At 50.6% G+C, this 124,219-nt stretch overlaps 3 protein-coding genes across 6 annotated transcripts; 1 reads left to right on the forward strand and 2 right to left on the reverse strand.

Moving 5' to 3' along the window:
* Nucleotides 1–1,133: 1,133 nt before the first annotated feature.
* Kif21b (kinesin family member 21B) lies at nt 1,134–44,757 on the forward strand. Its single transcript, XM_076872818.1, has 35 exons — nt 1,134–1,207; nt 14,109–14,331; nt 14,538–14,720; nt 16,905–17,054; nt 17,155–17,289; nt 17,576–17,743; nt 18,085–18,200; nt 18,729–18,924; nt 20,164–20,353; nt 21,116–21,179; nt 21,284–21,502; nt 21,921–22,002; nt 22,385–22,502; nt 23,299–23,490; nt 24,939–25,138; nt 28,270–28,377; nt 28,908–28,976; nt 29,375–29,607; nt 29,774–29,921; nt 30,151–30,345; nt 30,442–30,543; nt 32,021–32,186; nt 32,356–32,407; nt 32,582–32,639; nt 33,435–33,640; nt 33,718–33,792; nt 35,564–35,677; nt 37,316–37,354; nt 39,245–39,381; nt 40,243–40,423; nt 41,571–41,735; nt 42,024–42,141; nt 42,696–42,866; nt 43,399–43,598; nt 44,687–44,757. The coding sequence occupies exons 1-35, from the start codon at nt 1,167–1,169 to the stop codon at nt 44,745–44,747; spliced, it is 4,875 nt and encodes a 1,624-aa protein (XP_076728933.1). The 5' UTR covers nt 1,134–1,166; the 3' UTR covers nt 44,748–44,757.
* A 7,126-nt stretch (nt 44,758–51,883) lies between these two features.
* LOC143412113 (maestro heat-like repeat-containing protein family member 7) lies at nt 51,884–93,013 on the reverse strand. Its single transcript, XM_076872928.1, has 22 exons — nt 92,815–93,013; nt 91,172–91,236; nt 90,613–90,735; nt 90,415–90,494; nt 89,915–90,044; nt 89,243–89,329; nt 84,832–84,939; nt 84,198–84,333; nt 83,366–83,454; nt 81,518–81,667; nt 78,094–78,248; nt 70,390–70,534; nt 69,819–69,994; nt 69,244–69,381; nt 69,040–69,154; nt 59,049–59,189; nt 58,300–58,476; nt 57,904–58,062; nt 56,384–56,485; nt 53,290–53,392; nt 52,777–52,848; nt 51,884–52,068 (listed from the first exon to the last, which is right to left on the reverse strand). The coding sequence occupies exons 1-22, from the start codon at nt 93,011–93,013 to the stop codon at nt 51,884–51,886; spliced, it is 2,835 nt and encodes a 944-aa protein (XP_076729043.1).
* A 3,763-nt stretch (nt 93,014–96,776) lies between these two features.
* On the reverse strand, nt 96,777–116,505 carry Inava (innate immunity activator). 4 transcript variants are annotated; one of them, XM_076832019.1, is made up of 11 exons: nt 116,327–116,505; nt 114,131–114,133; nt 110,095–110,243; nt 109,153–109,277; nt 108,503–108,619; nt 107,608–107,827; nt 102,745–102,798; nt 101,685–101,895; nt 101,280–101,453; nt 98,189–98,867; nt 96,777–96,869 (listed from the first exon to the last, which is right to left on the reverse strand). In XM_076832019.1, exons 1-11 carry the CDS (start codon nt 116,488–116,490, stop codon nt 96,777–96,779), a joined length of 1,989 nt encoding a protein of 662 aa, XP_076688134.1. In that variant the 5' UTR covers nt 116,491–116,505. The 4 variants fall into 4 exon arrangements, with proteins under 4 accessions (XP_076688134.1, XP_076688133.1, XP_076688135.1 ...); XM_076832018.1 differs by lacking the exon at nt 114,131–114,133; XM_076832020.1 differs by lacking the exon at nt 114,131–114,133 and having other exon boundaries at nt 101,280–101,450; nt 116,327–116,490.
* Nucleotides 116,506–124,219: the final 7,714 nt, after the last annotated feature.

Consider the following 124,219-nt stretch of genomic DNA (forward strand, 5'->3'; position numbering starts at 1 on the left):
CCCCTTGTCCTTTATATCCATTCCTGCAGGCAGCTGCACTCATTGGCTTTCCCTTCCCACCCATTTCCCCACCCAGCCTCTCCATCCAGGTGCCCTTGGAGTTGACTGCCCCCTTTGTTCCCTCCTCTTCCTGGGGCATCTCAAGCCTCCCACACTGACCCCTCTGCCCCCACTGCCACAACAGAGTGTGAGCCAGGCCTGACGGGTCATCCGTGGGTCATAAAGGTCAATGGGACTGTGGTCTAGACGTATGGAGAGCCCAGTCTGAGCTAGCAGTCTGGCCAGAAAGCTATCAAAAGATGGACTTAAATGCTGCAGGGTGGAGGTGGGGGGAATTTTACTTAGACATCAGCAAGAATCCCCTTCACTAAAGGTTGGCGAACTTACTGGAATAAATGCAGAAGGGAAGCTCTGCTGGCCTTTTCAAACTGTAAACCGCTAATCACTGTGGGATGCTTTGAAGCAGCGCTCTGCCCCGAAGGCCAGGTTTCTTACCCGTGCTTAGCCACTAACTCTCTGTGTGACCTTGGGTAGTTCCCCTCTTTGCATGTTTCCTCATTTTTGAAAGGAAGGTCCCAGTGAAGCTGAGGTTCTGCGACTCCGAGGATCCAGGCTTCTGCGTGCTTGGCTTCTCCCGGCCGTCCCAACTACCCGCTATTCTTCCCGCCCCCAGCAACCCGGTGGACCGGAGCCAAGAGATCCCTTTAAAGGCTCAAGTCCCGCCCCTGCTGCTCTTTCGGGCCTTCGATTGGTGGCTGCAGGGTGGGGCGGGGCCCAGCGCGGCTCTGCCGGGCTCGGGGGCGGGTCCTGGGCCGGGTCGGCCCCCGCCCCCTTTGTTCGCGCTGCGGCGGGAGGTGGTGGCCAGGGTGGGAGGTGTGTGAGCGCGTGTGTCGCGCGGTGGGGAGCAGTGGGTCGCGCTGCCGGCTGTCAGCTAGCTACGCGCCGCCGCCCGATGGCTCCAAGAGGTGTGCTGGATCGACCCCGGGGGGCCGGCAGTGGGTAAGCCCCTCTGCCTGTCGCCTGCGAGCATGACACCTACAGCCTCGGCGACAGCCTTCGCCAGCAGTGCCCGCGCTCCCGCCTCCGGCAGCCGCAGCCGCTGCCTTGGGCATTGGCCCCCGGACCCCCGCCCTTGATCAACGCCCAGACCCTAGCGTCAGAAGACCATGGCTGGCCAGGGGGACTGCTGCGTCAAGGTGGCGGTCAGGTAGGGACCGACAGCGGGAAAAGGGAGCGTGAGCGGCGGGGCTCGGGCTTTGTCTCGGGTGGGCTTGGAGCCGGGGGCACGGACATCGCTGGAGCTGGAGCCCGGACTCCCGGAGGAGGGGCCGGCGTGGGCCGGGCTGAAGGGCGCCGCGCGCTGGCCCCGCTGCCGCAGGGGAGCGGCGGCCCGGCGGACTGCTGGAAGGTGGCTTTGTTTGGGTGGTTAATTTCGGGCCCCTCTTGGGAGCCCTTAATGATCAGAATATCGAATAAACAAGGAAATCCGGTATTTCACACCCAGCCCTGGCCCAGGCCGGGCGTCAGTGCGTTTCCTCTTCGCCTCCCCACGAGGCTGCTGTCTCATAGCGGGATATTGGAAGGGAAATTTTTTTCGCCCTCATCTACCCCAATCAGCTAGTTCTGTGCTGGGTCCGGCTAGCCAAGGCAGCACACTCTCCCGGAGCTCGTTCTGCAGAGATGGGTTCTAAGACCACGGAAGGGCTGGAATGGTGCTTTGGCCTAACGTGGAGAGTCAATGGAAAGAATCCTGTAGGGCCTGCCCCAAAAGGAGATGGGGTGAGAGGAGGGGGTATTAGGTATATTTGAGAGGCTACCTTTGAGAGGACAGGAGGGTGTGACACTGGCCCATCCTCTGGCACTCAGGTGAAATTGAACAGGGAAGGGTTGGGTAGATTTTTCTGGGGGTTCCATTCCTGACAGCTCTCAGATGTGAAGTGATCTGACAGAAATTAGGCTAGAGAGGGCATGGCTGGGTAGGTTCTGTTGGGAGGGGCACACAGAGGTACAGGGACAGGAAATACTGCAAAGTTGAACCATCTGTGTTCTTTGTGCTGGGTGGAGATGCTTTACACCACACTGCCTCTCCCTGTTTTTATTTGGGGGTTTTCTCTTTGAGAGGGTGTATTAGGAGAGTACCAATCTGGGACTTCACCAAGGCAGGGATGTAGAGAGGCTTTGCCCCAGCTTTGTATGATAGGGGGAGTGGAGGGTCTACGGTGGGTCCCTGAGACAGGTCTCCAGATCCCCTGGGTCAGAGATGACCCAGATTCCAGGGGTCCTGGGAAGTTGCTTCTAGACAGGGCCAGAAATGATAATGGATGAAGGCCCCACTTCCTGTCCCAGGGCAGATGCCCCTAGCCACCTCTGCAACCTAGAGAGGAGGCATTGAGGCTGATCCCAGATCTGAGGCTGAGGGAGGGAGATTGAGGCCCTACACCCTGTACCCCAGGAAGCATTCAGAGCATCACTTGAGTACAGCCTTCCTGGCTCCCAACAGCCTGAGACAAAGAGGAGCCCTGCAGGTGCCTGGTGGGCTGACTGGGGCGGGGCCAGGCTGTCGCTGGGGCTGACATTGCAGCAGGAGCCCTTGGAGGTCGAGAGAGGGAGGTGCAGGGTGGGGAGTGGGAGTGAGAAATGTAAATATGGCATCTGCTGCAGATGGGGAGAGTCCAGCGCCATAAAAGGGAAATGAAGCTGCAACCCCCATCCAGTGTGAACCAGGGCTGGGAAGAAAGGAGCTTGGGGTGCCCCTTCCAGGGGGGCTTTCCTTTAGACTCCATCTTGCAGGAGAGAGTCAAACAAAGGCCCTCCACATCTGTTCAGGGTCCCCAGCCTGGGCTGGGACATGGTAAGATGAGGGGCTTCCTGAGGGGCGGCGGGGAGCCTTAGGGGACAGCACATTATGTCAAGGGTGAGAAGCCAGTGCTCCCTTCACATTACCAGAATAATCCTGGGGCCCTGTCCACAGAGAAAGGATTGTGCCTGCTCTCTGCACCCAGTGCTTTAGGGTGATCTTCCCAGTCAGATTGTCCTAAGTGAGGTCCCCATGCCTTGCCTTGAGTGGCTGATCTGGAAGGAAATGTGTAAGGAATCCTGCATCAAAAGAGCCGGGGCTTTCAGGGGCTGCAGGAAGGTAAGGGCCCCGCCCACTCCTCTCTGCCATCGGCTCTAGCTCTCCAGCTCAGCTTGAGCGCCCAGCCCGGCACACGCCAGACCTCAATGGGCAGCCGGCCGTGGAAGGCAGACAATGCCTGGACAGAACCCAGTTTCTAATCAGAGAACTGAGGGTAGGACTGGGCCAAGGCTAGGCTGGGAGGGGGAGCAGATGGTGCCAGTAACGAGCCATAGGGGGAGTTCTCCTTGTTTTGGATGTCCGATCTCCTGCCCCCAGAAACCACTCGTGTCACCTAAAGGATTGGGTGTGGGGCTGCAGTCAAGTAGAGCACTTATGAGAAGGGCCAAGGATTTGGAATTGCCTATACCTACTGCTTCCCCAGGGCTTACTACCTCCTGCCAGGTTCAGCTATCTTTCTGACTTCCTGGAAGTCCTTTGTCCCTAACTGAAGCCTTTTTGAACTCCCATGAGATTAACTTGTGATGAACCCTGGAGTCCAGCTCTTGGGACAGGGATCCAGGATTGACACAGACTTGGGCTGATGTGTGTGTTTAGGAAGAGAGGCCCAGGCTGTTCCACTAGGTGAAGTTCCAGGCCCTGGGCTCTTGGGCTCTAATCTGGGATGAGGATCAAAGCTGGCCATCTGCAAAGTGCTGCTGGGAAGGCCTGGGCTCCGGAAAAACCGGAGGAAATTTGCAGGACCTGGGGCTTCAGGATTAGGGGAAAATGTCCAGGTGTTTGTAGGCCCTCAAAGCCCCACCCCATTGCCTCCCCAACTAGGTGGAGTCAGGCCCATCTGCTCCTGAACTGGGGCTAGTCAGTTTTTTACCAAGAGATCCCAGGACAGTCCCCTCAGGCCTGCCCTCTGATCCCTTTATCCATTAATCCCCTTGTACTGTAAGGACTCTCAGCTTCCTGGGCTGGACTAGAACTGGCCTTTACCTGGGGGTGGGGGAGGAGGACCTGTAGCACAGCTAGAGAGAGGTGAGCCTGAGCTGTAACCTGCGGCCAGCTGCAGAAATACAGGCCTGACAAATGTTAAGAGATGCAAGTTGGCAAAGTCGAAATTGGGGAAGGAAGCCAAGTCACATGGTGAGTTTATTTAAGACCCTTTCAAGCCCCCAGCTCTGAGCCTTCACCATGAGGGGAGCCCTTAGTGTTGCCTAACTCCCTCCTGCTTATCTCTGCCTAGCTTCCCTAAACTTCCTTCCTTTAGTCTGCAGGGGAGGGGGAGGTGCCTTGGCCAGTCCCACATCCATCCATAGAGAATACAGGGTTGAACAGGGTAGAGAGGGAATTGAGGGAAGCCCCAGCTGGGGACCCAAGGGACAGTGTTAGAGTGGACCCCTGTCTTCTCCCATAGGGGTTCTCTAGCTGCAATTATTTCCCTAGTTCCAGACTAGTCTCAAATCTTGGTCCATAGCTATCTAAATTTTCAGTCAAGAACATTGTGGGATTGGGAGAATAAAGAAGACTGAACTATGGGGGTGGGCATGTGGGTGCCTTCAGGGTCCCAAAGCCATTCAGAGCCAACTGATGCCAACTGCATTTCATGCTTTCCAGTTTGCAGAAACTGAGGCCTGGATAGGAGCTCTGAGGGTTGTGTGGAGACCTGAGAGTCCTGGTAGTGGCCTCCTGCTGCATTGACAGGGCTTACATCACCACAAGGAAGTGGAGTGTAGTAACCACAAGCCCCGGAAACCTCCCCTCCTCCACCACCCAGCCAATATGCTTGATTGGTTCTCAGCTTTTGTAAACCCAAGGGTGGGGCTGGGGCTGGGGCTGGGGCTGGGAGGTAACTGAGGTGACACATGCCTGACACCTTTACTCTTACAGCTCAGGGAGCAAAGGGCAGGGCTGGACCAATGCAATGCATCTGCTAAACGGGTCATGGGTCCTCTTTCCTGATTGTCCTTCTGGGCCTCAGTTTTACTCACTGGGGAATGGGGACACCTGGTTTGTTCTGATTTTTTCATTTATGCAGAGCAGAAGTTTGAATGAAGTAGAAGGCATTTAATTCTTGGAGGGAACAAAATACAGGTAGATACCTGCAGAGTCAAGTATGAATAAAATGTTTAAAAAATAAGCCCTAATTTAAGTATACCTAAGAAGTATCTCCCTAATTTTAAGCTGCAGTGAATTATTGGGTAAAGTGATTCAAAGTGACTCCACCTATTTATTTATTCAGAGAAGAAAGCCTGCAGGGTAGAAAGGAGAGTGAACTAGGAAGTGGCTTAGCACTATGATTTGTTGAACACTTACTTTGTGCCAAGCACTGTGCCTGCATTATCCTATTACACCCACCAAGAAACTGAGGCTACTCTCCTTTTATAAACGAGTGAACACAGCAGCAGATGCAGGAGGCTGGATCTGAACCCAGAGCACTCCTCTTTGCAAGCACGTGGCTCCTCAGACTGCTCTAAGCCACCTCCAGTCCAGCTGCTAATTGGCTAAGTGTTCTGGTCTCTGCTTCGGTTTCTTCAAATGCTTTACTTCTGTACACAGTTGCCCTGGAGGAGAATGTGGGAGCAGCGCACAGCGCTGTGCAGCTGTGTGGCAAGGGATTTGCCTTACAGGGTTACTTGGCATAGGGCTGCCCATCCCCACCGTGGCCCTAGTTCCTAAATCCTTGTGGTTTCCTTTTGGTTTGGGGGAGTTCCTGCCTCCCCATTCTCTTGGCACCCTCTAGAGGAGGAGGTTCTGGGGCTTCCAAGTCTTCTCCTGCTGCCACCCCACCTCCCTCAGCCAAAGGTGAGAACCCCAGGCTTCCTGGGCCTCCTGGCCTTTCATTTTACCCTCTGGACAGTGTTGCAATTGAGGACATTAAGGAGGAAAGCAGTGTCCTCCTACCCCCGCCCCCTTAGAACAGCTGGAGGGAGCACTTCCAGGGAATGAGCAGGGCTAAGACAGATCCACACCCCCCCATCCTATGGAGGGAGGAGAGGGGAGGCTGGGGCAGGGGCAGTGAAGCCCCAGGCTGGCAGCAGTGTGGACTGCAGTGTTCTCTGGAGGACTCCCCCTGTTTACCTCCAGCTGCTCTGAAGCATGGGAAAGTGGGCATGCCATGGTTCCTGTCCCCAGATGCTTAAGTCCCTGTACCTCTGTCTTCTCGGTTGCAGGCCACTATCATAGCTGGTGGTGGAAGCTCCCTGTCAGTCCTTTCACAGGCTGGGCTGGGCTGACCTAGGCAGAATGAAGGTGCAACAAGAGAACCTATTGCGCAGGGGGGGCAGGGCCAGGGCCAGCGTGGCTCCTGCCCTCCACAGCCAGCCAGCCAGCCAGCCAGCCAGCCAGCCAGCTGCCTGTTGCTCTGCATTCCTCAGCAGGGGAGCGTCCCCAGGGTCCAGTCCCCACTGAGCTGTCCCCCACCAGATGCAGATGTCATCACAGCTCTGGGCTCTGGGCTAAGCCAAACTGCAGCATCTCCTGTCTCCCAGGAGGTCATGGGAAACCCCTGCCAGATGCCCCCTGGTGGGGGTGGGTCTGCAAGAGCACAGCTGAGTGGCACTTCCCTGAGCTAGGCTTGCCCTTCCCAGGCCTCAGAGCCAGAGGAGTCAGTCCATGGCTCAGGAAGCTCCTGGTGCTGCTCACAGCCGGGTCTGTGCAGCCAGCCTGCCAGCACAGGGCCGGCTGGGGGTACATGCAGCTCAGGACAGGGACTGGCCCTTTCTCTCAGCCTCTGCATCCCACTCCCTGCTGCTGACACCACATCCTGTCTTCTCCTATATCCTCCCCAGTGCCTGGTTTCAGCCTCTCTGGGGAGTACTCCTGATGGCCTAGAGGGTGAAGGGCAGGGAGACCCTCCCCAGATGCCTCATACCATACACCCCTCCCGTTTGCCTGCCTTTCCCCAGCATGATTCAGGAGACCATGGCCAGGACTCTGGGATGAATTGAAAGGATGGTCAAGCACATCCCTGAGGAGGGGGTGGGGTGACAGTTCTGAACCCTGTTTGTGGGGTTGACACCCCAAGACTTCCTGCTTTGAGTATTGCTACCTCTCCATGCTCTGAAGACCCTGTTCAGGGGCAAAAGTCAGGCAGAAAGGATTGACAGACCCCTTTCACTGGGCCGGCCAGGGCCTCATAAACCCATGCCCTTTGGCTCCACTATACAAAACCTTCTTGTGAGGGTTCAGAGCGAGCCCCAGTCTTTTCCCTGAGGCCAGCTGCAGGAGGGCTGGGCTGGGGACAAGTCTGAGAGGCCAGGGAAGCTCTATGGGGAAGGCAACAAGACCCTCAGGCTGTTACAGGGCTCTCTGGTGGCTCTGCCCCCACTTTCCCGTACAGCTAAAAGGGTCAGCACCCCAAAGTGGATCTTGCCGCCCTGACTGATAGATGCCTGGCCTCTGTGGGGAGGTGCCTTGTCTGGGCTCAGTCAGTTAAATCCCCCCTGGTGTCTCGGAGCCAGACTCCCCAGAGAGAGCAGGGATTTTGCTTCCAGCCGCCTTCCCCAGAACTGGCAGGCTGCCAGGGAGAGGAGGAGGAGGAGGAGGAGGAGGAGGAGGAGGAGGAGGAGGAGAGGGTGCTCAGTAAAGGGGGGTGCGGACGTCTTCTTTCTGCTGCTGAGGAGCGCTGCTGCCTTGCTTTGGCAGGGAAGCAAGCTCCATGCTTCCCAGGCCCCCGGGCCGCAGCTTCCTTAATGACAAAATGGGGAAATACTTTCCCAACAGGCCCCTCATGGCACTGCTGGCAGCTGTTGGTGACATCAGCCAGGGAGATTCTCTGAGGGGATCGGTTTTCTCCAGTCCAACCTCTCTCCTGCCCTGGTGCAGAGTTGCTTGGGGGATGCAGCCAGACTGGGCAAGGGTAGGATTGCTTGGAATTTCATCTCCACCATTACAAATTGTGTGACTCTCGGTTGTTAAATCTCACCTTCTGAGCCTCCCTAAACATATCCCTTGCTTCCTGGGGTAGACACGACACAGTCCCTCCTTTCATGTGCATCAATGAGCTGGGAACCCAGGTTTTCAACAAATAGTAGATATCGTCCTTATGGGATGAGGCCTGGGAGGCAGAGGATGCTGGAGGAAGAAGACTCCTCCAAGCTTCCCTGTTCAGTTTAACAATCATTGCAGGCAGGAAGTTCTTTTTGCTAGCTTATCTAAATCCCCCCTGCTGTAGCTAAGTTCCCCTTTGATCTTGCCCTGTCACTGATGAGGAAGAGCTGGCCCCTGGCAGGTTACAACATGGCAAAGTGACCCGGTGTGCCAGCAAATGAAAGATCATGGGGAAAAAAAAAAAAAAAAAGATCATGGGGTTCCTCTCTGTGTCCCTCCCCTACCTCTGCCCCCAAACACACGCACACACACATTTCCACCATGGAGGATGCAACACTTGACTGCCTCTCTGTCCCTGCCATCCTGGTTGAAGCCAGGTGTGCTGATTTTGGACTGGACATGAGGGGGGAAGCAGTAGAATCTGGGCCAACTTTACTTCTCCCCTCAGGCTTTGGTGCTGCATGCCCAGAGACTGACTAGCCTCTGGGGGCTGCATTTCAGGATTCCAGGAAGGCATTAGGGATCCTGTTGGAGCAAAGAGCAGATATGCTCTTAGCCCCCTGAAGCTTTTTTTGAAGGATCTAGTCAGGTTGGTTATTTTGGTCATTTAAGAGATGAGTCTAGTCCAGGTTTCTCTTCTTCTGAAAGTCTGTGAGGTAGGGCCTAGGGAGGAGAGGGTGTCCCTCCGCCTGGAAGTCCTGAAGTCCAAATTACACACAGGTGGGCAGCTGCATGCATGCTAGGTGTCTGTCTCAGGTACTCCTCTGGATGGAATCTTCGGGACTGAGGGCTAATGAAGGTAATCTTCATAGAAGATCTTGTTTCTTATTAGCTCCCTGACCTTGAGCCAAGTTCTTGCCTCATTTGTGAATCAGAGGCAAAAAATTCCAACTTTAGAACTAAATGGTATGTGATGGCCTAGCTTTGAACAGCATCCTAAATAGCACCTAGCAAGAGGCGGCCTGTTCCCTGAGGACCATGGTGGGTACAGTACAGAGAAGATGCATCAGGCATCACAGACCATGCACTATCTTTGTAAGAATCTTCTAGAATTCCGGAACAGTTCATAGATATCTTAAGGTCACAGCTTGTTACTTCTCCTCAGTGAGAAATAAGACCAAATGCAAAGAGCCTGGGGCCCTTGGGGGCCTCAGGATAAGATTTGGTTGGCAGGTCAGTTGGAACATGGGAGCATCCCTACTGATGGGTGGGACTGATTTCATCTAAGTAGCTAAACTCCCTCCTGGGAGCCCAAGGTCGCTGGGAGGAGTTCCTGGGAGGGGTGATTGGCCGGCTTCACGTGATGTCACTAGAGAGGGTTGGAGGTGAGGCTGGCAGTCCCCGTCCTCCCCCTCCCACTCAGCGGGGCTGGGTGTGGGGCTCCAGGCACGTGCCCGGATGTGCCCAGTTGTTACCTCTGCAGAGGAAGTTTTCCATCCTTGGCAGCCTCTCAGCAGCCACCCGCCCCGGCCTGCCTCCTCCCTGTCTCCTCTGTCCTGTCCTCCAGGCTCCTCAAAGAGCCGAGGAACCGCTGAGCTCAGCTCTTCCCGCAGCCCCGGCCCGCGGCTCGCAGCCTTTGTCCCCCGCGGGCGGCGGCACCGAGCGGCTGGGGGCGGGCCCGGGAGGAGGGGGCTCTCAGCCGCCCGCGCGTCCGTCGCCGCGATGGCTCGAGTCCCCGGGGGCGGGGGACCGCCCCCCACATCCCACCAGCCCCTGCTCAATTGTGAGCGGAGGAAGCTCAGCGCCCTCGTCGCCGGTGCCAGATCCTGCCTCTGAAAAGCCCCGGGCCCTTTCTCCTCGGGCCGCCGCTCAGCCTGCGGGTTGCCAAGTGGCAAAATAGGCAGGCTCTGTTCTGGGGGGTTCCGGGGCCTTTCCGAGCAGGGCAGGATCTGCAGAAGGGGGAAGCGGGAGGGGTGGGGCTTGGGGGTGAGATGACCCTGGGTGGGATTCAGGCGGCCCTGGGCAGAAGTGTCCCAGGATCTTTGGGCCACATACCGTGATGGACAGAAAGACAAGCAGCTGGCCCGAGGGCCATAGTTTGCCAATTTGAGGTTTTGGGGGTTTTTCTGTCTTTTGTTTTAATTTATCTGGATCACTGAGGGTTTCTTGCCTTCTGAAATTTGGTGCTTAAGGCACGTGCTTCACCCTAGTCCTGACTCTGTCCATAACTCCTAGGGCCCATGGTGTGATCAGAAGAGCCTAGAGACACTCCTGACTTCTCCCCATGCACCAGGGTTAAGTGGTTCCCATCCTTGCTACCCTGCTTTAAGGGGAACTCTCTTTTCTGGGGCAGGATGGGTCACTGCCACCTAGACAGCAACCCAAAGAAATGATGTCATTCACAGTGGGACCAGGCGAAGAGGCTGCTGGGGGCTGGGGTGATGCTGTTCTTAGAAAGTTAAAACTGGGAAGATCTCTAGATAACCCAGGCAGAAGTCCAGAGTCATATGCTACAAGAGGTCAGAGGCTGGACCAGGACCAGCCCTCCAGGTTTGAATTCTCCCTGAGACAGGGTGTGATGAGGAATGCTGCCCCAGGATGGAGAGCCGTGGAAGGCATCTGTGTGGATGAACATGTAGGACTCCTGCCTCTGATGGTGGTGCTGGGGAGGAAATTTCTTTAGTGATCTGGGGATTGAGAGTTTTCTGGGTAGGATGCCTTCAGAGAAGTGCAAGGGCGTTTGTAGTTAGCTCGAGCCAGGATTGATGCCCTGCTTCACTGTGTACTGTGCATGCAGCTTAACCACTTTGAGTCTCTTCTTTCCTTTCTAAAAGCATCACTTAAGTAAGGTAAGCTGAGGGGGCTGCCTGGCCCTGAACTAGCACAGGGAACACATCCGGGAAGTCATCCTCCCTTGCTTCCATCCATAGCTACCCATTCAGTCCCATTCCTGGGACTGTCAGTCTCTCCCTCTCCTAGTCAGTTGCTTTTAGAATAGTGACTCATCCAGAGCCCATGTCCTCTCTCTTCCAGCTGGTACCTGTTTTTCTAGGTGACACTGCTCACCCACCTGTGCCCTAGTAAAGCACCTCATGCTTAGAATGGGCCAGCATGGGGCTCTGTTGCTCTCTCTAACCACAGAGAACCCCACGTCAGAATGTGCTGGGCCAACAAAGGGTCCCAGGGTGAGCCAATAATGTAGGCTACAACTTTTGAACCCTAAAACCCTGGAGTGCCCTTGTCTGCATGCTCCCTCCATACTGCTCTCCGGCTGACTCTCTCCATCCTGGGAGGCAGGCTCCCTGGGTGGTCTAGGGGCTAGTTGCTGAAGGCGAGGCTGCCCCTCTCATTGAAGGGCTCTGACAGCGGGGCTGCTGCTCCCCCTTGCCTGCTCCCACTGTCTCTGGGGATGCTGATTCGATTTGCTCCAATCGCCAGTGTTGCCATCTGCCTGCAGTAATTAAATGGTATTTGAACTGGATCCAGAAATCCCATCGCAGGCAGCCATGTGGGGAGGGTGTCCTCAGGAGCTCGTGCTTGCCCACGCAGCTTGAGGGTCCTCAGAGGCTACTTGGGCCAGAACCTTGCTTCACCTGGGAATATCCAAATGTCCTGGGAGGAAATGCCCTGGTCTTAGGTCCCACAGGCCCAGGGCAGAGCAAGGTTTGAGGTCCTGTCTATAGCCTGTAGCCTGTGCAGTGCTTTATCCCTCTGTCTGAGTATGAGACTTTCCCTTGGCCCTCTGAGCCCCGGTCCTTATAGACAGTGTAGTGCAGGACCATCACAGGGACATGCATGCAGATAGCCTGAGCTCAAACTGGCTCCTTACTGTCTGTGACGCTGGAGGACACCATCCCAGATTCCTCATCCATAAATGGGGTTATCATGAGTTAGTATGTGTCAGTGTGCAGATGCTGCTTGGCATACAGTGAGAACTCAGTGTTTGAGCTGCCATTATTTATGTAGAGATAGGAGTCTTGCTGACCCTGAGGTCTCTTAGGGCGGAGTTCTGGTCTGCAGGTCCAGAGAGGATGAACAAGAACCGGGCACAGTGGTGCATGCCCATAATCCCAGCTGCTTAGGAGGCGGAGGGAGGAGGATCGAAAGTTCAAGGGCAGCCTCAGCAATTTAGCAAGGCCCTAAGCAACTTAGTGAGGCCCTGTCTCAAAATAAAAAGCAAAAGGGGTGGGGATGTGGCTCCATGGTTCATTGCCTCTGGTGTCAATCCCTGATATAAAAACAAAAACAGAAGATTCAGAAACCAATTCAGGTGGGAGGCTGAGAAGCAAGTTTCTCACTTTACCTTGGCCCAGGAAAACTGGATAGGATAGCAACGTCCTTGGGCTTCCATTCCTTTCTGGGGAGAGCCACCCATCATGAGGACCTGTTCATACCTCAGAGGAAACACTTCTAAAGAAAACCCAGACACCACATGTGGAAGCAACTGGGGAAATAACTGCCCCCTCCCCAGGAATTTTCCCACCTTCCCAGTCCACTCCCTTAAAGCCAAGTGCAGGTAACAGTTTCAGGTGAGCACCTCACTGGCCTGCAGTTCAGTGAGGTGCTCACCTGAAACTGTTCAGTGCCAGGGGGCTGGGCTCGGGACAGAGACAGGAGGATAGCTTGGAGGCCCTGGGCTCTGTGGCCGGGCGCCTCTGGGCCCTGGGTGGGTGCTGGCCTGGTCCCACTCATTCTTTTCTTCTCTTGGTAAATGTTGGCTTGGGGAGAGGGAGCCTCACAAGCAGCTCATTGTGAGTGCCTGGCCAACAGGGCTGGCTTGTGTGAGCCCATGGGCACTAGAGCCTAAACCCCCCTTTACTTTAGGGTGTTGGGGGATGCTTTCAGCCAGGCTCTTCACACGCATGCTCACTGACTCATGCATGGTTGCCATGGGGATCTCGTCATGGTGATGGCTACTTGGAAAAGGGAAGAAGGGGTAACTGATGGAGACAGTTCTGCCCATGACTGGCTCCCCACTCAGTCCTGATGCCACCTGCTGTCCTCTGTATGAGGGGGCCTCCCAGCGTCTGAGGGATAGGCCTACCCTGTGGCTGGCCTGCTGTCCCTTCTAGAGGTTTCTGCCCTTTGCAGGAAACGTTCAACTTGGCCTGAGATGCCACATTCTGCTTTGTCTGGCCCTTCAGCTCCTGCAGGGAGCCAGACCTGGTGACTGTCCACCAGGCTCTGGCATCTGGGAAGGGGGTTGTTGGTTTGGAGGACCCCTGCAGCCCCCACAGGCTTTGGCAGAGGCTCTGGCCTCCTTCAGAACTTGGCCCTAACCTGGGGGAATGTGACCCAGAACCAGGCTTGTCCCTCTGCTCCCTGTCCTGGCCCTGAGCTTTGCCTCCACAGAAGCAGAGTATTCTTGCTCGGAAGGGTGTTGATCTCCAAGGTCCCCAGTCCAGCCAGGACTGTGTGCTTTTTTCTTTTCTTTTTTTTCTCCCCCTCCCCCTCCTTTTTTGGTGGGGAGGGATAGAATTAGGGATTGATCCCGGGGGCGCTGTACCACTGAACTACATCCCTAGTCCTTTTTATTTTTTATTTTGAGATGGGGTCCCACTGAATTGCTGAGGATCTTGCTAATGTTGCTGAAGCTGGCCTCAAACTCACAATCCTCCTGCCTCGGCCTCCTGTGTCACTGGGATTATAGGAATGCACCACATCTGGCAAGACTATATGTGGTTCATGCCACACAGATATGGCGCTGGCCCCATCGCTTGCCATTATGTAACCTTGGACAAGTCATCTGAACTTTCTTACCCTCAATTTTCTCATCTGTAAAATCAGGCAAATAATAGATACCTCACAGGTTTATAGGGAAGAATACATGTATTATTTATATAAAATATGTTAAAGAGAGATTTAGTATATACTGAGTGCTCAATAAATGTTAGCAACAGCTGTCTGGGGGTATGATGCTTTTATTACTGTGTTACCAAAGCAGTCCTCGGTTAGCTCCTCCCCACCTTCCTCTCTGCCCAGTGCCAGTGGGAAGCCTGGCAGGTAATGTGAGGAAGGAGGGCCTGAGCCAGGGCTTCTCTATCCTGGGCAGGATCCGGCCCCAGCTGTCGAAGGAGAAGATTGAGGGCTGTCACATCTGTACGTCTGTCACCCCAGGGGAACCCCAGGTCCTACTGGGGAAGGACAAGGCCTTCACCTATGACTTTGTCTTTGACCTGGACACTTGGCAAGAACAGATCTATTCGACTTGTGTGAACAAGCTTATCGAGGGCTGCTTTGAGGGCTACAATGCCACAGTGCTGGCCTATGGGCAGGTAAGCCACCTCCACCCCCAATAGTGGCCACCGACTTTGGTGTCCCCTCATCTGAGCCCCACCTTTAGAGCAGTTGAGACAACTGCATGGTTTTGTCTATTGTCTGAGGATTTGGCTGAGCCGGAGGGCTGGGAACAGTGAGGGACTTCCACGCTGGTGCCTCCAGAGGGTGCTGGGTAACACTCTCCTTGTCTTTGCCAATGCAGACGGGCGCCGGGAAGACGTACACTATGGGCACTGGCTTCGACACAGTGACGTCAGAGGAGGAGCAGGGCATCATCCCAAGGGCCATAGCTCACCTCTTCGGGGGCATCGCTGAACGCAAGCGACGGGCTCAGGAGAAGGGTGTGGCTGGGCCTGAATTCAAAGTCAGCGCTCAGTTCCTGGAGGTACTGTATTCTTGCAGGGTAGGCAGGAGGGACAGGCAGGAGGGAGACCTGGTAGACCACAAAGCCACCCAAGCTGGGTCCTCCTCCAGTGCAGTCGAGTAGCCTAGGGAGTCACAACTGATGAGTTCCTTGCTGCTGGAAGTCCCCAGGCAAGGATAGGAGGATCAGTGGGAAGCTTTGAAGGGTTTCCTCCATCAGATGGTAAGGAGTCAGTGACCTATGAGATCTCCTCAAACCCTGTCTGATTCTAGCTCTGACACTTTTTAGCCATGTGACCTTGTGCATGTCATTTCATGCTCTGAACTTCATCTGCAAAATAGGGGTGATGTCTACTTCCCAAGGGTTGGCGAGGATGACGTGGAAGCATGTTACTTGTGCATGGTAACAACTTTGGTTCCTGCCTTTCCTCTGGCCTTCATGGGTCCCTCCTCCGCCTTCAAGTAGCCTGCCTGTCCCTTTCTGGCTGAGATGCTTCCTGGCTCTGAGTCTTCTTGGGTCTCCTGGCAAAATGGTCCCTAGAAGAGAATTCCTTGGCCTCTAGCCCTGCCTGTGAATGGGAGGGTGTCAGCCTGAAACTATGGCATCCAGGAACTTTCTGGGGTGAAGGATGAGATCTCTAGGCTCCTTGACACTTGGGCTGTGCTAAGCCCCAGATCAGTAACCCCAGGTGTAGGCACTCCCTACTGTGAACGGGCCCTCCCAAAGGGTTTCTAGGAAGGCAGAAATGATCTCCACCAAGAGCCTGACCAGGTTTCTCTGGGACATATGGTTGGGCCTCTCAGATCCTCAGCATTTAAATATTCAAGCCAAGGAGCCCAACCTTGTGGTGTTTGCTGGTTTTAGAGGTACCCTGGGCTCTCACCCCAAAACCCTGGTGTTGCAATTGTACTCTGGTTGTCCTTTGAGGGAAATATGTGACCTCAGCCCTGCCCACACTTTCCCATGCTCCAGCTCCTACCCATCAGAACAGTCACTCCCTCCTGGGTACACATGGCTACTGCTTTCCTGATTTCTTAGGGGGACCCTATATTTTAGGCATGGGAATTTTTATTTGTTTTTCTAGACCTTTGTTTCTGATGAACTGCCTGCCTCTGTGTGTGTGCACATGTGTGTATGTGTGTGCACACGCATGCATGTATATCCTGCTGCTTGGGTATTGCTATTAGCTTTTCTCTCACATCTCTTTGTTTTCTTCCTTTCTCCATCCCGTTGCCATGGGGATCCACAAAAGTAGGCTATTTTCTATAAAATCTATGCCAAGGGGTGAACCACAAGGGGTTAAATGATGCAGTGTGTCTGTCCCAATATAGACAGACACTAGAGTGCCCCCTCTTTACCATCTCTCCTTCTGTTTCCTCTTCCCCTTCCTATGAGATATTTCTGTCCCTTTAAGGCCCTCAGTGCCTCAGATGTCTGAGGTCTGCAGTCCCCCTCCCTCTTGCCCCACTGGATTCTCCCCCATCTCTTTCCCGCTCCCAGTCCCAGCTCCCTGCCTGTAGACCACTCCAGACTGTCAGTGGAAGTTTCCTTGCTCCTGATTCCAATCACAGGAGTCTCCTGGGCTACCATCTGAAATGGGTGGCCACCTCCCCACATTAGGCTCCCCAGAAGGCTGGGCCCCAGTCACCCTTTCTCCATGATCTGTTTCCCTCCTGAGCATGGGGCAAGGCACATAGCCGCCACCTTCCTCCCCTCACTGGGAGGTTGTCATTATGTCAACCGCCAGGGACCATGGGGATCAGGGAATGGTCCCTGGAGGTCTCTGAGCTCTGCCTCTTCCTTCCCTCATCTGGAATCATCCCATCCCCTCTTTTCCTGTCCAGTATTGCAATAAGATCTGCCCAAGTCATGTCAAGTTTTTTCTCTAGGATCCACATCCCTTTGTCCCTTTAAGTCCTTAGCTACCTACTGGGACTGAGAGCTGCTGGATACTGGTTCCTCAAAGTTGAGGAACCATGTACAACCTCAGGGTAGGTCTGCCCAGGGCCCAGCTGCCCTCCTTCCCCTGTCCAGGAGAAAGATCCTAGAATTCAGAACCCAAAAGGGACCAGGGTTAGATAAGTTAACTTCCAGAGCCTCAGTTTCCACTTCTGCAAAATAAAGGTGGTTTAGAAACAGGAGAAGCCCCCCGGGGGCCCTGCGCTGTGTGCCCTATGAACCCAGCCCTGTTCCCTCCTGGCACAGCTCTACAACGAGGAGATCCTTGACCTGTTTGATAGCACTCGTGACCCTGACGCTCGCCACCGCAGGTCCAACATCAAGATCCACGAGGATGCCAGTGGTGGCATCTATACCACAGGCGTCACGTCTCGCCTCATCAACTCCCAGGAGGAGGTGAGCATCCGCAGGATGTACAGGGCAGGCACAGGACATCCTGAAAGGCCAGAGGCTGGTAGCACAGACTCTTGAGACTCACCTCTGCATCTGTCCCCAGCTGATCCAGTGCCTGAAGCAGGGCGCCCTGTCCCGTACCACGGCCAGCACCCAGATGAATGTACAGAGCTCGCGCTCCCACGCCATCTTCACCATCCACCTGTGCCAGATGCGGGTGTGTGCCCAGCCCGATCTGGTGAGGAGCCCTCTGGGGCCCAGGAGCTTCTTGCTGTGAGGGTGTTGAGGGAGGACAACACGAGTAGCCCTGGACCCAAGCTAGCAAACCAGAGTTAGGGCTTGCCCTGCAACTTGTCGATTTTTCTTTTTTTTTTCTTGAGCTTCAATGACCTCTTCTATACAGGGGGGTAATGAGACCTATATCGAGTTGTGAGCAATGAATGAGAATCAGGCGTGTGCACATACTGTGTTTGCTGTCTCAGGTGGGCGAGGGCTGGCAAATCAGAGGCTGTCTTCTGCTACAGGTGAACGAGGCGGTGACAGGGCTTCCTGAGGGCACAGCTCCTACGAATGAATACGAGACACTCACAGCCAAGTTTCACTTTGTGGACCTGGCTGGCTCTGAGAGGCTGAAGCGGACAGGGGCCACGGGTGAGCGGGCCAAGGAGGGCATCTCCATCAACTGTGGCCTGGTAGGTACATGGAGGTCCCCAGCCCCGGCAGCTAGCTCAGCTCTGGCTCAGACCCTCCTAAGGCTCTATGACTCCAATGCTGCACAGGCTTCCTGGGGCTTCTTGCCAGCTATTGGGCAGGGCACACCTAGCTCTATTTCTAGTTCTTGGGGCCTTCACTCTCAGGCCTCACCCCTACCCCAATGCCCAGATTTCACCAATCTATCACATCTGCCTATAAACCCATACAGGGGTCTGTGGGCTGCTAGGGCCAGCAAGGCTGGTACAGATGGCTTGGGACTGTGTTGTGCCTGCCTCTCCCTCCCTGAGTGACTCCTGAGCACAGGGTCTGTCTCCTGCAGCTGGCCTTGGGCAATGTGATCAGCGCCCTGGGGGACCAGAGCAAGAAGGTGGTGCACGTGCCCTACAGGGACTCCAAGCTCACTCGGCTCCTCCAGGACTCTCTGGGGGGCAACAGGTATCTGATGACCAACATCCCTGTGAAGGGGTTGGGGAGGCAGAGAGGTTTTTGGAGAACACCCAGGTGAAGGTTGGATGCATGATGGCCCTGTGGATGAAGAGGCCTTCCCATCCGAGGCTGAAGATTAGGCAGGGACCTCGAAGTGCTCCATGACCTTTGGCCAGTTATGCTCAGACTCAGTTTCCTCATCTGCACAACAGGGAGAGATATTCCTCAGGGAAGTCATTCATCCCAAAGGAAAGAACAGACAGAAAATGCTAGAAAAATGCAGGGGCTATGGCACATCCTTATCACTAATCAGAGGACTCTGGCAATTAGGCACCACCACCTTTCCCACCTGGCTAGCTCCCTTCACTGGGTTACCCTCCGGCAGGGGAAACTTTAGGCCAGGTGGTCCAGAGACCTGCATCCCAGCTCCTGCCCTTCCAAATGCCCAGGTCCTTCAGGCATTAAAGTAGTGGGGCGTCAGGTGGGGGCAGAGCGTCCGCACCCCTCACTCTCACCCTGGCCTGACTGCACCCTCAGCCAGACCATCATGATTGCCTGCGTGAGCCCCTCAGATCGGGACTTCATGGAGACACTCAACACACTCAAATACGCCAACCGGGCCCGCAACATCAAGAACAAGGTGGTGGTGAACCAGGACAAGACGAGCCAGCAGATCAGCGCACTGCGGGCTGAGATCGCTCGCCTGCAGATGGAGTTGATGGAGTATAAGGCGGTGAGCAGGCTCCTGGGCTCTGCCCAGCACTCCTGATGAAGCCGGTGCCCGGCTCTGCACCTGCCCTGTGGTTCCTCAGCATGCCTGCCACCTCCCCATCACCTGCCCTTCCACTCCTTGTGCCTCCTGAGCATTGCTGTGTGCCGGGCCTGGGGCTCAGTGTTAGGAAATTACCCAGGTGACTTCAGCAGCCTGAGCCCTCTAGGCTTTAGAATGCAAAGTCCTTGCATAGATATCCTGCCCAGGGCAGACACTGTCCAGGGTGTTTTTATGTGCACTGAACATGCTGTGTTGGAACAGGTGAGAATGCTGTGCTTCGATAGATAAGTTGACAGTGGAGACCACAGTCACCCACTGTGCTGCAGGGGGACAGGAGAGAAAGTTGGTCTTGCTTGCTGGGTAGTCAGGGAAGGCCCCATAGAGGAGGGCTTTGATATAGATATTGGAGGACAAAGAGGAAGCAAGTAGGCATTCTAGGTAGGAGCAAAAGTAAAGAAAATGGTTGCTTTGAAGGAAGTATGTAATTCCATATAACTCAATAACTGTGCTTGAAGTCACCAACTGGTGGCCATGGCCATGGCCTCAATCTGGCACACGAATGGATTTTGGTTTGACTTGCACATGTTTTAAAAGACTGCTTAGTCATCAACCTTTCTGAAAATCAGGGAGTTTTAGCTTTTCTGGAAAAATTTCAAGTTCTATCTACATATGGCTAAAAGTTCGCTGGAATGCATGGTGGCTGCCTCTTTTAGATCACGTCTCTGAGTTTTTTTTTTTTTTTTTTTGGTGCTGGGGATTGAACCCAGGGCCTTGTGCACCCGAGGCAAGCACTCTACCAACTGAGCTATATCCCCAGCCACGTCTCTGAGTTTTAACTCCAGTCTCCACAACTCCTTGTTACCTTATACCCAAATTGAGTCCCTCAGTTATGACAACTGCCTGGCCCGGGTAGGGTTTTGTCCCCTGGAGTAGCATTTGTGGAGGTAGAAACATGAGTGGCAGAAAGGTAGGTCAAGCTAAGACAGTGGGAGGCCTTGAATGGCTGGTTCTAGAATTTGGATATTTGGGGTTTTGAGCATTGGGAGATGGGAGCTGTATTTTAGGAAACCAGGGGTAGGGGACCCTGCAGTGCTGCCATGTCCTACAAAAGGCCAGGGGACCTGGCGGAGAGAAGAGCATTGTTGCCACTTCCCTGTGAGATTTGGTACCTGACTGCTCCCTGCCTGTGCCCTTTCCCAGGGCAAGCGGGTGATTGGGGAGGATGGAGCCGAGGGCTATAGTGACCTGTTCCGGGAGAATGCCATGCTGCAGAAGGAGAACGGGGCACTGCGGCTGCGGGTGAAGGCCATGCAGGAAGCCATTGATGCCATCAACAGCCGTGTCACCCATCTCATGAGCCAGGAGGCCAACCTGCTTCTGGCCAAAGCTGGTAAGGCAGGGTGCACTCAGGCCAGCTGGAGCACCAATGTGGTGGACCCTTCCCTCTCCATTCCCATCCCAGGATGTTAGGCAGAGCAGGCCGGCCAGCCAGTGCACAGGTCGATCCATTCACACACTTTTTAACCACTTTTAAAACAATTCTGTACAATAAAGTAATACGTGTACACATCCTTCTTAAACAGGCAAGTGTTGTATCAGTATATGAAGCTAAAGGTTAAAGTGCCCTCACCAACCTCTCTGAGATTCCACCATGTCCTTTCTGCTTCTCTGAAGGAACCTTCTGGAGCAACTTAGTATATATTTTCCCACACCTTTCTCAGCATCTGTTTCAAGTATAAGTATGTTTGAATATATTCATGTGTGTATGAATATATACTTCTATATTGGAGATCATTTATATTATTCTTATGACTTTCCCTTTTCATTTAGCATTTTGTTTTATAAATCTCTATATATTAAAACCAGCCTAATTTTTTAAAAACTACTACGTGGTTTTCTGTAGGTGATGATGAATCATTTGTAACAAACAGCCCTTTTCTGATGGGCATTTAGCTGGTTTCCACTTTCTGCCTCTTACAACAGTGCTTCCTGTCTGTGCACGTGTACACGTGGCTAGAGATTCCTTTATGGAGAAGGTCCATGTGCACTCCCTATTGGAAGCACAGATACAAGGTCACTGGTCTTAGAGGGGAAGGTCCTTGCTGACACTCACCTTCTTTATTGCATGTCCCTTCTGCCTTCCGCCCTCCAGGTGACGGCAACGAGGCCATCGGTGCTCTGATCCAGAACTATATCCGGGAAATTGAGGAGCTACGGTGAGTGAGCCCCTGAAGGTGTGAGCAGGCAGGAGGCCTTGGCCAGACCAAGATCAGGGTGATGACATCTCACCTGGCCCCACCGCCTTGCTCTTTCCATGCAGGACAAAGCTCCTGGAGAGTGAGGCCATGAATGAGTCCCTCCGCCGCAGCCTCTCAAGGGCTTCGGCTCGGAGCCCCTATTCCCTGGGAGCATCCCCAGCCGGTCCGGCCTTTGGGGCCAGCCCAGCCAGCTCCATGGAGGATGCCTCTGAGGTGATCCGCAGGGCCAAGCAGGACCTGGAGCGACTGAAGAAGAAGGAGGTCAGGCAGCGGAGGAAGAGGTAAGCAAAGGCTGCCTCCTCCCTGAGAGCCCTGAGGTGGGAAATTGCAAATGGACCCTTCCAGAAGAACATGGACCCCCCTGTGTTCAGGAGGGACCACCACTGCCCCACTACACCCCATCCCCAGGAGCTCCCCCATTATTGTGTAGGAATTCATGGAGCAAATTTGCTCTGCCTTTTGGGCAGAGACCCCGCCGCCACCACCTCCAATGCTGTACTTCCCCCCCCCCCACCCCACAAGGCTAATTCTGGGCAGGACAAAAAAGAGCAACTGGGTTTTTAGGAGAGCAGGAAGTCAGCCCTATCCCTGTGCCTCCTGGCTGGAAGCTTTCCTTATCCCACCCTCCACCCTCCTCGCCTGCATGCTCAAGCCAGGGTTAGTCCCCCTAATCTGGGCTCCCCTTCACTCCACAAGCAGTCCAGAGAAGGAAGCCTTCAAAAAGAGGGCAAAACTCCAACAGGAAAACAGTGAGGAGACAGACGAGAATGAGGCTGAGGAGGTGAGGACCCCCACCCCCACCCCTCCTGGTCACATGTTTACTCCTGTGTCCCTGCTGGGGTTGGGGGTCCCCATCAGCACCTTCCAAAGGGTGGAGTGGGGTGAGTGCCCTTCATCGATCCTTGCACTTCCTATTAGCTCTGGCTGGTTGCCATGGTGACCTGCATCACTCAGGCCTCCTCCTCATCCCAGAGGAGGCTGGATGGAGGCTCCTCCAGAGAGGCTGTGCCCAGGCTACTGGGGGAGGGGGTAGTCTTCCCAAGGGAGGGTGTGGCCGACCCCAGCCCTCCTGACACAGCTGAGGTATTGGATCTGGCCTGGCCTCAGCTTCTGGGCTCCCCTCCTGGAGGCCAGGCACAGCCCTAATTGCGCCTGGTGCCCAGGAGGAGGAAGATCGAGACGAGAGTGGCTGTGAGGAGGAGGAAGGGCGTGAGGATGAAGACGAGGACTCGGGCAGCGAGGAGAGCCTGGTGGACTCAGACTCAGACCCCGAGGAGAAGGGTGCGGGGGGCCCGGGCTGGGGGACACGAGACACTGTGGCCAGTGCCCAGGGTGGGGCTTCCTGTCAGCAATGGGCCCAGAGAAGGTTCAGATGCCCCTGGGGTGGGATCGGGCTTGCTTGAGTTCTCTGAGATAGTCGTTGTCCAAGGCTCAGAACTCCCAGCTGTGAATTCAAGAACAAGAACCGTAATAATAATGATGCAAATACTGAGCGCTTACCATGTGCCAGCCTCTGTGATTAGCTCAGCATTTCACATGCTGGCTTCTTCCAGTCCTCACTGCTACCCCATGCATAGGTGCTATTTTCCCCTGCGTCACCATGGAGCATGCTCAGAGAGGTCCATACTCTCCCCAGTTTGGTCCAGGCAGAGCAGTGCATTGAATGTAAGCCTGGCTAGTGCCAAAGCCCATTCCCCTAAGTGGGGCACCTGCCCCTTTAGCTCTGTCTTGCTGCCATTTCTGGCCCATGGCTCTGCAAGGTGCATTCAGTCATTTCACCCTCCTCCACCCAAGCAGGGTCCCATGTTTCTATGACAGGTGGATGTTGGCCTCTGGAGCCGAAAGCAGTGGGAAGGATGTCTAGACCCGCTCCCAGCTTTGGAGGCCAGGCGTGCCTTTGGGGGCTGCTCTTTAAATGTGTTACCATATTTGGCAGCACTGTGCCCTCTTTGGATTTACCATTTCACCTTCCTCTGGTCATGGCTGACACGAGGAAACACCCCCTCCCTAGACTGCGCTCCCCACCTGGCCCTTACCCTGTTGCCAGTCTGAGCCTGGCTCTGCACCGACCCTGCAGAGGTGAACTTCCAGGCGGACCTGGCTGACCTGACATGTGAGATCGAGATCAAGCAGAAGCTGATTGATGAGCTGGAGAACAGCCAGCGGCGCCTGCAGACGCTCAAGCACCAGTACGAGGAGAAGCTGATCCTGCTGCAGAACAAGATCCGAGACACCCAGCTAGAGCGGGACCGGGTGCTGCAGAACCTCAGTGAGGCCGGAACTCCCCACCCCGCCAACCCCCGCTTTCCCCTGAGCCCCTCCCCTGTCAAAAGCACACCCTACAGCAGCTGGCTTCTTTGGGCCACAGTTGAAAGTTTTATGTCACACCCAGGTCCTCTGCCAAGTTTTAAATTCACCTTTTTAAAACTAACATCTCATATATTAGGATCTTTTAATCCTTTTTATTTCTTCATGTACCTAGGCAGGACACTTCCTGGCCTTTTCTCCGGCATTCAGTTCCTGGCGCCTGTCTATAAGCCACCTTCTGACTTCTGTCTCCTTACTCTCTTCTTCTTCCAGTTCAGTTCATTATTCATGTATTCATTCCTTTGTCTTATTCAGCAAGCCTTTGCTGGATGTGTCTTATGGAGCAGACATTATCCTAGATTCTAGAGATGTTGACGTGAGCAAAACCCCTGCTCTTATGGAATGCACGCTCTAGCTGAGAGAGACAGACGTGAACAAAATAAGTGTGATCTCTAAAATGACAGATGGTCATCAGGGATATTTTAAAACATACAGGAAGGAAGGAAGATGGGGGACACTTGGAACTAGGTTGGTCATGGGAGACTACCTGGGGAAGGTGACTGAGCAGAGGCAGGAAGGAGATGAGGTAGTGCTACAGCCGAACGAGCGATGTTAAGGGCCTTGCAACAGAGTGAACCAAATATGCCAAAGCCCTGAGCAGGTCATGCCCATTGTGGGAAGGAAGTTGCCTTCTACTCTGCAAACGAGGCAGTGTCGAGTTTTGAGAGAAGCACATGATGTGAAATTTAAAAGTATTTTTAAAACTTCACTGTGGCTGTTGTGTAGGAGAACAAAAATGGAGGGTGGAGACCATTTAGAAAATTGTGATAAAGATCCAGAAAAGACGGACAGGAGGTGGTGAGACATGGGAAGATTCTGGATATGTTTTGAAGGTCGAGCCAAAGGCTCTGTCAGTGCTTAGAGTGGGGGACTTGAGGGAGAGGGGAACCAAGGATGCCTCTGAGCTGGAGTGAGAGGTGGAAACTGGGACTTGGTTTTGTACCTGTTCAGTTTGAGATGTCTGTTGGCAGTTCAGGAGGGAGCATCTAGGGAAGGGAACCAATTTAGTCCTTCTGCTCTAGCTCATGTCACTATCTTCTCTTGCTGACTCTTCCCCTTCCCCTTAGTCCCACCTCCTTTCTCTCACAGTTATCATGGGTCAGAACCAAGCACACATGAGTGGACTGCAGCAGGATCAGGGCCTCAGGTCTCAAGATGAGATCTCACATTCCAACAGAAAGTTAGAGCAGGAAGGGGCCTTGGGCATCCATAGCCCCATTCCCTTGTTGCGAGACTTCGTGCCCAGCGTCCCTCAGTGAGACTAGAACTCAAGCGTCCTGCCTCCCCTGTTGATGAGCCCACCTTCAGCGGGAACACACAGAGCTGAGGGCTGCCTCTTGCTGCTCTCAGGCACCATGGAGTGCTACACAGAGGAGAAGGCCAACAAGATCAAGGCGGATTATGAGAAGAGACTGCGGGAGATGAACCGAGACCTGCAGAAACTGCAGGCCGCGCAGAAGGAGCATGCCCGGCTGCTCAAGAACCAATCGCGCTATGAGAGGGAGCTGAAGAAGCTGCAGGCTGAGGTGGCCGAGATGAAGAAGGCCAAGGTAGGGCCAAGGGTATTAGGACTAGGCCTAGATGGGACGGTGCCACACCTTCAAATCTACTTTCCATGTTAAAAATAATCGTTGCTGTCAAGTGCGGATTTTTCCCCCCAACACTTATCACTACCTGGTTTAACCCAGTCCGGGCCACGCACATTGTCCTCTTAGCTAATTGCTTGGTTCAGGATGCAGCAACCTGGATGGTGCAGTGCTTGGGGGAACACACCCAGGCGCCCTGCTCAGTGCTGCCCCCTTTTAGTGGGTAGCAGCACTGCAGTTATTCCTGCCTGCACAGGGCACATACAAGACTCTTATTTGTTGTAACCTTTGCCTTGAATCCCAGTGATAATTATGTTGCTGGCAGGTTTTCTGGGGCCAGGCCCTTCGCTAGTCATACATGCATGCCCTGTGTGGCCCTTAGGAGAACCTTATGAAGCGATTCTATTATTATTCCCACTCTATGGGGAATTGAGGCTCAGAGAAAGCTACAAAGAGTCAGTGCTGGGATGCTGGGAGTCCTCAGCCTCACTAGCTGGTGTGTGTTCAGGTGACACAATACCTCCTCCCACTTTGCTATGGCTCAGAGTCTCTGGGGCCTGGGGTCTTTCCCTGAGGTCCTGGTTTGGGGCTCAAGTCTTATGCCTCCAAGTCTGTCTGGCTCCTGCCTGGAGATCAAAGATCCATGGTCCCTTTATGTCCCCCCCTCTGAACCTTCCTGCCCTGACCCTCAGGCTCTGGTGTCCCCTCCCTCTCCACAGCCCTAGGCTGGATCCCTAGTGAATCCTAGCACTACTGATGGCAGCCCCAACAGCTGGCCTGGGGAGCAGATACACAGGAAAGGGGCGTTCTCCAGTGCGAGGGACCAATAGGACAGGTGTCTACATTTCTAGGAGCCACCAGTAACTGTCCTCACCACTGACTCATTAGTGCTGACCACTATGCAGAGGCAAGTGGCCTAAATGCAGGGATAGCTGGAATAGATTCTTAGAAAAGGCGGACCTCTTGCTGTCATAGATCAGCCACCTCCCCTGCGCAGGCTTTGTCCCCAAGCCTAGGCCACAGGTCCAGGAGCTCCATCAGCCTGACCAGACCAGATTAGAGAAGGCCCTGCCTTGCTGTGCTTAGACCTTTTTGACCTGGGCTGGTCCCCAGGGACCCCACTCTCCTCTTCTACTTCTGTGCATCCACCTTGTGGACAAAATGCTAATGACATTGAAGTGCCCGCAGATTCCCCCAGTCCTGGGCGCCCTCTGGTGGTGCAGAGGGAGGGCCGGGTGGGTCTTTGCATCCTCAGGTGGAGTGGCACACACCCGTGGCCTGGCCTTCGGTAGCAACTCCAGAGCAGTTCTGGGTGTTTTTCTCTTCATCCTCATTCTGTGTCCCTGGGGATTCCTGGCTCATTCCCCTTCAGGCCCAGCCTCTCCCGGCCAGCTCCCATTTCAGCTGGGCCTGATTCTCGAGACCGTCTCGTGAGGAGGGAACATTCTCTTAGGGCTCTGAAGTCTGGAAAAATAACTGATGCCCAGGGCATGTGTGAAAGATAGAAGGATCCACATACATTTATGTGTGTTTCAGTCACGGGATTGCTGAGGCCCAGCTCTGACCACCTGCCTGTGCTTCTATGAGCCCAGGGATAGAAGTGGAAAAGAATGGCTTAGAATCGTCCCAGGGGCACTCCTACAGCCCAGGGGCTCAGGTTTTCTGTTGGAAGGACAGAAAAAGCAGCAGCAAGGATTCTGACCAGATGCCATGAAAGCCAGTGGCTTAGACCCTTCCCACCACCTTCCAGCTGCAGGTCCCAGTGAGTCACAGGACTGCATAGAGTAGGACCTGCAGCTGCAGGGTCCCCTAGGAGAGGACACACTGCCATGTACTTTAGGACTTAAGAGCAAGGCTCTCCCAGGAACTGAGGCCCCTTGCAGCACCGTCGTGTACCTGGGATGCGCTCACCCATTCTGAGACCATCACTTTGGTGTGGCCACCATGGGGCTCCACCACGCATGTGATGTGCTGGATGGACCTTCGTCCAGGAAGACATGTTTCCTCCCCAGGAGCCTCAGCTCGCAGTGTGCTAGAGTTTTTAGGCCCATTGTTAGCTGAGGCTTCGACTTCGTCTTCCCAATCTCAGTCCTTTGGAAGAACACTCATTCTAGACCCCAAAGACCCTGTAACAACAAGCCCACCTCTGCTCTATAGACACCCCTTCAGAGCCTTCCCTGCCAGGGAGAAGCCAACCCTGATAGCGCTGGCTGCCTTGGAATCTCTCCTACCTTCTTATGCCTTTTCCTGTCCTACCTGTCCTCAGGCAGGACAGGTTGGTGACTTTCCTGTGATGTCTGAGGCCTCTGTGGCAGAGCCAGGACCAGCCCCCATGGTGATTCTCCTGCCACCACTACCTGGAAGCTGTGGGAAGTACTGTGCTCATTGCACTCCTGTGTTAGGGGCCCAGAAAGGGCAGGCAGATGATGCAGGTCCCCAGGACAGTGGTCTCCCAACACATTGGGTCATCTCCAGCCATACTAATGGTGATTCTGTGCCTTTGGCTAGACATCGGAGAACTCTGGGTTCCAGGCACTCTATACTTGGTCCCTATCCTTGAACTGTTGTGGTGCCCTGCCTGGGGCTGTAGGAAGACCTCCTGGATTTGTCACTCATCTCCCAGACGCTCATTTCCTTATTTATTGAACAGGAACGGTAATGCTGGTTCTTAGTAAATAATGGTGAATTTTATTGCTGTCATTATGAGCCTGACCCTGGGATCCAGCCCCGACTTTCACAGCTCAGGCTGTCAGATGGAGAGAGGATTACCTGCCTCCAGCAACCTTGGCTGACCTAGAATGGTCCAGGATGGTGGCTTTGGGCAGGGGACAAGTTGCACCTTGCAGATTGGGAGTCCCTGCACTGCGAGGCTGGCTGTAAGGCCACTCCTTCTAGCAGGTTGCCCGGGTTGTACCAACCTCCATGGAGGGTTTAGGGGGCAGACCCTCGCCCCAGACCCTTGAACACTGAGCTGGTACTGTGTGACAGGCTGTCACCTCTACTCAACATCCTCGGAGCCAGCCACTCCCTGGAGCACGTGGGCCACTCCTTTCCAAGCCCCACCTTCACCACTGCCTCTGCCCTGCCTGAACCAGGTGGCCCTGATGAAGCAGATGCGGGAGGAGCAGCAGCGCCGCCGGCTGGTGGAGACCAAGAGGAACCGGGAGATCGCTCAGCTCAAGAAGGAGCAGCGTCGGCAGGAGGTGAGAGACCCTGGAGACTCCAGGAGACTTTGGCCTCAACTCCCAGCTTCCCTGTGCACCTGGCCACCCCTCCCAGTCAAGCAGGCTCCAATTCCTGCTGCCCTAAGCCGTAACAGTCATGCTTGAAGTAGAACACAGCCTGTCAGAAGGCAGGACCACCATGGGCCTCTAGCCTGGCCCCACGTATTCCAAGGGAAGGCTTGAGCCCCAGAGAGGGTCAGGAACTTGCTCAGGGTCACCAGCAAACCAGAAACATGCAGCAGAGAAGTCCAGCAAGGCTGAGCTCCCTAATCCCAGATTCCTCCCCCAGAGTGGGAGATGAGGCCAAGGGGTCTTTAGTTCAACCTACAGCGAAGGGAACTCTACTCTGGGGATCATTTTATCAACATTTTTGCTGCATGAGATTCACCCAACGTGAGAAAAATCCAGGCTTCTGGCTGCAGATCTGGCCAGCTCATCCCCAGCCCAGTCTGGGCAGAAAGGGTCTCTGTGTCTGAGCGTGGACCCTGCCCCTCCTCTCTGACCCACAGTTTCAAATCCGGGCCTTGGAATCCCAGAAGCGGCAGCAGGAAATGGTCCTGAGGAGGAAAACCCAGGAGGTAGGTGCTCTTGGACTGGCCCAGCACAAGGTCCTGTCCTTGCTACATGGCCCTCGTGTTGCTCTCCTTTGGGGAGAAAGAGGGGAGCCAGCCTGCCTGTGGCCCTGTGTCTCCCTGCTCCATTCAGCAAACACAATCAATCAGGCGGAATTGTCAGGCAGCGCTTTCTCAATGGGAGGGCTGAGTCTAGAGGGCAGGCTGCAGGCTCTCCCAAATACTTGAGCCGACCGCTTAAAAAAGAAAGAAAGGGGAAAAAAGTGGCAGATCTTATGTTCATTTCGCATCAGGCAGCCCTCTTGGCCCTTCTGTGACCCTGGGCTAACACAGAGTGGTCTCTACCCCCATGCTGTGTAGCTCTAGTTCACCCTGCTCACTGGGCCCCCCTTTCTTGCCTCCAGGTTTCTGCATTGAGGCGCCTGGCCAAACCCATGTCGGAGCGGGTGGCAGGGCGTGCAGGGCTGAAGCCACCCATGCTGGACTCGGGAGCAGAGGTGTCGGCCAGCACCACCTCATCTGAGGCCGAGTCGGGGGCCCGCTCTGTCTCCAGCATTGTGCGCCAGTGGAACCGCAAGATCAACCACTTCCTGGGTGACCATCCTGCCAACACCGTCAATGGTACCCGCCCGGCCAGGTGAGGTGGACTGGTGATGCCCTGCCCAGAGGTGGAAATACAGGGGTAGGATCAGAGTGAGGGCAGTGCTCTAGTCCCCAGGGCTGTCAGCTGCTGATGGGGGCTCAGTGGAGCTGCGGAGGTTAAGAGGAGTCACACCCAATCCCCTGTTGCCTCTGCCTCCCAGAAAGAAGTTCCAGAAGAAGGGGGCCAGCCAGAGCTTCAGTAAGGCTGCAAGACTCAAGTGGCAGTCCCTGGAACGGAGGATCATTGATATTGTCATGCAGAGAATGACCATTGTCAACCTGGAAGCTGACATGGAGAGGCTCATCAAGGTGGGCCTGCCTCCCGCCTCCTGCCCTTCCCACTCTGCACTTATCCCCTGTCACCCTGATGTCTCTGGCTCCTCAGACCTTTCCCAGCCCCCTCTCTCTGCTCCTGGTGCCTGCTCTGGAATCCAGAGGTGCTAGGACCCCTCATGGGCTGGAGACCTGGGGTGGGAGCTGTGGGCAGGACAGGGCAGACCCCTGAGACCCTGATGGTCCTCCATCATCATCCCCCCAGAAAAGGGAGGAGCTGTTCCTCCTGCAGGAGGCGCTGCGGAGGAAACGTGAGCGGCTGCAGGCGGAGAGCCCGGAGGAGGAGAAGGGGCTGCAGGAGCTGGCCGAGGAGATTGAGGTGCTGGCAGCCAACATCGACTACATCAATGACAGCATCACCGACTGCCAGGCCACCATCATGCAGCTGGAGGAGACCAAGGTAGCTATAGGACGGGATTGGCTGGGGGAAGAGGTGGGAGAGATGGGTGGGCAGGGGCAGCCCCAGCTGATGAGGGTCTCTGTCTCCTGGTCCCAGGAGGAGCTGGACTCCACGGATACCTCGGTGGTCATCAGCTCCTGCTCCCTGGCCGAAGCCCGCCTCCTGCTGGACAACTTCCTCAAGGCGTCCATTGACAAGGTGAGTCTGCTGCTGACCTGTTCAGGGGTCCTGGCAGGCACAGGCGCCACCGTGACATAACCTAGTAGTGCAGCCCACAGGCCTGACTCCTCCTCATTTGCGTCACTCACAGGCCAAGGCAAGCCTCCTGGCCTCCCAGCCTAGGATTCTGCAGCTATAAAACTGGGGTGATGACAATACCAGGCTTGTAGCTTGTTTCATGCCTTTAACAAGACAATGCCTGTATAGGGCCTGGCATGGCACCTGGCATGCAGCAGGGCCCCAATTAAAGGTGACCCTGGGTGTCTGGCCCAGGCCCATCCACAGCAAAGCTGGGCTTGAGTGTGTTGGAGGTAGAGGGAGAAGTGTGTGTACATTGGGGTGGAGAAGCAGGAGCCAGACAGACAGACCACATTCTGCCCAGCAGGGTTTATCCCAGAACATTAGGCATCCCTTGGGGTTTCTGGGCTCCTCTCTTCTCTTCCCTCTTGGGATTTGAATCTTGGGAACAGACACCACCTGGTGTACATGCAGTATGACTCAGAAGAGGGCGGGAGACTTTGCCCTCCGTGACTCCTCACCCTATCCCCAGTGACTCCTCTTGGCTCTGCTTTGTGTCTAGGGGACTGCTTGAGTGTGCTAGGGCTGCTGTAACAAAGTGCCACAAACTGGGAGGCTTAAGCAGCAGTGATTTAATGTCTTCCAGTTTTGTCGGCTAGGAGGTTCAAAGTCAAAGTGAAGCCTCTTCTCTGTGATTATAGATAGCAGTCTTCTCCTCCCTGTGTTTTCAGTCTTCCCTGTTTATATCTGCAATCATTCTCTCTCTCTCTCTTTGTGTGTGTGTGTGTGTGTGTGTGTGTGTGTGTGCGCGCGCGCACGCGGACATTTTCTACTGGGGACTGAACCCAGGGGTGCTCTACCACTGAGACGCATCCCCAGACTTTTTTCTTTTCATTTTTAAAATAGTTTTTAGATGTTGATGGACCTTTATTTTATTCATTTATTGATATGTGGTGCTGAGAATCGAACCCAGTGCCTCACACATGTTAGGCAAGCGCTCTACCACTGAGCCACAACCCCAGCCCATCCCCAGCCCTTTTTATTTTTTATTTTGATAAATTCAGGGTCCCACTGAATTGTCCAAGCTGGTCTTGGACTTGCAATCCTCCTGACTCAGCCTATCGAGTAGCTGAGATTACAGGCATACCCCACTGCACCTAGCTCCCCTAATCTCTTTTTAAAAGGAGACCAGTCCCTTTGGATTAGGGCCCACCCTATGTTCTCATATTACGCTGTCTACCTCTTTAAAGGCCTTGTCTCCAAACATATTCTGAAGTAATGAGGGGACTTCTGCCTGTGAATTTGGGGGGACACAAGTTAGCTCATAACAGGGTGTATCCTAAGGTGACCTCCACCAAGCTGTGTACATGGGTGCTAAGGGTCGGGGCATCCCCCAAAGCCAGGATGGCTAATTCCAGGCCTTGCTTCCCGCCATCAGGGGCTGCAAGTGGCACAGAAGGAGGCCCAGATCCGGCTGCTGGAGGGACGGCTGAAGCAGACAGACATGGCAGGCTCCTCCCAGAACCACCTGCTCCTGGATGCCCTGCGTGAGAAGGCCGAGGCGCACCCCGAACTGCAGGCCCTCATCTACAATGTACAGCAGGGTGTGTATAGGTGGGCTTTACCTCTGGGGAGGCCCTCGCTTCCCCAGAATTCCCCCAGAAGCCCTGGTCTTATCCCCGCGGGAGAGATTCAGGAGGAAGGGAGGCCCTCCTTCCTTTCCCCTCCTTCCCCACACTGATGGGGTCTCTCCACCCTCCCTTCCTCCCACAGAGAATGGCTATGCCAGCACAGACGAGGAAGTCTCAGAATTCTCTGAGGGGAGGTGAGTTTCCCACCTGGGAGAGAGAGCCCAGCACACCTGGGGCTCAGAGAAGGAGTTGCCCAGGGTCCCAGGGCTAAGCCTGAGTTTGGGGGCTCTTTGAGACCTACAGGTCTAAGTCCCAGAGAGCCAAGAGAATAGGATATTAGGATCCTAAACTCTCTGCTTCTTCCTCAGCTTCTCCCAGTCATTCACCATGAAAGGCTCCACCAGCCATGATGATTTCAAGTTCAAGGTGAGCCCCACTGGAAGTCATGCAGTAGGTACATTAGGGCCAGCCTCCCATAGCCTGGACCCTATCTTACTATGACTTTGGCTCACCCTGTCCATGTCCTAATATTGCCCCCAGCTGGAATAGAGGTGCCAAGAAGAATCTAGCCTAGAATTGGGGTATGTCTAGTCCATCCTTTTTGAGATAGGTGGAAGGTAGAAAAAGTGACCAGAGCCACAGCTGTCCTGTTTCCATTCTGCCTAGTGACATCACCACGTCCAGAGGCCCCATTTTCAAAAACTTCTCCCTTCCTCACCAAGAGCCTCACCATGGTCTGAGCCAAATCCTAACCCTAGATGTCTAGTTATTTTACCTGCAGATGGTTGATTCAACAGTGTAGGAATCAACAGTGAGGGAGTCTACCTAACATCAGGTATCAGTTGTTAGACTGAAACAAGACCCAAGACTTTTAAAGAAAAAAGGGAAAAAAAATAACAGACAAGAAACTGTGAATTTTATGCATATTTTGGGGGTAAAGTGATAAGCTGGTATCCAGCAGGAAGTCAGTCTGGGCATTCTGTGGTTTGTATAGTTTAATAAAGAGCAACAAAACAATTTCAGTTGCCCTGGATTCTCCAGACACCTGGAGAGTTTAGCTGTGGAACACAGAAGACGGTATCTGAGTGACGTCTGTCTGGGTCCTTCCATCGGCTCTTAGGCCAAAGCTGCACCATTTCCACGCTAAGGATTTCCCCCAACTTCCCTTTCCTGTGCCATCCTGTTTGGGCAAATTGGTCCATCCGATTCTTTCCTTCCTAGGGAGAGCCCAAGCTGTCTGCCCAAATGAAGGCTGTGTCAGCTGAGTGCCTGGGGCCCCCACTGGACATCTCCACCAAGAACATCACCAAGTCCTTGGCCTCCCTTGTTGAGATCAAAGAAGATGGGGTGGGCTTCTCCATCCGTGATCCCTACTATCGAGACAAGGTCTCGCGCACTGTCAGCCTGCCCACCCGGGGCAGTACTTTGTAAGGAGGGGAGCCAGGGATGTGGGTCAGGGTGGGCAGGGAGTTGGGTCTGGGCCTGACTGGACCCTCTGTTCCAGCCCCCGGCAGTCTCGAGGCACAGAGACGTCCCCTCTGACCCGGAGGAAGTCCTATGACCGGGGGCAGCCCATCAGGTGAGAACCCCTTCTAGAATCAGCTCCAGATTCACTGCCAGTCTAGTGGTTGGGTGTGTGAATGGCTGTGGAATTCCACTCTGTAGATTATCATGTGTGCTTTCCAATCTGGGCTGGCTGGACTGAGTCATTCAGCTTCACCCATGGTCCCCGTATCCCATCAGGTGTGGGCTTGGGATATGTCATCTCCATAAGGCACCTGGGTAGCCAAGCCAAATAGTTAAAATGCGTGCTGATGTGCACTCAACATAGGTGGCTTTGTAGTAGCTTAGATTTGTCATGGTCCTGATTTGCTTCAGCCCTGTTTCATGACTCTGGGTCCTTGGGAGCTTTGACTCTTTTTTTTTCCCCAATATTTTGCCTTTATTTTTTTCCAATATTTTACCTTTATTGTTTATTTAGTGTTTTTTTCCCAATATTTTACTTTTATTGTTTATTTAGTGTTTGTTTGTTTGTTTTAATGTGGTGCTGGGAATTGAACCCAGTGCCTCATGCATGCTGGGCAAGTGTTCTACCACTGAGCCACAACCCCAGGCCTGAGCTTTGACTCTTTTTAAGACCTCCTGTTATGAGAGGAGTCTAGAAATTAAAAGAAAAACCAGAGAGCTACAGACCAGCAGAGGAGCCTCCAGCTGCTCAGATGCACATGGGCCACGCCCTCTAGAGCTTCTGAGATTTCAGAAAGACTATTGGGGTCTTCTGTTTGCATACTTCTTTTCAGAAGTTTGGTGGCCTTCCCCAGGTCACATGACTAAATAGTGGGAAAGCTGGCTCACCTTGACCTTTTGCTATCTGTTTTGGTGGGAGGCAGAAGGGGGACCTACTCAAGGTCCCAGCTTTCCCTTCTCCAAAGCCTTTGCAGAAGCCCCCGTCAGGGACTTGCAAAGTGGCCTTGGTAGGGAATGGTCTGTGCACTTGAGGCTTCACAACCTGTCACTTTATCTCTGAACTGAGAGAACATTTTTAAGGGCAGTCAGGATTTAGGGGAAAGTCACGATGGCTCTCCAAAGAGCCCTGTTTCATGGCCGTGGGTCCTTGGGAAAAGATCCAGGCAGAACCCAATGACAATTTCCCAAGAAGAGGGATCCTGGGGTTCTGGAATGGGCTGTGCAATGACGTCCTGGTCTCCCTTGGATGGTCAGCTGCCATCATTCATGGTGTTTATTATGTCCTGTGAAGTCGAAGTGAGCGCTGTGTGAGTAAGGAGCCACTGGTCCCCAGGGAGATGGAGGGTACGGTTTCTGCGAGCCTCTGCTCATGACATTTTCGGTGGCCAAGCAGCACATTACCTTATTCTACGTGTGTTTCTACTTCAAGACACCTTAGTTAATATACCTTGCTGACAATTAGCATTGCGCTCACAAGCACAGCACCCACAGATTTTTAAACCATGAGGCACTTCCCAGCCTGCTTACAGCTTAGGAATATCAGACAGCACTTTGGTACTATGCTTGGGGACCATTTTAAAAATTGAAATCATCATCAAAATACACAAAAATGTTTAAAAAAAAATTCCATGGATCTAAATAGAAGATGAACGGGACACTTGTTCCAGTGTCAGAGCTGAAACAAGCTCAGCTGGGAACATGAATCTTTAAGTGACAAATTTTCTCACTGCACTGAAAGTCCCAGGATAATGGATTTTGAAGAGTAGTACCTAGGAACCTGGGTAGGGACTAAGCTCTGAGACAAGGTGGAAACCCAGCTCTGGGGGTGGCCTGTGGGCAGGGGTGGTCACTCACAGTTGCCGCTCTCTGTCCCTGCTCACCAGGTCCACAGATGTGGGATTCACGCCTCCATCTTCCCCTCCCACCCGGCCCCGCAATGACCGCAACGTCTTCTCTCGTCTCACCAGTAATCAGAGCCAGGGGTCAGCACTGGACAAGTAAGAGCAGGGCTCAGGGGCAAGACAGGGAGGGCACAGAGGAGGAGCAGGGAGCCTGAGGGCTGGGCCTTGCTGGAGACAGGCAGAAAGAGCCGGGCAGACCCCATGCCTAAGGTTTGGGCCTCTCTGAGCCAGGAGGCCCTGACACTCCCCATCCTTTCTGTACTGACTATAGGCCCTTCCCTTCCCCGAGCATGCTGGACCTCAGGAGAGGGCAGGAAGGAAGCCACTGGGATGGGGGCTGGGGCAGTGAGGAGGGGCTGGCCGTGTGGGGCTGGCACACCAGAGGGCTCCCCAGAACTGCCCTTTCCATCTGCCTCAGCTGATTCTTTGCTTTTCTCTGAAGTCCCTTCCTTCAGCTTCAACCAGTACCCTAACTGACCGCAGACACGACCTTGAGTTACCTTCACAAGAAGGGCTCGGCTCACGCGTCCTCACAGCTCCTATTGTAGCACTAATTGCTCGTAGTGTAATGTGTGTTAACCGCAATCCCTGCATCCAGAAGGCGCTCACCTTGCTTTACTGCTGGCTCTCCCATCCGTGATTCATTGGAACTGTCAATCAGCCCCGAGAACCGTCTTCCCTGTTTCATGTAGGAGGAAGGGGGCCCAGTCCTAGAAAGTGACTAAATGGGGTCCAAGCTGGAACTTTTAATTCTCACCAGCCTGGCACCCCTAACAGGGAGAGCCCCATTGTCCCTGTGTTCCTCTCTAGGCTCCCTAAAAGCTTCTCTACTGCAAGGGACAATGATATCATGTCTCTCAGGGGACCCCACGTTAGAAAATGCTTATCCTCGATCGTGATGTCGACCCTGTCCCGCTCCCTGCAGAAACACTCCTTCCTGGGCCAAAATGCTGCTCCCTGAGTGCTGACTCTGGGGTTCAGACTTAGTACCCCCGTGCACCTTCCTTCCCCAAACCTGCCTCAGCTTGGGCTACTGTTGTGGGAGTTGCTGGCCCTCCCCCATCAGGAGCACCCCTCCTATGTGCCATTATGGCCATCTGGACTGGCCCTGTTTTGCAAGAGCTGGGATGGGACGCTGACCCTCCTGGTGTGGTGGTCTTTTGGGGGCCTTGGTTCAATCCAGTGGTTCCAGTCTTGGGATCCGTGTGTGATATAAAGCCGTCCTCTCGGCATGGTCCCACTTGGCTCCCTGGGGACAGTGGGCTTTGTAAATGTGAGTGAGTCCTGAGGAGTTGCTGGAAGAAGCTAGCTCCAAGGAAGGGTGGGAGCAACCATGGCTTCCTCTGGCCCTGGTGGGTACAGGATCACGGAGGTGGGACAGGTGTCCCCAGCTTGTGCAGTGAGGCAGCCAGAGAGTTTGGAACCAGCGAAGAGCCGGGAACCACTTCCCCAAGTGGGAAACTGGCCTCCCGTCTCCTGTGGCCCCCCCTCACTCCCACCCGGCAAGCTGAGGGACTCTCTGGTGGCCCGCTCCTGGGGGAGCCTCGGCTCCCAGGCCAGCCTATCCCTGCCTCCTTCCCTGCTCTCCCTGAAGGCCCTCCTCCTCTGCCTCTCTCACCCCCTCCAAGAGAATAACCGCCCCCTGACCTTCCTGCCGCTGCTGCCGCCACCTCTGCCATTCCTGTGTGTGTTTTCCTCTCTCCCCTAATCCAGCTAATTTTCTGCCCTCCCCAGGTCTGATGACAGCGACTCCTCTTTGTCGGAGGTCCTGAGGTACACACAGAAAGTCTCTTGTGTTTGGTCCCCTCTGGCTCTCTTCTCTCATTTCTGCCTCTCGCTGCACCGGCCCCTCCCGCCTGCACACCTGTCCTCAGCATGCAGCCCCTCCTCTCCCAGAACCCTGCCTCCCCTCCGCCATGTCCCTCCTGAGACTTCTTCCTGCCCCATGGTTCCTCTCTCTCAAGGTGGCCCCGTGGCCTCTGACTGTGCCGGGCCTGGCTGGAGCTGGGGGCTTGGGGAGGGGGTGCGGTTGCTTGTGGCCCACCCTGTTCTCTTCTCCCTCCTGGCCTGAGCAGGGAGGGGCAGAGCATGGAAGCCTGGGGTGGCTGGGGCCAGAGCTGAGCTGCTCAGGGACGGAGGGCAGGGGAAAGGCCGTGGGCGCCGCAGCTGGGCTGCTGTTCTTTTCATGGGTGTTGGTGGCTCCGGTGGCTGTGCATAAACTCCTTGTGACTTAGCTTATGCCAGTAGGGGAGCCCTTCAGACATTGGCTCGGGACAGGGGGGAGCACCAAGGAGGGCCCACATCTCTTGGTGTGCAGATGTGCAGGTGCCTCCTGCCACCTCGACCTGTGGGACGACCAGAGGCTGTTTCCCCGGCAACCCAGCACAACACCCCACAACCCCGAGCGAGTCTCAGGACCTGGGGGGCCTGAGCCCCCAGCAAGTGAAGGGCTCCAATCTGCTCTCCAGCCCTGGTGTCGAACTTTGTTAGTTTGCTTTTCCCCCAGGAACTGCTGGCCTGGACAGCCAGCCTCTCACTATAGGGAGGACTCTCCTTTCACCAGTTTCCACAACTGGCTAACTCGGCCCACACCAGAGTCATAAGTGGGGAGCAGGAGCATCCTGGGGCGCTATTGTGCGTGTGCCTGGCTGGCAGCTGGGTGTGTCCAAGCACTGGTCCTGGAGGGAGGGCGTGACCAAGTCCACAGGGGCTGTTCCAGAAGCACTGTTGGGGTAGGACATTGGTCATTTCAGTAAACCCTTGGCCACAGGGTCGATGTCAGGAGCAGCATTCTCCTTAAAAAAGAACTAGAATATATTTCCAGTTATAACTCAGCCAAAAAAAGCACTAAGGAAATAAAAATCATCCTCAGAGCTCCCAGGAGCCTGGTATAGTCAAACCCTCACACTCACTGGCCTCTGCCTGGTCCCCTCTCAGGGCAAGGAGGTGCCATTCCAGCTCCATATAGCCTCCTTCTAGAGAGGCCACAAATATCCTAACCCCAAGTTCAACTGGGGTCCCTACAGGGATTTGTCCCTTTTTAAATGACAGACGCAGACCTGCCCATGCTGGTCCAGCAGGAGCCCCTGGGTGGGTGGGTGGACGTGGGCAGGTGAGTCTCACTGGTTGGGAGGTACCAGCCCCAGAGGCTGTCACTAGCAAATGGAAGTTGTGCAGGGTGTCTGGGAGGGTGGTGGCCTGGGTCCTCCCTCTCTGCTCTCTTCCCCTCACACTGCGTAACTGAAGCAGCGTGGAGACTGTGTTGGGAGCTGCAAGGGTCAATTCCAGCCTTGAGCCTTTGCCCTGCCCGCCTGGGGCCTGACTGCTCTTATGTCTCAGGGTCTGGATCAGACAGCATCAGATGGGGACTCTGAGGGCAGGGCCCATGCTTCTGCTCCTTCCAGCGGGGCCTAGCATGGGATTTGCTCCCCCAGAATTGTTCAGGCCTGGTGACTGGCTGTTACTCTACCAGATGGTCCCTGATGCCCTGTGTAGCCCTTCTCTGCTCTCGGACCTTGGTGGAGTTGGCTGAAGATGCTGGAGTCTGTCATTAGGCCCTCATCTCCTCCCTGCCCTGACCCCACCTCCCCCATGTACTTTGATCAGTCTAGCTATAGTATCCCCGGCTGACAGGCACGTCCTTTCTCCCTCTCTCCCGGGAAGGGGCATCATCACCCCCGTTGGAGGAGCTAAGGGTGCGCGGACAGCCCCGCTGCAGTGTGTGTCTGTGGCCGAGGGCCACACCAAGCCCATCCTCTGCCTGGACGCCACAGACGAGTTGCTTTTCACAGGGTCCAAAGGTAAGTGGAACTCTGGCTGGCCAAATAGGGTCCCCCACCCACCCTTGTTTTGCCAGAGTGAGCCATGAAGGAGACAAGAACACAAAGCTCCCATGAGCTGAGGCTCCGAGGTCAACTTGCTTACCACTGTATCCCTTGCCTTGGCTCAAGGCTCCCATCCCATGCAGCTGGCCTTGCTGACTCTACCTAGCACTGTCTTCCAAATCTTCCTTAGAAACTTCAGGAAGCTTCTCAGGTGTCCAACCTACAGACACATCTTGGTGCTCCAACACCACCACTCTCCAGACATCACCCAGCATCCGCAGCTAAACCAGTCCTCTGATCTCAGCAGCAGAGCCCCACAGACTCATGCTTCTAAGTCACAACAGCACAGAAATTTGACCAGCAGAAAGTACACATCTGTAGTAGATGTGTGTGCGTGCATGCGTGCGAGCGTAATAGAAACACAGGCGTGTGTACATATACAAATATGTGCGTCCACAGCAGGAGGGAGGTAGCAATAGAGTGTGATTGATTGTCTTTCAAATTTTCCTTTATTTTTCAAGTTTTCCTTATTCAGTTAGGCAGTGTTGGCATCTGTAGGAATAGGCACCAAAGGCTTAGGAGTTTTGTTTTAGCTCAGGATACCTTGGACTAGCCCTGTTTTAAAGCTCTCGCCAACTTCTTTCCCCAGAGTTTTTCTCCAGCACATGCACATGTACATAAGCATGTGTCTGTTTTTCTTTCTGTCAGACTTCCTCCAGTTCCCTCTGACCCTTCCCTTGACAGGCCAGTGCAGGAGAGCTGCCTGGCCCCCCACCTCCACTCTCTTCCCATGGCTTACATCACTCCTCTCCTCCTGTCTCCTCCTCTCTCCCACAGACCGAAGCTGCAAGATGTGGAACCTGGTAACGGGGCAGGAGATCGCAGCTCTAAAGGGCCATCCCAACAATGTGGTCTCCATCAAGTATTGCAGCCACTCGGGGCTGGTATTCTCCGTGTCCACCTCCTACATCAAGGTGTGGGACATCCGGGACTCAGCCAAGTGCATTCGGACTCTCACGTAAGTCCCTCCATCTGCCCTCCAGTATTGGGCTGCATCAAACTGGGCTGCTAATAGTTCTTTCCAGCCCAGGTGGTCCACTGAACCCAGCCCAAACTGGCCATGTGGACACAAAGGCCCTTACTGCCCTTGGACTTGGCTTGACTCTGGGGAACAAGATGAGATCTCTTGGTTTGGGGGACAGACCAAGTTTCTGGGGCAGCAGATTGGTGAGCCTTTGGCCTGCCTGGATCCCACCTTTGCCCCAAGCCACGATGGATATAAACATAGGAATCTGAGGAATCTGGAAACAGGGTGAGACCAGCAGATGGCAGCAGCCTTCAAAACCAGGCCAGCCACCTGTGAGGGTAGATGGCCACAGGCATGGTCCTGAGGCCTGGCCCTGACAGCCCCAAGCAGACACAGGGGAGACTGAGCCAGATGAGCACCATAAAAGTCATATTTTGTCCTTTTATGTACATTGTAAACCCCAATCTATTATTTAATTTGATCCTTAAAAAGTTAACCGAGGATTTTAGGGCAGTGAAAGTATTCTATGTGATTCTATAGTGGGAGATAAACCCACAGAATGTACAACATTAAGAATGAACCCCAACGTATGTGATGGACTTGGGTGATGATACGTCAATGTTGGTCCACTCTGATGTGGGCTGTTGATAACAGGGGGAGGGGGCTGTGCATGTTGGGGGGAAGGAGGTGTATGGGAAATCTTCGTATCTTCCACTCCGTTTTTGCTACAAGCCTTAAACCGCTCTTTAAAAAAGAAAAAAGAAATCTTAGGAGAAAAGTTAACTGTAGGGGTATCATGGCCTCTTTTCACAGATGAGGAAGCGGTGTGTTGGGGGGGCGGGTTGAGGGATTTCCACAAGGCCCAAGTTCAAACCCAGTCCCCTGCCTCCGTCTTGCAGTCTTGCAGTCTTCCCAAGGCGGCTGGTGTGCTTTAGTACAGAGGCGGAGCTGGGGCTGGAGTGGCGCTCTCCCCTTGATCCCACTTCTAGGGAAATTTGTTCATCTCTGCCAGTCCTCATCAGGCTTCCTGGAAGAAGCCCGTTATCAGGGCCAGTCTAAGGGAGCTTTTATTAGTTTCCTGGCCTGCATGGATGGACTGTTTTGATCTCTAACCTGGCCTCTTTTTCCCCCTGGGCAGGTCCTCAGGCCAGGTGATCTCAGGTGACGCCTGCGCTGCCACTTCAACCCGGGCTATCACCAGTGCCCAGGGGGAGCACCAGATCAACCAGATGGCCCTCAGCCCCTCTGGCACCATGCTGTATGTGGCCGCAGGCAATGCCGTCCGCATCTGGGAGCTCAGCAGGTCAGTGAGCTGCCTGGGGAAGAAGCTTGGCATGGCCCCAGGGAGCTTGGGATGATCAGCCCTAAGGTGGGCAGGACCTCAGTTGGGCCCCCAGTCCTACATGCTGCTGAGCTGTGTCCCCTCTTCTGAAATCCCTGGGTCCCACGGCAACATATGTCTAGGTTCTTGGTCTTGCCTGGAGGAGGAGGAAGGGTACCCTAGCCAGGCCTGTTTGTCTCAGGGCAGACCCCACCTTGACGCCGCACCCTTCCCACACACTGCTCTTGGCTGGGCCTCTCCCGACTGCAGGTTCCAACCCATTGGCAAGCTGACTGGCCACATCGGCCCCGTGATGTGCCTGACGGTCACCCAGACTGCCAGCCAGCATGACCTGGTGGTGACTGGCTCCAAGGACCACTACGTCAAGGTATCTGAGCTGCCTCTGCTCCAAGACCCGGCTGGGGTATTCTGGGTGTTTCTACCACTTTCTTTCACCTTTGCCCCCGGGTGTCTTGGGAGTCTTCATGAAAAGTAAGGAGACTTCTGGGGATTTATGCTGAAGAAAGCACCCCAAAGAAGGCAGGAAGGTGTGCAGAAAGTTTCAGCATTATTAATTCATTAAAATTAATGCATTATTAATTAATAAAGCCGCAGCATTATTTTGTAAGTGCTGAACAATTTAGAAACAGCCCATATGTCTAAGGACAGGTGGAAAAATCCCGATTAGGATGCAATATGGCTATTAAAATGATCAATAGGAAGAAGAATCACAAAGCATACAAGCAACTAATTTGGTTTGCTCTCTGAATATGCAGTTGGAAGCTGTATGTGGTCAGAAGTTGGAAAGAAGCATATCTAAGAGAGACGGGGGGAAGGACTGTGGGGCATTTCTCCACAGCAGGGCCTGGGTCCTGGCCTCCCCATGCCAACCTCCTACCCCTGCCCCTCTGGGGCTCTCCCATCCCTCCCCTCCTCCCCCAGATGTTCCAGCTCGGCGAGTGTGTGACAGGTACCATTGGCCCCACTCATAACTTTGAGCCCCCGCACTACGATGGCATCGAGTGCCTGGCCATCCAGGGAGACATCCTGTTCAGTGGCTCCCGTGACAACGGCATCAAGAAGTGGGACCTGGAGCAGCAGGAGCTCATTCAGGTGTGGGTGGAGGGGAGGAGAGGGTGGCCAGGGCCAGTGCCCCAGGCAGAGCTCCCCTAGTCTGCCTGTCCCCCACCCACTTCCATGTCTGTCCCCCGAGCCCCCTGCAGCCTTTCCTGATCCCACGTCTCACCTCGGGCCCCTGCTCTCAGCAAAGTCTTTCTGGTCAGCCCTTGGGTTTGCATGTGAAGCTCAGTCGCCAGATTCCCCGCCCTGGGAGGGAGCCTTTCTGTTTGAGCCTGACCTCTCTGAGGGCACAAGGTTTCTCCTTCAGGGAAGATCTTAGCTTTGAACCTGGGGGCCAGGGCAGAAGGACCCATATCAGGGCTCCTGAAGCCCTCAGCATAACCAGCCCTGCCCAGTGCCTAAGACTGATGAAGCCCATCTGCGGGGCAGCTGTGGAGACCAGGGGAGCCTGGTGGCAGCCCTCTGTCCCTAGCAGGAGGGGCGTGTGCTCCTGGGGCCCCCAGGGCAAGGTCCTTCCCTGCCTCCCCACCTCCCCCAGCCCTCACCAGCCCTAATCCTCCCGCAGCAAATCCCCAATGCCCACAAGGACTGGGTGTGTGCCCTGGCCTTCGTCCCGGGCCGCCCCATGCTGCTGAGCGCCTGCCGCGCGGGCGTCATCAAAGTCTGGAACGTGGACAACTTCACGCCCATTGGTGAGATCAAGGGCCACGACAGCCCCATCAATGCCATCTGCACCAACACTAAGCACATCTTTACAGCCTCCAGGTAGGTGCTGGACAGAGAGGGCTGCCTTGGTACACGTCCCTCTCCCTGGTGTGGGAAGGACAGCTGGGAGGCTCAGGGCCACACAGCTTTCCTGAAGACTCTGCTCACAGAGCAGACCCCAGGGCACCCTCCTGTCTGTCCTAGCTGGGGCCAGCCTTCACTGAGTGCCTCTGTGCCAGGTGCTGCACCAGGCAGGGGTCAGGGAGCCTCTGAGCCCAGGGCCGGGACTTGCCCACCTGTCTCCATGCTCTTCCTGCCCCCACACAGCAGTGCCACCAGCAGTCTCTGCCCCATCCAGGTGGCTCTCAGACTGCAGAGCAGCCCTGCCAGCCCAGCCCCAGCCCTGGTCCCCTGAGCAAGCAGCACCCAGGCCCGTGGCCCCAGGGGTATGCCTCAGACGGGTTTCTTCTTTTTCCTTCTCGTTCCGACCATGTCCCTTCTCTCCCTCTCCCCTTCCTGTGTCCTCCTGCCTCTCCTTTCTGCCTCTCCAACTCTTTCCCCCAACAGTGACTGCCGGGTAAAGTTGTGGAATTACGTCCCTGGACTCACCCCCTGCCTTCCTCGCCGAGTCCTGGCCATAAAGGGCCGCGCCACCACCCTGCCCTGACCCTCCCCCTCTCCCCGGTCTCCTCTCTCGTTCTTCCCCTCTTTCCTTTTCCCCTGTCTTTTCCCCTCTTCGGTCTGAGCTGCTTCTTCACGGTATGAGATCATTTTACTCTTCTTCCTTACTGTCCCTTCCTGTCCTGCCTGGCCCAGAGAGATTGCTCCACCTGCCCCTCTCCACCCGCCTTCCTCCTCCCAGCATGAACAGAGTCCCAGGAGAGGGATGCCAGGTAGCAGAGAGCAGGGAGGGAGTGTTCAGGTGGACAAACAAAAGAGTAACAGAAAGGAAAGCCCAGGAGGACAGTCCCCCAGGGCCTTTGAGACCCCAGGCGCCTCCCTCGCCCAGAGCTCCTCCACCCTGTGGTCCGCCCTCCTCCGGGGCAGTGCCTATCCCCCGTCCTGGCCACACGTGGGGAGTGGGGGAATCAGCAGCCAGCTGGGCCCACTCCATGAGCTGACCAGCCCCCTCTCTATCCTTCTCCCAGTGACCTGACGGTGAAGTTCTGGAGCATCCGGCGGTTACCAGCGGCCAACCCTAGGAGTTAGGTCAGGGCAGGCCTGGACCCTCAACCCCAGCAGCCTTCACTGCATGGAAGGGAAGCTGTGGCCTGACCAGACTGGCTAGCGGCACTGGGGACAGAGGGTGTGGCCCCTCTCCTGTTCCACTTCCTCTCCCTCGGCCATAGGATACTATCACCTCGTTCCTCCCGACTCTTAGGAGCCTCCTGGTGAACGAAGTTGGAGAGGAAATCAAGCTGTGAAGCCAAAGGGCATTACCCCTCTTCTCTCTCCCCTGGAAGTCCCCTGGGGTTCCCTCCATCTGACCACATGGTCTCCTGCTGAGCTAGCCCTGCTGCAGGCCATTGGCCCAGGGTGGGACCTGTAGGGGAGGGGAAGCAGCTTCTGCCCATCATGCCCCTCAGATGAGCGCCCAGCTCAGCCTCTGTACCACTTCACCTGCCTCTGAGCCCAACCAGGTAGTCCTCAGGTAACCATGGAAACCAGGTGTCGGCAGCTAGGCCTTGCAGCTGACCTTGGACCCTGTGGCCAACAACATCTAGTCCCAGTGGGCCTGAACCATTCCCTGGGGTCCCATTCTGATGGGGGCCAAGGTGGAGCTACTAGAAAGATTCCCTTGAGGAGATGGTCAGGAATACTTCATTTTTTTTAATTTATTATTTTTTTTATTTTTTTGCTGTTGCCTCCTGGAAACCGACTTGAAGTTCCCTCCCACACATTCTTTCCCTCAGCTTTAGGGACTTTGCTCCCCAGCACTCCTGGGCCACCTCCTCTGTTTGCTTTGCAGAGGAGAGAAATGCCCTCTGCCACTCTTTGCAGCCCTGACCTGTCCCCAGCTCTGTCCCTGGGGATGCTTCTAGTGCCCCCCTGGCCTCTGGGCCGCCTGAGCTTCAGTGCCTTCCTTCGCCCCGGGGCCTGGCCCTCCTGCTGGGCAGCCTTATGCCAACCATGCCCGCTGCGCCACATGTGTCTTCTACTCAAGGGGTCTCATGTCTACCACCCCTGGAAGGCGGGGGAGCTCACCCCACATAGCCCAGGGCTGGGGAGCCCTGCTCCCCGGACTCCCACATGGTCACATAGGAAGCAGCTTGGTGGCCGTGTCCACTAGGAAGCTGCTTGGGTGGTGAGGACTGCCCAGCACCATGCCCCTCCCTCCCAATCAACCCATCGCCTCACCCCTGAAGAGGACAAGGGGTCTTTTCAGCTTCTGTCCTTCTGGTTATCAGGAGGCACAGTCTCAAGCCTTAAAAGCGGCATGGGGCATGGGCCTCCCTAGAGATTGGAGGTCAGATGGCAGTTAGTTCACTAAGCCGCTCCCTCCCCTGGGGCTCCAGGGGGGGGAGGCCAAACCAGTGTTCTGACGCCCCCTGTTGGACCCACTCTGAATTCACAGGAATGGGAGGGGCCAGCTCCGTCCCTCACCCCTGGCTTCTCCCCAGGCCTGTCCACATTGTTTTCCGTTGCTTCACTGGTCTGGTGCTGACCGGCCCCAGTCTGGAAGCCAGGATTCCCAGCTCCTTTCAGAGGACATGGTGACTTATGGACTTCCCAGTTAATGGCGTGATGTTTCCGTCCTGAGCTCCTCTCCGTCTGGGGCTGGGGCTGTTGGAGTCTGCTCCACGTGGGCCTGGTGGGCAGGGTCAGGCCCCAGTGGAAGCTGAACCCTCCTCAGAGCCACCCCAGAGGCTAAGGAGGCTGTCCTGCTTGTTGGTGGCCCCTGCTGGACATGGCATTGAGTCTGGGTGAGCATGCTGATCTCCTGGAACCTGGACAGTCTGTCTGCTTCGACTGGAAGTCCTTCTTACTCTTTCCATCCCTGGAGTGCTGGCTAGCTCCCTTTGCACTCAGAAGTGACCACAAGTCTCCCCCTCCCCGTCCACCCCTCCCGGCCTGAACAGAAAGCTTCGACCTTCAGACCCGTCCGCATGACCGTTTACAACGACAGAAACACGTGGAGACTTGTGCCCCCTCCCCTGCCCCCATGGGCCAGGGAGGCCCCATCGTGGGGCCACCCCAGCCCCGGTGACTGTACTGTAGCTGCAAGGCCTGTCCGAGGTGTGGTCTCACGGCCCTGCGAGAGGTGCTCATCGACATTGCCCGCTCTTCGCCATTCCTGATGGGTCACTACCTCACAGCAGAGCCGGCCCCGCTGTCCCGGCCAGTGTCATTGACTCTAAACTTGAAGTCCTTTGGGAGCCCTGAGCCAGTCGTCTCTGAGCCGCCCGGACCTGTGCTCTATGAGCGTTGGAGTCACCCACTCTTTCCAGAGGTGTCCACAGTCAGGGGGCAAGTCCCCGGTCACTGCACAAGCCTCCAGAGTTGGAAGCACAAACTGGTTGTGATTTGAGCACAATGGCAGGGTTCTCACGGGCAGTGTGCACAGTCCTGGCCCTGGGAGGCTCCTCCCAGGTTGACCTTGTCCCCTGTTACACTAAGGATGCCCGTGTCTAGAATTGGTGGCTGCCCTTGCTGAGGCTAGGTCTTGGCTTGTAACTGTCATTTTACTTCTTGTGCCCATCCTAAGGCCTGAGCCCAGGCCACATCTGTATGTTGTGGGCCCAGGGAGTAGAGCCTTCCCTTGTCCCCACACCCCAGGGCTGGCTCCCAGCCCTACCAAGCCTAAAGAACTTGGCCCCAGACTCCCTGCCTCCTGGGTTGAGCCCCTGTCCTTGCTTTTGAAGTGGATTGGCTTCCACCCAGGAGGATGGTGTCCTTCATCCCTGCTGCCTGCGGCCCTCTCAGCACAGTCCTGAGTCAGGACCTCATTCTCAGTATTAGCCAGTTAGTATTTGATTTTACTCTAGAGACTTGGCCCCTCTGACGCAGCCAGAATCCTCCAGGGTCGCACCTGGAGCTCCATGGGGGATTGCCAAGGAGGGAGATGGACAAGAAGGCGGAGGCTAGCCCGGACAAGCCTGGTGGTCAGGGTACCACCAGCCGCTTGGGAAGGGACAGCTGTGGCTCTGGGAGTGGCCTCCAGCCCACCCACCCTTGCCCCAGCTGCAGCCTTGGAAACTCCGCCTTGAGTGGTCCAGCCCTGTTGCCCACCTGGGGCCCTGTGGCTTTGGCAGAGGGCAGTTGAAAGCACAAACCCACCTTAAGGAAGACCCTGAGTGGCTGGAATTTCCCTGTGCCCCCCAGTGTGGTGGGAACAGAGGCAGGCAGCCCTGTGAAGTCAAGGGAGATGTCTCTTTGCCCTGCCCACACACCCCCGCCCCGGCTCTTGGTGGGGCAGTTCCTGATGGAGTCTGGGCTGGGTGCAGGCACACCCCTCTGGCTGTCCGGACCCTGCCTGTGCCTGGTATGTTGGTATGGGCAGGGCCTGCCCTGCAGGAATGGTGAATTCCTTCCCACTGTGTGGCCCAAACCTGTGGCTTCTATCCCTTTGCCATCTCAAACAAGAAACTGCTTGCTGCCTTCTTTGCTGGGTATAGCCTCCTCCTGATCAATGGCCAGTGTCCCCCAAGGCCTTCCTGAGCCTGGGCCTCCTCTCCCAGCTCTCAAACTGTCATGGCCCTCTTATGTATAAGAACAAAATCTGCAGGGAAAGTTCTGTTTCTTCTCTGGCACCTTTGTTCTGTCCCTTATGTCTACCTCCCTCTGTCTCCAACACCCAAATGATCCCTCAGCCCCCACCACACCTTAGTTCTATCCTTTAAACCTGTGTCCCTAGGTCCTTGCCAGGAAGAGGGAAGTAAAAACTGTTTGATGAAGAGCAGAGAGTCAGAGAAGACCCCTGAAGTGAATCAGGGTCCTGCCCTGACACCAGCTCTTTCCTAGCCATCACTCCGACCCAGGCTGCAGAGTTTTGTTTGGCTCTGCGATGTGACGAGCACAAGGTGTATATATATATATGTTTTGTACCTCTGCTGAGACTGTACATAATGTATGAAAGTTATTTAAGCCTCATGCTGTACATTTCTGTTCCTAGATTATGTGTGTGTTCTAATAAGTTGTCATAAATAAAACCCCAACGACCCTTGTCTGTGGAGGCGTGGTCCCTGAGGGCTGCTGACCTTTGGCTGGTGGGCCTTCTTTTGAGAAGTTGGTGGTGGGCTGGTCTCTGATGAGAACTTCTTGGGCTGAGAGTTGGGGGTTTCCCTAAGTAGGAGGCAGAGCTTTGAGGGTATCACATACCTCTCCAGACACCATACATTGCCTCCCAGGGCTGGGGCAGGTGCAATTGGTGGAAGAGCAGGCACTAGCATCTATGAAGCACCTACTGTATTCCAGGCATTGTTCAGGACATTTTTTGTGTGTGTGTGTGGATTTTCACTACTCCACATGAGAGGTGATATTCTCATTTTATGAAATGAGAAGTATCCCAGAAGGAGGTGACATATCCAGGCTCATAGCTAATTAGGACAGAGTCGAGATTTGAACCAGCCCTGCCCAAGCACAGCCCCCATTTCCTTTAATGTTCTGTGTACCTTCTCTAGGGCCTGGAATTCATAGTGTGCGGTAGAGACCAGACACATCATCACCTTGCCACTTACGGAGAGAAGACAGAAATATAAAAAGTGCATATTAGAAAACAGCTCTACAGTGGTTGTTGGTTTTTATTTCTAGATCAGTACTTTTCAATCTTTGAAAAGCTATAGTCCTGCCCTTTTCTTTTTTTCTTCTTTGGTGCTGGGGATTAAACCCAGGGCCTCAGGCATCCTAAGCCCATGCTTTACTACTGAGCTACATCCCAGCCACAACTACATTCCCCTTTGATAACTGTGCACCCCTCCATCAAGCGGGGGGATTCTGGACCATCCTCCGGGCAAAGAGCTCCCTGAGGGGAGTCTGCATCTTCATCACCAGCAAGATCTCTAAAAGCTTTGCTTTCTGATCGCTGTACCAGGGAGACAATCGGGCCTCTCTCTGCTTACTTTCTTAAATATAAAAACAAGTTGCCTCCTCCACCTGCACGGGTCCTTGGTCCTTGCTGCTTATCGAGACCCACAGCTGGTCGGGATCGAGCCAGCCAGTTCCTGGAGCCTGTGAGAGGCCGCATCATCACAGATGGGAGGAAAGGGTTCCTTCAAGACCCTCTGGTTCTCAAAAAAAGCCCCTGGAGAGTGAAAGGAGACCCTGAGCCATGGAAGGAGACGAGTGGGAAGAATTTTCCTAAGTCCCCAGTCCCCCAGAGGGCCATAGCTCCTGCTTTGAGAAGCAGGGTGGCTTTCTGAGGGCGGTAGTTTGGGGCTGGGTGTGTAAATGAAACCTGGAGACCAGGAGCCCATGAAGATGCCGGGCCTTCTGTGGTGGGTCCTCCTGACATTGAGCTCCTCTTGGGGATGGCAGCAAGTTTTTCCAAACTCAGGTCACCTTTATGTTGAGGACACCAATGTCCTTGGGTGAGGGAAGACAGGGTTAAGGGATTCCTTTTAACAATTTTTTTTTAAATTGTGGGGTGCTCTTCCCCCAAGATTATAAAAATAACATCTGCTTACTTTAGATATTTTGGAAAACAAAAGAGTCAGGAAAAATTCCACTTAGGATCTAAGCTACAGGACAGTTTTCCCTGACAAGGAAATGGCACTACTCAGAATTTAATAAGAGAAATTTATTGAACTGGGTGGCATCTTAAAAGGTCATTTTCCCCCCAACTCTCTCAATTTACAGATGAAGGGAAGTTAAGGCCAGAGAGGCTGATAGGACTGGCCAAAGTCATACTGGGGCAGAGATGGCCCTAGAATTCATGACCTTGTGCCCTTAGCTTAGTTTGACTAAGATGGGGGGAATTTGTGAGGGGGGTAAGGGCGGGGTCAGAACAGTCTTGGAAGTGAGTTTTATCTCAAAGCACCTGACCTGTTAATAGATTTTTAATAATATCTACCATTTATCATTGGTTGCAGCAAAGCAAGACTGCTCCTTGGGGTTCAAAGGAAGGGGTGCTGGTGTGCTTCTGAGTCTTGTGATATTTCCCATTTACCTCCTTCTATAAAGTGTTCAGTTGATAAGGACTCTAATGAAGGGTGGGGGCAGCTGATGTGGGAGCCAGAGGACAATCCAGAGGCAGTGAGTGAGAAGAGACTCTGGCCAAAGTAGAGACCTTGTGGCCCTTAATGGCATCCTTGACATTGTTGGCCAAGGGACTCTAGCTGCTGTGGGAAAGTTCTGTGGGGTGGAGAGGGTGAGCAAAGAGGGAACATGATGTGTTCTAGGAGACTTGGGTGCAGGTGACAGAGGCCAGGCACTGCAAGAACCAGGCCTCTGCCCCACAGTGGATGGCACCAACCAAGCCAGAGCATGGGGGGCCTAATTTTTTTTTTTGTCCGTGGGTAACCTATTATTTTTTAAGACATGTGTTAATGTCCTATAAATTTTGCCTAGGGCCCAGTGACTGAAAGTCAGGGGTAATAGGCAAATCTGGCTAGGAGGGGGAGAAGGGGCAGTAGATGGTCCCACATAGACCAGAGATGCTTCAGGGCCTCTGTCAGATGAGCCTGGGTAAGACTGACTCTAATGGGCAGCGAGGGAGAGCAGGTGCTCACCCTGGTATAGGGGAGGACACCTGGCTCTTTGGAGGAACAGAGGCCAACTCCTAGAATCCAGGCCTGAGCATTGTCCCTTGAGCTATGGTTTAGGCTGTGCCAAGGCGCAGCCACAGTGCTGTTTTCCTGGGGCACCTATTCCTGAGCCACATCTTCAGTCCTTTATTTTATTTTATTTTATGTTTTTTATTTTGAGACAGGTGCTTACTAAGTTACTTAGGGCCTCGCTGAGTTGCTGAGGCTGAGCTTTGAACTCACGATCCTCCTGCCTCAGCCTCCTGAGCTGTTGGGATTACAGATGTACAACTCACTTTCTTAACTAGCAAGAGTGGACTTCATTGCTTCCCATCAAGAACACTGCCCAGCACATCAGGATTCTAGATCCCTCCCAGGTCCTGACATCCAGTTCCTGGTTCAAGCTGTTTCACATGAAACTGCAAGCACTGGCCTGAGATCACTCAGCTGAATGGAAACAGGACACACTGAGGCAGAGCCGGGTGAGGCCAGCCTAGTCCCAGATATTTATTGCAAAGAAGGCACTTAGGACAGACGGCCTTACCTCACACAGCCAAGAATGGACATCGACTTCCACAAAAGTACATGCTTTCTCCTTTTATTAGCAAAGTTCTTTGGGGACACATAATTTCTAGTGCAGGGCTCAGTAGCCTGACCCTGCTGTCACAGTTTTAGGAACCTAGTGAGTGACACAGGCTCAAAAGACCTCCTCCGGGGCCTCCTCCTGCAGAAGCAGGAAGTGGTGGCCTTGGCCTGCAGCACCTTCTTCTGGGTTTCCAGGATGTAGAGGGTCTGTGTGGTGAGGCAGCTGACCACGGGGTCGGGGTCCTTCTGCATGTGCCTCAGGGCTGCAACACAGATACAGCTATGAGTCTTTGACCAGAGAAAGGCCACCGGGCTAGGCAAGAGGGACGGGTCCTGCTATGGGAAAGGAATAGGGTAGTGGAATGGGACTGGCATCTTCTAAGGTAGGACAGAGAGTCCACACTGCTCAGTTATAAACAAGATCACAAACATGCCCAGAGCTTGGAGATGCTGGGCCAGCACTCATCCCCAATCCTTGTGGTCCACTCTACCTTCCCCTCCCTGTCTCTGCTCTCCACCAATAGAATAACACTGGCCTCCCAGAGAGCTGCAGCCAGGGACTTGGCCACACTTGGGAACCACTATGTCAGGGACACAGTGCAGAAAGGGGCGGTCACATCTCAGAAAGATGGTGGAGGAGCATGGACAACAACACCAACGGTTCTGGAGGCTCCCAAGGAAAGGAGCTGGGCACGCTTGGGGACCGAGTCCCCCAAGGAGGAAGTTGGCCGTCTCTCTTAGAGAGAGTTCAAGGAACCATCCTGACTGATGAATGGGGCCCGAGCAAGATGGCAATGGGGGTGAGTGAGAGTGGGGTCTGCAGGGCCTTGACCAACACCCCCAAACCTAAATGCCCCGGAGCCAAGCCTCTTCTTCACTCAGCCTGGATAATCATTTTTGGAGAGCCATTCCTCGTTCCTGAGCCTACCCCACCAACATGGTACCTCCAACAGATGGACGCAGTGGGCGACTGGCCAACTCACCTGTATATGCATCCTCAACTTCATCCATCTCTTCCAGGTTGAGGGTTTGGATGATCTGGCCTGCAGCGGCACACAGAGGCACCTCAGTGGTGTCCTGGCCACCAGTGCTTCCCCTGCCCCTCCTCAAACACTCACCACTGCCCCCTTGGTCTGCATTTCTCTCCTGTGGCCACCAGCCTCAGATCTGAACATTTCCCATAAAGTCAAAATTTCTGTCCCTGATTTTCTAAAGGGTTCTAACCAAACTGGGCCAGGTAGAGAGGCAAGCACCCCTCTGCTCCAACTCTGGCCTCTCAGGACTTGCCCATTCAGCTACAGGAAGGTCAGCCAACCCAACTAGGGGCTTCCTGCAGGGGAGGAGAGCAGGTGAAGGTGGTCGGTGTCATTACCAGAGTCCTGGAATAACTATGGGTCTTGTAACTACGTCCTGGGTCCTCTCTCAGTCTGCTTGACGGACTGTACACCAAGGACACAGTGGCTCCAAAAGACAGAAGGCCATACCTGCAAACCACACAGCTGCCTGGCGGATGAAGACCTGTGGGCTCTTGAAGAGAGTCACACATTGGTTCAGAAACCAGATGGCTTTGCTCGCCTCCAGTTGCAGCTGTAAGGAGAGGTGTTCCATTACAGAGAGGCCATGGCTGGTTCTTCTGCCTCCTTGGACAGTCTTAAGACTAACCTGAGTTATTCCCTGAGTGGCAGAATCTATGAAGACATTCTGCACCTCCACTCCCTACCCCAGCTCCTCAAACTTATTTCCTCTGTGAAGCCTTTCTGGATGAACCAAGCCACAGGGGTCACTTTCCCTGACCTTGACCCAATAGGAGTCATATAGATTTACCATATAGATTTACCTATAAATATAGATTTACCCCAATTTTTGGCTCACCCACATTTCTCCTATTCCCAACATTGGAACAGTGAACCTCAATTTGAAATATTGTCTATTTATAGCTTGACTTAAAATTTTCAATCTCATGCCACATTCTCTAGGCTGCAAAAAAGGGTGTGTAGACATCAATCATGTCTAGACCCTTCTATTAGAAGGAGGGCTGCATATAATTAAGTGTTCTTATAACTTCCTCCCCTGCCTTGGGATACCCCGTTTTCTGTGTCTACTCAGACTTCCCCCCATGAAGGTCTTAGGATGATGTGCCCTTTCCTTTACAATGATCATTAGCCTTAACCCCTCTCCATGTCCCCTTCTAGCTTCTTCTTTCCTACCCTCCTTTTTCATTTTACAGTGAAGTTTTTTAGTTTTTGTTTTTCCTTTATTTTGGTACCAGAGATTGAACTCAGGGGCACTTAACCACTGAGCCACACCCCATCCCTTTTTTTGCATTTTATTTAGCGACAGGGTCTTACTGAGTTGCTTAAGGGCCTCCCTGAGTTGCTGAGGCTGGTTTTGAACTCACAATCCTCCTGCCTCAGCCTCTGGGATTACAGGCCTGCACCACCACACCCGGCTGCAGTCAAAAAGGAGGTGAAACCTATGGTTTTTCCCAACATTTAAAAAAAAAAAACTTTTTTTAGTTATGGAAAAAAAAACCTTTTTTTAGTTATGGATGAAAACAATACCTTTATTTTATTTATTTATTTATTTTTATGTGGTGCTGAGGATGGAACCCAGTGCCTCACCCATGAGCTACAACCCCAGCCCCTTTTTCCAACTTTTTGGTAGCAGGATCTTTTCTTCAAATAAAAATCCTAACTGGAAATGTCCCCTGCATCAGAAGGGGTGCTGCTCTGGTTAGAGGATGTGAGGCTGAGCCTGCCCTCCTGCTCACCTCTGCCACGGTTGAAGTTACCCAGGAAATCTGTCATTTTGCACCACAGTCCCCTCCTCCTACATCTCCAACCCTGACTAGGCAAGGGCCACCATTAGCTCCCACGGTCCAAACGATGCTCCCAAACTCATGCTGCCGTCCTACCGCGGGCCACCGATTGCTGCCTAGAACTTTCCTACATGAATATGATCTCCTTCCTCTTGTTCTCCTTTGACTTTTCACTTGACTTTCTTTCCTAATCTCCTTCAAAAGATGCTTGATCCCAGGATGCTTGATCCTGGGATCCTGGGCTGACTCACAAGCTTCCTGTCCCACTGGCCACCTCCCTAGCTGAGCAGATCTGGGTCGGTGATTATAACTTCCATCAACCGTTGGGCAGTGTATTCAGTGATAACAAATCCACGCCTCTAGCACAGCTCCAGGATTCAGTGATATATTCCTGACTTCCAGTTCTCTAGATTCACCCATAGACTTTACAAACTTGACAGGCACAAAATCAGCCCACCCCCTTCCTCTCATACTTGACCTTGCCCTGTATTCCTGACCTTGCTCCATGGCACCAGTGTCTACTCAGGTCAGAAACCCAAGTGGCCTCCACCTTCACGCTCCACATTCAATCAATCTCCACAACCAGCTAATCACATCCATGGCTTCATCTTTGTGACACTGTCATCTCTCCCTGAGGCCCCTAATTCTGTCCCTTGGAACCTTTCCTCTGATTCCACAGCCTGGGCCGGGGGACTTATCTAAAGTGCACAGCTTTCCAACCATACCATTGCCTTGTTGAACACTTCAGTGGCTCCTGCTGCCCGTAGCACCACATCCTGCTCCTGTGGCACCAAACCTTCATGGCATGATGTGGCCCGGTCTCCCACTCTTGGTTCCCCTGCCCAGACTTCAGGCTGCCACCCAGGACCCAAGACCAGCCTTCAGACCTTCTCATTTAGTCCACATAATGTTTTACATTGTAAATTATTTGTTAACATAAATGTGGGAAATGTCACCTAGAGCCAGGATTTTCTGCTCTCAACATTTGGAAGATCTGGCCACCCTGAGCCCACTTTCTCTTAGGGAAACAACCCGTGCTCAGCTGGGGACTACATTGACTGATACATGAATTTGTATCAATCAAAACCTATTCAGAATCTGTACCCAGACCTTGGCCCGGTCTTTCATATATTACAGAGTACTTTTACACAGTCCAAGCATACACAGGGTTTTCTAGGAATGCATCTGTAAGACAAATCCAAAACTAAACTTTCAGGGAGAGATGGCAGTGGCAGTATGTTAGCAAAAATTATTCATCACTTTGGAAATCAAATCACCAACAACAAAGCTTCCTTTGATGTTTGATCTGACTCTGCATCAGGAGCAGATCTGTTCACAGTGATTCTGTGCAAAAGGGGAAGGAGCCTTCATTATGTCTTCAAGGGTAAATGGAATCAAGCACTCACATATGTTATATTATGTCCTATTATATTACATATGTTTATGCATGCTGGGTTTTTTTAATAAATTACTTTCACTTGTCCTTTGGAGTTAGGGCATTCTGCTTATTTGGGAAATATGAAGCATGGGTAGATGCTGAGATTCATGAATTTCACTTGGGAGAATAAAGAGGGTGTTACCAGAGGGACTGGTACCATCTAAATGCCCCACACAAAGCAAATGCTTGGTGAGCGGCTTATCATTGAACTGCGGCTGCGGCCACCACAGCAAACCCCTAGCTGCAGGAGAAAGGACCGCAGTGCTGGGGATGCCACCCTCCCTGGCACAGGGGCAGAACGGTGAGGCGGCAGCTGGCTTACCAGGATCCTGAGAATGGTAAACACATCTCTCTGGGTGAAGACTGTTTTCAACTTTGTCCAGCCCAGTAAGGTGGCTGTGTGGCAGAGGGAGAGCTGGCAGATCTGGGGAGACAAGAGGCTTGGCATAAGGGGTTATGCAAGTGGGGCTGGGCAGCCATGAAGGGGCACCCAGAAGGGAGAGAGAGGACAGCCTGTCCAACTCCAGTGGGATGGAAACTCAGGGAACAGGTAGGGATCCAGGATTCGGAGCAAGACAGGAGTCATCTAGGCATCTGGCTGTATTGAAAACCCCTGTTACCCATGAAGGAGAACTTGCAAATCACAGTTAGAGTGACTTTTCCGATTGCTGTGATACTGCACAGAGACCCAGAGCAATGGGACTCTCCACCTCTTAACCTCAGTCACCAGTCCCACAACTTCCCATGCCTAAAACAGTCTCTGAAATCACATTTACCCAAAGTCTTGTTTTGTGGTATACTCTACCACTGAGCTACATTCTCAGCACCTTTAATTTTTTTTTTTTTTTAAACAGGGTCTTGATAAATTGCTGAGGCTGGCCTTGAGCTTGTGATCCTCCTGCCTCAGCCTCTCAAGTTGCTGGGATCACAGGCATGCACAACTGTGCCTGGTTTAGATTTCCCCAACGTCTTAATTCTTCAACTGTTGGTCACTGCTCTGAATCAGGGTCAGCTCTCTCAGGAATATCACTGCTGACTCCACCAGGAGGGGCCCTGAGCCACAGGATAATTTCTTTCAAGCACTTGTTCCACAGCATCCTCAGATGAGCCCAAAGAGGCCTCAGAAATGGCAAAGTAGCTGCTCTGTGAGAACAGAGTGTCCTCTTATAGGCTAAGCCGGTTTGGGGGTTTTCTAGCTGCAGTGCCCACTTCTGGTTTCCTGGGATCAGAGCTTGCCCCATCCAAATCTCTTTATTCTGCCCACAACACTGTCTCCAACTGGAACTGGCCTACCCAGGGAGCCTGTCCACACTAAGGGGCACCGAAAGTGGTCTCAAAGAAGATTGCAGAAGCCAAGGGCAGGGAAACAGAGAGAGGGAGTGGTACTAATGTGCCAGTCCATGAGATGTTCCTCCTCAGAGTTTTCACAACCACAATATTCTACTGCAAGTTGGTGGCCAGCTGGATGGAGCTAGGAGCTGGAGAAAACTCGGGTGTCGTATCTTGTCATCTCTAGTGTCTCTCCCCGCCCACCTACCTCCCCTCCCTCTCTCTCTTTCAGTACTGAGGATTGGACCCAGGGGCACGGTAACATGGAACTACATCCCCAGCCCTTTTTATTTTTTTATTCTGAGACAGGGTATCACTAAGCCACTGAGGCTGGCCTTAACCTTTGCAGTTCTCCTGCCTCAGTCTCCCAAGTCACTGAGGTCATCTCCAGTTTCTTCTGGAAACTCTCTGAGGTCAGAGACTAGTGGATTCCACAGCCGCTGCCCACATGCTCAATATTTACCCACCATGGAACTGGGGACCACACACAGGCTCCGAGGGCTGGCCTCTCACCTGAGCCACATCAGTATTCACATCCTTCAGGTGCAGCACAAGGAGAACTATGGAGTTGAGCATCTGCTGCTTCAAGGGGAAGACAAGGTCTCTCTTCTTGGCCTTGGACAGGAGATTCCCGTAGACCTGGAAGGCCATCAGGCGCAGATTCTCGGGCTCCTGGGTCAGAAAACACATACCTCTGCATCTGTCCACTGTCACCCAGGGTCCAGAGTCCCTGGGCTGCTCCTCCCCCGAGATCTGCTTTGATTCTCCAGCAACACGACAGTCGTGAGACAAGAGCGCAGAGGCGGTCCCCTCCCCACAGAAGAGCACCATGTCAAGCTCCAGGGAATTCTGCCCAATTCCTCCTCTCACAGAGGCCTGGAGGAAGAGAGACCCCTCAGGGGACTTCACCTCCTCCAGGAAAGAGCCCAGGGTGAAGGCCAGCTGAATCAGGAAGAAGGAGGCGTGCTGCCAGGTGAGGTCCTCGAGGAGGTGATTCAGCGTCAGGAAAGTCTCCTCCACGATGCAGTGGCAGGGGGAGTAGCAGCATCTCAGCACGTGCGGCTGCAGGATGGAGAGCCGCCTCACCTGCGGAGGGGTGACCGGGGTGACCGGGGTGACCGTGACCGCTGCTCAGGAAATGCTGCGCGGGGCTCTTTCCTGCTCTCATTTCAGTCCAAGCCCCACAAGCGACAGCCCCGGGCACACTGCCAATTTTCACCCTGGAACTAGGGCTGGTTCAGCAAGTGGGTGTGGTCAGCATGAGCCGCCCAGGAGGACAGCTGACTTCTGCCCTCCGTGGGAAAAGGGGAGAAGACAGAGAAGCCGCCTTCCCCACGTCACCAGAAGCTCCCCTCCTCACTGCCCGTCTCATCTGTGACGATGAGGCTGGTATTCAGGAGACCTGGGTGGCATGTGTGGGATCCTGGGATTGGCTGAGATTATCCTCTGAAGTGACCCACGGGACAGCCTCCTCAGGGGGCCTCTCCTGGGAAGGGAGGGAGCAGGAATGGCCCAAGCCCTGATCCTGTGCTTGGTGGACTGGCCTCAGGAAGATCTGGTCTCTGAATCCCACCCTGTCTATTGAACTCCGGGTCCTATTCCTCTCCCAGATGACAACATTGCCTGAGAACCTGCCCTTGGCCTCTGCTTCATCTTACCAAGTTCTTGTGCTTTGCGAAGACCTCTGTCACCTGCAGCAACAGCTTCACTGTGGTTAGCTCCTCACACTTGAACCAGTTTGCTAGAATGTGGGTGGCAATGTCATCCACAATGGCTGCCACATCTGGGCTCTGGAGCAGCTGGCAAAGGAGGCCAAGAAAGATAGTGAGGTGCGCAAGGAGGAGACAACTCCCAATGACGCTGAATCTAGGTTCCTGCTCACGGGTAAAGACGGTTTTAAGGCTTTGGAAGAATCGGTGGAGAGACCAGAGTTAGAGGGTCCTCCCACCCTTTCATTCCAGGATGAGAAAAGTAAGAAACCTCAGTCAGTTCTCAAATAACCTCATGTTTCCATTGGGAAGCAAAGACTCACTCAACCACCTGTGAACATCTCCAGACAATAGCAACGTGGCACAAACCAAAAGCAAGCAAAATAAATAAATAAATAAAATCTATTTTAAGTGGGTGCTAAAGGAAAATTTATAAAGAAGTGGAACTTGAATAAAGAGAACTTGAATGCACATCTAAGTCTTACAGACTGGAAGGCGAACAATAGGACAAGAAGCAAAGGAAATGGGGAGGAATTCACAGAAGGGAAGGTGTGTGTGTGTGTGTGTGTGTGTGTGTGTGTGTGTGTGTTCAGTTGGGAAAAGTGGGTGTGGCAAAGCAGGAGTGTGGCTGGGTTGAGGGAAGGGCAACAAGAACGCTGAGCCAACTTGGGAGGAGCATCCCATTGGTGAGAAGCATTGCTTATGGCCAACAGGAGGTCCCAGGAAAGAGACTGGCATGCATCTCTCGCAGTTGCTCCAGGCACAGGTGAGGTGGGTCTAGACTTCCAGCCAGTGGGGATGGGGAAGAGATGTCTCAGGAGTGCTGCAAAGCACACCTTAGTCAGAAAAAGAAAAGAGAGCAGTCAAAGATAGGTCCCCAGAATAATACTTTTTAGAAGAGAGCAGGTAGAGGGAAGTTATTATAAGATCTTTGCCACTATTATTCCATAGCACTGGGTACCCTGGGGCCAAGCTGGGCAATATCAAGCAAGCAACGAAGGCAGGCCCAGTCACTGACCTAAACAATTAGTTCCATTTTGACCCTTTCTGACTCCATTTGAATTCCAAGAACCACACAGGTCTGATTGATTGATAAGCATCTTTATGACAAGAGACCAAAACTGCCCCAAGCAACAGTCGGCCTCTCAGAACAGATCACCCCATAAGAGGGTCCCTAAGCCGGAGCTATAACCCCATGACGGAACCCAGGCTGCCCTTAAGCAGGAACAGTCACCCCCCTGGGAACTGAGTCTCCCCCTCAAGATGGGATCACCTCCCCAGAGCTTCACAGAACCAGTCCTGAGACCATGGTCTGACCCAGATGACTTACTCTACCGGCTGCTCAAAACCCCAGACATCCAAGCCCCCAACCCTTGTCTTTGTTCCCCTTTTCTGTAAAACCTCAAAGTTTCCATCATCCCTTGAAGTCAGATTTTTGGTCACCCCTATGGCTCCTCTTCCTGGAGTGGCCGTATTGATTAAAAGCTTCTCTCCTTTCCTTGACCACTGTGTAAGTCTTCGATTGGCATATGGGAACAGGTGGCTGAGCCTGGGACCACCAGGGTAAGGGGCTTCATCCAGGGACTCCAGTAACAAGGTTTTGTTGTTGTTGTTGTTGTTGTAGATGGACACAACATCTCTATTTTATTTACTTATTTATTTATTTATGTGGTGCTGAGGATCAAACCCAGTGCCTCACACATGGTAGGCAAGTGCTCTGCCACTGAGCCCCAACCCCAGTCCCTGGGGCATTTTTTTATCTTTCCACTTTGGGCCAGTATGGTCTGCTTTCTACCACTGTCTGTGAAACAGAGAAGAGAGCCTTAGAATTTTCAGGCCTTTAGATTAAAAGCCCTTGAGAAGTTCTCTACCAACAGGGCACCTACCAACAGGACCTTGCTCTTTGTTTTGGTCTTTGTCATTTGAGCATTTTGGGGCTATTTGGGCATAGGCCATTTTTTGTTTTGTTTTGTTTTGTTTTGAGGGGTACTGAGGATTGAACTTCCCCACTTCTATTTTGTATTTTATTTAGAGACAGGGTCTCACTGAGTTGCTTAGTGCCTGGCCATTGCTGAGGCTGGCTTTGAATTAGTAAACCTCCTGCCTCAGCCTCCCGAGCCACTGGGATTACAGGCATGTGCTGCTGTGCCCGGATATTTGTTTTTGACAAGAAAATTTGAAATCCTATGGTACCGACTAGAAAAAACAGACACAAAATAGGTGAGGAATCAGGGCTTGGGAGATCTCTGTTATAATTTGCCTAACAATGGAAAATACTAAATCTATACCATTAGGAAGCTCCCTAGGGAGAATTCTAGGTGTTTCATGATGATCTATGATCCATGATCTAATTATAGCTATAAACCTATGACTAAGAAAAAGATGATTTATTAATATAATACAGTATGGCCTATGTGTATACCAGATGCAAAAGACGTAGTCCCCAAACAAATCACTGAATTATCATACTACTTTATAGTTGGAGCTGTTTTGCCAAATATTAAAGGGGAAGAGGGAATGTTGCTGACCCCTTGAAACCCTGCAGCTCCCCTGCTGCTTGCAGACCCCACGGCTTTGATATGCCTTTCTGTGTGTATCAGAATGTTCAGGGATAGACCGACTCTGTAAACTCAATGATCAGGTAAACTCCTTGGAGAAGCAGTAAAAGTGCCACCAGAACAGGCACTTCATCTTCAGCTGATATAAACCCAGGAGAAGCCAGCAGGGGTGAGTCAGTGCCAAAGTTCTTCAATCTATCAACAAGGCTGTGTAGGCCAATGGGCCAAGCCAAGAATGGTCTCCCAGTTAAAGTTCTTTTAAAAGAGGGTGCAGCGAAGCCCCCACCTAAAGCAATATCTGCCGCGGGAGACACCCAAGGAAATCCAACCCATACTTCAAAGAAATTTTAAGTGACCGACTGATGTCTGCCCCCACTTTGGGACTGCCTAACTTTAAAAAGCCATTTAAACTGTATGTAAGCGAGAAATCGGACTGGAAGCTCTTGTTTAGTTGCTGGATGAAGTTCCCCAACCTGTAGCTTGCTTCTTATAGCAGGTAATCACACGGCCAAGGGATGGCCACCTTGTTGCCAGGCAACAGCAACCATGTATGATGTGCTAAAAGATGCTGAAAACTTAATACTTGGACAACGCACTGCCATATACTTGCCACATCAGATTTTAACCTTGCTGGAACAAAAGGCAGGTACTGCCTAACTGCTGGGAGTTTGGGTACATAACAGGCAATCTAATTAGATGAGCCTAATGTGACTCATCAAACAACATTAACTTTAAGCAGAGAGACCCTGCCGTCTGTCAGCAAGTCCTGAGGCTCCTACCCCGCACCATAGATCTGTGGAAGTTCTTGATACTATCTTTTCCAGAAAACCAGGCCTGATGTTAGTCATTTGACCACACAGACTGGGAATTCTTCACAGGTAAAAGTGGCTTCATGAACCATGGAAAACACCAAGATGGGTACGCAATAGCATTTACAAGATGTTATTGAGTCAGATCCCCTCCTAACAGTTATCCCCTCGAAAGGCCAAATTTGTAGCCCTTACTGGGGCCCTCGATCTTTCAAAGGGAAAGGGTTAATATTTATGCTATGCTGACTCAAAATATGCCTTTTGATTGTCCACACCCAAGGAGGGAGAGAGAAAGAAAGAGTTGGAGAGGGGGCCGGGGAGGGACTTACAGCCTCTAATAGCGAGGACATAAAACATCCTTGGACATCAACTCCTGCAGACTGTCTTTATGCCAAAAGATGCCAACTTTGGGCCAAACACAAGGGGTCCAATAGTGTGGGCCAAATCCCTTTGAAGATTGGCAGTAGACTCCCCTCAGATGCCTAAAGTTGCTGGAAACTTTAAATGTCTCCTGGTTTCTGTTGACACCTCTTCTAACTGGGTCAAGGCCAACCTCAGTAGGATGGAAAAAGCCTCGGAAGTGGTACAGGCTCTACTAAAGGGCATCATTCCCAGGTAGTGCCTGTCTGACTCCATACAATGTGACAATGGCCCTGAGTTTGTCTCTGAGGCAGCGCAGCAGGCCAGTGGAGCTCTAGGATTCTGCTGGAGAGTACACGCAGCCTGGAGACCTCCACAGGTAGGAAAGATAGAGAAGATAAGCCACATGCTCTAAGCGGACTTTAGCCAAAATTTGTCAAGAAACTGTTCTAACATAGGAAAAGTTACCGCCCATTGCTTTCCTTCACATTAGGGGGGCTGCAATAAAGTCCCTCTGCCATTAACTGTGGGAGACCCTTTGGAGACTTCCATAAAGGGCCACGGTCCCCACACTTAAAATATGAAAATAAAATCAGGCATAGGTAGAGCAGCTTAATCAAGTTCTAACTTCTGTCTGTGAGTTTGCTTCCTCTAGGGCAAAATCCTCCTCCCCTGAGGACCCGCTGCACCTTTGTCAACTGAGAGATGGACATGGAAATATCAGGGCCCAGAAGATCAGCAGATTTAAAAAGAAAAAAAAAAAAGTGGACAGGCCCTTCCGATGTTCTCCGAATCACTCACACTTCTTTAAAACATGGTGGTGTCAAGCCAAGATTTCACCACACCAGAGTAAAAGGGCACCCCCGGGAACAGCCCTCCTGCCCCTCGGCAGGATCAAGAGGATCCCATTGGATGATGGTCCCCCCAGGATCTCAAATATCTCTTCAGAGAGAACAACTCCGCCAGACGCCTTAGATAATCTTGAATCACACTGCCGTCACTCTTTGCTTTCTTTGTCTTTTCCTTACTCCCCATGGATCTGGTCTAACTTGTTTGCTCACTGGGCTGGGCCTCAGCAATAGATCCTTTCAGTAGTAGGCTAAAATCAATTCCTCTAAATGGAGGCACTTAATGTTTAACACTTAATGTGGTGTTATTTTCCTTCCTTTTCCTCTACGTGACCTCTGCTCACTTCCTTTGTAAGACTGGTGCTTGTCCTGTTTGGACCAGCATGGGAGTGAAATGCCTCTGGTATAAAAGGGACAGAGTTTTCTTATCCCTTCAAGGTCTTCCATTCCAAGACTCCCACATGGCCCCTATCAGCAGGAAATAATCATCCAAGACAATGGCCTTCTGCCCTCCCCCCAGCAGACATGGAATGTGACTTGACATGGAATGTGACTTGATTTGAAGGCGGGTCCAGTCATTGACCAATTTCATTTGTCCCTTTCTGACTCCACTTGCCTTTTGACCTGTTTTCCTTCTGAACCACCTTCTTTTGCAGTTACCTTGGATTCCAGGAACCACACAGGTCTGATTGATTGATAAGCATCTTTATGACAAGTGACCGAAACTGCCCCAAGCAACAGTCAGCCTCTCAGAACAGATCACCCCATAAGATGGTCCCTGTAAGCAGGAGCTATAACCCCATGACGGAACCCAGGCTGCCCCTAAGCAGGAACAATCATCCCCCTGGGAACTAAGTCACCCCCTCAAGATGGGATCACCTCCCCAGAGCTTCACAGAACCAGTCCTGAGACCATGGCCTGACCAAGATGACTTACTCTGTTGGCTGTTCAAATCCCCCAACCATACCAGTCCCCAACCCTTTCTTTGTTCCCTTTTTCTATAAAACCTCAAAGTTTCTGTCATCCCTTGAAGACAGATCTTTGGTCACTGAATCCCTACATCTTTTCTTCCTGGGGTGGCCACACTGATTAAAAGATCCTCTCCTTCCCTCCACCACAGCATGAGTCTTTGATTGGCATATGAGAACAGGTGACTGAGCCTGGTCTATTGGGACCACTGGGGCAGGGGCCTTCAACCAACAACTCTGGTAACCTAGTGACTCCAAGGCCCCCAGCCCTGGCTGCACATTAGGATCACCGGGAGAACCTGCTGCTCTTTGGACCCCACGTCACCCACCATGAGTCTGATTTGGAGTCCAAGCGTCAGTGTTATTTATTTATAAATTCTCCCAAATATCCAACTATGCAGCCAGGGTTGAGGATGTCTGGGCCAGACATTCATGGTTTGGAATGTATATGCCAGCGTGGACACCGTAGTGTGGCAACCAGGAAGGGCTCTCCTCAGCACTGCAACCTCCACACAGCAGCCTGTGAGCTCATGTGGTGGAAAGACATTGGAATGCAAATGGAACATCGGGAGTTAAAGTAGTCCCCCCTCACTCCATGGTGTGTGTGAATGTGTGTGTGTGTGTGTGTGTGTGTGTGTGTGTTGCTGGGGATCAAACCCAGAAAGTTTATGTGAGCAAGAAAAAGTCAAACAATAATCAATAGGATGATTGGTGGGCAAAAGAGATGGGAAGGAATTCAGAGAAGGGCAAGTTCAAGTCACAAAATTCCACGCAGAAGTGAAAACTAGAGCAAACAGTTATTGTTTCACATCCATTGGGAGAGCAAGAATTTGGATGTAAGAAGAGCTAAGGGGGGAGGCTGAGGCAGGAGGATCACCAGCTCAAGGCCAGCCTGGGCTATATAACAAGACCCCATCTCAAAAAAAGAGCTAACCCTTGATGGAAGTGAAGAGAGGGCTCTCCCACACTTTACTGGCATAAGCACACTTCATTACTTTGGAAAACCATCTGGCAACACTGTGTGTGTGTGTGTGTGTGTGTGTGTGTGTGTGTGTGTGTGTGTGTGTGTTTGAACAGGGAGAGATGCCTATTTGTTGCCTGTGAGATACCTGGGGATGAAGAGGAGGGGGTATAGGCCTCATTAGGTAGGAAGGGAGAAGGCAAAAGTATGGAAAAAAAGGTGTTGTGGTTTTTTGTTTTTTTGTTTTTTTCTTTTTATAAAGAAACCAGGGCTGGGGATTTGGCTCAAGCGGTAGCGCACTCGCCTGGCATGCATGTGGCCCGGGTTCAATCCTCAGCACCACATACAAACAAAGATGTTGTGTCCATCGAAAACTAAAAAAAAAAAAAAAAAAATTAAAATTCTCTCTCTCCTATCTCAATCTCTCTCTCTCTAAAAAAAAAAAAAAAAAAAGAAAGAAAGAAAGAAAAGAAAAGAAACCAGTGTGTATGGTTTCATTTGTATATTTGTGTTAAATTGTACATGTATAGTCGGGCATGGTCGCACATGCCTGTAATCCCAGCGGCTCAAGAGGCTGAGACAGGAGGATCATGAGTTCAAAGCCAGCCTGAGCAACAGTGAGGCCCTAAGCAACTCAGTGAGACCTTGTCTCTAAATTAAACACAAAATAGGTCTGGGGATGTGGCTCAGTGGCCTAGTGCCCCAGAGTTCAATCCCTGGTACAAAAAAAAAAAAATTATACATGCATATAGATTATTTAAAACAACATTAAGAAGACCAAAGTTCATCAGCTACATTTAAGATATCTGCACTTGCTTTTGCATGCACGCCTGGGGGCATGCTTATGTGGGTATCTGTGCTTCTATATTAATGGCAAAGAAGCTTTCAGGGACAAATTGCAGAGGTTTTCACCTGTCAGGCAGGCAGATCTGCCCTAAATTACTTACTAATTAGTGAGTTTCTTAAATTCTCTGGGCCTCAGTTTTCATCCTCTACAAAATAGAGTTAATAACATCTTTTCCACAGTAAAAATGAGAATGAAAACAGCTGGGCTCCCGTTTCTTGATTGTCCAGAATTCCAGCACAGGGCCTTTTGAAACGTTTCTGCTTGTGCTTAGCCCAGGGAAATGGATGAAGATACCAAGACAACAAGCTGGGAGCTTCAAAGGGTTAGGAAATGTTTGAGAGCTTCTAGATCTTGACCCACTTTCTTAGCCAGTACCTAAAACCCCGTGGATCTCCCCTTTGAAATACCTCTTTAATTGCTGTGAATGGGGTCCACCCATCTTCCTGCCTAGAGCCCCTTTGAGCCTTTTCCCAAACAAACTGTTCTCTGTTCCCCTCCTCAGCCTGAAGCTCCAAAACAGGTGACAGAGGAGTGAACACCTGTTCCTGTGTCCACTTGTTTATGTGGGTATGTGCATTTGGGGGAACTTGTAGGGTGGTCCTCAGTCCTAGCTGCATTTCTAGAACACAGGACTTGGGAGGTTCTAAGCAAACTGAGGCCTGGACCCCATCCTAGACCAGAAGAACAAGGCAGAGAGTGGGGAAAGTAGGGAGGATCATTGGCAATAGCATTTTTAAAAAGCTCCCCACAGCACCCTAATATGCCACCAGGGTTCAGAACTACTGTTCTAACAGAGTGGCAGTCACCTTGTGATACCTACTACTCTCTCAGGCTTGTACCTGGTGCCATTTCTCAAAGCTGGGTTCAAGGACTCCCTGTACTACAACAGGAACTGAGATGCTTTCAGAAAAGGAAGACTTCTGGGTCTTACCCCAGACCTACTGAATCCAAGTCTCTGGGAACAGGGCCTAGGAATCTGCATTTGAACTGCTTCCTCAATGAGATGAGGCGACATGATACACACTAACACCTGAGACCCATGGCACAAGGCATCCCCTTCCAGCCAGAGCCCCACCTCCTACATGCCCTCATTCCTGCTTCCTGAGCAAGCGTTCTGCCAACATGACGTACATCCTTCAACGCACATCTCAGCACCCACGCCAGCATGCACATTGTAGCACACAGCAGTAGCACCTTCCCGCGAGATTCAAATGTCCTGTAACCCACATAAGGGTACAAGAGTTCACATTAGGATAACATCTGTTTATGTTCTGGCATTAGTATTGTGTTATCTCCTATCATTGTTTAATATAATCCAGTTCCTGTTTTGTTTTTTTTTTTGTTTGTTTGTTTTTAAATTAGTTTGCTTACATTTTAAAAGAAGCCGATTTAAAGCTGTGATGAGGCAGAAACTGTCCCAAACTCTCCCAAACACTGGTGGTGGAAGTATAAATAGGTACAACTTTACTGGAAGGCAATTTGGTGTCAGTATCAAAAGTCACAGAAGGCATTTATGCTTTTTGAACCTATACTTCCACTTATTATAGTCAATACTTAAGATAATAATCTGACACATGGGCAAAGGCTTTTGCACGGAGATGCTCATTACGGTGTTATTCATAATAACATAAAATTAGAAACAGGATGTCCAACCAATTATAGAACATCTTTATGATAAAATATTCTATCACCACTGAAAGTTATGTTTACCAAGAACATAAAATGACATAGGTAGAGGCTTGAAGAGAGGGGGACACAGAATACAAAGAGAGAACAATGTCAACCCTCACACAAACACTTCCATACAGACAAAAACCTAAAAGTGATTTCCTTTGTGTATTGTGATGATTAATGATTTTGCAATATTGTATTTACTTTTTCCACCTTTTCTATACATTTCCTGTGAGGTAACTTGAGTTAACATTGAGTTAATTGGGGTACTGAGCCAAGATCAATTTTCAAAGGCTCATGTGGCTGAAGGAAAAGAGCTGTTTTGTTCCATAAAGTCAGGGCAGAGTCTTTGAGATTCAAGAAGAAATCAAATCCTATACCTCAAGGAAATCTAACGAAGGTTTTTTGTTTTTGTTTTGATCAGGGGGGTGGTTTGAACTCAGGGGCACTCAACCACTGAGCCACATCCCTGGCCCTATTTTGTATTTTATTTAGAGACAGGTTCTCACTGAGCTGCTCAGCAGAGCTTCACCATTGCTGAGGCTGGCTTTAAACTCACAATTCTCCTGCCTCAGTCTCCGGAGCCACTGGAATTACAGGCCTTCACCATTACACCTGGCCCTATTTTTATTTTATTTAGAGATAGCATCTCACTGAGTTGCTTAGCACCTCACTGTTGCTGAAGATGGCTTTGAACTTGCAATCCTCCTGCCTCAGCCTCCGGAGCTGCTGGGATTACAGGCGTGTGCCACCGTGTCCAGCCTAATGACGTATTACTAGTAACATCCCCCAATCCTTCTGGGAGGTAGGGAAAGTCAAACAGCCTGCCCCCTCTGGCCAGTGGCCTTCCCAGGAGGAGTCCATTGCCTTTCAGAGGGACCACCTCCCCCGCCCTCTTCTCCTCCCTGCCCCAGTCACCTCTGTCAGGAACACAAGGGCTGTTACGTGGTTGGGGCAGTTTGTGTCCTGGAGGATCCTGATGATGAAGCTGAAGATGGGGCGGTTGTGCCAACAGTTCTTGATCACCAGGGCCCTACTGACCAGAGCACGGTGATCAGGGGGAGGCCTGGGCTGCAGGGAGGATCAGGAACATAGAAGGTCAGAGCCCCAGGCGCGGCTTACCTGGCCAGCAGGGTGACTCCATCATAGTGTTTCTCAGGACTCACAAGCAGACTCCAACCCCCAAATAGGCTCACATACTCCGTGTGTTCCTCATACCCAGAACTGCACATCAAGGTCTTCAGGGCCTCCACTGTAGAACTGGGGAGAGAGCAGAGCAGGAGCAGGCCGGGAGTCACCCCACTGTGCTCCTTTCCCCCAGCCACCTGCCTGACTCCCAGCCTCCCAGTGACGGTGGATTGCTGGCAGTGGGACAATCCACGTGACCCTGTGGAACCTTTCACAAATGAGGAACCCGTGGCCAAGAAGGTAGTGGCCTCTCCAAGATGACGCGGGAAGCCTGCCCAGGGGTAGGGAGGGCATCCTGGTCTGCAGACCCAGGTGTCTTTTTTGATTTCACTTTGGTACAGAATCTCTGCAGGAGCCTAGTAAGCCAGACTTCAAGAGTCTTTTTCGAAAAAGTCCAGGAAGACGTCTCGGGATGCTGTGTGAGCAGCACCCCAAGGGCCCCGCAGGAGGGCCGGAAGGCGGGCAGGGGGTGCTAAGCCGCTCGCACGTGAGTCCACAGGCCAACAAACCTCACAGGGTCCACACATCCGATTACAGGCTGCTGACCCTGGATCATTTCAGCACTTCCTTCAAGCACCAGAAGGGAGACCTGGAAGAGCAGCCTTACGAACAGGGAGGAGAAGAAGCCGTGCAGCTCCATCCGCCGACTCGGTTCCTGCAAGAGCTCGTAGATGGCCCTGGTGGCCTGGGTTAAGGAGGAGAATGGGAGCATCACCACCTTTGCCTTGCCCAGTGAAGGCCTGGCTGCCCACAGCAGGTCAGGACTAAGTTAGCGGGAGCCAGGAGAGCACAGGGTGTTTCCAGGTGGCATTGTTTTAAAGCACTCTAACAGCCATGGTGGCTGTTTTGTCTCCCCTCATCCTTGAGAGTTAAGGTAGGGCTGGGTTATTCACCCCTGGGAACAGGAATCTAGTTCTTCTATCCCCCGACAAGGCAGCCAGCGGGAAACCCCTCCCCCAATCCAACCCGAAGACCCCACTGTTACAGTGCTCAACCCCACACTGGAGACAGCCGAGCACAGCACCCTGGCCAGCTCCGTTCCCAGCACCCAGCCCCTCTGCCAGCCCGGCCCCTCCATACAATCAGTGGGGAGATCCTTGATGGGTTGCTTGGCTCCTGGTCGTTCTTTGCCTGCAATGGAATCAGCCTTTGCAGCAGATACTCCATGATCGTCTCGTAGCCTTTCGGGAAGGATGCCAGGATCTTCCAGGGATGGTGTATCTCTCTGCAAAGTCAGAAGCCACCAACATGGTCACCCCCCAGGTGGCCCTCTCTCCCTGGTTTCACCACACCTCCAGGGGAAGGGCTCCAGGCTCTTGGCCCCATCCTCTTTCTTCCTTCTTCCTAGTCTCTCCCTTCATTATCTTTCATTCCTTTCACCACCTCCAGACTTCCCCATTCCCTGTCATCTTCACACAGGTAAATCTGAAATTGTCCCCTTTGGTAGGAACCTTATGTAGGACACATCTGAGACCAAGGTTATCAGCTCTGCTTGAATGCCTCTGATCAGTCCCACCCCTCTGGCCCTGTCCAAGCTCCCCTTACAGCCCCAGACCAGAACACTACCTCATCTGCCAGGCTGCCTCCTCCAGTCTGAAATGCCCGGTGTGACACCCAGGGTCACTCTGCAGGTTAGATCTGATGACTTCCCTTCATGACACCCTTCCAGCCTCCTGGGCCCTCTTTCCTCTGTAGTGTCACACATGTTTTTCCCTCTGCCTGGCATATCTCTCTACATCTAGATCTGACAAGATCACAAGCCGAACAGAAGTCCATGCCTGAAAATTATTTTCTACAAAGAATAAGATAAAATTTTAAATCAAGCTGTGTAATGTCTGCAAGATGGTATAGCCTTTTGAAATAGGAGAAAGCAACAGGGAAACGAAGGAGAGATAAGAGACAAAGACAAAGAGACCTCACTACTGGTAACATGGCACCCCGGGTGTTCTAGGGACCAAGACAAAGAAAAAAATAGTCTTCAACAAAATAATGGCAGTCGGACTGCCAGCAACTTCTTAACAGCAACCATGGAAAGAAGAAGACAAGAGGTTGAACCTTCCAAGAACTGAACAAAGATAAATGTCAACCTACAAGTTTCCCAGCAAATCTATCATTAAGGCAGATTTGCTTCATTTATGAATCAATAAAAATAGAAAGCTTGATCAATAGATTCTCACTAGAGGATAAACTCCTAAAAGATAGGTTTCAAGACAGAAGAAAAACAATTTCATTTTGAGATGCAAGAAGGGATAGTACACAAATAAAATGGTAAATATGCCTTTAAGTCTATATACAATGTTAGTGTAAGAATGTTCATAACAACCCTGTTAATGATAGCAAAACCTGGCTGCATGGTGGTGCACACCTGTACTTCCAGTTTCATGGGAGGCCAAGACAAGAGGATAACACGTTCAAGGCCAGCCTGGGCAACTTAACAAGACCCTGTCTCAAAGTAAAATTTAAAAAGATAAGAGACAAAGAGACCAAAAGACAAAGAGACTTACAAAGAACCAAACCCAGTGATCAAGTGCTTGCCTAGTATGTACAAGGCCCCGAATTCAACTCCTAGTGCCACAAAATAAATAAATGAATAATAGCAAATAACTAGAAAAGGCCACCAACAAGAGAATGGATACGATAAAGTATAAAAACCCAGTACAGTGGCCTGCACCTATAATCCCAGCAACTCAGGAGGCTGAGGCAAGTAGATCACAAGTTTGAGGCCAGCCTGGGCAACTTAGTGAGACTCTTGTCTCAGAATTTTTAAAAAGGCTGGGAATGTAGCTCAGTGGTACAGCAACCAGGGGTTCAATTCCAAGTACCACAATTAATTACTTAATTAATTAATCAATCAATCAAATATTTTAAAATAATTTAAATGGTTGATTTCTCTACCTCTAACAGTGAGCTGAATGAACAGTGAACTGACCTAGCAGCCTAATATTAAGATTCTGACAGATCAGCCAGGCCCGGTGATACACACCTATAATCCCAGCAGCTCAAGAGGCTAAGACAGGAGAATTGCAAGTTCAAAGACAGCCTCAGCAATTTGGCAAGGTCCTAAGCAACTCAGTGAGACTCTGTCTCTAAATAAAATTTTAAAAAAGGGCTGGAGATGTAGCTCATCTTGAGTGCTCCAGGGTTCCATCCCCAGTACCAAAAAACCCCAAAAAAACAGAATTTGACAGATAGATCAGATAAACAAAATAAATTCAGATATGGACGCTTTACTAACACATTTAATAAGCCTGATATAATAGATAACTTTGTGTGTAATAGAAAATACAAGTTTTATTTCAAATACCCATTAAATATACATTGAAATTAATAACCATAATCTTCCTAATCTATGTACACTCTTTCTCAGACACACACCTCAATACATTCCAAAAACGAGAAGACTTTAAGATCATGTTCTTTAATTTTCATTCAAAAAAAAAAAAAACTAGAAAAAGATGATCATATTATCTAACCTCATGGAGACTAAATTGTTAAAGACAGAAAACTATATAAATTTTTAGACATTTATATAGTACCTAGTTGATAAAATCCAAAATTGATTCCTGATTTTAAAAGAAAGTTCAGCATATACAGAGTAAAAAGAAACTTTGTTAACATGATAAAAAGCATTTATTAGAAATGAATAAGCCAGGTACGATAGAAAGTGGCTGCAATCCCAACTATTCAGGATACTGATGCAGGAGGATCACAAGTTCAAGGGCAGCCTGTCTCAAAATAAAGTGACAGGGCTGTCACTCAGTGATAGAGCACTGACTTGCCTAGCCTATGCGAGGTCCTGGGTTCAATCCCCAGCACTGCAAAAGGAAGAGAGGGAAGGAGAAAGGAAGGGAAGGAAATTAACAATAAAAACTTAAAGTAAAAAGCACAAGATCCTTAGAATAGAGGAAGGGAACAGTAGGAAGGAAGAGGGGAGGGAAAGGGGAAGGACTGGAGATTGAATTAGAGCAAATTATATTCCATGCTTTTTTAATTATGTTAAAATTAATCCTAATGTATAACTAAAAAGAATCAATTTTTAAAAAGTTTTTGAAAAATAAAAGGCCTCTTTCTCCCCTGATTTAAACTAAAGCCACTGGAAAAATACAAAAAGACTCCATCATTCCTTTCTTAGTAACTGATAGGTGCATAAACAGAAAACCAGCAAGGATACAGAAGTCTTGAACACCACCAGCAACTGTCTTAACCTAATTTACAAAACATAAATTAGGTTAGAGACTGAAAAATTAAGAAATAGCAGGCAGATTGGGGAGCAAAGCCAAAACTAGAAAAAGTATCCCTATTGAGTACATCTCCCAGATTTTTTTTTTTTCCCTTGGTCTCCCACCCTGACCTGAAGGTGACCCCAGTGCTAAACTATGCAGCAGGCTCAGGCAGCTCAGTCTCTGAGTGAAACTGTCTCTCTGGCCAGAGGACTGGGAAAATGGGCCCTTGTGAGTTGGGGCATGAGTGGAATCTTTGTTTCTTTGTCTTTTTCTCTCCCCCCAGCCCTGCCCTGGGTGACTTCAGTGGCAGAACCGAGTGGAGGTCTTCCCCTTCTTCTGCAGTGTTTTGGCAAATGCTGGGGATGGAACCCAGGGCCTGGCCCCTGCCAGGCAGGTGCTCCCCAACTGAGCCAACTCCAGCCTCCTGTTGTGTTTCTTTCTCACATCATCACCCTAAAGGTGGTTGTGCAAAACTCTGAGGGGAGTCCAGCTTTCCAGGTGGAGGACCCGGGAAGGGGTTCCCAGGAGTCAGAAAGTGGGGGCAGTCTCAGAAAAGAGCAAGGAATTCCCTGATTCTGTGTGTGAGCCCATGCAAGTCCTGCAATCACTCACACACAGGTGCACATACGCAGGATGGGCCAACTTACCCCGAGCCTCCAGTGGAAGAAGAGTCACCAGCCCAGAACTCCAGGGTGGGTGAACACATTCTTTAGAAATGGAGGTAAAACATGGAACACTCTCACAGGAAAGAAAACTAAAAGAATTTGTCACCCAAAGATGAGCTGAGGGAAAGTTGTGAAATTTCTGGGTAAATATAAGAGACTATTTTTCTCCCTACTTCTATTATACACACACACACACACACACACACACACACACACACACACATATACTTAAGGAGAGAAAAACAATAATAATATTGTATATATATATATACAATATATTATTATATATTTATATATACAATATTGCTATATATATAATTATATATTGTATATATTATTTAGTATATAATTTTATATTATTTATTTATAAAACTTAAAAAGTATGACATTTTTGGTGAGTTTTCTTTAATATGTGTAGATGCGAATGGTAACTGTAACCCAAGCAGGTAAAATGGAGGGAGCCATATATTGATACTTTCTTGTTTTGAAGTTATAAAATATTAAAATTAAACATGAAATTATAGGTATGTACCTTCCTAATAATCCCATGAATTGATATAAAATGTCAAAATCCAATGAACACATCTAAATGGAATACCTAAAACAACTCAAATAATTCAAAAGAATGCAGGAAAAGAGAACATAGGGACAAAACACAAAGGGACAAATAGAAAACAAATAATAAAATGGCAGATGTAAGGGGCTGGGGATGTGGCTCAAGCAGTAGTGCGCTTGCCTGGCATGGGTGCGGCCGGGGTTCGATCCTCAGCACCACATACAAACAAAGATGTTGTGTCCTCCGAGAACTAAAAAATAAATATTAAAATTCTCTCTCTCTCTCTCTCAAAAAAAATGGCAGATGTAAATCCAAACATTATTAAATACATTAATTACAAATAATCTAAATGTTCCAACTGAGATTTTCAGATTGGATAAAAAACACAAGAGAGCTATGCTGTGTAGAAGAAACCTATTTTAATAATGACACAGAATTGTTAACACAAAAGAATGAAAAAATTGCCGGCTGTGGTGCCACACACCTGTAATCCCACCGACTCAGGAGGCTGAGGCAGCAGAATTGCAAGTTCAAAGCCAACCTCAGCAACTTATCGAGGACCTAGATAACTTAGCAAGATCCTGTCTTAAAATAAAAAATACAACTGTCCGGGTTATAATGTATTATTTATATTATACGAGGCTCAGTGGTTAAGCACCCCTGGGTTCAACCCGTAGTATCCAAAAACATGAAATGCTTTTTTCTTTCAGTACAGGGCATCAAACCCAGGGCCTCCTATATGTTAGGCAAGTGTCCTACCGCTGATCTACATCCCCACACCCCAAATGCTTATTTTGAAAAAGAAGAAGAAAGAAAGAAATCTTTTAAATTAATAATTTACATTCTCGGGCTGGGGGTGTGGCTCAGTGGTAGAGCACTTGCCTAGCATGTGCAAGACCCTGGGTTTGATCCTCAGCACCACATAAAAATAAATCAAATAAAAATATTGTATCCAACTATAAAAAATAAATACTTAAAAATGATTTACATTATCATTTTTCAAAAGATGAGCAAAGCTGGGGATGTAACTCAGTGGTATAGTGCTTGCCTACCCTGCATGAGGCCCTGAGTTATTTAATCCCCAGTATCACCAAAAAAAAAAAAAAAAAAAAAAAAAAAAAAAAAAAGAACAAATCAGTACAAAATAATAGTCTGAATGACCCTAAATTTTTTCAATTTATAATTTTAAAACTTTCAACAAATAAAATTCTATACGATTTCTACCAAACATACAGAGAAAATTTTACCAATTTTATAAAATCTCATCCAAAATACAAAAGATAAGAGAATACTTCCAAAACAATCTTCTGAGTTCAATAATACCACAAGCAAAACCAGACAAAGATATATAATAAAGAGAGAGAGAAAGAGAGATAGGGAGGGAGGGAGACCAATATCCCCCATGAAAATGTCCTCAATAAAATAGCAAATTGAACCCAGAAATACCTAAAGAAGATAATACATCTTAGCCACATGGGGTTTACCTCAGAAAGGCAGATGGTTCCATAGTCAAAAAATGTAATTCACCATATTAACACAATGAAAAAAAAAAAAAAACTACACAACATTTCAATAGATGCAATTAAAAAAAAAAAAACCCTAACTTTAATCTCTATTCATGATAAACGCTCTCAAAAACTAGAAATAGAAGGGAATTTTCTTAAGCTGACAAAGGACATTAAGATTTAAAAACAAAAAAACTATCAGCAAGTATCATACTTTATGGTGAAAAATTCTCTGTAAGACGGGGAAGAAGGCAAAGATGTCTACCCTCACTATTCTTACTTAGCGTTTTTCTAGGAGTCATAGTTAGTGCAATAAAGCAAGAAAAAAAATATAAACTGGAAAGAAAAAACTAAACATTCTCTCTATTTATAGGTGACATGATTTTCTATGTAGAATATCCCAATGAATCTACAAAAAAAGCTCCAACAACTAATAAGTTTAGCAAGATTACAGGATATAAGGTCAATTTACAAAAATCAATGTTATTTATATATACTAGTAATAAACTATTGAAACATTTAAAAATTATTTAATTGCTATTTACAGTTGCATAGAAAATACTTAGATATAAAACTAACATTCTTTTTTTAAAATTCCTTCCTTCCTTCCTTCCTTCCTTCCTTCCTTCCTTCCTTCCTTCTTTCTTTCTTTCTTTCTTTCTTTCTTTCATGTGGTACTGAGGATCAAACCCAGCACCTTGCATGTGCTAGGAGAACACTCTACTGCTGAGCCACAACCCCAGCCCTAGAACTAACATTCTTAACTAACATTTATTTGCAAGATATATATGCTGAAAAATACAAAGGAGGGATGAGAGAAATTTTTAAAATGTAAATGGAGAGACACATTCATGGATCATAGACTTAATAATGACAATTTTCCTCATATTTATCAAAATACAACACAATCTCTTTTAAAAAATACCACCAATATTTTTTAAAACAAATAATAATACCGTATAAATTACAAAATTTAGATGGAAAAACAATTTTAGAAAAGAGTAACAAAATTGGAGAATTTATACTACTTGATTCCAAGACTTAAGATATAAACTGGATTGATCTATGAAACAAAAGTGAGAGCTCATAAATAGACCTACACAAATATAGTCAAGTGATTTTTGATGGAAGTACAAAAGCAACTCAATGGAGAAAGGTTAGTGTCTTCAACAAGTGGTGCTAGAACAATCAGACAGCTATGTACAACAAACTGAATCTCAACCCATTCCTAACACTTTATAAGAAAAAACTAACAATGAATCATAAACATAAAACACGGAAGTATAAAATCTCTAGAAGAAAACATGGAAGGAAATCTCTGTGACCTTAAATATGACCAATACAGGGAGAAGAAGATAAATTGGACTTTACCATATTAAAAAAAATGTACTCTTAAGAGAATAAGAAGATAATCCACAAAATGGGGAAAATGTTTGAAAACTTATGTCTCTGACCAAAGGCTTGCATGCAGAATACAAAAAGAACTCTCAATAAGAAAACAAACTAATCTATTAGATTAGAATAAATGAATAATTTAATTTTTTTTAAAAGTTGAGAAATGGGTAAAGGACCTGAGCACAGTGGCACAGCCTATAATCCCAGCAGCTCAGGAGGCTGAGGCAGGGGAATTGTGAGTTCAAAGCCAGCCTCAGCAACTTAGTGAGGCCCTAAGCAACTCAGTGAGATCCTTTCTCTAAATAAAATATAAAAAAGTCTGGGGGTGGGGCTCAATGGTTGAGCACCTCTGGGTTCAATCCCTGGTACCAAAAAGAGAGAGGAGGAGGAAAATAGGTAAAAGATGTGAACATCTGAACACTGCAGTGAATAACACTTACTTTTGTGACTCATCCATAATCTTAAACAGCGTCAGGATAACCTCATCGGTGTAGGACTGGACCAGCAGGTAAAGGATCCTCCTGATGGTGCTTTGGGTGGTGGACTCTGTGATGTGGTACATGTGGAAGTAAATGTACTCGATGATTTCCGACACCTGGAATGATAGGAAAGGAGGCTCTTTCTGAACGCACACCGCCAGTTCGGTGCAGGTACCCACACAGGGTGTGGGACTGCACACAACATGTACACAGAGTGGAGAGAGGATGTCACTGTCCTGCTGCACTCTGCCCTGGACCACCTGATCCCTTTGACTTTAAGAGGAGCAAATAGCAGCCAGGGAAAGATGACCTTGACCTCATTTGGAAGCCATATCATGAAGAAAGAAGGAAGAGGCTGAGGGTGAGTGACTTGGAGAAAGGAAGTCAGATTTTTGCCTTCAAAAATCTAAGGACTATTAAGGAGGAAGGGAAGGGTAGTCCTTGCAGTTTCCTGGTGTGTGGCGCAGAGGCAGCTTCATAGTATGGACCCTGGACTCACCATACCCCTTGAATTTGAATTTTATCTCTGAACTTACCGGGGAACCTCAGGCTGGGTTTTCATCCTCCCTGCAATTCATGTCCTCAGAAAATAAGAACAATCTTACCTACCTAAGTGGTTCTGAGCTAACCCTTCTAAAGTGGTTGGAATAGTACCTGTCACATAATAGCTGCTCAATAAACTTCCGTTACTAAGGCTCATCGCTTCTTTGAGCTGTCCCCATTTCCGAAAGTGAAACCATTACTTCCTCACAAACCTGCTGTAAGGATTAATAAAGTAGCATGTAAATGAGGCTAGCACAGTGCTTGGCACCTCGTATTAGTGAAATCTGAATATTAACTGAATTCTTCAAAACCCCAGTAGGCAAAGTTAGGACAGGGATTGCAAACTATGGGCATGTAGATTTCAGTTCACCAAAAGATAGAACTTCTTAAAAGCAACTCACCCTTATACCCTGTTGATGAGAACATAAATTGATACCGCTGTTGTGACAAATAGTATGGAAGGGACTCAAAAAATTAAAAATAAGACTACCAGATGGCCCAGCAGTCCCTCTACTGGGTCTACAACCAAAGAGAATCCAGTCAATTTGTTGAAGAGACATCTAAACCCCCATGTCCATGGCAACACTATTCCTAATAACCAAGATATGGAAACAACTATGTGTTTCAACGGAAGAAGGAGTAAAGAAAATGTGGTGTACATATTCCATGGAATACTATCCAGTCAACAAAGAAGGAACTTCACCATTTGAACTTCATGGGTGAACTTGGAGGACATTACGCTAAGGGGAAAAAGCCAGACAAACACTACATTATCTCCCTTACATTGGAATATGAAACACTGAACTCACAGAAGCAGAGAAGAGAATGGTGGTTGCCAGGGGCTGGGGCGGGGGTGGGGGTGGGGGAAAGATGTTGGTCATAGGGAACAAAATTTCATTTAAGAGAAATAAAAGTGCAGTGTATCTGTTATAGAACACGGTGACTAGTAATAATGTATTACATACTAAAAAATGCTAAGGGAATAGATGTTAAATGTTCTCATCCAAATAAAAAGTATGCGAATTGATGGGAGTTATCTCCAAAGTTCAAGTTCTCATAGATAGTAGGCTATCTATGGGTAGGTAATCAGCTTGAGTTAGCCATTCTCCAATGTAAATGTATCAAAACATCATGAGCTGGGCATGGTGCACACACCTGTAAGTGCAGCAGCTCAGGGAGACTGAGGTAGGAAAATCACAAGTTCAAGGTCAGCCTCAGCAACTTAGCCAGGTCCTAAGCAACTTAGTGAAACCTTATCTCAAAATAAAAAATAAAATAGTCTGGGGATGTGGCTCAGTGGTTAAGTGCCCCTGAGTTCAATTCCAGTATACACCCCCCCACACAAAAAAAAATCATGTTGCATACCATAAACATATATAATTTTATCAAATAAAAATAATTAATATTTTTTTTTAAATAAGTAGTTTGCAATAAATGAGCTACAATTTAAAGTAATGAGCTTATCGATACTGCTTTCAGCAGTCTGGCTGCTCATGGGCCAGTGGGCTCTACAAGGGATTCCAAGAGTCCAGCAGGAGTCGGAGTTGACCTGCGGTGTCAACTCTAAGGGCTCATCAGTAGTCTGTACTGACGCCAGGCCTGGAAATTGCACAGGCTGAGATCCAGAAACTGCTAACAGGAACTGCCATGGAAGTGTCTTGAGCTGCAGAGGTGTGGGTTGGGCCATTTAAATGACAGTGAATCCTCAGTAGAACAGAGGAAAGGAACCAGAGGGTGGGAGGTGAGGAGGGAGGGGGAAGTGCTGGGGAGGGATTATAGGGTGTGTATGGGGAATATGTAATGACAAAACCCGTTATTATTTACAACTATAATGCACCAATAAAAAAAAAAAGTGGAGAGGGCTGGAAATATAGCTCAGTTGGTAGAGTGCTTGCCTCATATGTACAAGGACCTGGGTTCAATCCTCAGCACCACAAAAAAAAAAAAAGTGGAAAAAAGAAAACACACATAATGAATGACAATACCTCCATCAGTCCCTAAGATTGTTTTAAATCTCAGTAAAACAAAGGGGTCTTTTTATTTCACTTCACATTCATTTCAGTGTCTCGTAAGTTTACACACACACACACACACACACACACACACACACACACGGTCCTGGATATTATAGTTCAATTTGACAATGGCATAAAAGTGATTTACATTCAGTAGAAACCGTACTTTGAATGTTGAATGTTCCTCTTTTCCTGAGACAGTGATATGGGAAATGCTACCCTTTCCTGATGCTGGTCAACAGCAGCAAGCTGCAGCCATCAGTCAGCCAATCAGCCACCAGGTCATAAAGGGACACAATCAACACTCCACAGTGCACTGTGGTGCTAAGCCAGGATGTTCTGAATGGATTAAATGCATTTTGGACTTTAAGCATTTTAAATTTATGATGGGCTTATGGGAATATATTCCCATTGTCATTTGAGGAATACCTGTATATATCTACTCCTGGCCTTGACCCTGTGTATATTCTCCCATCTGAATGAAGAAGCCATCTACAAACCTAACCCATGAACACTGTCAGGAAGCAGATGGGATGCCTGAGTCCCTCGTGGTCCTAAGAACTCAGAGAAGTCTTCTGCTATAATTTTGACTGGATTCTTCCCTTCCTGGTAGAAGTTCAGGCCTGATGATCACCTCTTGCCACTGAAAAATCCCTTTTGTACAACCACAAACTAGTCTTCATTTAGTCTTTTCCCCTTTGGGTTAAAGGATTGAGATTCCTTCAACTCAAGCTGGTAGAAAATAAAACAGACAAAGACCCAAAACAGAACAGAAAGGAAGAATCCTTAAATAGACCTTGAATCATTAAGTCCAACAGAGATGCTACCTTCCCAATTTCTGGAATACTGTACTTCAGGATCATCTTTAACACCTTGGAGGCTGCGAGGATGTCTTGCCTGTTGGTGCTGTTCATGGCCTCCAGGGCCACCATGATCACATCGGTTCTCTCCATGGGAGTCAGGTATTTCCTAAAGAACTGAAGGAAAACAGCTGTCTTTACAGTGCCAGGATCTCACTCTGGGATTGCCCCAAAGCCTCTGGCCTCCAGAAAGGCCAGCCAACCAGGGTCCAGTGGAGGTAGGCCCTCACCTGTGTCTGGCTATTCTGTGGTGTAAGGTCAAGCTCCAGAATGCCACCCTCTTTGAGTCCCTGGGAAGAAACACTGCTCCAGACAATGTGGTGCAGAGGACAATGCCAAAGGCATTTCTATTTTGAATTTGGAATGCAATTGGTAAACAAGTCTATAGGAAATGAATTCTGACGTCTGGGGAGTTTACCCAAGCAAGGATAACTCTTACTTAAAGCAACCAGGCCTCTTGTCTCTGATTCTACACATCTATGTGATGGTCATTTTCACCCAAACAATAGTGGTGCCAACTAACTCTGTGCCTGGTTCTATTGCCGGGAGCTGAGAGTGACTAAGAACAGGACACTGATGCCCTTGGCCTCAAGGGATTGAGCATCAGTCAGGACGAGCAAAAGAGGCAGTTTCAGGGCAGTGTGAGAAATGGGGGGCACTGAAGCTAGACTGAGCAGGTTAGAGAAGGTTTCCTGGAGTCCATATCAGTGGGGAAAGTTCCAGACAGAGGGAACAGAATGTGCAAAGGAGTTGTATGGAGAGGAAATCTATCCAATTACTGTGTCCTTCTCAGGTACCTGAGCAGGTGGAGAAGGAGAGTTGAGACAGGATGAGGCAGGACTGTTAAAGCAGGCACCAGCTCAGGAGGAATGTCAGACTTTAGTAAGTACGATAGGAAGTTAGTGCACAGTCCGAGGGGAATAATACGATGGAGTTTGTATTTTAGAAATAGTTTTCTGACTGTAGCCTAGGAAATAGTGCGATGGGGCGTGGCTGGAAACAGGGCAATCGGTAAGTAAGAGGCTGCGGCAATGACCCAGGCAAGAGATGCAGGTGGACTGAATCAGAATAGCCAGGGTGCGGCTGGGCAGAGGGAGTAGATTTGAGAGCTGCGCAGAAGGCAGATCAGGACATAGAGAGCACGAGAGGAGAGAACAAAGGACTGTTCTCCTGGATTCTGGCTGGAATGACTTGAATGACTGAACCTGAGGACATCGTGCTTAAGACAATCAATGCACTCTTGCTAAGGAACAGAGCTAAAGCCAGGCCACTAGTCAAGGCTCATGGAGACAATCTTCAGGTGGAACCAACCAGGTTGATGATGCTTTTTTTTTTTTTTTTTTGGCACCCAGGATTGAACCCAGGGGCACTTAACCCCTGAGCCACATCCCCAGCCCTTTTTTCATATTTCACTTAGAAACAGGGTCTCACTGAGTTGTTTAGGGCCTCGCTAACTTGCTGAGGCTGGCTTGGAACTCATGATCCTCCTACCTCAGCCTCCCGAGCCACTGGGATTACAGGCATGCACCATTGCGCCCTTCTGAGATAATACTTCTTTTTAAAAACTCGACTTATGACCTCAAACTTCAGTCGACTCTAGTGCAGCTAGGGGACTGGGCCTTATGCCTCCAGCCTACTGTCTGTGAGAACTGTTCTCACTGTCTGTGAGAACTTGAACTTTGCAGACACTCCCATCTGTGGGGGATGACTCCTCAGCGGCCCACCCAGGCTCTCCATAAGCTCTCCCCAGGGCTCCTGTTCCTTGTGGACATGTCCCTCCTAAGCATCCCATGCAGAGCAGAAAGTGAAGATTACCAAGGTGAGGTCCTGCAGGCTGGTCATCCACTCCCCACGGAAATTCTTCTGTAAGTCCCTCAGGACAATCTCTATCTTCTGCTTTACACCTTCAATCAAAAATGGCAATTAAGGGGGGCAGTCCCTTAACAGGGAAAAAGCAAGACAAACTCTCCTGTTCTCCCTTCAAGCCTCAGAGAGAGGAACAGAGATAAATGGGGGAAATAACATTTGTCCAACACAACGAGAGAGTTCCCTAGCACCAAGCCGGTGGGTGGAGGGAGAAGGTGGCTGGGGACTCAATGTGGTCCACTCTCAGCCACCGCTCCTGCAACATGCCGGAATGTGGACCGCTCCCACTCCTGTGTGCTGAGCAAAGTGCTCCCCTACTGAATCACAAGAAGCCAGGTTCTGAAACTCTTTTGGGGAGATTTTTGCAAATTCCCTTGGCACTTCCGTGTATGTATCTATATCTCTAGCATTCGTAGGGCAGAGAGGGGCTAAACTAAGGATCCCTAAATTTGTTCCTTGAGAAAGTGTGCTTATTTTCTGAATCTCTTGCCTAGCAGTAGGGATGAGACAACCAGGAAATTCTGAGAATCCAAGTAGGTCCTATAGGCGGCTGGCTACAAGTTTAGGACATCAGCAATAGGATTGAAGCTCATCCAGACAGTTTCCAGATCTACTTGTAATGGCTTCCTGGTCTTGGGGCCATGTGGCATATTTACTCCAACACCACTGCAAGGGGGAACTGCCTTTTGCGGGTATCTGACAGAACATAGGCACACGCTCAACACGGCTTGCTGGCTCTTGTTACTCAGTGGGTCCCCATAGCTGCAATCAGGTGGCTTACCTCTCTGAAGCGCAAGGATTTTGAGCAAGTAATGCAATGCCTCCGACGCCTCCATGCTGATCTCTTGGTTGGAGTTCACGCACATGAGGCCCAGGATGCCCATCAGCTTCCCGCTCATGGAGAACAGCGTCATATGCTGCCAGGGAGAACAAACTGGTTACCTCCCCACCATCCAGAAAGAAGCCTCTCCCTACCAGGACCCACCCAGCCTACCTTCCCCTCCTCATCACTAATCCATTCACTTGTATGTGCACCCTCCCCTCCCCAGCTCCACACTCTGTCCTGGCCAAGAAAAACCTTTGTAATCAGCACCCAGGTAAGGGACAGCCAGAGGCCCAAGTGCATTAGTCAGTGAGCAGCTGGGGCCTCAAACCAGCTATCTAGGTCAAGGTCCCCCACAAGGCCAAGATATGGCTGGTTAAGTGGGTTCAGGGCAAACCAGACAAAGAAGTGACTTGTTTCACTGTAATAGAAAAGGCACTAATGCAAAAAAAAAAAAAAAAAAAAGGCAGGAGGCACTCTGACTGCCAGCTCTCTGGTTACCCCCTGATGAGCCCTGGGCTCAATCAGGTGCCACACAGGCAGAGAAGCAGGGCCCCCTGTGTCTGCCTCATACCCTACTCCAAGCACTCACCAACACTTCAGGGAAATTGCAAATAAATCTTTGCAACCGGGAAATAGTGCCCAAGGCCCGGGTCTGCTCATGCACTTTGTCTGACAGTGTTACCCAAGGCAGGATCATCTGGATAGGAACAAAGAGACAGGTCAACATTTCCATGGGAGTGCTGCTCCCTGCCTTCCTTGTCTTGAGACCACATCCATGACTGCCAAAAGACCAGGGGAGCTGTGGCAGGTGCCAGAGTGCACAGACCCATGAACTTGGCAAAGCAAGGGTATGTTTAAGGGTCTCTGGCACTTCACCATCACCTTCTGAGTCTCCTCCTACAGGGATGTTTAAAAACAGCCACACCTTCAAGGTCGAATTACAAAGCAGAGTGAGAGGGGAAAAGGTGGGGAAGTGGTGTTCTCTTAGAAGCATGTCTATGCAAACCCCACCTACTGGGCCAGGGGCAGGAGTGGGGTGGTCTCTGAAGGATAAGATTCAGAGACACGATTTTTTTGGACACTAATAACAATAGAGACAGAGGTAAGTATTTTATAGATAGTAACTTGCTTGGTGCAAACTTTTGGAAAAGTGTGTCCTGAATCATAGCTGCATGACAGGGGCCTTTCTCCCAGCCAAGGATGTTCATAGACCAAAAGAAGAAGAGAAAGGAGAAGAAGAAGAGGAGGAAGAAGAAAAAGAAAGAGGGGGATGGTAGGGGAAAGAGGAAGGAAAAAGAGAAAGTAAAGTGAACCACCATTCATACCAAACATCCAATAAAAAATTAATTCAGAATTAATCACAGATGCTAACTTAAGGTCTAAAATTATAAGCTTCTAGAAGAAAAGAGACCTTAGATAAGGCAAGTTCTCTTGAGAGACCTTAGATAAGGCAAAAATTTCTTAGATAACACCTCAAAATCATAACCATATAAGAAAAAACTAACAATATGAGCTTCATCTAAATGAAGATGGAGCCGGGCACAGTGGCGCATACCTGTAATGCCTGCAGCTCACGAGACTGAGGCAGGAGGATCACAAGTTCAAGCCAGCCTCAGCAACTTAGTGAGGCCCTAAGCAACTCAGCAAGACCCTTTCTCTAAATAAAATATAAAAAGGGCTTGGGGATGTGCATAGCGGTTAAGTGCCCCTGGGTTCAATCCCTGGTACCAAAAATAAAAAGAAGAAGGGCTGCTTTTCGAAGGGCAGTTAGGCAAAGAAGGCAAGCCACAAAATGGGAAGGAATGTCTGCAAATCACATATCTGACAAAAGATTTATGTCCAGAACACATAAAGAACTTTCAAAATTCAAACATTAAAAACAATCCAGTAGGGGTTGGGGATGTGGCTCAAGCAGTAACGCGCTCTCCTGGCATGCGCGGGATGCTGGGTTCAATCCTCAGCACCACATAAAATTAAAAAAAAAAAAAAAGATGTTGTATCCGCGAAAATTGAAAAAAAAAAAAAAAAACAGGAGAGAGCCCAGCATGGTAGCACTTGCCTATTGTCCCAGGCTGAGGTGGGAGGATCCCCAGAATCTAGCTAGGAGTTAGAGACCAGTCTGGGCAACCTAGCAAGACCCCATCTCAAAATACAAACAAGTCAACAGAACACAAAGAGATACTAATATGCATCAAGGCCATGTGCAATTGGGTACTCCAATGATTCCAGCAGATAGGGAGACTGAGGCAAGAGGATCACAAGTTCACAGCTAGTCTTGACAACTTAGTAAGACTCTGTCTCAAAATAAAAAATAATAAAGTCTGAGAATGTGGCTCATTGACTAAGAATCCCTGGGTTCAATCCTATGTACTATTAAAAAAAAAAAAAAAGAAATGAACTCTTTTAAAAAAAAATACTTTTTACTTGTAAATACCTTTATTTTATTTGTTTATTTATTTTTTATGCAGTGCCAGGTATCAAACCCAGTGCCTCATTCATCCTAGGCAAGCACTCTACCCCTGAACCACAATCCCACCCACTCCCACTCACCCCCTGGAACCAACTCTTTTTTTTTTATAATTTTTTTTTTAGAGAGAGAGAATTTTAATATTTATTTTTTAGTTTTCGGCAGACACAACATCTTCGTCTGTATGTGGTGCTGAGGATGGAACCCGGGCCGCACGCATGCCAGGCGAGCGCGCTACCGCTTGAGACACAACCCCAGCCCGTGGAACCAACTCTTGATACACATAACAAGATAGATAAATCTCAAGCACGTTATGAGATGAAAATGAAAGAAGACAGATTCAAGAGGCTACATGCTGTATAATTCTATTCAGAGGCTTTTATAGAAAGGCAAAACTACAGAGACAAAACAGAGGCTGAGGTTAGGGAATTGACTACAAAAAGTCTTGGGAGCCAGGTGCCATGGAACTCTCCTATAATCCTGTCAACCCAGGAGGCTGAGGCAAGAAGATTGCAAATTTGAGACCAGCCTGGGCAATTTAGCAAGACCTTGATACAAAACAAAATGGTAGAGTGCCCCTGGGTTCAATCCCTGGTACAAAAAAAAGTCATGAGGGATTCAGAGGTGCTTTACAGCTTGATTATGATTATGGTTACATGACTATATTTCTCAAAATCTGCAGAATTCCACACTGAAAAAAGATTATTATTATTATTATACTGGATGTAAATTAAAAGATGAAAAAATGAAGAATAAAAATGAAGGTCATGGGCTGGGGCTGTAGCTCAGTGGCAAAGCACTTGCCTAGCTCGTGTGAGGCACTGGGTTCCATCCTTAGCAGCATATTAAAAAAAATAAACAATAAGATAAAGGCATGTTGTCCATCTACAAATACAGGAAAAAAATTTTTTTTAATGAAGTTCCTTAGGGAACAAAAATATGTACCCCTCAAATATTTTGCAAAAATTACCCTCTTTCTAATCCTGCCATGCAAAATCAACAATGAAATAAATGATATCATATTAAGCTATTATGTAATTTTGTAGAAAAAATTTATGTCTAAAATACATATGTGTTTTTTTTTAAAGAATTACCTCAAAGTAGTGAATATAATTCAATTCAAATTTGGCTATGTATGAAAATAATCTATTTCATCATTTAAATTTCATTTATCAAGATAAATCTATTTCCCCCAATATTTTCTATGAAATGTTAGAAATGGTTTCATGTGGTTCTTTTTTTTTTCTTCCCTTCCAGTGCTAGGGATCAAACCCAGGATCTCACACGTGTCAGGCAAGTGTTCTACCACTGAGCTACACCTCCATGTCTCAAGGGCAGCTTTTGCAGGGTACCATTTATCTCTGGAGACTGACAACCTCAACAATGGGTCCCTTGAGGACCCCACCCTGACCAGGACCAGAGCTCAGCATCTCCATCCCCCAGGAACTCCAAGAATAACAGAGCATTTGTTATTACACTTGCAGGAATGGTTGCCTAGGAACCACAAAAATGCTTCTCAACAAATATACCAGAAATGATGCATTCCAAAGAACTATGTCACTCACCCAAATATAGATCAATTCCCCCTCTGGATACAACTCTGGTCAAGGTCTTTTTGTAAGATAGCTGGACAGTCTTGTCTTTTTATTTGTAGTCACATGTAATGTTTTATACAAAATTACTTTATCCTAATTGGTTACCATCTTGTTCACGAAAATTGGTTTCCAGTGACTCTAGACTATTTCTCCAACTCAAACTCACCCTCAGGAGATGGTGACTTGTGATAACTAAGAGCATTTGAAAAGATCTAAAGAGGGGCTGGGGATGTGGCTCAAGCGGTAGCGCGCTCGCCTGGCATGCATGCGGCCCGGATTCTATCCTCAGCACCACATACCAACAAAGATGTTGTATCCACTGAGAACTAAAAAAGTAAATATTAAAAAAAATTCTCTCTCTTAAAAAAATATTAAAAAAAAAAAACCATGCTAGGGCATGTAGAAAGAAAAAAAAAAAAAAAGATCTAAAGACAGTTAAAGAAGAGCTTGGTACTTTGTGTTCCCTGGAGACACTACACTAAAAAAATAGCTCAGATCTAGGAGGTAGCCAGGATGGGTGAGCACTGAGGTCTTTTCCATGGGGCAGTTACAGGTACTGCACTGGCCGGGGGGGGGGGGGCGGGGGGCATGGGGATGGGGGGGCAGACATAACGAGACATTAAAAATGATTAAAGCCCAGCAAGGATATAAATGGTATAACTAGTATAAAGTTCCAATGCGCCGCCCAATTCTGGAGGGAAACAGATCCTCATCCTGGTGACTGTGGTTCTCAAAACATCATCCTCAGAACAGTACGTTGGGGGGAAACAGAGGAATTTGTCCTCAAGCCACACTTGGGCATGCTGAGGTTTGAGAAGGTATGATCTTTGGACTAGAGGGATACCCAGACTCTCATCACATTCCTCTCTTTTGCTCCCAAACACAGAGACCTAGAAACAACATAGGATTTGGTTTGCCCTGTTTTGATAGCCACTTACCTCCAGGAAGTTTTGCAATATGAGCATGTCAGGCTTCATATTGTCCATCACAAGAGCTTGCATCATGTCATCTAAGGCCTGGACAGTCTGACAAATGAGGAGACATGGGTATGCACAGGAGGAAGGAAGAGGGTGCCAGCTCACCTTTGCACTCCAGGGATGTTCTCACACACAGTTACTCTCTCATCTTCCCTGATGTTGACCTTTCTTGGCCCCACTGAAGACAAGACCAGGCCCAGCCTACATTGTAGGCCAAATAGTGAAATGTAGGCATTGGGCAGGCCTCCCCAACAGGCAGCCCCCATCGGATTCTTACCATTAGAGACCCCTTCTGTTAGATTGAGTTACTTCTGTTTTTAAAACCAGAAATCCTTGGGAAGATTTGGCAGTCTACCGGCCAGTTATGCTTTAGAATCCTGGGTTTTATTATCAGACTGTCTCCTCCTAAGACGGAGGATGTCATGGGAGCTCTTGTGAGAGAGAACGTGGCTAGCATGGGATCCCAGGCCACTTCCTGGGAAGAACTGAGGATAATAGAGGCAGCCCTTGATCTGAGCAGCTTTAGCACCATGCCGCCATGAGCTCTATGTCAGGAAGACCAGGGAGCTAAGAGTACAGGAGGTGACCACAAATCAGCTAACATCTCCAGCAGGAGGCCATGGTGGGGATTACCTGGAGGTAGAGACTAGCACTCTCCTTTCGGTCTAAGCTGGGCATGATGAGTGGCAAAGGGAACACCCTGGAGATGCAAGCATTGGCCAGGTCCAGCTTCTGGGATAAGTAGAATGACGGATTCAGCTGGCTGGTGGGAGAGGTGGGGAAAGACAAGGTCACGATCCTATCAGAGGCTGGGTCATGTCTGCAGGACCCTCTGGGAAACCTACTCTGCGGCTCTCTCTGAGGTACAGGAAAAGAGTGGACTACTTTTCAATGATCCCCTTATCAGGAAAGAAGGGTCCTGGTTGTTGGGGACATCCCTAGACTGTCCTCATATAGTAAAATCAAAGAACAGTCCCACCATCCCCAAAGGCCAGCCAAGGTGGTAACCGTGGGGCCCTGCCACCCACAGCCCCAAAATCAATTTCCCAAGACTTGTCCTTCTTCCCAATCTAAACGTTCTCAACATTAGAGCCCTCAGGGCCATGACAGCAGAGTGACAGCAGGGGAGGAACCTCAAGGCCACAGTGCAGAGCATTGCTTTCTGACGCACGAAGTTGTCCAAGGTCTCTAGGGGTTCTTCCAGGATCAATGACTAGAAGGGCCAGGAAGAAACAAGAATTCCCCTCAGAGAGGGATACCAGTTGGTGGGCCTGTCCTGTCATCCTCTACCCTGGATGACCAAATCCCGGAAGAGGTAGGGTCCTTCTTACCTCAATTTTCCTGGCCAGGATGTTTTTGGGAAAGTAGTTGTTCATATTGCTGTCTGCCTGGACATGCACAGCACCACTCAAAGTCTCCACAGCACTGAGGAAATTCAGTTTGTCGACCAAGGACTAGGACAGAATACAGAGACTCCCACCAATAAACCAGTCACCTGCAGCCCTCGGCCCATGCTCTGCCCTCACACCCAGCCCAGACTCTTATCTAGTAAGCCAATCGATAGAGTGCACCCCTGATTTCCTCAGCACCGTGTCCCAGAGCCCGCACAGGTGCTCACCAATGTCCTGTCTCCTCTGTATCTCTCTGGGGACAGTGGAGCTAGGGGTCTATAAGAAAGATCCATCCTACAGGATGGGAGCTCAAGGCCGGAGCCCAGCACCCATGTCTAATGGCCTGGCCATCAAGATTACCCCAGACCAAGAGGCACCGAGGACTGGATTTCAGGAGGCTTCCAAGTCAGGACTAGTCCTCAAAACCCAAGGAAGCACGAGTCCTCATTTTTTCCTACTCTTGACCTCAATTCTCAAAAAGTTCCAGAGAATTCCTTACCATATTCTCCTGTCCTAGACATTCCTGTATCAACTGATAGGCTTCTTTTTCTGATTCACGCAACCCTGAAAAAGGATGTAGTCGAGAGGAGGTTAGCGATTGTGTCAGGAGAGCTAGGAAGACAGAGCCATCCCCCCCAGTCCTTCACCAAGAAGGCTCAGAAATCACCAAGATGGGATGGGTCCCCGTCCCAGAGCCTGCTTCTCAGGTAAGGGCATGCACAGCTCCACTCATGTGACCCGCAGAAGCCAAGGTGAAAGGCACCCAGATGGGGGTTCAAGAGATTTTTTTTACATCACACATAGCCAGGGATGAAAGACTGTGGGGAAGGGAGAGAACTTTAAGTCACCCGCAATGGTCACAAATTTCTGGGGCTGACCTAGACTGGCTTTGAAATTCCTAGTCATGAATGGTCTTAAAACCCTGAGTCAACCTTGGAGCCTCCTTATTCAACTAGGGTGGTATAGCCTAGCAGTGACCAGGGCAAAGACACAGAAGTTGGGACGGAGGATAGGAAAAGAGCCTGTCCACCCCAAGTGGAGTCAGAAGAACAAAGGTGACAGCAGTACTGGGACCCAAAGCAACATTGGCAACTGACCTGGATTCACACTGTGGTCCTTCCTCATGACCCAGCAGACAAAGAGCCTCCTGGGATAGGGTTTGAAGCCAAAGCCCAGGGGCTAAACACAACCACTCTAGTATCACACTGCTTTGATACATCAAAGTTCAGCTCTTTGACTTCATTAAACTCTCTCTACTTTAGTTTCCTCATCTGAACGATGGGAAAGATGACAGTACCTATTCTGATGTGGAATTAAGTATATTAATGTATGTAAGGAGTCATCTTCAATGAATTAAATTCCCCCAAGGAGACCAATTAGGAGACTGTGACGGTAACCCAGATGAGAGATCCATGTGGTTCACACCGGGGGTCAGAATTCTGTATCTAATTTGAAGATCGATATGAATAGCTGATGGACCAGATGTATAAGAGAAAGATGGAAGTCAAGGGTTTTTGTTTATTTGTTTGTGGTACTGGGGATTGAACCCAGGGCCTTGTGCATGCAAGGCAAGCACTCTACCAACTGAGGTATATCCCCTGCCCGGTTTTGTTTTTTTGTTTTTTGTTTTTGTTTTTGTTTTTGTTTTGTTTTGTTTTTTTAAGCTGAGAAACTTAAAAGATTTTCTATTGATGTGGGGAGCAGATCTCGGCTGGGTAGTCAAGGCAGGTGTTCAGTCTGGAACATGTTAATTTTGAGAGGCCTACTAGGCATCAAAGTGCAGACATTAATAGGCACTTGGATTTATGAACCTGGAATTCAGGGACTGCAGATCTGGTTTATAAATATCATGAGTTGGGGGGCTGTTGGCATAGAGGTAGTATCTAACGATCTGTTCTGGCTGTCCTCCTGAGCACCTGTCAGCCAGGTGGGTTTTCACCCAAAGTCTCAGACAACACATGGAGGCAAACCTGCAAAAGGGATAGGCCTGCAGAGATTAGAGCTATGGAAAAGGGCAGTCAGAATCCGTAGGCAGACTTGTGCTCATTAAGTGACATTTCAAGCAAGGGCCAACCAAGAAGCATCACTTTTAAACGGCTGCAGTTATCTGAGAGGCAGCCCGGGCCCGGGCCAACTGCTCACCTGATATGTCTGGCTTCCAAGAGTCCTGTAAAAACGATGACTCAAAGGTTACTCTGGTTGATTTTCGCCTGCTGTGATGTGGATTCATCTGCACGCACAGGCAGCAGCAACTAGAGATGCAGCGTGTGCACTTGAAGGTGAAGCCACAGGAGGCAGCCTGGTCATTTATGGGAAAAGGAATTGGCTGAGCAGTGCCCATTCTGGGTACCTCTGCCAGGTTCTCCTTTCTTTCCTATGGGAAGATCTAGGACCCTCTGGAGAGCCCTGATTAATCCCTACGTGCCCAGGAGCCTTCCATTCAGGGATCTCCCTGCATGGAAAAATCTGCCTCAGGGGAGATTCCAGCTCATCTTATCCATCCCTCTGCCTCTGGGAGTCTTAAGGTAAAATCCAGAAGCCCCCTCCTCTTAAAGGCTTCTGTCCCCAAGTTCATAATCCCACTTCCGCCCTATGGGAGGGGAGCAGAAGTTCCCCACAGGTGGTCTGCCCCTCTCAGACATGACCCAGGGAAATCTGATTGTGAACCAAGAATAAACTATTGCTCAATCGGGTCCCTAAACTGGCACAACCCATGGCTGGCTGCTACTTTTAGGAGAGCCTTGCTAGTGTCAGGTGTGGTGGCACATGCCTGCAATCCCAGTGGCTTCAGAGGCTGAGGCAAGAGGATCGCAAGTTCGAGGCTGGCCTCAGCAACTTAGTGGAACCCTGTCTCAAAATAAAAAATAAAAAAAGGTTGGGGATGGAGCTCAGTGACAGAGCAAGCCGAGTTCAATCTTCATTGAAGGGGAAAAAAAAAAAAAAGCTTTGCTGTGGGGCCCTCCCTTGTCTCTATTAGTCTACAGCCTTTTAGGGGCGAGGCGGGTTTGGGGTTTTTTTTGTACTGAGGATTGAACCCAGGGGTGCTTAGCCACTGAGCCACATCCTCAGTCCTTTTTAATAACTTACTTAGAGACAGAGTCTCACTGAGTTGCTAATGCCTCACTAAGTTGCTGAGGCTGGCTTTGAAATCACAATCCTCCTGCCTCAGCCTCCCAAGCTGCTGGGATTTCAGGCTTGTGCCACCACACCCAGCTCTTTTAAGGGTCTTGTTGGGGAGCTGCCTCCTCACACAGATCATCCCTGAGAACTTCCTGATAGTCAAAATCTCCCTGAGCCTAACTTATAACAATTGTCCAAAATACAAAATCAAGTGCTGAGAATGCAGCTCAGTGGTAGAGGACTTGCCTAGCATGTGTGAGGCCCTTATTTAATTCCCAGCATAGCAAAATAAGGAAATAAAACACAAAATCAAGTGCCCCCAACCCCCATCATCCAAGATGTTCGGGTCTGAGATCAGAATGCCCACAACTCCTCCAGAGACCTGGGAGCTATCTCCCCTCCCAGCCTGCCAACCTGCCACATGGGGCACCCCAGGCCTAAGTGAGCTGGGCCCCTAAAACCCACAGATTCTCATGGTCCCCAGGGCCAAGCACCCAGGATTGGGCTAGAGTCATCTCTGCCCACAGCCATCTGCCTAGACCCTTCGTGCCCTGCCCTTCAGTGGCTTTGGAAAGGGACAGGCAAACAGAGACCGCTTTTACCTGACACTCTGGGCACCTCAGATCATGGGCACAGGCTTCTTCCAGGCACTGTGGCTCCAGGGGGCGCTGTGCTCCCAGATCCTTGGCGGCCCCTACAGGGCGACCTCAGAAGTGATCCCAGTTGGAGCTCCCACCCCCACCTTTGTGGTCCCCTGGTGGAGGGAGACCTGTGGACACTTTGGTGAGAAGGGGCTTGTGGAGACCCCTTCTTCACCACCCTGGGAAGGCATGCTCCAGTCACAGGGAAGTGGATATTTCTCAGAGGCTTCTGCTCTGGGCAGCCAAGAGTATCAGGAACAGCCTGGAAGAGCTGGAAACTTGGCCATTCATTTCTAACCACTTCCTATCCTGCCTAGCTCAAGCCAGACCTGAGGCTGTCACAAAGCCAGATCTTTATTGAGGAAGTGACTTCTAGAGCCCAGATCCTCAGGCCCCAGAGCAAAACTTCGAAGCTTTGACAAGGGTTGTGCTGGCTGCCCTCCCGTCAGTCATGGAAGCAGTGTGTGAACTTTCCTGTCACCCCACCCATCCCATTCACTCCCCAGGGACCTGGTCAGACCAGCTGGAGAGGCCAGGCAACTTAGCCACCTTGGGCAGACACTCTGGGAGACTTGGGTACAGCCTGTGTTCAGGAAATTCAGCACACACACACACACACACACACACACACACACACAAAAAAAGCCTTCATCCTCAGTTGAGCCAATCACAAAGTACAGACTTTATTGATGTATTTGGCACTAAGACCCATACAGTTCCAGCCCTGCAGCTGAGGACAGGCCACTTTGCACTGCACCAGAGGTTTTATGAAGGACCAATAAGTTACTATCAAGGATGCTCAGAGGTCTCCTAGCTCAGTCTGGGAAGCTCAAGGCTTCAGGGAAGACACAGGGAGGTGCAGGGGAGAGGGGTAAGCTATACACTGGAGAAAGGGGCTAGGGACAAGCCAACATAGGGCATTCAAACATAAAGGGGGGAAGTGGACCCCACGGTAGGGACAACAGTAGGATGCGCTAAGAGCACAGGAAGAACTGCTTTGTGCGTTCCCCCACATTCCTCTGATGGCCATCCTCGTTCATCCCTCGGCACCTCAGCACCCTTGTGCAATCTGTTACACCACTTTCTCCCGTGGGGGAACTGCACCTTTCGGGTTGGGCATCAAAGTTCTTGGAGTCTTTTGCTATAATCACAGTCCCTGTTCCAAGCCAGGGAACTCGCGGGGGAACATTCCGCGCAGGAGAAACAGAAATGCAGCTCCTCTGCCCCTCCCCCTTCCAGTTGCAAGATGTGTACCTGGGTATCCAACCAGGCAGCAAAGGAGGCCCTCGGACGAGAACTCAGGGACTGTCAGTGGTCTTAAGCTCACTTAAGCTCAGGCAGCTACCAGGATCTCTCTGTCTCAGCAACTGGGACAATTTATCAACGTTCTCTCAACAATCCAGCATCTCCCATGTGTGTACAGAGACTCCGAAAACAGAAGCAAAGCTGCCTGGTCCTGAATGTGCCCCAAAAGTGGTGTCTTTCCATAAAGATTTGTAAACAGGTATTGGTTTCTGGGACTATGATGAAAAGGTGAGAGAGGGAGGAGTGGGAGGGACAGCAGCTCTGTTGATGTCCAGGACTGATTGTTCCGGGGTGAGCTGGTCCTCACCAACCACCAGAGCAGGCCAGCCCCCAGCCTCGCCTCTCATGCTACAATCTGATACAGCCTCAAATTTAAGGCTCAGAGGTCAGGGAGCCAAGGGCATAAAGTGAGGATAGTGACTGGGGTCCCTCAAGGAGATTTATGGGGTCAGGAAAATTGCAGGATCCAGGAAGACAAAACTCCATCAGGATATACCGACCTTTCACCGGCCATTTGGTGTGCATCACAGAGCACATTATAAAGGGAGAAGGAGTCTCCCAGTTTATGGTACCCAGAGACCTGAAAAACCAGGGAAAGTCCTGTACACAAGCCTGTGCCGTGTCCAGCCTCCAGCAATAAGGAAATAGGAGGGCCAGGAACTGTTTCTTCTCAGAAACAGGGCACAGATCATTTGGGGACTCCCCAAAGTGGCCCTCTCTGCCACTTGTCTTGCATAAGGAGACAAATTCTATCAGCAGACAGGCAAGGTCTTAAGTCCAAGAGACTAGACTATGGGGGCTAAAGCATCATCATATTACAGGGACCTTGATGACAAATCACAGATATAAATCCTTAGGTCAGAGCTTCTGAAAAAACTTGTGTAAAAAAAAAAAAAATAGAAAGGTCTCAGCTCCAGGTCATCGGCCTGCGATGGGGGTAGGGGAGCTGGAGGAGGCACTCAAGGGTTAGGGGTCACAGCCCCAGCTCCACCACAGCAAAAGTCTTTTCCAGCGGTGGCCGAGGCATTCAGAGCACAGCTACACCTGGCTGATGATCTCTCCATTCTCAGGGACGAAGACTTGCACAGGGGCCCCCTCAGGTGATCTCCGGAGTACACACACTGTGGGCGCCTGCCAGGGGAAGGAAGAAAGGACAAGTGGGTGTGAAGCAGGTGGAAGTGTCAGGACAACTCCCATTACAGCATCCTATCCCTTGAGGACACAGACCAGGGGCTGCCTCCTCAGGGGGCTCTATATTCCCCAGGGACCACTCTTTACCCATTTGCCACTCCAGGTTCCTTTGGAGTGTGACTGGCACCCTGACCTCCTCCTTTGCCCTTTCCTGGGCTCACTTTTCATCACCCTCCCTGTCTGGCAGGTTGGGATGGGCCAGGCCTAGCCAAGGACATGTCTGAACTTGCAGGAATGGAACAGCCCATCAGCGGGAGGGTGCAACCTGGGACTGGGCCAGGGTACTACCCAGCCTGGGATAGCAGCTGCAGCCCAAAGAACTGGTGATGGGGAGGGGCACGCAGCTGTGCTGCTGGGAATCTGGGGTCTCAAAGACAGCACATCCCCTGCAGAGCCCTTGGTACCAGGGAGGGAGCATAAAGAAAGGATTCATGCATACTATTCCACTTCCAGAATGAAGAAACTGGGTCCATGGAGAGCAAGGTTGCTCTCAAACCGGTATCAGCATGTTCTCACCTATATACAGTCCACTGACCTGGTCCTTGGCCTCTGGGAGGCCCAGATAACACTGTCAGTTATCGATATTAGCTGTGCATTGCCCTAATCATTTCGGTCTCTAAACTGTCCTATGAGAAAAGTTTTTGTTCTTTTGTTTTTAATTATTCCTATCTTCCAGAGGAAGAAACAAAGGCTCAAAGGGGTTAAGTAACCTGTCCAACCATATAGCTTGTAAGTAGTGGGACTGGAATTTGAGCCTGGTTGTCTAGCTAGAGGGTCTCCACTCTTGACACCACCTGCTTCTCAGAGTGCTGCGGTGGAGGGGAGTCAGGGAGGAACTTGATCTCAGGCAATCACAGGTTCCAGTTTCCACAAACCCATTTCCAGACTCTCCCTTTGTCCCAGGTCCTCAAGTCGGGACTTTTCAAGGGCTAATTTGGCTTAGACTTTTGATTCCAAAGAAGCTTATCTGCTTTGTGGATCATCTGTGGAGCCATTAGGGGAAAAAAAGGCCTCAGTTATCTTGCGGGATCATCGCTACCGGGGCACAGCGGTGTGTGCTCTGGAGCTAGATGTGGCAGGCAAAACTAGCAGGCGCCGCAGGGAGGTGTCTTCCAAAGCCAAGAGGAAATGTTTTCTGGGCCTGATCCTCCCAGCTGGGAATCACCTCGCCACCAGGCAGCTAGTTGGATTTTCCATTCTTGGACCTGTTAGAAGGCAGCCCTTCCCTGCCAGCCGCCCCTCCGGCCTCGGGTCCGTACCTGTGCCCGGGGCCCCAGGGCTCGCCCGAAGCCCTCTCTCCCGGGGGGCAGGCTTCGGACCCGGAAAGCCCCTTGGCGGTCCAGCGACTGGGGGCGACTGTTCCGGAGGCGAGCCCGCTCATGCCACCACTTGAGCTCCTCGGAGACGGCGGCCTTGCTGAGCCCGCGGCCTGCGGGGCTGTCCTTCAGGGAGGGCGTGCGCACGATGCGGCTGTGGGAGGGCACCAGGCGCTGGTAGCGCAGCGGCGCGCCCTCCTCGCCGTAAGCAGGCCCCAGGGCGGTGCGACACAGCTCCCACTCGCCCGGCGGCAGGTGGCCCTCGGTCACCATCACGTACCGCCCTGCCGCCAAGTAGCCAGGGGGCAGCAGCAGCTTGGGGTAGTGGGTGGCCAGCTCTCTGCTACAGGCCGAGCCCCACCCGTGGTGGCGGGGTGGCTCAGGTAGACAGAGAGGCCTAACAAAGATGTCGGGGCTGCTGCTGCCCAGAGAGGCGGGGTGGGAGATGCTGGAGACATCAGAGCCACTGTCTTCGGAGCAGGAGTGACAGGCGGGGTGGGGCAGCGGGGGCTTGCTGGGGGAGAAGCAGGAATCTGGCACCGTCACAGTGTAGTGAGTGGGGCGGCGGCGAGGAAAGGCGCTGCGACCTCGGCCCTCTGCACCTGCGCGGAAGGAATCCACCCTGGAAAGGGAGAGGGAGGTGCCAGGAGGTGGGGCTGGGGTAGGGGTAGTGAGGACTGTGCTCTGCAAGGATAATTAAAAACGGGAAGGCATTTGCTACACCATCCTAAGGCCAGAGCAGTGGGCACAAGTCAACCATCCTCAGAGTAAATAAAAGAACCCCCTCCTAGCCCGATAGGCACATACTGCATATTCCTTCGCATTGCTCCTGCTCCCTCCACACACCTGTAAAATGTAAAATATGGTGCCTTCCTAACCTTTTCCACTCATGACAAATTAATACAGCTGTTTTTTAGTATCTGTGGGGATTGGTTCCAGGACGCCCATTCAGCTTCCCACCACCCTGTGAATACCCAAATCCACGAATGCTCACGTTCCTTGTATAAAATGTTGTAGCGTTTGCATATAACCTATTTGAAGTATACATTCTCCTGTACACTTTAAACCATCTCTAAAGTACTTAAAATACCCAGTACCGTGTTGATGCTGTGTAAATAGTTCCTGAGAGTTGTTGTCCCACAACACTCCTGCAGGTTGCCTGCTAAGCACACTTTAAATGCTTTGATGGTGCCTCAGGCCCTCAGGTGGGGTGGCTAATGCTGCCTGTCAGAACTCAGGCACTGAAACTTACCAGGTAACAAGGTGACTTGGAAAGTAGCATACAATCAATTATTATTCTTCCTATTCAATGCTTCAGAATTTGCCTACTTGCTCAAATTTATTTCCTAATTCCAAAATCAATAGATGTAGCATATTCATAATGATTTGGTGCATTCCCAGAATATCAAAAAATTTGAGTTGCTTTTTTTTTGGGGGGGGGGTACTGAACCGGGGGCACTTTACCACTGAACTACATCCCCAGTCTGTCTCTTTCTCTCTCTCTCTCTTTCTTTTTTTCTTTCTTTCTTTCTTTCTTCCTTCCTTCCTTCCTTTCCTTTCCTTCCTTCCTTCCTTCCTTCCTTCCTTCCTTCCTTCCTTCCTTCCTTCTTTCTTTCTTTCTTTCTTTTTTCATGAGAGAGGGTCACAAAAGGTTGCTGAGATTGGCCTCAAACTTGTGATCCTCCTGTCTCAGCTTCCTGAATTACTGGGATTAGAGGTGTGTGCCACTGTGCCTAGCTAAAAAAAAATAGAGTTGTTTTAAGGGCACCTCCCCAGCTAAGGATGAAGAAGGCCATGCTCTGCATTCTGGCTTTAGCTCTCAGACTAACCAAGGGTCCTGTCCATAATATTATTTAGTGAACTTTTTTTGGCAAACTTTTGGTTGATGATTTTACTATTTAAAACGGGCCCACAAGTACTGTTAAAGTGTGTTTACAGTTTCTACGCACAAGAAGGCTGCTTTGTGGAGAAATGAAGTATGCTACAGAAGCTTCATTCAGATATGCAATTATAATGCCACAGATCATGAATTCAATGTTAATCAAATATATTAAATAAGCTGTCTTTAAACAGAAACTCACACAAAACAAGGATATACATACACATATATATATGTATCATATATATACATACACATATATATATGTATCATATGAATATATAAGTGTGTGTGTATGTATATATATGTATGTGTATATATATATGTGTACATATATATACATATATATGTATATATGTGAGGGGGGTGAGAGAAAATGTGAAGGATCAGTTGATGAACAATGTTGTGACTAAAAGTTCACTGGAACCTAACCCTGAATTTCCACTAGAGACAATGGTTTAGTATTTGCTAATTGAGTTTATAGTGATTTTAAAGAATGTAACTTCTGAAGATAATAATGAGAATAGACTGTACATCAAATGAGAAAGAATTGCCCACCGGGTGCGGTGGCACACACCTATAATCTCAGCAGCTTGGGAGGCTGAGACAGGAGGATCGTGGGTTCAAAGCCAGCCTCAGCAAAAGTGAGACGCTAAGCAACTCAGTGAGACCCTATCTCTAAATAAAGTACAAAATAGGGCTGGAGATATGACTCAGTGGGTGAGTGGCCCTGAGTTCAAACCCTGGTACAAAAAAACAAAAAAATTGCCCATTGTCAGGGACCAATAATAAGATAAATGTGATAGTATCTACCAGCACAATAAATCACCATAAGGGTGGAAATCTTAAATCAAGTTATGCAAAACAAACAAACCAACCTGGAATCTTTGTTTTTGTTTGTTTGGTTTTGGTGTGTGTGTGTGTGTAGGGGGGATCAAACCCAGGGCCTCATGCATCCTAGGCAAGGTCTCTACCAACCTGGCATCTTTGAAAGAAAACTTCTTACTTCCTAGGTGACTTACTTTTGGCTTCATTAGTTGGGTTGCGAAGGTACTAGGTCACCCAGGGCATTCCACCTGTATCCTAAAGGCTTCCCACCCTCCATCTGTAGCTCTGGTTGGTGGGTGTCCCCACATCTCTGGGATGAGCTCTTACCTCAGAGACTGCGACTGGCCCCTCCTCCCCTGCATCTCAGGGGTGGCTGGAGCACTGATGCGGCCCTGCCTCTGGCCAGGAACACTGCGGAGGGGGACCACATTGTAGGAGGCAGGCTCCAGCTGCCAGGGGCTGGAGGCAGGAGGCCCGTCCTGTGGCGTGGTGGCTGGGCTGCTGCAAAGGAAATGGAGATAAGTCAGTGTCAGGAATTTAGGGTCTTGACAAGAGCAGAAGAAGGGAAGCACAGTGAAAGAGGGCCCCGAGTCAGTGGTTCAAACTGCCAGCACCCTTGGGAAGCCTCCAGGACCCACTCCCCCGTCACACAGCTTAGAGGGGTCTCCTCCGCCTCTCCCCTCTTTTGTTGGCCCCGCCTGCTCCCCGCCCTCTTTTCCTCCTCACGCTGACCTGGACTCACTACTGGGCTCAGAAGACTTCCTTGGCTTCTCATAGGGGTGGTCAAGGCTGGTCTCCTTCCAAGGGCTGTTCTGGATCGGAGCCCGCTCCAGGCCCCCAGGCTCAGAACCTGCTGGTTGCAGTCCCTCCAGGCTCTGCGGTGGGAGAGGCCGGGAAGGCAGGGCTGGGGACTCTGGGGGAGGTTTTGGCACTTGGGAGTCCTCTGCAGGGGTAAAAGAAACCTGGTAAGGACAGAGGCCAGGGAAACCGGCCCAACAAGAACCTCCACAGCCAGCCATGCCGGGTGCTCCCTCCCAGGTCTTGCTTGTCCGACCGCCCCAGGCCGTGGCTCCAGCCCCACACGTTCAAAATAGTTTTATTTTCCTTTGGGACTCACCCCCCACAACACACAGTCCTATTTTACACCTCCTCTTTCAATAAACCTCCCTGGGCTGACTCCTGGGCTCACATTACCCTACTGTCCAACCTTTGCTTCAGGGCCATGTCTAAGGCTGGTCTCCTGTTTACCTATTTTTCTTACTCTTGCCATGCCCGAGTGCCCTGTTCCTTATTGGCCTGGGCACTCCCTTGGGCAGGACCACACCACCTTCTTGGTCCACCTTGACCCCAATATCTTCAACATCTGTAAATTCTTCACCTGTAGACATGGGTTTCTTCCCCTCGTGCGGCCTCTTCAATACTACCAATGGCTGGGAGCAGAGGCCTCTTGGGCTCTGACTGGTTCTACTTGAAATAAAGCCCCAGGGTGAAGGCCAGACATCTGAGGTTGACAGGCTCTACTGGGATTCACCCCTCCTCACTTCGTCCCAAGGACTCACCTCGTAGAATGACAGATGGTCAGCACGTCCCTACCCTCAATCAAGCTCATACAGAGGCACATGGAAACCAATACCAGGCCTGTGTGAGACCCTGAGCTGGCCCCCCTGCCTTCAGGGGCTCACTAAACCTTCTACTCCCCAGTTGAAGTCCTCACTTGAAAATTCTGTCAAAGCCCCAGGGTCCTGCAGTGGGAGCCCAGTCTTGACTGGGACCCTCAGTTCTCCCCTCTCACCTTCCTCTAGGAGTAGCCCATCAGACAGGGAGCTGTCATCTGAGGCACTGAGCTCTGGGAAATCAACGGGAACAGAAGAGAAGGAAGTAAGGAAATTAATGCATGGATATAAGTCATCAGCAACAGTGAACCTGTCCCCTCTCCCAGGATAGTGCCATTAGCCTAAAATACCACTGGATGTCAAATGCAATATTGTGAATTTATTACTTTGAAGCTAAAACAAAATCAGAAGTCAGGGGCTAGGAGACAGGAAACCTGATTTTAATCCTGGCTGTCATTAACTATACAACTTGAATAAGCCATTTCAGTGCTCTGGATCTCAGTTTCTCCATCTGTTAAAAAAAGATTTACAAAAGCTAGGACTTCCTGGCAATGGAAGGGAAATGGCTGTTTTGAAAGGACTTTGGGATGAAAAGAATTTGCCAACTTTTTTATAGCCTTTTTTTTTTTTTGAGTAGGGGTACTGGAGATTGCACTCAGAGGTACTCAACCTCTGAATCACATCCCCAGCCCTATTTTGTATTTTATTTACAGACAGGGTCTCACTGAGTTGCTTAGCACCTAACTGATACTGAGGCTGGCTTTGAACTCAAGATCCTCCTGTCTCAGCCTCCCAGACCGCTGGGATTACAGTCACGTGCCACCACATCTGGCCTCTATAGTTTTTTAACATCACAAATATAACTCAACTCCAACATCCCAAATCTAAGATCTCCTGCATTACCAGCAGAAGAGAAGAACCGAGTGGGAATCTGAGCTGTGGGACTGTGAGGCCAATTTAAGTTGGGGTCTGCCCAGCCCTGAGGAAGGTTCTTCAATTGGTGATATGCAGAAGTTTCCTAGAGGAAACGGAGTGGGCATCACTCAGGAAATCAGAGGGAATTTATTTTTGCCATTGCCCCAAACAAATGTAAGCTTTGAGATCTTGAGAGACTGTGACCTGGATGGAACTCACAAAACATTTTCAATTGTGTTTAACAAGGAAAAACGATGAATGACTAATGTTTCTACTGTTCCAATACTTTTCTAAGAAATATAAATGTATGGATATATATATGTGCAAATATATAAATAGTTTATTCAATCCTCATTAAAAAAAAAAAAAACATAAGGTAGCTATTATTATTTCCATGTAACAGTTGAGGAAACCGAGTCTTGGAGGAGTAATGTGGTACAGTTCAATCCACCAAAAGATGGTTGAGTCAGAATTCACACCCAGTTGACTACAGTCTATCCTATTAACTACCACCCTCTCTTGGCTCTCCTATCAGCTAGCATCTAATGCATGGGCCATTATCAGAAAGTTCTAAGAAACGTAAACAGGGCCAACCATTTTGAACTCCTTTATAAAAGGAGTTGCCCAACACCTACAGCTCACACTCCAAATCTAGTCCACTGGCTGTTTTTACAAATAAAGTTTTATTGGAATGCATATACACATTTGTTTACTTTTTTGGCATTAACATGACACAGTAGAATAGTTGGGATCATTGACCACATGGCCCACAGAGTTTAAAATATTTATAATCTGGCCCTTTATGAAAAAAAAATTGCCAACCTTTGATCTATAACTAAAACAAAATACAAACTACCCAGAGCAATTCTTAAATTCTGCAGACTGTACGGTGCAAGGAACTGGACCGGCCCCCACAGTAGCCAGCCAGCCAGCATTTTGCTTGGTTCATAGCTAGGCTTTGCTTTTTGTTGAATTCTGGTTCCCTGCCTCTGTGTTTTTACAAAAACTTGGAGAATAAAGATGTATTTTTTACAAATGTCAAGTTGAAGGAATGATGGAACTCTTAACTGTAGTGGCCAAGCAGCCCAACCCACAATCAAGTCCTGTGTTGTGGTTAGAATACATGGTCCAAGGAAAAAGAACCGACATTCCCCAGCACCCCTAATCTTCATATAATCAAGCAGATTGGTTTTATAGTCAAAAGATACTATGCAAAGAGGGGAACTGAGACACATCGCCTTTGGAGAAGTGGCGGGGCTGGGAAGGCATCGATCTGACAAACAAGTGCTTCCTCAGGGCTGCTCACCATCTCAGCCCCGTTCCCCACCCAGTCTTGGCTCAATTTTGTCCTGCCCTCCATCCAACTTGACCTTCCCTCACAGCAGCACACCCCAGGTGGACAGGAAACCAGGAAGAGCATTCTTACAAACTCTGAGCACTCTCAAAGCTGCACTGTTCAACATGGCGATCACCAGCTACGTGAGGCTACACTCACAAAAATTAAATAGAAGTAAAAATTCAGCCAATTGGGATGATGCACACTTGTAATCCCAGCAATCCGAGAATCTGAGGTAGGAGGATCAAAGTTCAAAGCCAGCCTTGCTAACTTAGCAAGACCCGATCTTAAAATAAAAAGGGCTGGGGGATAAAGTTTATGGTTGAGTGCCCCTGGGTTCAATCCCCAGCACCAAATATGAGTAAATAGATAAATAATCAGTTCTTCGGTCACACAGACCAAAGTTAAATGCTCAATAGCCACATGTGACTTGTCACTACCATATTCAACGGCACAGATAAGGAACATTTTCACTGATGCAAAAATCCTATAGAGGGTATTGCTAAAGACTGGGACTGTCAATCAGCAAATGCATACTGAGCACCTATTTCATTACAGAGGCGTGTGCTGGGGGTGGTTCCCATCAAGTTCACCATAGTAAATTAGTTCAACACCTGACTGCTCCCTGCCACTTGCAGGGTACCGGCTAATTACTCTCACCTGGCACACTTTTCAAATTGAATAACCCTTGCATGAATACCAAAGGGGTGAGTGTGTTAGGGGGCTTTCTTTCAATTTTTTGTATATTTTTCCTTTTAATTCAAAATACTTTTTAACTACTATTAATCCTTCCCTCCCTTCTTTCTAGGTGAGGACGGCTGGGCAGACAAACCACAGAACAGGAATTACTTGTCTAGAATGGCCTCCTTCTGAGCTCCCACAGCAGGGCACTAGAACCCAGGTCTTCCAGGCCCACATGGGGAAAAGGGCCTGAAGTTGGAGATCAGGGTCTCTGAGCCACACAGGGCGAGTCAACAGCTGTACCAGTCACATCCTCTGCACATCTTCTCCTGGACTGACGCCCTGGGAAGGTTTCAGAACCCTGGCTTCTGCATCCACAAAGAGTTAACCAGAGCCCCTGGTGGACCCTGGCCTTCTCTTCATTCCCTACAAGGAGCATCATCAGTTGCAACAGTGGCAGCAGAGTGACACCCCACTGCCAACCCAGTGCTGGGCAGAAGCTCTCAGCAACTACAGAACCTGTAAGAAGGGCTGCTGAGCAGTTGTGGCTGAAAGGGGGACAGGAGGAGGTGTTCCACTGGGACCGGGGGCATCTCCCCAACATGGCTCCCTACAAGCACAGAGTTGGTCTTTAGGGACTTCCTGGCCCAGTTTAGCAGCTGACTTTCACGGAAGATCCATTCCATTCCTGAGGACCCCAAGGGAGTGGAGTAGGAATGGAAAACATCTTTTCCCTTAAAGCCTTGGAGACTGGAGTACTATCCTGCAGCCAAGCCAGAGCCAGTTGAATCAGAAAGAGGTCTGGCCACCAGGCCCTGTCAGCCCAATAGTCTCCTGGGTTGATTAGTCAACTATCACATGCAAACGATGACCTCCTTCTTTGCCATCTACTCCTGCTTACCAGAAGTGACATGGCTAGTGTCCATCACACACTGCCTACCCTAAATTAGAGGCCACACTGGGAGCAGGTACTGAGATAACTGCCTGCCTGTGGCACGGGCATGGGGCAAGAAACCAAGTAGGCTTAGTGCAGGCTTCCATCCAAGTGTCCCGCCAAGGGAGGAGAAGAGCTGTGGAAAAGAGCCAAGCCGATGTGCAGAGATAGGAGCCTGAGAATGAGAGGGAAGCAGCCACTCTCTAAGCCAAGCCTCAAGTCCTGTTCCAACTCTGCCCTGCAGCCACCGCCCGCTCTCTGCTCCACTCTCCTCTGATGCAGCCAGGGAGGTCTGGGAACCCAGCGAGGGACCCGGGGGCGGGGCTGAGCCATGGGCATGATGCCGTGGGGATTGGAATGGAGGAATGGAGGGCTGCGAGTCCTGACCTGACAAGCTGGATATGGGTCAGGGCAAAGAAAAACAGTCACACCTCAGGACTCAAAACCAACTATTGGAAGCTAAGCCAGACCGGACACACTGAAGTCACGCAGATGGCTGCTGGCGCTGACAGTTCACGAGATGCCCCACAGCCACTCAGCTCTGAGGACCAGGGGCTCAGGAACTAAACTACAGGCACAATTAGGCAGAGAATGGAGGTGCAAGGATTCTACTCGTGGCCAGAGCTGTTGCTGCTACCGACAGGACTGTGAGGGGGTACAGTGGGGCTCAATTTCAGCACGAAACAATGGCCTGAAACAATCCAATGATAAGTGACACCCAACGGGGTCAGTCCTTGTTCTGCCTGACTCAAGCTGGGGAAAGCAGATCTACTCAGAACCTCGAGCTCAACACACCCAGACAAGCCAAGGGTGTGTGGGCCTAGAATACTCTAGTTAAATAAACTCTTGGATTAAGTTCAGGGTCAGCCCAAGGTAGTCTTCTCAGAGGTGGTGTATTTGGCAGAGGAGGAAGTAGGGTGTTTCTAAAGAGATCGAGAAGAGTCTTCCAGGATGGATGAAGCTTATTGGGACTACAGGAGGATAAATATGGGGTCAAGGTGGACCCAGGAAGCAGCTCTGCCCAGCTGGAGCTGATGTTGAGCACTAAACATAGTGCCAGGCCTGGAGAGGGTACAAACCAACTGCAAACACAGTGGCACAGAGCCACAGTGCCCACCACCCACATAGGCTGTGTAGGGCGAGTGTGGTGGAGGCCTCTCCAGGCAGGGGGCTCACCTCGGCCCAGCGGGGGAACACTGGCAGGAGCGGGCTGGCTGTTGCGCCTCTCGCCCAAGTGGTGCTGGAGCTCCCGCAGCTTCTTCTCCTCCTGCAGGGCCATGTGCTTCCGCTGCCGGCGGGCCTGCCTGCTGAGGTTCTCCTCCAGGCACAGCCGCCGCGCTGCCTCGGTGATCTGCAGTTGCAGGGCCAGCTGGCGCTCTAGGCTGCTCAGGGGGTCCTGAGGGACAGGGCAAGAGCCAGGGGCTCAGGAGGCCATAGCATTGCAACCCAGCAGCCTGGGTCCTGTCCCTAAGCCCAGAGCATGTAGTGGAAGCAGATAACATCATCCAAAGATGCAGAGCGGAGGGTGGAGCGGTGGCAGGTGCCCAGAGCCAACACGACAATATGAGAGGTTGGCGTAGGCACCCACCCCAGCCTGCCCCCGCCAAGCCTGGCTGAGTGGGAACCCAAGAGGAGCACTTTCCCTCCTGAGCCCAAAGGGTTGGGCAGGCCAGCCCATGGGAAACCATGCCATTCTCACCACGGGGAGGACACCCAAGGCCCGAGTCACCCCGACCTCCTTTCTCCTAAACTGAGACAGAGGACAGCCCTAGGGGCCAGAGCAACCTGTCTGAGCAGGCAGCTGCCTCTCTGGGTTGGTGGTTGGCGCTCTTAACTGATCCTCTGCCCACTCTGGGGCCAGACCCAGTGTCCTCCCTCGAGATTCCAGCTCTCCAGCTCCTGAGGTGACAGGCTTCTCCCTGGCGATCTGGGTTACCCAGGACAGAGTACCTCTCAACCACACGAAGACAGGCACCCTCACGGGCTGCAAAGGGGTGGAGGAGGGTAATCCCTGTCTCTCTGTGGTCAGCCTTCGGGGAATGACAAAGAGTGAGGTTTCTGCAGTCCTTACCTCTCGGTGCAAGGCCCGCTCATCCAGCTTGTAGGCTGCTCCAATCCTGCGGCGGACCTTGGGGGCCTTTTCCCCAGGTTTGAGGGGATATTCTGCTGGCAAGGTGCCTGTCAGCTCCTGGGGGGACGCAAAGTCAAGCCTGGTCCCTCTCCACTCGCCCAGTCCTTGGCCAACCACTCTCAGCCTGTCCACCACCTGTGCCTGGGCCTCCCCTTCCAGAGGCCCCTGGGGCACTGGGGCCTCTGCCCACCACTCACCTATCCCATCATCCCCCGGGGTTGTCTTCCCATCTTTAGGACGTTCCACACTCTTCCCCTTTTCCTTCACATCTCTTATCCCTTCCTTCAGAGGGCTGCAGCGACCCCCTTTCCAGTTCTCAGAGACAATCCCATCTCCTCTCCTGTCTGTAGCCCCTCATGCCTGCCCCACCTTCCCTGTGGGCCCCTGCCCACGTCCAGCTATCCTCTACTTGTATCCAGGTCAAATGCCATATCAGAGGGACTCTGGGACCAGACTCTTGTCTAGATTTCTAGAATTCCCTTAAGAATGGGATCCCCTGAGTCATCTCCAGTATCCCAAAATGTGACTCCAGAGCTCCTCAGATTAACTTAAATTCGGGGGATGGGGCCCGGGCACCGACTGCTACCCACCGCCTCCCGAAGGCAGAGCCTCCGCAGCTCCTCCAGGCAGGCCTCCAGCCGCGCCTCCAGGGCCCTCTGCTGCTTGCGCATGGCATGGGTCAGCTCCTTCATTGGGGAGACCGGGCTGTCTGGGCCTGCAGAAGCAAGGGACACAATCAGGGAAACTAAAGCGCTCAGGAAAGCCTCTGTTGAACACTAGGTGACCACCCCTGGGGGAGCACACACCCATACACACACACAGACTCATGCCTGCCCACAAATTACAGGCTAGCTGCTGTGGCCTGTGTCCTAACCACAAAACACCACGTTTCCTTGGCTGTCCAGAGTGGCAACGTTACAGATCAGAGGGAAGGGCTGTCTTACCAGGTGACCTGAGTGGGGGAAGGGGCGCATGTCAGACTGCCTCACTCTTCCCCTTTCTCCCCCAGACCCCATGCACACACACATGCCTCTCCTGTCCTCTGTCAAGACTAGGCCCCATTACAGACTCAGGCCAAGCAGAGAGACAGGACCTTAATACTGGCCAGATACAATTTTCCAACCTCTTTTTTTGGGGGGGTACCCGGGATTGAACCTGGGACGGTTAACCACTGAGCCACATCCCCAGCCCCTTTTTAAATTTTATTTAGAGACAGGGTCTCGCTGAGTCACTTAGGGACTCATTCAGTGGCTGAGGCTGGCTTTGAACTCACGATCCTCCTGCCTCAGCCTCCCTAGCCTCTGGGGTTACAGGTGTGCGCCACCAATTTAGTAATCATTGGAGCTAAAGTTGAACACTGCAGTTCCCTATTCCAGATAGGACTGAAACTTGAGGCCAAATCCCCTCTAGGGAAGAAAACCTCAAGTGTCCCTGAGGTTCCATCCCTCTGTCCCCTTCCTCCCAGCCTCCTCAGCCTGGCCAGCCCCTGGACCTGGGGGGCCAGGGCAGTGGGATTCCCCGGGTACACTCACCAGACTGCAGGATGATGCCACTATCAGTGTCGCTGACCTCATCCTTACTCTCCATGGTGGATTTCTGGGAGGAGGGGGCACAGAGTAGGGAGGAGCAACACCAGTCGTGGCCTGGGACAGGATGTGTAGGTAGCCTGGAATTCCCCCAGCTTTTAAGAGAAAAGAGAACAATAACCAAAAAAGCCCTAAATAAACCCCTTTGGTTCCAAACAGAGCTCAGGAATAGATGCTTGAAGACAGAAGTGATCACTGTGCTTCTGGCAGGATGATCAGGTCGGGGCACAGTGAAGGTGCTCTGGAGGTCAGCCTTGCTCCCCACTGGGCCTCTTTCCAGAGAGATGATAAAATGGAGGGCACAAGGAAGATGGGATGGGATGACAGAGTAAAGAGGAAGGAAAGGAGGAAGGGGGTCAATATCTTCATGGGCATCGCTGCCCTCAGCCCAAGAACCTGGGAGGCATGAGGCATGTCCCACTCACTGCCCCAATGGGTGAGGGCACTTCAGGAAGTAGTTGGATACTGGACACTGGGCCAAAGCTGGTCTGGGGGCCCCAAAGCCCAGGTCACCCAGGTCTCTTTGTAAGCAGGTGCAGCTACTCTATGACAGAGCTGTCCAAAGCCCTGACATGACTCCCAACCACCAACTCTACCTAGGAGATTTCTTAAGGGGAGTCAGCCCAGGTGCCCTACAACCCACAGCCAGGGGAGGGGGCCAGTGACAGAGAGGAAGCTACCCAAGCCCAGGAAGGCCACCTGCTCCTCTACCCCCTGGGGGGCAGGGGCAGCTCAACAGTACTTGAGTGGTATGAGTGCAATCCCAGTTGTATGTCACCCAGCGGGGCACCAGTCATCCCCTGTGCCCTCACCAAATCCACACCCCCTACTCCAGGTCCCATCTGGCTAGAGTCTGGCAGCTGCTGGCTGGAGCAGGGGTGGGGAGGGAGGGCGGAGCCCAGGCAGGATCTGGAAGGAGAGGCTGGCCACCTCCTCACTGAGTCAGCCCGTTGAGCAAGAGTCCAAAAGTCCTTCCGAGTTTCTGTCGGGAACTTATCCTGCCAGCCTCTTGAGAGCACAGGGAAGGAGGTAAGCTCCCCTTCCCCCGACTGGGGAAGCCAACAGGACAGAAAGAGGCCTTGGGAAAGCTGACCACACCGCAAGCCAAGGGGACTGCTGAACCTCTGCCTATCCAGAGACAGAAAGAGCAGGAACAATGGACCTATGTTTATAGACCTGTGCAAACAACACCGCTTATCAGTGTGCCGTGAGCAGCAACAATTAAAACCAGAACCCTGAAAACAATATGTACCTTGCACTTTGGAATTTCAATTTTCCAAGAAAGACTAGAGAATGTATGATAGAAGAAAAAAAAAAAAAAGATTATGTTGGGCCTTTACAAACATATCAAAGAAAGAGATTGGCCATATATTCTGGGTACCCAGGAACTTAGGGTGACTGTTAGCTCTGTACTGTCCATCCCTCCCAGGACAAAGGAGCAGGTAGCTCAGCCCTCCTCCAGCTAGGCATCCTCTTACCTTCCCAGCAACCCTAAAGGGGAAGGGACCCTCAGCCAGGAGGAGCTAGGAAGCTGAGAGCAGTCTCAGCTGGCACCCAGAGCCTTTTTGGACAAAGAGAGGAGGTCATATGGGAGGGGAAGCCATTAATTAGTCACACTTACAATTAATTATTAACCACTAAGGAGTTGCCTTGGAAAGTTGGGAGGACTCAGCCCCTGCTTCTCAGAGTGGGGACTTCCAGGGACTGTGGGGGGAAGGTGCCTCAGCATGTCTCCTCCGTCCTCCATCCCTCTCCAGGGGCCAGCCCAGTCCCTCACTGCCAGGGTCAAGGGGGAGGCACTGACACACTTGGTGGTCCCCATCTAAGGCTGGGTCAACTCTGGGTGCTGACATGCTGCTCCACAGAGAGCACCAAAGCCTTGGCTCTGGGTCGGTTGTGCCTGTGTTATCTGGGGAGTCACCTGGCCCTGCTGAGCCACCTTTCCTCAGATGCACAAGGAAGAGGAGACAGGGCCTGAAGCCCTTCATGGCTCCCTGGAGATGAATTTGTCCTCTTAGACAGTCTATGTACCCAGGAAACCAGGGAGCAGACCCCACCCCTGCACTGGCAGCTGTGAGGAACCTGTCCCAGACTCCACAGGAGCAGGCTCAGGCCCCACCCCCACCCGGAGGCGGGAGTCTAAGGTGTCTGAGGCTTGGCTATAGATAAAGGCGTTCTGGTGACACCCCCCTCCCCAACACAGGAATCCCTCCAAGCCCTCCAGGCCCTCCAGCCCTCCAGACCTTCTGGCCCAGCCCCAGCGCTGGGCCCTAAGAAGCAGCCCACCTGACCAGCGTTCTCAGAAAAAGGCAGAGGAGGAAAGAAGGGGTGCAAGGAGAGAAAGGGAAACTCTACGGCTCTTCCTCCCAGGCAAGCCATTGAGGATCCCCCCAATCACAAATGTGCCCCCAAAGCCAGGTCCTGGACGTCTCTGTTCCAGCTCATCTCTGTTTGCCTTTTCTCTGGTGAAAATTAAGTCCTGGCCACAGGAACAGGCTCCCTGTCCAAGCTCACCAACAGCTCCCTATTATCCCTGGGCCCCAGAGAGGAGCTGGGGGTTGGACAGAGTGGCCACTGCCTGAGCTCCCTCATCTCCGGTCAGCCTGTCCCACAGTCCCAGAGACCCGCTCTACCCTGCCCTACCCTCACCTGCTTCAGGGCTTTAGTCCAAGAATTCCGGAAAGACCTGCTCCCAGGTCAGGGGGACATGGGGCCTCACATGTCACCTCGGGGGCTCCCAGGCCACAGGTCAGCCACTCTGTGCTCTCTCTCTCTCTCTGACCGGCTCCAGTTCTCCACAGGCGGCTGGCTGCCCCTGGCTGACTGTCCCTCCCGCCGTCCCTCCCAGGCTGCTGGGCCAGGGGAGCCAGGTTGCTTGTTAGGACTTGAGTCAGAGGGGAGGAGCAGGTGAGCAAGTCCTTCCCTGAACTAATCCTGCTGCTGACTGTTGCCAGCAGGCAGGCCGCTCCTGGGCCTCTGCACTTCCGGGGCCAGAGGGGAGCAGGGACACGGGGCTCTCCATGAGGAATCCAGAAGGAGCAGGGGTCCCGACTTCATGGCCACAAGGCCTCGGTGCGATGGGCTGAGCTGTGGGACGCCTCAGTGCCCTCCTGACCTGCCTGGATCTCCCTGCTTTCTTTGTGTGGCAGTTTCTCTTTCCAGAAATCAAGGAATGTTAAGCCCCTGAAAACAGGGTAAAAAGTTCACTGTCTGTGGCTAATACCAGCAAGAAATTTACAAACCGACAAGGAAGGTCATTGCTGTTCCCCGTAAACTGAAATGGAGACCCTATCCTGAGTGTTGGCTCTTCCAAATTAGGATTTTAAAACCTCAGGCTGAAGCTGGGGGCCATGGTGTGTGCCTGTGGGCCCAGCATTTGGGAGGCTGAGGCAGGAGGATCACTTGAGTCCAGGAGTTTGAGGCCAACCTGAGCAACACAGTGAGACCTCCATGACCCCAAGCCTTTAGTGCACTCCTCAAATGCAAGGGACAAAAGTGGAACTGTTCTGTACAAAATAATAAGCCTCTAGGTCTCCCATTTTATTGACTCTCAAACAAACGGCAATCTATTTGGAATCCGGCCTGTTTTAAAGGAGGAAGGAGGCCTAGGCTGAGCCTTGCAGGTGGAGATATGCTACAGTCTGGGGCTGTGCCCTGAGTCTTCATCCCATTACCTCCCCTCCCTCAGCCCCCAGATCCTTCCACCATGCAGTTCGAAGATCCCAGCACCTTAACACCTGTCTAGATCTCTCTCCTCCCACACCCCTAAGCACCCCTGTCTCCGACACCCCCCACCCACTGCCCCCAACCCCCAGTGCAGGAATGACCCGATGCTCTCATCAAGCATCTCCTGTGAAGCAAACTTTATCACAGAGTCTGCCACCTCCCCTTCCCCTTCCCTGGCACACCCCCACTCTTTCTCATTCCTGTACACACCCTCTTTCCAAACAACACTAGCCCCAGAGTCCTCCAGGCTGACCACCTCCTCCTCTAAAAGGCTAAGAGGCCCTCACAGGGGACAGTCCCTCCCCAGGGTGGGATGCATGCTCTCTGGGCCTCCCAAAGAACCTTTAGCCCTCCCCTCCCCAGCCCTCCACAAAGCGGCAGTGGCTCCCCAGCCCCCTACAGGTTTGTACTTTCTTCCAATGTCAAACAAAAAAGGGTTGACTCTGGGCATAAGCAGCCCTTCTTCTGCCTTGCCCATCCCCCCAGATCCAAGTGAAGAGGATGGTGGAAGTTTCTAGAATCATCTCATAGCTCAAATTTTTGAATGCATAAAGTAAAATTAAGAGAATCACTAAGAGAACCAATTATACTGAGATACAGTTCTAAAATCAGAAAACCATAACAACATATATGCTTCTTTATTAGCATTAAATATCCAGCAGTGGATAATTTCATGCACTTTCCTATTGACAGTGTCAACAGCCTTCCAGGATGGCCGCAGAAGCTGCGATGTGATATGGAATGGGGAATCCTGTTATTGGCAATGGATTGCGTTTGCAATCCTCTGCGTTCTCTCCACAGATGTCTTGGTGCCCTCAGGTTGCTCACTGAGTTCAGGGAAGAGAGGGAATTCAGCTAAGGCCTGTGCACACCCAAACATGAATCCTTAACTTGTCTTCCAGGGAAAATCTTCAGGCCTTTCGCAAATGATTCTTATGATTTGGAACCAGCTTTCAAAGAATGGACATGAGCAGAAGACAAGTCCTCTGGTCAATGATGTCACCAGCTCAAAATCCTCTGAGCAGGACAAAATTACCCCCCCAAAAGAGGCATGCCTTCCAATCAGCAAGAAACATCTCCTTCTCCCTTCCTATAAATCCCCCCACTACCAGTTGAGCAGGAATGCAGATTTGAACTTAAACAGTTCCTGGCCTCCCTGCTGGTGGGCCATGAAATAAAGCTTTTTATTTTACAAAACTCTGCTGTCATAGAATTGTCAGCTACGTGTGTTAGGCAGCAAGCCCTTACTCAATAACAAAAGAACAGACTGACAGTTTGCATTGAACCTTGGAAATTCTAGAAGAAACCTTGCTACCCCAAATTTACACCCAGCCTTTTCCAACCCAACAGAATCTAGGGTTTGGAATGAGCCTGGCAAACCCATCCTGCCACCGAGAACCTGGGAACGGGCTGACTGCCATGACAAACAACTCAAAACACCAGGGTAATGTGGGCACTCCAGCTTGGAATTTGGAACCCAGAACCCCACTTGGGCCAGGCTAGGAGTCAGGAACTGACGCTGTAGCCTCAAATCCCAGAGCACCATCACCAAGATCACCAGCAGGTGAGGAAGTGGGGTTTCCTTGCATGGTGTTATAGTTCTTGGAATCTGGCCTTGGTGGACAAGAGCCCTCCCTCAGGATGAGAAAAACTGCTTTAGGATTTCATTTGCTTAAAAAAAAAAAAAAAAAATCAGTCCTGAGTCAGAAACATCCACAACTCTGTAGCCCCACAGCTCTGTCATGTCTTTTCAAAGTTCCTTGTATGAAGTTTATTCGGATATGCTAGGATCCAAAAATTTCCAAACCATCCTGCCATCTCCACACCCGCAAAAGCACCGGGACAAGTACAGTCACAAACACTTCTGAATTTTTACTAAATGAATTAACAAGTCCATGATCAGATACTAGAGCTCACGGTGGAAAAAAGAGGAAGGGAAATAGCCCAGAACCCTCCAGGCAAGAAAAAGGGAGCTGTGTGTTTTCTTTCTCCACTCTCCTCCCTGCCCACTGGGAAAGGTGTTCGCCTCCACCGGGCAATAGTGGAGTGAGTGGGCTGGGACAGGGGAACTCCGGGGTAGCAGGAATGAGCCCTGAAACCAGACCTCTAGGCTTCCAGTAAAAAGCCCCTTTGTCCTGTCCACCCCGCTCCCCTCCCCCACCGCGCCCTCTACTTCCAGGCCGGCCTGAGACTTTGCTCCTTTTGTTCGACTGCGTCTGGCTTCCCGGAACCTGGCCAGGAGATCCACAGGCAGGGGGAAGGTGGAGGGAGGAAGGTTGCGGATTTGCAGATACGCATTTTTTGGGAGTTCAGAATTCCCGCCCCCTTGATATAATTACCGCATTCGCGGTAAGACCCCCCCCCCCGACTGCGCAAAGGATGAAGACCGTGGTTCAGTGGCTTGATCCCCCTAGTTCACGCGCGCGGGGTCCCCCCTAAGTTTTCCCCTTACCTGTCCCATGGAGCTCTGGCGCCTCCCGCCTGCCCCGGTGCCCCCCGCGCCCGCCTCGCAGCTTCAGGACCTGTTGGTCCGGGCCATCTTCCCACTCCCCGAGACTGCCCCCGGACTTCCCTCCTCCCCGGAGGTATTTCATTTAACTTCGGCATTTGCAGCATCCCAAATGTTAAAGATCCCAAGACATCTGTCCCCTGGGGCATACCAAGGACCCGAGGAAAGAGGGGAAGAGAGAGGAAGGGACTCGAGATTCTGATCCAAGAGTCGCAGCGGGGCCTCCTGTTGGGGTGGGAAGGAGCTGATGGGAGTGGGTGTCCTGTGGGAGCAGCAGCTCCAGGGGGGAGGCTGTCCCCCTTCTTCCGCCTCCGGACGCCCGCCAAGCGGGACACCCCCGGCGCTGCCAGATCCCGCAGCCCAGGCGGGAGGAGGCTCCCCTCTCGGTCCGAGTGCCGCCTTTCATCGGCGCGCTCTGGCCGGGCTGGGGGCAGGTTTCATTCCAGGAGACCCCAGGATGGAAGAATGAAGGGTTGGCCGGAGGGGGCCGCGCCCCTCCCACTTCTCGCTGCACAGCAGTTTGCTGCCGGGCGGCGGGGAGTCCGGGTCCAGCTGAGACCGAATCGCGGCCCCAGCCGGGTCCTCCTGCTGGGGACCCGCTGGCTGAAGCCGGAGTGCGCTCCTGGGGAGCGCCTCCTACTGCTCCGTGCGAGCCGACGGATCGGTCCATTCATTCACTCTCTTTCCCGTTTTCATTTTCACTTAACATTTACTGAGCACCTACTAAGGTCCAGCATGGTGGACCAAAATTCAAGCTCCTTCACTGGAAGGTTCCTTCATCTAAGTCACGCAACGATTGTATCAGAGAAGTAGGGACAGGAGACTGTAGAGGGGAAGGTTGACCCAGCAGGGAGTCCCCAAAGCCTGGTCAAAGGAGGATGTCAGAAAACTTGAGACGGCATAGTGGTAAAGGAGCCCAGCAGGTCCCAGGATTAAGAGGGTACCCAAGACAGGAGAGATGAGGCAGGAAGGGGCCCTTCAGGAGGCAGGGGAGCTCCTGTGGTTGTTCAAGGTGTGCATCATAGAGCAGAAATCCACCTGCTTCTGCTCTTGGCTACTACTGCTTAGCTAGATGCTTTAAAGGCACTAGGTGAGTTAAATTGATCCTTGAGGAGAGGGGCTGGCTAAGGAGTCAAGATATTTATCCTGAAACTAAAAGAAGCTACTTGTACTAGTCAGGAAAACCAGTAGTATGTATGCCGAGAGAGGTAGGTTTTTTGTTGTCATGTTTTTTTGTCGTTGTTGTTTTGTGTGTGTGTGTGTGTGTGTGTGTGTGTGTGTGTGTTGGTATTGGTGATTGAACTTTAGCCCTGAGCTATATCCCCAGGTCTTTAAAAAAAAAAAAAAAATTAAGGCAGGTCTCACTAAGTTGCCTAGGTTGGCCTTGAACTTGGCAATACTCCTGCTTCAGCCTCCCTAGTCACTGTCCTGCATGCAGAGGAATTTTAATGTAGGTTATGCCATTGTGAAAACTGGCATGTCTAGAATTCACAAGGCAGGCCATCAGGCTGGAGACCCAGGGGTGGGTGAGCTATCATAAGAGTCCAAAGTCAGTCTGTTGTTGGATTCCTTTTAACTCCAGGGAAGTCAGTCTTTGTTCCATGAAGGCCTTCAACTGATTAGATGGGACCACCACATATGGAGGGTAAATAGCTTTACTCATGGTCTACTGATTCAAAGGTTTATCTCAGGGGTTGGGGATATAGCTCAGTTGGTAGAATGCATTGCCTTAAAGGTTCATCTCATCTATAAAATATTCTCACTGAAATATACAGAATGTTTGACCAAATATCTGGATACTGTGGTCTAGGCAAGTTGGCATATAACATTAACCATCACGTTCCTGAAGAACATTAATCCAGAAGATAATCTGGACCGAGTCATCTTTAGAAAGTGACTTTGGGTCAGGCACAGTGGTGAATGCCTATAATCCCAGTGGCTCAGGAGGCTGAGGCAGGAGGATCATCATGACACAAGTTCAAAGCCAGCCTCAGCAAAAGCAAGGTGCTAAGGAACTCAGTGAGACCCTGTCTCTAAATAAAATACAAAATAGGGCTGGGGATGTGGCTCAGTAGTCAAATGCACCTGAGTTCAATCTCTGGCACTCAAAAAAAAAAAAGAAACAAAGAATCAAAGTAAGTTTAGGTATGAGTGGTGATCACAAGGAAAGCTTAGAAACAGGGAAGCCATGGGGCAAGGGGTGAACCCACGCATTGTGGGGATGGAGGTAATTGAGGGGTGAGTCAAGAGCTACCTAGGAGGCAGACCTAGCTTGACTCTCTGATTGGCTGACTACAGCATGGGGGATGAGGAAGAGGGAGGAGCTGGAGAGTCCCAGGTTTCTGGCAGGAGAGTTCAGTGTAAAATGCACTTGCTTTGGGTTATTAATGGTAATGGCTAGTGAGCAGCCTTTCTGGAGGCTTTTATTCCCAAGGAAGTTTGGAGAAAAATGTTTGGGAGCCACTAGAGAGATGCATCTCTGGGACTTGAAATGATTGAGAAAGAAAACCAAGGGAGAAAATTCTGGGAACACTTAAGGGGTGGACCGAGGGGAAAGTGCCGTTGAAGGTGAGCATTATCACCACTCTTGGGAGGGAGTGATTTTGTGAAGTAAGGATCTGTTCCCTCCATACTCACACCTTTTCTCTGGATGGGAAGCAGAATCTCTAGTCCTGAGCCCTCTGAGACTGTGCCAGGCGTACTGATGGGCAGAGGTGGGGATGTGGGTCTTCGAGGGTGAGATAAACTGTGAACATGAAAGAAAATGATGTGTGCCCGCAGCAGCAAGGACCCCAAGCACCACCTCGTGGCATTACCTTTGGAAGGCGACAAGACCTAGGAAGGACAAGAGTTGGAACTTGGGGCCCCAGTTTGCTTGCCTTGACAGATTCTTGCATCGCACAACGTCTAGGAAGCAGGAAACCTCCCTACCTGCTGCCAGTCCATCAGATACCAAGGTATCAGACTCCATCCTGCTTTCGGGCTTCTCTAGGCCTTCATGATTCTGCAGAAAGAAATGGATTTTTTGCCATCTCAGCAACTTGGGACTCATCAAAAGTCAAAGTAATTAGTATGTGCTATGGTTTGTTTGTTTATTTATTTATTTTTCATATCAGAGATTGAATCCAGGGGCACTTAACCACTCAGTCACATCCTCAGCCCTTCTTTATATTTTATTTAGAGACAGGGTCTTGCTGAGTTTCTTAGGGCCTTGCTAAGATGCTGAGGCTGGCTTTGAACTCATGATCCTCCTGCCTGAGTCTCCTGAACTGCTAGGATTACAGGTTTGCTTCACCACTATGTGTAATGTGGTGCTGTGCTATAGGTTAAAGGTGTCTCCCCCCCAAAAAAATTATTGTGTTGGAAGCTTAATCTCCTGATGCACACATTAATGCATTTGGAGGTAGGGCCTTTGGGAGGTACTTTGGATTAGAGGAGATCATGAGAGTAGGGCCTCCATGATGGCCTGAGTAGCTTTGTAAGAAGAAGGAGAGAGATCTGTGCTAGCCTGATTTCTCTATCTCACCATTTGATGTTCTCTGCAATGTTAGAGTGAAGTATCCAGCCCAATGCTCATGGACTTCCTGGCCTCCAGAACTGTAAGAAATAAATCTCTGTTCTTTATAAATTACCCAGTCTCAGATATTTTGTTATAGCAGTAGAAATTGGACAGCAGTAGAAAAGACAGTATACTGGGGCTGGGGCTGTAGCTCAGTGGTAGAGCATTTGCTTAGCATGTGTAAGGCACTGGGTTTGATCCTCAGCACCACAATAAATAAGTAAGTAAGTAAATAAATAAATAAATAAAATAAAAGTCCATCTACAACAAAAAAATAAAAAATAAATAAAAGAAGAAAGAAAAGATAGTATACTTTGCAAACCTGAGTTTGTAGTTAGAGATTTGTAGCACTATTATTATCACCATTTACAGATAGGGATACTGGACCCAGAGAGCTAAATAACTGGTTTAAAGCCACACAACTAGCAAGTAACTGATGTGGGACGTAAAGATAGAACTTCCTAATTTCATCTGTTCCCATAGCCCTACACTTGTGGTTGAAAAACCTCAAATACCAAAGGGACCAGACAGATAAAATAAAGAAATGAAGTATGTCAGGTATAAGAATTCTGATACTTGAACATTATCTTTTTTATTTTTGCAGAACTGCAACACATACTAAGTGTTGGTGTGTGGGGGAAGGGAGAGAAGGTGAGCACCAAAGGGCATCATGGGACTCTGGCAAATTAGAAAATGCAGGCTCTTTTTATTTTTGGTGGTACTGGGGATTGAACTCAGGGGCACTCTACCACTGAGCCATACTCTCAGCCTGGTTTGTTTGTTTGTTTGTTTGTTTTGTTTTGTTTTTTGAGACAGGGTCTTGCTAAGTTACCCAGACTGGCCTCAAATTTTCAATCCTCCTGACTCCGTCTCCTCTAGGGTCATTGGAATGGCCAGTGTGCATCCATATGTGGGCTCAGGCTCTGAATTAAGGGCGCAGTTTCTGCAAATGTTGTCACAAATGCTTGTTTGAAAAACAAAAGCTGGAAATCCAACTTGACCTGTAAGGTCGGATTTCACAATTTTACTCAAACTTCCAAGGAGTCAGGCAAAATGTGTGCACACCCCTCAGGCTGCAATTTGTGTTGCTGCAGCAGGAGGCCTTGGGCATCTTAACCTCGCTTGAGAAGCAGGTGTCTTGGAAGCAGACACCCGAGGCTTCACCCGCTGGACCTCAGGAGGGAGGGGCTGGAGGTACAATTGGGAAAGGCCTCTAAGCCGCCATCAGTTTTCTCTCCTTCCCACTTGGCTGAAGGGGGCAAGGGTTTTTCTCCCTCAGATGGGTTTTCTGGAAAGAGGAGTGGAAGGGAGGAAAGTGTGAGTTCTTACTGGTGGGGAAAAAGGGAGCAGAGTGGGACCTCATCATCGAGCTTCTGAAAGCTGCAGGGCAGTTAGCAGCTGCTGCCTGAACCGCCTCCCTGCCCACCCCTCTTGGCCCTGGCAGCTGTCCTCAGCATGCTACCTCCCTCCTCTGGCCTGGAACAGGCTCACCTTACCCCCTGCCGGTCCCCTCCCCTCCTCTTGGCTGCACAGGCTGATGAGCCAGGAGGGAGGCCACGCTTAGCGACCCAGACAGTGCCCTGTTGATGCCCTGATGAGAAGCTCTCTGGAAACCCCAGAATGACTGGGCTCGAGGCCCTGCTTCCTCTCCTGACCGCATCCTGCAGCTCATATCATGGCAGGTGCAGGAGGGGGCATTGCCCGCCGGCCTCTGTGGACCGAAACCCTCTTGGTGGCACAGACTGGGCTGCAGACTGGTGAGTAGCTGCATGAAATGCATACAGCTGACTTAGGGGGTCAAGCCAGTGGCCTGCTCAGTGCCACAAGAGAACTGAACTCCTGAAATGGGGAGCTCAGGACATTGGGAACTGCTCATAGGATGGGAAAGCCCACCACTGGGGCTCAGATCCATGCTTAGTAGGAGATGGGAAAGGAGGCCATTCCCCCAGACCCACCAGCAGCTCTCTGGGCAGTAATTCTCGGCTGATTTCTAGGTGTTTCCAAGTCCTCTCCAGAGAGTTAGGGTCCCCCCTTCCACTCCCCACCTTCTTCTCTCATTTTTCCTCCACCATCTGTTTCTTCCTCTCCATCCCCTCTGTCTTGGCCACTTGGGATCCTACAGAATTTCAGGGGTCACAGGACCCTGTCATCAGGGCTGCCATTGGATCTCTGGCCAAGGACCTGCTTCCTCCTCTCTGTCCTTACTTATGCAAGCACCTGTTATAGTTCATTCTCCAGGGTGGGACCCTCAGCGGGCAACAGTTGCCAGGAGTCCACTCTTCCATTTGGATCTATGGTCTTCTGCCCTGGAGGAACAACCCCTGGGGGTGAAAGAGACTAGGGTGGGGGAGCAGAGAGGCCCAGAGGCTCCACTCTAGCCTTGAGCCCTGGCTCTGCTGTCAGAGACTTGGACCCCTCCTCTAGGGAGGGCAAAACCCAACCCCTCTCTCACTACACGCCTTGGCCCCCACTTACCTTCTGTCCCCTATAGAACCTCTCACCCTAAGTCCCTGGCCTCACTGGGCATTTTCTCTTTTGTTTCTAGAACCAAAAGAGAATTGGAGCTTTAAGGGAAGAGTGAATTATGTTTAAAAAAAAAAAAAAAAAAAAGGAAAAAACAGTAGAGTATAAAGATAAAAGCTAAAGAGAAGAGTAAGAGGCAGATATTGTCCTTGGGCTGTGTCCAGACAGGCAGAACACCCAGGTCCTGGGGCATAGTCAGCTCCAAGCCCCCACCACCACCACCTCATTCCCCTGGGAGAAAGCCCAGAAGAGTTATTGTCATCCTGGTCCTCTCCCCATTTCCTCCCTGGCTTTGGTGTGTGCTACAGAATTCCCAGAGCCCCGGAAACAGACCCCGGAGCTCAGGCCCCTGTCAGGGCTGCAGGCTGCAAACTGGTGCCTTGCTCTGCCCCAGAGACAGGTCATTAGACGACTGCCAAAAGATGCAAGAGAGCAGATTTAGTTAAATGACCTGACTGGTTATGTGTGGTGTATGAGTAGTCCATACATATATACATATACTATAATTTTAGTTATCTCCTAAAATTTTAGAAAAGCTGCTCCAATGAGCTGGGTGGAGGAGGTGGACTTTATAGCAGAACAGGGCTAAGGAAAGCAGAGAGGGGACAGAAAATGGGCTAGCATCTGGTTACTTTGGTTACCTTTCTGGTTAAGAGTTAATGCAGAGAGGGCTCCCTTATCATACTGGCCCAAGCTGGCCTGTTGGGTGATTTGACATTGGCCCTGTTTCGGCATTTCTCAGGTCAGAGGAACAGCTTCATTTTCGTTTGGTGGCGGTGAACTTCAGTTTGAGTGACTCCATTTTGGGTTGGTTATTGGGACCAGTGCAGGAGCTCAGTCCCAGTCGGCGGCCTTGTATAATTGTTATTTAACTTTGTTAATTGCAGTTGTACTTTGCAAAGGTCTAGGGCTGGAGGTGCCCTCTGAGATACTTTCAGGCCCCCCTGGGGCTATTCATTGCTTTACATTTTGTGATATTAAAGTGGCTTAGGTTTATGATTTAGGAGAGGCATTAAATATATGTGTCTGGGGGCTGAGGGTGTAGCTCAGAAGTAGAGTGTTTGCCTAGCATGCACGAGGCCTTGGATTTTATCCCCGCAACTACAGAAAGAGAAAACATTTTGGAGTCAGAGAACCTTGATTTCTTCATCTGCAAAATGGGCATGCTAGAACTGTGGGGAGGTTAATAAAATCATGTAGACAAAATGCTTCTTAGCATCGTGCTTTGCATATTGTAAGCATCAGACAAATGATAGTTACTTTTATTTATTTTTTAAATTTTGGTACCAGGGATTGAACCCAGGGGCACTTAACCACTGAGCAATATCCCCAGCCTTTTTATATTTTATTTTGAGACAGGGTTCACGGAGTTGCTTAAGGCCTTGCTAAATTGCTGAGGCTGGTTTAAATTTGTCATCCTCCTGCCTCAGCCTCCCAAGCTAATGGGATTATAAGCATGTGCCACTGCACCTGGCTTGATGGTGATTTTTTTTAAAAGATGTTTTCCCACATTTGTAGTCTTAAAAAAGTTTCTCTTCTTCCTCACATCTAACCCCCCAGGAAAACAGTAATGAAATTTCTGCATGATAATTTTGTCTTCTATGGTCCAAAGCTGCTTACCAGTGACCAAGTTCCACTTCCTGTGGTTTAGAGACGGAGGAAGGAGGTTTCAAAAGGACAGCCTCCTCCCAGATTGGGCCTGTGGCCCTGACCTGGTTAATCAGAAACAAATTAGCAACTCATACTTTCGTCTT

The sequence above is a fragment of the Callospermophilus lateralis genome, chromosome 13 (assembly GCF_048772815.1).
Source record: "Callospermophilus lateralis isolate mCalLat2 chromosome 13, mCalLat2.hap1, whole genome shotgun sequence".
NCBI lineage: Eukaryota > Metazoa > Chordata > Mammalia > Rodentia > Sciuridae > Callospermophilus > Callospermophilus lateralis.

Bases quoted from the DNA above. Each gene is read 5' to 3' on its own strand.
- LOC143412113 (XM_076872928.1), bottom strand. From the start codon at position 93,013: ATGGGCACTGCTCAGCCAATTCCTTTTCCCATAAATGACCAGGCTGCC. The intron at 90,495-90,612 runs GTAAGAAGGACC...TGGCCCTTCTAG, and splicing joins TCCTGGCCAGGAAAATTGAG to TCATTGATCCTGGAAGAACC. The intron at 84,334-84,831 runs GTGAGTGCTTGG...TCTCCCTGGCAG, and splicing joins GCAATTTCCCTGAAGTGTTG to CATATGACGCTGTTCTCCAT.
- Inava (XM_076832019.1), bottom strand. From the start codon at position 116,490: ATGCTGCAAATGCCGAAGTTAAATGAAATACCTCCGGGGAGGAGGGAA. The intron at 109,278-110,094 runs GTGAGTGTACCC...TTGCTTCTGCAG, and splicing joins TGGCATCATCCTGCAGTCTG to GCCCAGACAGCCCGGTCTCC. The intron at 96,870-98,188 runs GTACGGACCCGA...TTCCCCTGGCAG, and splicing joins CCCTGGGGCCCCGGGCACAG to GCGCCCACAGTGTGTGTACT.
- Kif21b (XM_076872818.1), top strand. From the start codon at position 1,167: ATGGCTGGCCAGGGGGACTGCTGCGTCAAGGTGGCGGTCAG. The intron at 17,290-17,575 runs GTGAGGAGCCCT...CTTCTGCTACAG, and splicing joins TGTGTGCCCAGCCCGATCTG to GTGAACGAGGCGGTGACAGG. The intron at 22,003-22,384 runs GTGAGGACCCCC...CCTGGTGCCCAG, and splicing joins ACGAGAATGAGGCTGAGGAG to GAGGAGGAAGATCGAGACGA.